Source organism: Hesperophylax consimilis, chromosome 24 (genome assembly GCF_061612785.1).
Source record: "Hesperophylax consimilis isolate HC1 chromosome 24, BYU_Hcon_1.0, whole genome shotgun sequence".
In the NCBI taxonomy this organism is placed as follows: domain Eukaryota; kingdom Metazoa; phylum Arthropoda; class Insecta; order Trichoptera; family Limnephilidae; genus Hesperophylax; species Hesperophylax consimilis.
This window is the reverse complement of record NC_142859.1, coordinates 26,082,259-26,206,287: the sequence shown is the minus strand read 5'-3', so window position 1 is coordinate 26,206,287 and position 124,029 is coordinate 26,082,259. Positions and strand designations below refer to the sequence as shown.

Here is a 124,029-nt window from a genome sequence, read left to right as displayed (position 1 = left end):
TTTTTTTTTGTCAAAAATGTAGTTTAGTAGTGTTTTGACGTATAATTGGCGTATATCTAGTACGTCACAGCTGTTGAATATTTGGTCTGTATCAGTCAGTCTATGTTTTTTTAGTATTACCTTTAAGATCGTTTTCTGTGCGGTTTCTATGTAATTGAAAGCCGAGTTTGTTGCTCCTCCCCAAGCAATAATTCCATATTCTATTAATGATTGGCAGAGTGCAAAATATATTGTTTTCAATTGTTGTATTTTATATATGTGAAAATATATTTTATATATTTGAAACATAACTTCACTCCATTCATTCAATTAGAATTGAAAGATCTTTTAGTAAAAAAAATAACGAATGTAATTTTACACTTGTTCGAATCCTTAAGCGTGATTTAGACGGTGCGTATTTCGGCACGAAACCCTCCGATCTATTATATCTAATCTCACTGAGGTGATTTTTCACAAAAACGGCGGTATATAAGTTTTTCAATTATTATTGTTACTATTCTTGAAAAGGGCAAGGAAAATATTAAAAAGAGCAGTTAACAAAAATATTTATAATAATCTCACATCATGATCAGGATGTTATATCGCATATCGCAGGATGGGATTTCGTATCCATGATAAAGTGAAATATTCTACGCCGGCTCTGGTCACTTCCATTCTTTCCTAGTCCTCAAGCCTTTCCATTCTGTTCACTTCTTCCTTGGGAAACTTTAATTTGGGCAATCACTTGGTCATGAAATTATGTGTCCTGTCATTTGTCAATCATTCCATATAATTTTGACAGCAGTCTTTGGCACCTACAAAATCTTCCGATGGTTTCATGCAAAGATAGAATTCATGTTATTAACCCCTCAGGTTAATTTGTTCGGTTTTGCGAGCAAACAGATGTTACCCAAATAGTCAATGTGTTCGCATTTGGGAACAACCCATATGGTCTCTTATAAATCGTTGTAGCTCCATTAATTTCATAGTGAGAAATATGATTTAAACTGTGTTAGAAATAAAAAAATAATACGCTTTATATTCAAATCTAGAAGTTAACTATAGAAGAATTAAAATGTGCACCTCTAAAAAAAAAGTTCCAACCGCAATTTGAGAAAAATTTGTATAAATAATTTTTAAATGAAACGACTAAAAGTGAGGTAACAGTAAAATTTATAATACAATTTTCTAATATAATATGAGTTTCTTTTGTTATATGTAAATTTAGTTCACTGTTTATATGATAAAATTTAAGGTGAACCATCTTTCAAACATTTTTATATTTTCATTCAAAATTTTAATATTTCAAACATTACGTGTTTATTTCTAATAACAGAGTTTCAAAACTTTCGAAGACAAATGTTAATTTTTGCTACATTCACAAAATAGACCATTTATTTGGATTTTATTGCAACGCGGAAAAACACACAAATTCTACGACCTTCTATAATATGGCAGAGTCCTAAGGGGTTAAATAATTAAATAAGATGTTACTTTGTTTTTAACCACTTTATTATAATTAACACACTGTGTCAACTAGTTTCGGTTATATCTCAACCTTCATATGAACAGTATTGTTTTAAAGTAGTATAAACTAGACCGGTAAGATAAGAAACTAATTGATACAAAGTATAATTTAAAAACACAATTAATTATCTTTTAATTCATTATCATGTCGAGCCACAAAGTGATTGCTTACTTCGTTAATTTTGTAAGTAATTCTTAGAATCGATATAATACTCGTGGTAAAACGGCGCGTAGAAAACCCTTTTGCAGAAATATGTAATTGCATACCTGCATTTATAAATCAAACATCGCAAATTACACAGAATCGCATTACGCAAAAAGGTCAGTTTGCAAATTAATACCTACCATAATAATTTATGGGGCAATTGAAATTACATATCTAATAATTTAAAAGGGTTTAGAAAAGGTCGATCAACAGATACTAACCTACTGGTACTCACAGATTATGTTTCCAAATCTTTAGATAAGGGCTACCAAGTAGATTGCTCATATAATGATTTCTCGAAGGCATTTGATACCGTAAACCATGACATATTATTGAATAAATTGTCAACTATAGGTTTTTCTTTACGGTTTCTCATATTCTTTGCAAGCTATTTTACTGGAAGAAAGCAATTTGTATCTCATGGAATATTCATGTCAAAATTATTCCTTGTACTCTCAGGCGTTCCACAGGGCTCTAATTTAGGACCGCTCCTCTTTCTAATTTTTATCAACGATATTACAGAAAATATTCTGCATTCCAGGTCACTTCTTTTTGCTGATGACCTAAAACTATTCTTGGAAATTAAAACTTTAGAAGACTGCATTCGACTCCAATCGGACATTAATAGAATTGTTGACTGGAGTAAACGGAATCGGATCGAATTCAATGTTTCTAAATGTTTCATTCTTTCTTTCACAAGGGCACGTCATACTTGGTTTTACCGGTATACCATGAATGCCCGAAGTTTAAAACGTGTCTCCACTATGAAAGATCTTGGCATCATGTTTGATAGTAGGCTGACATTTCATACTCATATCGAAATGACGTGTAGTGCTTCACTGAAAATGCTGGGCTTCGTCCTACGCACTGCGATGAATTTTAGAGACACCCGGGTTCTCCAAGTGCTATACATTGCGTTGGTTAGGAGTAGGCTTGAGAGTGGGTCGGTGGTTTGGAGCCCACATCAGGTGAAGTATTCCCTCATGTTGGAGAGAGTGCAGAAGAAATTTCTGAGATTCCTCTACCTGAGGGAGTATGGCTACTACCCGTGGCTCTATCCTACTGACTTTCTCTTGGGCATGCTCAGTATGAACCATCTACGGGTCAGAAGAGATGTGCATATTGTATAGCACTTCTTCAAACTTATTCGTGGATGGTTAGTAAATCCGACTATCATGGAGAGTATTAGTCTCTATGTTCCTGATGGTTATCTCCGTCACCGACAGCATAGACTGTTTGATCTCCCGGCCTGCAGGACTAACTTGCCAATGGTCATGCCGGTGGGGAGAGCAGTCTTGCTGTTGAACAGAATTAATTCGGATATCGACATATTTAGCATCGGTGAAGCTGCCTTTAAAAGGCAAGCTCTATTGATGCTGGTATAGTTTATACACCGCTAACTATTATGTAATACCATTTTACAAATGTACTTAAAAACGAAATAAAATGTAATTTTGTAATGTTTTTAAGGGAATAAACTAATTGAATTGAATTGAATTGAATATACGCTCATTCAATGTATTATTAATTGTATTATTTATTATAACACGTGATTCCCGCTTTTTTATATTGCTCTTGTAGTTTTTAAACTTTATAAAAAAAAATTGCCTGACATCTCTTGTAACATGGCTTCAAGGGCGTGCGGCGACGCTACTTATAATTTTAATAAATTAATACATTTATTGAATTATTCACATCATTTAATGGCGTAAGTTTAGTTTCTTTTTATTTATGATTTAGTGGAAAACGTAAAATCAATTTAATGGCGTAAGTTATTGTTTCTTTTTATTTATGATTTAGTGGAAAACGTAAAATCAATTAAAATAAATTGTATATTTTTACAGCTAATTCAAGGAAAAACATAAATACAATAAAAATACATTGTATCTTTTCATGGTCAATTTAAGGAAAAAGACTTACAATCGATAAAAATAAATTGCGTCTTTTACAGTCAATTTACGGGAAAATTTAAATACAATGACGCCCTCGACTAGTAATCCGAAGGTCGCAGGTTCAAATTTGTGATTTTTAAAAAATTTATTCATTTAAAATAATATTTAGTATACTTGTGGCACGTTCCCGAGCGGAAGATACTTTCTGTTTTGTCCTGGTGTAAGACCACCATTCAGAATTGAAACGTTGCTTGAAATGGCTTTAACCATGTTTGGTGACCAGACCTGAACAGCCAGGTACTGTTTGGAGGAACGGTTGGGAGCAGTTGGGACGCTTTTGCGGTTTTCACATACAAAACAACACAGTATCTTTTGATAGCCAGCTTACGAAAATATGTAGTCAATCAAAATACACCGTATCTTTTTGAAGCCAATTTAATAAGAAACCTTCCAAATAATTCCATTAAATTTTATCTTCAAAAATCAAAAAAATTTTTGATTACTAACTTTCAGACCCTTTTTATTTTTATTTCTTGCTAGCGCAATCCCGATGACTTACGAAACTCATTGTAGGACGAGAGGTACTTACAATACATAGGTGGGAGTTAATTAATACAATTTAAAACAACAGTACAAAAATAGAAAAATATCATAAGTGTCACGTACAAAACAGTAGAAAAATATCATACTATAAGTGTCACGTACAAAACAGTAGAAAAATAGAAAAAATTCCTATGTCATAGAAATATATCTTAATTATAAGTGTCACATACAAAACAGTACAAAAATAGAAAAATATCATAATTATAAGTGTCATGTAGAAAACAGTAGAAAAATATCGTAATTATAAGTGTCACATACAAAACAGTACCTACGTAAATAGAATACACTACATTCGAAATTTTGTTTCCAGTCAGAATTTTAAATACTTTTTCCATATTCTTTCACATTTCAGGAAGCCACACATTTTATTAAATTTATATTAAGTCTCCACGCACACTTATGGATGTATTATTAAAAAAACATGTTCTTTTTTCAGCAGGTTGCATAATGAGGAATGGTAAATCAAGTTTTACATATTTTATTTCAGAAATAACACCTTTACAAATGATCAGACGAATAAAAGGAGGCAAGGATGATGTAACATGTATCCTTTATTCATTGAAGACAAAATTAGCGGCATCTAGAAAATTTTTTAGAAAAAGATTTTTTTTCTGATTCAAATTTTGGTTTGAGTGTCGCTAATATTGACTTCAATTATAAAAAATATTAAATTATGATGTTTCACTCATAAAGTTATTGAAAAAAAAATATCACGTATCCTTTAAACATTTTCCGCTTGTCATCGATGATTATTGAGAATACAATGAGAAAAATGAGTATTGCTGACTTATTAAAAATCTCTTCAAATAATTTGTAATGCGGTTAAAAACAGATTGCATGCTTTTTCCTGATAAAATTCCTCATATATCGTAATACGTGTTCATGCACCTATATTTACTTTGATAATATATAATAATAAAATGCGAAAATCTTATGATTTTTTTCAACACGTGTTCATTATCGTGATAATACATGCCTCTTTTATCAATTCAATCGTTAAGGGCCTATAATCCCGTTTTTAACCAGATTACAAAAAAATTGAACGCATTGTTATAAACATGAACAAAATTCACAGTGTATCTTTAAATGCAACTTTTACTCTATTTCAAACGAGTCGTGTTTTATTAAATATTTTCACAATTTTCTCTTAATCACTATCGTTTTTTTATTCGTTCTAACATTCGTATTTATATTCGCTTACTACGGGCCTTAATAAATAATTAAATGTCTCCGATTTTATTTTCGGGGAAAAGAGTTATATCTTATTTTATCTTATTGTACGCCACTGCTGGTAAAATACCTAACGTATATGTCTAATGCCAAAACCTGCAGAGATTATAATCTTACAAGTAATTTGGTCCAGCCAAATCCTTTTGTTTTTCGCTCAGAGTTGCCCATAACATCATCCATAAATTCAGAAAATCATTTGTTGCAAGTCGCGAGCAAAGTAATTTCGTGCTCTCGCCTTGTGAGATTGCTTTTCAGTATTCAATATCAGTATGCTACTAGCCTTGCCCGGGAAAGGTGCCTCCACAACTAAGTTACACTTATTCAAAAATACTCGTAAATTCGTTTAAAAATTAATTTCTAATAACAAATGACATAAAACCTGAAAAAATCTCAAGGATGTTTTATAAAAGTACCTTTCTAAAAATATCGCTTTTATCTTAGAAATAATAGTGTTTACGTTTTTTTGTCCGTGTGTTTATTGTTGAGTTTGTGAAGTAAAAAGTGAATTTCTAAGGTTTTATTACTGTATTGTTTGAAGTGATAAAAACTTTAATCTTAAGTGATAAAAATTTGTTATTACTCAGGTAGGAAAACTGTACTTTATTTTTATATGGCTTCATAATTTGAATATTGTTTGAACTGCGAGAACACTATTAGATATAATTGTTAATTTAAAAATTGAAACGCTTTTCGATTGATTTATTTATATGATGGTAAATTTAAGCAAACTGTTTTGACGTAGCACGTTTTTATGTTTTACGTATTTGAAGGTCGTTGCGAATATGTATATTTATATACGTATATGTAGGTATATTTATAATAGTCGATTTATCATCTTTTTCTTCTTATGGTAACTCCTCCTCTCAAAAGTTTACAAGGTCTATTTTGAAATATTATAAAAAGCTTTTATTATTTATTGTTTTTATGAAAATGTACAGATATAATTACAAAATTAAATCACTTTATATAGTTTTTTTTTTTAATTTAAGCCAATGTTTTTTGCAATAAAAGGATGAACTTGAAAAGTTTTAGAATGGCATAGACATTCAAATTAATAGACGAGCCAATTAGGAATTGGGGAAAAAACCAACTTGCAAAGAGCACGGGAGGTGGCGTGATCGTCCCCTTTTATGTGATATTGCAATAAATGAATCTGATAGTATACAGGCAACTCGCATTGTAATATCACCATTCGGTCCTCGAAAATAAAATCTACTAACGAATTACTAGGCGTTTTAACAATGGTGCCATGATATGCAATGATCCCAAATCGGGTAAACAAAAGTTCGGGCTTGTTTCGAAAAAAATAAAATTTTGTTACAATATTTAGTTAGACACTTTAAAATGTGTTAAAATTTTATGCGATTCGTTTAAGAACGAACATTCAGATCGTGCGCAGAAAAATCTCACGATGGACAGCGCCGCAAACCTTTTCACTACATTAGCAAACTTTACATTTCCACGCATGATCTGTGATAGTTTAAGGCGAAGCCATACGTAGTAATGCAAAATCAGGTGTTTTTGGTTTGAAAATTTGGTCGCCTAGAAATGTTTCAGATGCTTTAATTAAATACTGCGAGTAGAATACATCTTGGCCTTTGAAATAATCGAGTATTTTTTAGATTAATCTTTTTATAAGCCCAGAAAAAAATAATGTGTAAGGCCAATGAAAACAGCTTTAAAGTTAAAAAATCTCCTACTTACGAACCCATTTTCGGTTATGATTTTATTGTATAATGTGGCAAGCTAAGTTATTAATAAAATGATCGAAAAAAAATTAAATATTTATGCCTGAAAATCCACAAAATAAAATAAAAGGCACTTTTTGGCCATGTTTTTTTTTTTTGCATAAATCAAAACGAGCAGATGGTGTTAAGCGGGAATTTAAACCTTATCGCCATCTACGTAAGGGTTGTTATTGATAGCGGCTCAATTTAAAATATTACACGACGTAGTGCATCGCCTTAATCAAAAAATTCTCGAACCCTCCTGGTGCCAAAAAACGGTCACTTTGTTGGCCTCCAGTCAGTCGAAATGATACCTAGATTTCATGTTAGGCAAGTCTATTAATTCGGATGTCTATGTAGTATAATTCATGATAAAGATGGAATTCCATTTTGAAATTACTTTGTCATGGAGTAAAACACTTTTATAACCGGAAGAATAGTTTGTAACCTTCTATCATCTTTTTCGTTATGATCGAACTGGTTTTAACTTGTAACGGGCGTCATCATATTGAAGTCACCATGCTAGTCTAAAGTGGCTCATTATAACTAAAAAAGGGAAAGAAAATTTTAAACATGTCGAAATCAATAAAAATGATCATATTTCCTTTCCCATGCACCCTGTTCCTTTGATAGTTGCCCAGTGCGTTAAATAACTTACTGCAATTTTTGCCCGATTCTCATAGTTTTAAAATATGGTATTTAACTGGTATTTAGTATTTGATCGGTCAGTGGCTGAATTGGCATCGCGTTTCAGTCCCACCCAGGAGTCTTGCGTTCAATTCCTCGGCTGGCTAAGTATTCCATCACAACACAAGCATCATTTTCCGCTTTCTGTGGTGGTAGTAGAAGATTTAAAAATATTGTCGGGTTATTTGTAACCCGGGAATGTTTGTATTTCTTTAAATAAACAAAATATCTAGATAACTGAGCCTTTTCCACACAAAAGACCTTGCCGCCATAGATTAATCGCCATTTCTTCATGCTGTTCGCATAGCCTGTACAAACATGTTTCTCCAAGGCTAGCAGTCCCAAGTCACATCTTCTGCGAACCATCTGGAGCCAGTGAGACTATGGCATCGCCAATCCCCAAGGAGGGAAAGTTATGGCTAAGAGGAACCCGGTCTACAGATCTGGTCACAAAACATGGCTAAAGCCATTTAAAGCTAATTTTAAATTCTGAATGGTGGTCTTACACCAGGGCGATACTGAGAGTATCTTCCACTCTGGAACGTGTCGCTAATATCCTACATATTCATTTAATTGAATAAATCGTGAAATAACACAACTTAATCAAATAAAGTTTACTTGCGCATGCCGGGATTTGAACGCGCGACCTCCGGATCGCTAGTCGAGAGCCTTATCCCTAGACTGAACAAATTAAGAAACTATTAAATTATTACAGTAGACACGGGAAGAATGATACAAAAGAAAAAAAAACTAAAGCACATTTGAACCGGTCTGTTCAACATTACAATAGAAATTTATAACAAAACTATATAAATTTATCAATTTTCTTAATTAACATCAATGAAAGTACGTTTGTATATTAGAGCACACAATCACAAATAAATAATTAAAAAAAAAATACAGAGCAAAATATTAACTGCAACTCATTCGTAAATAATATAAAAATTATTATTGTTATATTACACTCATTAAAAAAACTCTCAAATGTTTCTGGAGCCTCGATTCTCTACGAAGTCATTCCACGCGAATAACTAGTGGTTCGACCCACTCGTTGTTCGAGATGAATGACTTTTGGCGTAGTAAGTAATTAAGTAGTGTGTACCTTTTACGAGACTCGAGAATGTCGAACAATGTATGTACTTTCAATGGCGATCGCGAGCGGCCTGGATTGGAGAATCGATACCCTGGTCGTCAATAAAAATATTAAAATGATTCTCCTGACTAAACGCACAAATTATTTTGCGAACAGAGAACATTGTATTGATTACCTCATAGATCGGCATCACAGTTTCATTGGTTGGAGTGAACTCAATCTAATTGTGTTCAATCAATCGCATTCATGCCTTACTAAAGTAAACCAATGCCATCAAATCACTCAGGCATAACATATTAAATTATTGATGGAAATTTTTTTTTTTTTTAATACGGTTGTGGTCGAGGAGTAAGGCTCTCAACTAGCAAGCCAGAGGTCGTGGGTACGAATTCTGGTACGAAAGTTAAATTTATTTGATTAATTTGTGTTGCTTCACAATTTACTAATTAAAAATAATTTATGTAGTATATTTACGGTACATTTCAGAGTGAAAGTTACTAGTGTAGAACCACCATCAAAATAGAAAAGTTGCTTGAAATGGCTTTGGCCGAGTTTGTTGACCAGATCTGAATAGCCAGGTACTTCTCTTCCCCATTTCCTTCCTCTCTCCACTACCTTCAGCATCACAACGTACCCCAATTGGAGATGCCATAGTCTCACTTGCTCCAGACGGTTGGGAGCATTGGGGCTCTTGTGCAGTTTCACATAATGAAAAAAATACGCGTAGGCGAGAAACTGATGAATCCACACAGGGCCAGACCTGATCCAAACGGCGCCCGGCGCAAGTGAAAATTAGGCGCCCCGTGTCACAACCAGTAGATGACTAGGTCCAGATAGGTGATCAATGTAATAAATAATATTCGGAAGATTTTTATTTTTGTGTAGCGCTATTTTTATCACATAATCTCAAAACTAATCTATGAAGAACCCAAAAAAGCTTTTTGTAGCATTACGATTTTTTTAAACTTTTTGGAAGCTTAATGTTAAATCAAGTTTGGAGTCGGGTCCATGCTTCAACGCATTTTAAAGGACATTAAACAGTTGATTTTAAATTTTCACCCCCCGACGACCGATTTTTTAAAATTTGTCCAAAAAAATTCCTGACTCGATTTACTCGAAAACAAAAGCTCAAATCAACCAATTTTTTTGGCAAAAAAAAGAATCTAAATGTGATGTAGATTTTTAATTTCTCGCTTGTACCACTAGTTTCCGGACACCATGTATAAAAGACTTTAAGATTAGAGGTGCAATGTTGTTTTGTATTAGTGCGAAGTAAACAATATATATTTTTAAAAATTTACATTAACCAAAAAACAATATTTTTTAATAAAGCAAATCTACGTGGCAAACCTACTTAACATAATGTCAAGAAAAAAATATGATTTTTACGATGTTTACCCAACTAATAGTATTTACGCACCGTATCATTCAAATAATGTTGAAAAATTCTTATTTTGTAACTATTTATTTTTAATTACTCAATGTAATTTTTAATAAATAATGTTGTCGATGTATGCGAGGCCAGCAGCAAACAATGCAGTTGTTGTGTTCCCAACCCTGATACATGGCACAAAATTTGCGAACCGAATCGGGTTTCTAAGGTTTATGTGTGTGAAAACTATATACGACCATACTTCTGAAAATAAAATATAGTCGATGTTAGCGCAATGAAAAGAATTTAAAAAAATGATTAGGTGGACGCAGCACTGTCCGCAGAATAAATTATAATATACGTAATATTATATTATGACTCGTGAAAGTAGATGGAAGAAAAAATCAGGTACGCCGCAGCAGGACATATGTCATCATAAAAGAAATGCTATACTGATGTCTATACGTTGTTGGGCATTCCATCCTCACGCAAAACAAAATGACTTGATTGAACTATTCAGTAAATTAAGAATTATTACCAATTAATACGCTGAAAACCATAAAAAAAACTACTCCGATTAATAAATTCCAAATAGACTTTTAGAGCCCCATTCAGTAAAATAAAATGAAATAAATGTATGTTAGCTATAATTAGCAATTTATAAACTTAAATTTAAAATAACTAAAAAAATGAAGGAAGAACAATGTTGTCCAATAAAGGTGGTCACTTAAAGATATCAGAAATTAAATTTAAAAACTTTGTTTTTTTATATTTTATGTATGTGCAGTAATCCGTTTCTCTCGGCTTCCACTTGAGAAAGGCTTTTTTATGTATTTGTTTTATGAAACTACGTCAAAGAAATGTATCCACCTTTATTTTCTAAAATTGTCAAACATATTTATTTGTAGTAAGTTAGTTTATAGTTACGAAGGAAAACGTTTTTTTTTTTCAAAGGGACTTTAAAATTACGCCAACATAATGATTGAGACCCTGAGACCTACAATACATTATTACAAACAATGATAACATACTTCTTACAAAGCAATAATTTAATTCTCATAAATATTGTAAGCCGTGAGTAGCTTTTTAAGTAGGTGCCTAGTATCTATGTATACAGGGTGTTAAGGACGTACTTGACTTATTTCGACCAGTGATTTCCGACATTATTTGGAGTAAAGATGTAAATGAAATTTTAGAATCCGGAGCATTTTAATACCGTTTTTTTTGCTACTTATTTTTTATGTTTATAGTTGGAAAAAAAATCAACGGAGACCGAAATTTCATGTACATTTTTAGGACTATTAGGTAAGTCAAGTACGTCCCTTAAAACGTTGTATATTGTGTATATTTTATTAACAAACAAATAATAAAAAGTTAAGAAAAAAAAATTACAAAAATTAAAAATAATTTTTTACGCCAATAATTTTTTTATTGAACCGTATGGGGGCCTAGGATTGGAAAATAAGTCTTTTTTTCAACATTTAATCTATATATTTATTGTTTTTGTGCTTAATTCGTAGAACTCCATTTATTTAAAAAAAAATTTAATTAAAACAAATTTAATAATATAATTATTAAGTTCTGCAAGTATTTTTGGTTTTTGTTATTGTTACAGCTGTTTCGGCTTTCAAGGCCATTTTCAAACTGTAGTTTAGCCACGTTTAGACGACTTATTAATATGATTCCTTTTTACCCCCTCCCAATTTAAAATGATTTATTACCGGTTAAACCAATTTACTGATAAAAATAATTGTGACAATAGATTTCATATTCTGTGGGGGTATTTTGAAGTCTGTTTTCCCCACATTAATGTTATCTTAGTTGTTTAATTATGATGTAGCAGTTCTTAATTTATTTAAATGTGTTATATTGTTTAGGTTTTGTGAACATACCACAGTTTGAAAATGGCCGTGAAAGCCGCTGTAACAATAACAAAAACCAAAAAATACTTGCAGAACTTAATAATTATGTTATTAAATTTGATTTTAATTAAATTAAAAAAAAATAATAATAAAAATTTTTAATCCATAATTCATATCGGTTTTGATGACACTTCTAGGGAGTTTACCTTTCCAGTGAATGTAATCAACACGTCTTCGTCTTCCCATGTTTAAATACTTGAGTAATTGTTGTTAAATTTGCAATTAACAGTCACTTAAGGAGATCAGGGCGGGCGGCGTTTCACGCCTAAACTCCCCCCCCCCCCTCCCCTCCCGCCCTACCCGCGCGACTTAACAGCCTAATGGCCGCCCTTCGGAGAAACTTCATCAAGTCTTTAATTTCTTATTTAGTAGCCGCCTTAAGCTGGCTGCCCTGCCGAGGAGTCAAACGCTAGCATTTAATTGTAATATAAACCTATTTCAAAGTTTTAATTGCGTACGATGATTTATATTGATATTGCGGTGAAGCCACATTCTTTTCTAGCGATGTACACGGTGTTCGGAAACTCTTACTTCAAACGGGAAACTCGTGAGAAATCGATTTTTACCCTCACGAGAAATTAGGCCTTTTTAATAAAATATTAATTTACGAATGTTTTATCGATTTGCCTGCTTGAATAAATATTCTTTGTATCGACAAAAATATCTGAGTTTTCATGAAATTTACTGAAAAGTAGTGTAGGAAATCTATTAATTCACTCATAAGGCGTTTTAATCCCGTTTTTAATCGGATTTATCAATAATTTGAAAATATTCTTAATAAATTAGCAATAGTATTTTTTCGCAGTGCATCACTTATATTATAGAACCCGATAAAAATACATTTTTTATCTGAGCTTTTCATTACTTTAAAATTTTCTTTTATTATTCGGTGTTTAGCAAAAGTGTTAAAAAAAACTTCTAGAGTCGGTTCTACTCATCGACAAACTTTAAAATACTTTAAACAGCTAATATTAACCACCTAGCTACTGATTTTTTCGAAAAAGACCTAAAAAATTTCAACTTTGAATTCGTTTTACTCGAAAACGAAAGCCTAAATCAAAATTGTACTACAAATCGTTTCTACATGTGATATTGATTCGCCAGTTACTCGCTTCTACTACGAGTTTCCGAACACCGTGTAAATATTTTAATATAATAGGTATGCAACGATAAGTTACTAGACAACTTTTTTTCCTTAGAATAACATCGCAAAGATTGCAAAGATGAAATATATGTCGATTTTTCTTTTTATTTGTTCATTTTTCCTTATTATAAATATTAATATATACAGGTTCCTGCACATGTACTAAAAATTATTGCAAATTGTCTTACTTTGGTCAGATTATGTTTAAAAAATTGTGGTGAACTAGAAATTCAAGAAAACGAAAGCTGCGTAAATATCAAAACTCCAGAGTCGTTACTGCTGAAGAGTAGTTTCAACACGTGAAACCTCTACTGAATATTTTTAAATGGAACAAACAATTACAAATATGTCAGATATTGGAAAATGATGTGGTGAACAGAGGTTATTAGGTACGTTGACCTTATAACGCTTCGCAAATTTCAAGTTCTAAGGGCTGCCTAAGGCCAAATAAACAGATTTTCTGCAGTAAGCGTTCAAAAAGAAGAAGAAGATGGTTTGAAAGGAAGATATGTAAATACGAATGAAAGGAGGAGGGCACTGATAGTAAAAATCGGTTTCAATTAATGGGCGTTAGCGAACATATTTAATACAGCATGACTTATATAACAAAAAACATAAATCTCTCGACTAATGTCATAATTGGTATTTAAAAAATACGTATAACATGTCAAATAACAGAACTAGATGTGTTATTTTATAATTTTCGGAACATACTTTTTCTGTCATGGGAATTTCACGTAAATACTTTTGTAATTTGCAAATGTATAAATATATATATATATACATTTAATACATATACATTAAAAATAACATGTATATCTTTAAGAGTTTAAAAACTTAAAGGACGAAAGTTAAGGAAAATACGACGTAAATCGGTAGAAATTCAAATACGTAGTTTTAAAATGTTACGAGTATAAGGAATCATTATTTTATTTGTAATCGCCGATTTCGAACTGGAGAATTCTGGGCCTGCGTCCAAGACTCTAACAGTCTCTTTCTTGAAGGTAGCCGGAGGGTTTCATGAAAAATTTTCAGTAAACTGGCACCTAATTTATTTTTAGTACCTCATTCAGATTATGCCTTACCTACTGCCTACCGGAAATTGGAAAATTAAGCAGCCTCATTATTTTTATATCATGATGCAAATTATCATCGATTATTAGGGTGATTTCGACTTGAAAAGAGAGATCTATAATCCTAAGGCGAACGACGTCGCGACCTTTTTCATTTCAAACTTATATAGGGTTTTCCAATAAGAAGTGTTATTTTGAGTATTAATTAAGAAATTAATGATTTATTATGGCCGGAATTGGATGGTATTGATCTGGACAACGTTTACTTTCAACAAGACGGTCCTGCGTGCCACACAAGCAACGAAACCATTGATATTTTACGGGAAAAGTTTCCGGACCGTGTTATCTCTCGAAGAGGTGATCACAATTGGCCACCGAGATCTTGTGGTTTAACACCTTGCGACTTCTTCCTTTGGAGCCACGTGAAAGAAAAGGTCTACGTAAACAGCTCAGCGTCGATGCAAGACCTCAAAGATGGAATTCGTGAGGCTATCGAGGACATAAGGCAGCCACTTTGCGATTTGGTTATGGAAAATTTCATGAAAAGGATATGGTCCTGTAGGCGTAGTCGCGGTGGTCATTTGACTGATGTTATTTTTCTCTATTAACAACATACCTTCTTCTTTATAAAGAAATAAACATTTGTTCATTTATATTAAAAAATGGCATTTTTCTTTGAATATCAAAATAACACCTCTTATTGGAAAACTCTGTATTTGAATTTGAGGTCAAAATACACTACCAATATTATGGTTTTTAATAAAAAGTTATAACAAATATCCAGTACCGGTATTAGCTATTTCAGTTACTTGTGTTTTAAATTATGATATATGGGCCATTAAAGAATTGAATTTTGCATGATTTTAGAGGAAGATTTGGCATTTTTTTAATAGTTAATCGTAATTATTAAAAAATTAAACTTGCCCTACATAAACATAATCAGAAAACTCGTAACAATCTCTATTAGGCAACTAATGATAAGCAAACAAATGAGAATTGCTCTGTTCGGCCATTTAGGGTATTTGCTTTAGTCATTGGGCCAGTTAAGTATTTTAATGATTTTTTGAAAAATTAAATCAATGTCTTATCAAGTAGATATACAACAACTATTTTGTTTTAAAGTAGTTTACATTTGGACTCATTCTGAGGTCAGAATATCACTAAAAGTGTGTGTTACTACACATAAAAATATTTTATCTGCGGCAAAGTCCGTCATCACACAAATCTTTTTTGATGATTCAAGTTCAATGTTTGAAGTTCATTTTTCATAATACCTTTGTGATTTTGTCTATTAGATTAACCCTAAAGGCTAATTTGATCGGTTTTGCAAATTAACAACTATTGCTAGTAGAGTCAATCTGTTCGCTTTTGCAAACAGCTCGTATCATCTCATAGAGATCGTTGTTTCTCCCTTACTGTCACATTAAGAAATATGATTTAAACCGCGTTAGAAAGAGCATTAAAATCTAGAAGTTAACCGCAGAAGAATTATAATGTTAACCACTACGAAACCAGTTTCAGCCCGCAGTTTTTGACAACAAGACTTTACAAGTTTCCAACTTTACAACTTTTTTGACTGTACAAGTTTCGTGTGTCGATATGAAAAGAGGTGACAATAATGTTTAAATACATATTTATAATAAAACGTTTATTTTTGTTAACAGTAATTTTAGATCAGTGCCTAAACAAATTTATTTATTTTATTGATACATGATTTAGAGAGTACATGTGGTTTTTTGTGATATACACCCTCCATTCTAGGGATGACCCTGTGTTGTGGCGGGTGAATTTTACAGTTTGCGGACATAGAATCTATATATTACTATAATATAAAAAATAAAAAAAATGATGTATAGCTTGTTTGGGTTGCAAGAAGAGGATGGAGAAGTTAGAGAATTATAAGAAGATGAAAAAATGTAAAGCGAGTGTATTTATGTTTGCATTAAGCATTTTAGTATTTTAAACAAATATATCTTTATTTCTAATAATACAATTTTAAAGCGTATTTTATCACCATTCAAAAACAGTTTTTAGTTTTAGAATACGTTCAGAAATGTTCCATTGACAATTGATTTTTTTCCAAAGCGGAATTACACAAACTCTCCGACTTTCTGATTGCGTCTAAGAAATAGAACGGTCAATATACTATAAGCCTGAGAAGTTTCAACCGTGTCAAACAAAAAAACACCTATTTGTGGTCAAATTAGAATGAATAAATCGCATGTACCTATTCAACATGCTTTGATTTGATCTGTAAAATTGATCTTGACGTGGATTATCCTTAAGTCTGTAAAACACTTTGTTATTTGAATAGGTAAAATCGGTGTTTTTGGAAGCTAACTAGGATGACTGCGAATTACGTGTATAGATTTTCTAGTTAGACTTATTCAAATTCAGTCCTCATGGATTACCTTGAAAAAACAATACAAGCAATTTTGATTTAAACCACGACCTTTAGCTAAAACTAAAAAGTTCTAAAATCCGATCTATTTTTTCATATTGCATATTTTTACTCGAAAACACCATTAGTTTATTATTTCGATACAAATAAACAAAGCCTTATAAGCAAACAAGAAAGGTTGTGAAATTCGATAGATTTTGATCGATCCAAAATTATAACAATTTTTTTTTATTTTATTTTTTTTTATTTTTTTTTATTAGTTTTTTGTATACATATATATGTAACATAATCATGAGTAATTAAGCCTGCAACATTGATTAAAAAACTGTAAAAACACATATATGTATACAATATATAACCTTTACGAGAGTTAAAATACTCGTGTGTAAAGGCGGGAACATAGAGAAGTTTATTAAAAATTAAAATTAAAAGTTAAAAAATTATAACACAATATATACGTGCATAGATAAAAATAATAATATTTATAAATATATATAATAAAAAATAATTTTAAAAAAAGAAACTGTCAATTAAATATTCTTAATCAATTTCCAATGCAATTCTAGGTAGCCAAACTATTTAAGATATCATTGTTTAGTCTATTTTTGAATTTATTATAGTCAGGTTCCAATCTTAGTTCCATTTCCAATTGATTAAACCACATCACTCCATTGTATGTGTAGAAGTGTTGTGCAAAACTGGTATGCATTATGGTGGAAACACATTATTAAAACCCGACGCGACCCGATGAAACGCGATGCGTGTTGAGTCGAATCAAATGTATTGTTTTCTTATGACCAGAATCACACTATGAACATCCGACGCCGCGCCATGCGCGCACACGCCACCCGATCTAGACGTGCCAGGTCGGCGTGTTGCCCATGGTGGGGGCAAACACGCCACCCGACGCGGCCTGCGCAGTATGTTTCTAGACAACACCCGACGCCACGCGTCAGTCGTTCGAGAACTGTCACCGAGCACATACGGAATTTCGGCCATTTTAATATTATTTTTGCATTTATTTAGCGAAATGACCGACGAACAATTAATTGAGTTGGTAAAACGATATCCTGTTCTATATGACATGAGTTTAGCTATATACAGGGATCATACTGTGAGAAATAATGCATGGGAAGAAATTGCCGAACAAATGAAAACACGTGGTAAGTTTTATTAAAAATATTATTTATTATACAAAACAAATTGATATTGTATACGCCAATATCATTGTAGTAACTTTTGGGAGAGTAGCATGTTTTAATTTTGTCTACCTCTCCTCACAATATCAAGTTGCCACGGAACGGCGCCTTCAGTACTAAAATATTCCTTGAATTTGTTTCTTACTGAAAAAGCATACTGTGTGGAATTTCTACGAATGAGATTTAAGTGCTCAAAAGCTGTAGATTCTGTCAAATTCGCCTGTAGTGAATCATCACAGTCTGAAGGCAAATCATCCGTGCCTAAATAATTATGTAAGCAACATGTTGCCAGAATAATTTTGTCGACCATGTCCGGTTGAACTGCCATAGGACCAGCAAAAACACGCCATCTTGATCTCAATATGCCAAAGGCATTCTCGACTATACGTCGGGCACGACTAAGCCGATAATTGAATATTTTATTGGGTTCATTGTTACGAACATCATTTTTGCTGTAGGGTCGCATTAAAAATGGTTTCAAGGGAAAAGCTTCATCTGCAACAATCACATGTGGCAATGGTTCTGAATTTAGAGTTAATGGTTTAGGGGCGGGAAATTTTAACTTTCCATCTTGTATTAATTTGCCTAAGACGGACTTTTCAAATATTCCACCATCACTGTTTTTACCATATGATCCGACGTCTATGACTAAGAATCTATACTTTGGATCTACTAAGGCCAGTAGTACGATTGAATTTGTCCCCTTATAGTTCCAATAATTCGAGCCACTATTTATAGGACAAGTAATGGTCACATGTTTTCCGTCTAGTGCCCCACAGCAATTGGGGAAATTCCAATAATTTCTAAAACCATTTTCAGATTCTTCCCACATTGCAGTTGTAGGTTTTGGCATATGAATTGGTCCCATTTTCTTCCAAATTGCATCACAAACGTCTCGTACTATTTCTCGTACGGTACTGAATCCCATTCGATAGTTGAATCCTAACGATCTGAATGAACTACCCGTAGCTAAAAACCTATAACAGAAAATAAATAATAATATGATTATCTTTTGTTTCAGTGGAAGACATAAAAAATAAATGGGGAAAATTAAGGAACTGCTTTACCAATGCATTAAAAAGACATCGCAAGAAGAGTGGTCAAGCAGCAACTAATATAGTTCCTTGGAAATTTGAAAAACAAATGGAATTTCTGTTGCCATATATTGAAGGGAGATCCACAGTTACAAACTTAGGTGATACATATGTTGACGATTCAACACAAGATTCTGAATTGCAATTTTCTGAAGATTCTGCAATTTCACCTCCTCCCACCATTCTGCATACAAGGACCCCTTCAAGGGCATCTGCTGCAAGTTTTACTCCAAGACGTACAAACAAAAGTGATAGTGACAATAATTTATTAAAAGAAATGGTTGATGTAATGAAAGCGTCGCAGGACATGAGACAGAAGAGATCAGCAACTGATATGGACGAAAATGACCATTTCTTTTTATCAATGAGTAAGCAAGTTAGAAAGTTACCTAAAACAGACCAAGCTGAAATTAAATTTCAATTACACAAGCTTATACACGATTCGGAAATGAAAATGTTAAATAATCGTGAACGAATTCTGAATACTCCGATTAATATAATTGAGAACAAAATAATTCAAAATAAAAATAAACCACTGATTGTAAAACCAGGACAAAGTACATACACACGCATTATAATACCAGAAGAAGAAAACACACAGATGAATAACCAAACAACGAGTGATTCTATGTACATATATAATTTAAGTACAAATAATATAATGTCAAATTCAATTTCCACTCTTTATAGAAATGACGATAATTCACTATCAGTTCAATATGAAGTTCCACAAGTACTCATAGACTCTGAACAATCGCAGGAAGAAAATTTTAATGTGAAAGAATTTTATAAAAATGTTGATCACAATGATATTGTATAGTTAAAATAATTGTTTTTTTTTCTATTAGGTACTTACCTAAGACAAATAGCAAGTCTTTCTTTACTGCTAATGGCTTCGCGAAATGTCGTGTCTTTCTTGTGTATGTCACTTTGAATAAATTCGTGTATTTCTTCAAATTGTGTTTTAGTAACCCGAAAATACATATGAAATCTTTCATTATCTTGAAGTAAGTCTGGATACAGAGTATGATATTCACCACACATACTTCTCTTTTGATTTATTTCATGAACCCAGTGACGCCTAGTTATTCTCTTTTTCTTGAGTCGTTTAAGTATCATATATGTACCCATAATTTGCATCAAATCTTCTTCAAAGTCTTCATCTGACTCGTTATTTATTAAATCCATAGTACCGAACCATTCACTTCCACTGCTGTTAGCTAACTGTATTCAGAAATTGCTTGTATGTCGTGACGTCGCGTGTTGGTAATGTGCACGGTGCACATCGGGTGTCGAGACGTGGCGTCGCGTCGCGTTTTAATAATGTGTTTCCTCCATTAATGGCGTACTTAAGCGACCCACTGTGTTATGTCTATTGCTCTCTACGCGTACCATGGCGTGGTGTGACTTTTTAGAATCTTTGTGTATTTGAAGCAGCGTATTGTTTATATATGTATTTTTTAGAGGTGGGACTTGAAAGTCTTGAAAAAGTTGAGAGGTTGAATAATCTGATGGTTTCCTAGTAATAATTTTTATTATTAGTCTTTGGGTAATTTCCAGTGGCAAAATTGAGGTTTTGTAAGCTCCTCCCCACGCAACGATACCGTATTGTATTATTGAATGGGCTAGTGCGTAGTATATATTTTTAAGAATTTTTAAGTTAAGTATATTTCTTAAATTAATAAATATGTATATGAGTTTTCTTAATCGATTTATAATATTGATTATTTGAGTCTTCCACTTAAGGTTATTATCTATTATTACACCCAAATATTTTATTTCTTTTTTATTTGTTATGCATAGACAGTTATTATTTTGGCATGTTAATATTTTAGTGGCGCATTTTCTTGAATGAATTTTTATATTTAAGGCGATAGGAGGTATTTTTTTGTTATTTATACTAAAAAGTATATAATAGGTTTTTTCAATGTTTAATGTTAATAAATTTTCGTCGAACCATTCTTTTAAGGTATTGATATCATGATTAGCAGTTGTTGCAAGTTCATTCAATGAATTTGCTTGGAATATAATTGCAGTATCATCTGCATATGAAATAACTTTTCCTGTTATTGGTAATTCAAAGATATTATTAACATATAAGATGAATAGAAGAGGGCCCAAAATTGTGCCTTGTGGTATTCCAAAGTCGCTTGTGCTCGGTTCACTAAGAATATTTTTGAAGTGAAACTTCTTTAGGCGCGTAATGGATTTTCGGGGACGGAGTAAAACCGAGTCAGAATCGACACGAAAATGCGGGTACCCCCACCACCGCTCACCGTTCACTGTCCCTCTCTCACCATATGCGCTTGTTGAGGTGGGGGAGCCGCTCACGAACGTTCTCTCTCTTCTCTTCTTTCCTCTCTCTCAGACACCAGCGAACTGCGCCACGCCAAGCATCAGCTGCTTGGTTAGTATACTGCGTCGTGAGTGTAATACGAGTGAAATACGTAATTGATTGTGGTTCATACGGTTAATTTGAAAATAGAGAGAGAGGAATAAATTAAATTTGAAAATAGAGAGAGAGGAATACTAGAAGTTTCACTTCTGTCTTGCGTAGGCTTGACACACCCACTTTTTTTTATTTTTACATATTGATTTCTAGAGTTCAGGAAACTTTCAATCCACGTGTTAGCGTTATCAGTAATTCCGATTTCGTTAAGCTTGTATAGTAATTTTTTGTGACTTATGCTGTCAAAGGCTTTCCTTAGGTCTATGAAAATTGCAAGAGATTTTTTGCCTTTGTCCAGTGCTTCATATATTTTTGTTGTTAAATCTATGATTGCATCCTGCGTGGTTATTTTTGTGCGAAATCCAAATTGTTGGTCACTCAATATATTATTAATTCCAATAAAATTTTGTATTTGCTTTTTGGCTACCTTTTCGAAAATTTTTGAGATATTTGATAGTACTGATATGGGTCGGTAGTTATTAATTTCTTTTGAGTCACCTGATTTATAAATCGGCGAAATAATAGTTTTTTTGTATATAGATGGAAAGATTCCCTTTTTAAGACTATTGTTTATAATATATGTAATAGGTTTTTTCAAAAAGTTAAGATGTGTTTTTAGAATTTCAACAGTGATCCCATCGAAACCTGGTGCTGACTCAGTTTTTAGGTTTTTTATTATATCAACAATTTCTTGTTCAGTTACCATTTCGAATTTACTTATTGTTTTTTTTTTATGATGCCACTTCATTCTCTACGTATTATAAGCAATTATTAAATAATATCCTTACAAATTGAAAATATCTCCTGAGTAAAAATTAATACCGTCAACGGGAATTGAACCCGCACCTTCTGATATCCGGTCAGGTGCTGTGGACCGCTGAGCCACGTCAGCTTATACCTAACACGCCAAATAATTCAATGTGTACTGGTACTTCAAACAAAAAATACTGCTTATTAAATGTTTTAACCTGTAAACACCAACTTTATTTTATTATTTGTGCTATGCATAAAAAACCTTGTGTAATAAACATTATTTTATAATTAAAAAAAAAAAATTCCCAAATTCGTTCATGTCTCCTAAAATCACATTCGATTAAGTATTTGATATATAATTTTCTGTTTATTTTATAATGGTATGTATAAATTTTGCGAACTGAAACGCGAACTGAGCCACAAATTACGGGAAAGGAACGAAGCATCTGCAAGACACGTGATAAACCTTTAAATGCCTACTAACATTATAAAATTGATAAAGCGGCACTTAATTATTTTATCAACGTTAGAGACCTCGGAATCAAATTTGACAGTATATAAACTTAATTTTAATTACCGTGTAGAAATCACAGTCCATTCCATATCATCATATCGAATAATTTGGCGGGTTTTGAACAAGCCGACGTAGCGCAATTGGTAGAGCACCTGATCGGCTATCAGAAGGTTGCGAGTTCAATTTCCGTCAACGGCATGTATTTTTTCAATATATTTCGGTGTTTGAGGCTAAAAATTATTGTTTCCAATAATAAATTATATAATCCACTGTAGTGACAAGATACCTGACATATTTAGCGATATCGCAAAAAACTTGACTAAATTTCACGATTCTCTTGTTTTCTTTTGAATTCTCTTGACCCAAACTTTATTGTCTCTTGTTTTGTTGTTGTTATGGTTTTATACACTTATTGTTTCTAACATATTGTTGTACACCTATCTTCTACAGCACTGACATCTACCCTGTACCTTTACAAATACATAAATATTACCAGATCTAGGTCTACAAAAATGCAAAATTATTAGTGTTTTGATACATGAAAGTGAAAACATTTAAATTAGTTTTATGACAAGAATATGAAGAGAAAATTATTGTAAAATAAAAATAAATCTGAATGTATTATTTCATCAATAATTGCAAATTCACTTTGTGGCATCATTTTAATTTAAATAACATTGTATACACCACTATTCAATCAAATTAATTGGCATGTTTCTAAGCCAATGGTTTTTTCGTCAGGATAAATGTGTAGTGAAAAATAACAAATGAATGGACAAACAAGCATACTTGTTACAATTATTTGAAGTTTTTTACAGAAAACATTAATGTTCATCATTCGGGAAACCCACAATACCACAATAAACACGTATGGTATTTTCCAATAAACGCGGATAGAATACGATTAATGACGTTTTACTACGACCACAAGATATTAATGACGTTCAATGCGTCATCGCACCCATTAATCACTACATAAAGACACATTGTCAATCTTTTATTCGCTACAACCATAGTAATATTATGTAGTAATGGGTTCCATGATAACTCAACACAGTGACAATTCAACACACTTTTAAAAAGTGATATAAAGTCATTAGAAATGAAAAACTAAAAAATAGAAAATGAGAAACGATGAAAAAATTTTTTTTTTAACCTAACCTAACTTAACCTAACCTACTTAACCCAGTTAATAAAGGTTTTTTTCATCACTTTCCATGACTTTATATAACTTTTTAAAGATGTGATGAATTATCATTTTAATGATTTATCCGGTAACCGTAGTAATGATTGCGGTTAAATCATCCAGGCGAGTTCAGTATACTTATTAAATTCTACGGCAAGAGAATTGCTGGATTTAACACAGGTAGAGATGCTCTGAACGATTAGTTCCCAGAAGTATGATATAATACGTTTTAAAACTGTTAAATAAAACGATTGTCACCAAAGCACTTAATATAATATATGTATATTAAAAAATGTGTCTTTGTTTGTACCCTAAAGACTCCAAAACTACTGGACCGATTTCGTAGAAATTTTCAAAGTTTGTTCTTATTAGTGCCAGGAGTGTTCAAAGAGTACTTTTAGTAAATTTGTCGTATATTTGAATACGTGTTCGTGCACCTGCATTCGCCTTGATAATATACAATAACGAAATGCGAAAATATTAGAATTTTTTTCGTATTTTACTGTAATTTTATTAGGAAACCAATATATTCATCCGTTAAGTTTAACAAAAGATCATTATTTTCTTTGGTTTTACGTCCAGCCAATCTTTTACATGAATTTTAAGAACACAATATGCCTAGTGATCCATTGAAAATTATACACAAGTTTGTTGCAAGGAGTATTGTTTTTCGTTCTCTCTGCCTACCCTACCATTACCGATAAATTACAAAATACGTAGTTGGTAAGATAATGAAATAGAGAATGTAATAAGTTGGCTTTTTACACCAAAAATATTACAATTACGTACTGTACCTAGCTAACCGAAATTATGTAATTTAGAAAATGAGTTTTTCGTCATCAATAACGTGTTTTTGTTAAGATTTCAAATATTTGTTAAGATAATGATTTTTAGTATTTTATACAATATGTTTGGAAAACATTTGTATAATTCAATGCTGATTTTGATATGGCATTGTACAAAAACTTTTCTTTAACCGCAGAAAATAAATTATTGGAATGTAGTCCAAAATGTTACACGGAGAAAAAAATTGTATTAGTAATTTATTAAGTACGTAAAGGTTATGGCAGTAATCCCCGAAAATGGAGCAGTAAGCACCGAGAGGTTGCTACAACTGCTGGAGAACCAGACTCCCCGGCTACACACAAAAAAATGGTTCGTCCACGACTCGATCAGGGATAAGAACATGTATCGCCTGATCATGAGTGTGGACGAGGAAAGTGTGAAGGTGCTGAGGGAGATGGGGATGACGGCGCATGTCGGGATAAGGAAGGCCACTTTCACGGTGCGCTCTCCTAACACCGAGGAGCGTAAATAGGAGGAAGAATGACTTAAGGATTAGGCAGTAATGGCTAAAAACTTACAGTTCATTCAAATAAACTTGCACCGCAGTCCGGCAGCGACTGCAGTGCTTAGCAGTAGAGTCACTCGGGACAGTGTGGACGTCGCGCTGATCCAAGAACCCTGGACTTATAGGGGGAAGGTCAGAGGACTAAACATGAACCAAGGTCTAATCTATTATAACGAGTCGGGGGACAGACCCAGGGCCTGTATTCTCATCAGAGGGATACCTGGCACACTGCTACCCGAACACTGCAGTAGGGACTTAGTGGCTGTGAAGCTACAGGTCACGCTGGACCAAAGAAGCAGGGAAGTAGTTGTGGCATCAGCATACATGCCCTATGACTCTGTGGAACCACCACCCTCAAGGGAAATAACGAGACTCGTCCAAGACTGCAGGGAGAAGGGTAGGGAACTGATACTCGGAGCAGATGCTAACTCGCACCACACTGTGTGGGGGAGTACGGACATCAACAAACGAGGACAGGACCTCCTGGAATACCTGATGACAGTGAACCTTGAGATTCTTAATAGAGGTAGGGAACCCACCTTCGTTATAAGTAACAGACAGGAGGTGATAGACCTGACCCTAGGAACATTAAGAGTCTCAGGATGGAGAGTATCGGACGAACCACCCCTGTCGGACCACCGACACATAGAATTTAAACTAGAGGGAGAAACAAGCAAAACGGGGACCGATACATATAGGAACCCAAAAGCAACTGACTGGACTAGATACTCGGAGGAACTAAATATAGGAATGACAAGATTCCCAGCTAAATACGGCTGCCCCGAAGAAATTGAGGACGCAGTAGAAGTACTGAGGGACTCAATGATAAGGGCATACGAAAATAGCTGCCCTCTGAAGACAAGTACCAGGGACAAAACACCGTGGTGGAGCAGAAGACTGCAGGAGCTACGGAAAATAGTAAGGCAAGCTTTCAACAAGGCCAAAAAGTCAGGAAACTGGGATGCCCACAAGCAATACCAGAAAGAGTACAAGGTGGCAATCCAGAAAGCCAAAACATGCTCCTGGGAGAAATACTGTGGGGAGGTGGAAACCATCCCACAGACTGCAAGAATCCAAAAAATTCTTGCAAAAGACCCAGGGGCAGAAAAAGGCCCATTCAAAAAAGCTGATGGAGGATATACCAACAGTTGGGAGGAGGAGTTGGAGGTACTGCTGGGGAAACATTTTCCCGGCTACAAAAAGTTAGAAGCAGATGATACCGGTCCACCACCAGCCCGAGTTACACGGGAAGGTAAGGAGTGGGACACTGCGGCTAAAATAGTTACTCCCTCCAGAGTTAAATGGGCAATCAGAGGGTTTGACCCTTTTAAAAGCGCAGGAGAGGATGGAATCTTTCCGGCACTTCTACAGAGGGGCCTAGATACAATCCTACTTCCGGTGACGAAGATCCTGAGGGCATGCTGTGCCCTCGGATACATCCCCATACCATGGCGGAAGACAAGGGTAGTGTTCATACCCAAACCGGGGAGAGCTGACTACGACCAACCAGGTGCATTCCGCCCAATTAGCCTCACCTCATTTCTTCTGAAGACAATGGAGAGGCTAATGGACAGGCACATAAGGGACGGGGCACTGAAAGAGAAGCCCCTCCACGAGTTACAGTTTGCTTACCAAGCAGGTAAGTCAGTCGACGCGGCACTGCACAGGTTGGTGTACAAACTGGAGCAGGCACAAGCGACTGGGGAACTGGCGGTAGAGCTATTCCTGGATATAGAGGGAGCATTTAACTGCACCACTATTAAATCCATTGATGAAGCGGCAGAAAGACATGGACTCGACAAAACCACCAGAAGGTGGCTGAGGAACATGCTCTCAGGCCGGATACTTACGGTGACAAGGGGTGAGGTAAGCATCAAAGTGCTGGTGACACGAGGGTGTCCACAGGGAGGAGTCTTATCACCCTTGCTGTGGAGCCTGGTGGTGGACAACCTCATCCGGAAACTCAACAACAGGGGCCTATATACGCAAGGGTATGCGGATGACATTGCAACCATAATAAGGTGTTGGGATGCAGACACAACCCGAGGCCTTATACAGTCAACACTGGCAACAGTGGAAGAATGGTGTGAAGAAACAGGACTGTCAGTCAACCCAGACAAGACAGAACTAGTAATCTTTACGCGTAAAAGGAAACTAGAAGGATGGAGCAATCCAACCTTCTATGGAAAGGAATTAGAACCCTCTGACACGGTTAAGTACCTCGGAGTCATCATAGATGCCAAACTGAGCTGGAAAAACCAGGTGGAAACTGTAGGCAGAAAGGCCTGTGCTCTGATGTGGGCAACTAGGCGAATCTGCGGCAGAATGTGGGGTCTCAAACCTAAAATGATGCAATGGCTTTACACAGCCGTTGTAAAACCAAGGATCATGCACGCAGCCCTGGTCTGGTGGAGGAGAACAACACTGAAAACAGTGATGGTCACACTCAATCACATACAGGGACTTGCATGCAGAAGCATCACAGGAGCCATGAGAACCACTCCAATACTAGCCATGAGAGTGCTGCTGAACCTACCCCCACTAAACATAGAAATAGAGGGGGCGGCGATGGCGGCAGCCTACAGGTTACATTGCAATGGCCAATGGAGAGGAGAGTTGCCCAGAAACAGTCACACGGAGATAAGAATAAGACTGAGGGCAATTAGTCCGACGGCTGGGATGAAGCAGGACGGCAAACAAGCCGAATACTTCTTCGGACAGCTGTTTAAAGTGACGTACCCCACAAGGGAGGAATGGGACACGGTCCCAGGTCCAAACTCCAAACAGGAACTAATCTGGTTCACAGACGGGTCCAAGATGGAGGAAGGAACAGGGGCCGGGGTCTGTCTACAGGGATCTAAGAGGGAACTCAGTATACCTCTAGGAATGCACTGCACTGTGTTTCAAGCTGAGAAGAAAGCCATCTTAGTCTGCGCACAGGAGAATATGAGTATCGGGTACAGAAATAAGAACATAAACATATGTTCTGATAGCCAGGCGGCCTTAATGGCACTGGAAAGTAACCGATGCGACTCCAGACTGGTGATGGAATGCAGGACTATCCTAATAGAACTGGCGACCATCAATAAAGTAACCCTGCTCCGGGTACCAGGACACAAAGGTATTGAGGGCAACGAGCGGGCTGACGAACTAGCAAGGAAAGGGGCGAAAGCATCACTTGTGGGATCTGAGCCGGCCGTAGGAGTAGCAGCTTGCCACACCAAACTACATATCAAGAGGTGGGTCAAATCCCAACACTGGAAGGAATGGAAGAAGGCACCCGGAATGAGGCAATCTAAAGTACTCATAAACGGACCGGACCCTAACCGAACCAGGCAACTACTCGATATGGACAGAAACTCACTGAGGGAACTGGTAGGACTATTAACGGGACACTGCCATCTCAGGAGACACATGCAACTGTTGGGAGTGGAAAACACCAACATCTGTAGGAAATGTGAAGAGGAGGAAGAGACTCCAATTCACCTATGGTGCCAATGCCCCGCTCTGCTGGGAATAAGGCTCAGATACCTGGGAAGACACAGTGTGGAACCAGAAGACATCGCCACATATCCAATGACAGCCCTGGTGAACTTCATAAAAGGGACCGGGTTACTGGCAAGGGAATGAGGTAAAATGGGAGATAGTACAATGGGCCTATGGCCTAAGTGCTCGCGGGGAACGTAAGTAAACCGCCTCCGACTATAAAAAAAAAAAAAAAAAAATTATTAAGAATATCTTGAAATTATTGGTAATCTCGTTAAAAACTGGATTGCAGGCCTAGCGAATATATTTACAGATTTCCTAATAAATTTTTAGTAAATTACGATAATATTATCACGATATCTGAAAATCGATTACTAAGACAAATGCGCGTGCCTTGATAAAATATCATATCGAAATTTTTGGTTTTCACGAACGATGAAAGATGATAAATTATAAATGGTCCTTCTCGCTTACCTTTGCGAGCCCTCTTTTTGCAAGATTGAACGTGTAAATAATTGTCTCTCAGAAGTAAAAGGATTTTATTTGGTACTCGCTGCATTTAGGTCCGATGCTGTTAATGGAATTAGCTTCCAAACTAATTATTTTTGTAAATTATAGAATTTCAATATTGGAAACAATTATGATTTTAAGAGATTCAATATGAATATACAAAATACAAGCCATTAAACTATTATACGTATCTCTAGTAAGAAGTCTAATTGAATATAACTTAGTAGTTTGGTCTCCATCTTACAAAATTCACATTAACAACATTGAGCGAATACAAAAAAAAAATTCTACGTTTTATATATTTTAAATTAAATATCCCTGTCGGAGACTTAAAATACAATTTCCTATTAAATACTCTAAAAATACATACATTAGAAGATAGACCTTAAAATAAACGATTTAACGTTCTTATTCAAAATACTTAACTCTAAATTCGACTGTTGTGAACTCCTGCAACTTATAAACATACATACACCCACAGTAACAACACGACAAAATACCATATTCTACCGCAGCACACATAAGCGTAACTACATTGCCCACTCTCCGATACAACGACTTCACACCATGGGAAATCATTACTTGGGTGATGTTGACATATTCAATAACAACTTTGCAAGTTTTGTGGATCATTTAAAACATTTATTTCAACAATACTCGTAAACACATCATGTAAACCTACAAATAGCTGTAATTTTCTGTTTCTGTTTCTTGTGTTTGTATGACTTGTTGGATAGCTTTTATCAAATGTAATTTTATTCTTATTTTTTATGTTTGAAAGTATTTGTCAAATTAAAATTATACTACCAACCATGTAAAAGCCCTCTGGGCGTTAAATAAATAAAATGCTTTATCTTGATTCATTTGTCGGTTATAATGTCATGTTCCACTTCCTCCTTCTTGAGCCAACGTTTCGGACAATGTTACAGTACCCATCATCAGGGCAGATGTGTAGATTGTGATGATATACGAGTAAGTAGAAGTGATACCATGTTGCGCGTTTTAACCACCCTAGTCAACTTTTAACCACACTAGTATTGAGTTAATATAACTCCTTAGAATATGAATACGGAAACATTTGAACTGCTTTCTGCGGTTTAAATCCAATGAATCCACATAGATTTCACAGTTTCATCTATATTTTTAGGTTCTATATTTTGGCACATATGACAAGCGATCGCACAAAACGCTTTGTTTAAATTTGACATAATGTGCCAAAAATCTCTCAAGCGATTAATCCTCTTAAGGTCGGTAATTCAGTATAAAAATTAGTGAAATTAATGTGGTTTTCATCGTTTAGTTTTGGTGTAGCCTTCAAGTGCAGGATTAATACTAACGGATTTTTTGGATTTCAGTTGCCTTCGTAATTAGGCGCCTCGATGCGCTTTGGGTATTCTCAGGACTTCTTCACTTTATTATTGTACTTCTGATCAGCTTACCTTAAACATTTTACTCATGTAAAATGGTTCCATGATAACTCAACACAGTGACAATACAACACACTTTTTAAAAGTGATATAAAGTCATTAGAAACGAAGAAATTTTTTTATTTTTTTAACCTAACCTAACCTAACCTAACCTACATAACCCAGTTAGTAAAGTTTTTGTTTCATCACTTTCCATGACTTTATATAACTTTTTAAAGATGTGATGAATTATCATTGTGATGATTTATTCGGTTAACATGTAAAATACCTCATGGCGTGATTAAATTAATAAAACAATTTGAATAAAAATAAGACCTTGTCAATTGCCGATTTGTCCGGATGGCGGAGTTTGCATGCTCGAAGATCTTTTGGAGATGGTCCATTTTTTCTGGCCCAATTACTCCTTGTCACATCACGAAGTCCTCGATGTTTTCCTTTAGATAAATTTTTTCTATTCTAAGGGAGTAAAAGAATGATATTTTTTCAATAAACTTGTAGCATTCGGACTGAAACGCTTTTAAATTTCTAAGTCAGACCGCTGAAACGAAATAAATTAATTAAATTTTAGAAAAAATATTTTTGTTTTTAAAGTACTCTTTCTTAAAACTCGCGTTATTTCAATTAGTCAAGAATAAATACGATCAGATCATAAGATATTTAAATTTTCCATGAACGAGTACACCAACATATTTTAGTTTTTTAAGTAACTCAACGTAATAAAACGTAGAAGGTTCTACGTTCACACAATTTCCTGGGGATATGGTGAATAAAATATGACGTTGACTAACTGCAGCGACTGTTTGCTGTGAAGTCTACAACCTAGATTTTCTTATTTCCGGGAAATTATATAACCTACAGAAGAACTAGTTGCGAGGCCTGTTCGAAGGTGAACCTAAAAATAAATCGGAAGTGAATACGTAGTTTAATTTTATCTTACTATATTTTTTTTATTTAATTCAAAATCGCACACATAACCAAATTTATTTTTTTTAAATTTTTTAGTTTTTATATCTGCCTTACTTTGCTGTTTAATGTGGAACTCTTTGTTAAAAAGTAAAAGGTTCTACTTATAATTGTGTTTATTTACATTACAAATAATAGGTCTGGATTTAGCTACACTGTTCATTGCCCGAGGGTTGGTGATTCTCTGTTCCCAGTCAATATCATCTCACAAGTAAATGTTACACTCTAGCGACATCTGTCGGACTCTGGAGTAAGCTTTATGACTAGCGCCATCTATCGCTTAAATACTCAACTTTATTACCATACATCACATTAATTAATACTAAATTCTTCTTCAATAATTTAATATTAATTTGATGGGCGTACTCGTAACCTGCAAAGTTCATTAAAATATAATTTCAATAAATTAGATATTAATTGTAGAAAAAGTCAATAGGTGTCCCATGTCAATATATCAGAGACACTATCTAGGTTACAAATAAACTTTGTAATCATGCAAAAACATAACAGCCAAAAAATCTGAGATAATTTTGAGATTGAGACGATAAAAATTACATAAAATAATCAGGTCTCAATGGCCGAGTAGTCAAATGCGTTGTCCCTGCAAGACAGAGATAATGGGTTCAATTCTCAGTTGTGACCGTTACCTTTATATTCTGTTTCTTGTTTTGTTTCATGTTTCGTTTAGATTCATATATATTCGATGATTAAAATATAGTTTTTAATTAGTATTAATTAATTATTTATTGACATATAACTACTTCACATCCTTTCCCCCCCCCCATCACCTTCCTATCGCAACTTTCTTCACAATTGGGGATATTATAGTCCCTCTGTCTCTGGACAGTTCTTTTTTTAAATTTTAATCTTACATTTTTAATTTTAATTAAATACTAGCTGTACCCCGCCTGTGGCACAGTATGTATGTGCATATAGAGAACCAATAGCGCGTGTTGCTTTTGCGTCTAACAGATGAATTTTTTTTAAAACTATGTCATTACCTTTCATAGGTGACATCTATATAATATAGGTGAATAGGCTAAAAAACACGCGTATCCGAATGCAATGTTGTGTCAAAATTTCAAAGCAATCGGAGAGGAACTTTCGGAGATTAAAGATTTTGAACAAACGAACATGTACATTTTAATTTATACAGATTTGTATTTCTATAACATATTTTCATGAAAATATCGCTTTTTGTCAGTCAGTTTAATTTCAATTTTTATTTTACATCTTTGTATTTCTATAACATATTTTCATTAAAATATCGCTTTTTGTCAGTCATTTTAATTACATTTTTTATTTCTGGTGCAAATATGATTTTATTTTTAAAAGACATTTTTTCTACAAAACATTATTAATTCTGTTATTACATTATAATATAAGCTATTTGCGAGTACGATAGTATGGTAGTCGATAAAATTCAAATAAAATGAAATATGTAAAATTCGCATCAAATAAAAAATATATATTTTAAAATGCTTACTCTATTTTTTTTAATAATTAATCAATAATCAGCATTTTCCTGATGCGCTTATAACTGATTTTGCAAAAAGTTTAACAATAATTGAGTTTTATCCTGACGAAGTAACCATTAGTTTTGAAACATGTCGATTATTTTGATTAAATGGTGAAAATTTATATGTAATAATTGCAATTTACCTATTTTATAAATTTTTTATTTATTTTACACTTGCTGTACTCTGCCACATAGATAATCAATAGCGCGCGCGTGTCGATTTTTCTTCCAACAGAATGCGCCGTTTTTCTCAAAAAGCATGCTTTTAACTGTCAAAGGTGATTTTAAGATTTTGAACAAACGAGCGTTTAAATTTTTAATTATATAAACAATTATAATTAACTAACCACCGATCATTATTATATTTTTTGTAGGTACACATTTGTCTACACTAACTTATTTTTTTATTCTTATATTTTTTAAATTTTCAAAATAAGTTTCACTAAGAAACCATTAGTTCGAAACATGTGGATTATTTTGGTTAAATTCTGGTATACACACAGTTATTTATTTTCATTTAATTAAAAAAAGACGCCACAAAGTAATTTTGCGCGTACTGAAGAAATAAAATTTTCTAGTTCCCTTCTTAGAAAAGTAGTCATTAGAAGCCAAACGAAAAGTGTAAGGATGAATAATACAAACGGAATCGATTGAAGTTTTAAAAACAAATAATCATGTTATTTTGAAGGTTGACGGTACTTTTGAAACTAGATATTAATTATTATTTTAATTACTTAAGTAGTTTAAAACAACAAAAATGTGTACTATATTAAAATTATGTTTTTAATCAGCATGATTAATATTAATTTTGAGGTGGTGTTTTTTTTACTATAAACATAATCGTTCAGTCGTTGGTAGCATGATTTTGTTTTTATTTATAGACTCAACTGAAATCACATATTATTCTAACGGTCTTCAATGAATAAAATTACATCATAAATGTAGTGTGGCGCAACTCTCTTTGAATAATTGTCCGTATTCAATTTGGTCAGTGAATCGGAATAAACCGTGATATTATGTCAATATCATTATTGTTGTGCTTTTATACTACCAGCATATACATAAAAATATTATATAAAGTGGGTTATGTGGTATGAGATCCGCTATCCAATGAAGTGGGAGTGCCTCAAGGGTCGGTTATTGGACCGATCCTTTTTGTAATATGCAAAAATTCTATTAGATGACTATTCGCAGATGATGCGTTGATATATACAACATATGTATCTAGAGAAAATTATGTATCAATTATTATGAACCAACTAAACTACGACCTCAACAATGTAGCTCTTTGGCTTGATAATAATAACTTTACCTTAAATCTTTAAAAAAGCTAATTTATGAACATCGAAAATAAAGCAATATTTTATTTAACTATATTTCCGAAATGAAATATTTGGGAATATTTTTGTATTAAATGCTAACTTTATCTCTAAATGCACTATATGAAAATTGTCGAAAAAGTTTATCTACTCGTAATAATGGACAACTTCAAAAATAAGAAATATGTAGCACATTTTAGATACCTTGAGAGCATTCCGAAATTCAATTTCACCTTGTCGTTGGGACTTGTAGGTAAAAAAAATAATATCTGAAGGCTTAAAGTCTTAATCATTGAAGACAATATACCCAGGACCTCAGCCTTGCCGGGGAACCGCTCTACCACTGAACTAATACGACCCTAAATATACCATAACTATTAAATCAATCAATCCGGAAACAATTTTTTTTAAATTCTGCTATGAAACATTCATATCGTCTGCACGAAAATAGGAACCTGTTTACAATAACAACTTTATAAAAATACAAACGATTAAAAATTATGAATTAAAAAATAAATAACAAACAACATATTTGGTATATACACATTACATATAACTAGGCAAATTTTATTTTGCAATAATAATTAACTCACTATATTTAGAGTTTTCATCTTGTAGCGATCCGGTGAAAGAATCGGTTTTCTAAAATACAAATTGTAGTCAAATTATTGGATTAAAATTCGTCCAGCTCCGACTGTGTTTAAAATAATGTATGGACCACATCTCGAAGTCAATGGATCGTCACATAAAATTATCTGCGAGTAGATTGGGCGGGTCACAGGAGTATCTTAGTTCAGGTCTTAAGTTCGAGTTTATTTCGTTTCCGCCGACTTTGACACTGAACGATAAAATCACTACCTATGTTTATCAAGTAGAAATCCATTTAAAATATAATCGCATTTTTATTGTAAAATGCGTCACTTGTATTATGACATTGACAGCAGGCAACGATATTAAATAATTATATTACGTGACGTTCATATTTTAAAGAATATTCTTATAACGACGGGTGCTATGTTAGTGCATATTATTTTGGGGGAAAGCATCAAGCGCTGGACTAAATTATTTACATAGACGAAACCCTAAGGTTTCACTTAACTTGGGTTTCATCGATTAGCTTCGAGGAAGTTAATTAGTTGATGAGGTCTTTGTTCGCAACTTGTTGTGTGAATAACTTTCATTTCTCCAAGCCCGAACCAATGTAAGGTAATTGGCCCGAACGGATTTAACGCACTGCGTGTTCGGGCATATAGCCGATTGTTATATTTACTCCCAACTAATGTAGTTTACTCCCAACCAACTCCCCACACCCATCCTATCATCTTTGTCATCAGGAGACCAAAAGTACAAAGACAGTACCTTTTCTACCGCGCAACCGACCACAGTTTGCTAGTTCAATTCCGGGTTACGTGCACTGAGGACACCAAATACAAGGTAGGACTTTCAATATTTTGGTGTCATCATCTCAGAGTTCCATTCCGTTCTCCTTTCTATTATTTCGTACACAAGAAACTTGCGGCCGGAAATATTCTAAGAGCTATCAAAACACCGCGCATAAGCAAATAATTTTGCATAATAAACGACATTATTAAAAAAGATAACCGAAGCTTATCTGATACTAAGGAGGTCGCGGTAAAATTTGTCTATCGGCGTCGGAAAATTTCTTATCAATTGTTGACCGTGTTCGCTACCAAATATCGCTAACTGACCATGGATGACAAATCTAGTCGTATTACAGGGCTTTATCGATCGACCGTGCTAGACCTTCTGCTCCAATCGTCTTCAACCAAGGGAGTCCACATTTTGTTATAATTTTCGTTATCTGGTATACATCAGATAATACACATTTTGTTAGATTCGTTTTGGTTTAGGTACCACGTCTTACAACCGATTGAAACCACTGCTGGTCTTACAGGTACTACTAACGTGTCCGAAATCATTGGGACTTATAGGACCATACAATGGTCTCAAGCTTATTTAGATAATAGAGGTTGGGGTCTTCATGTTTCACTTTTTAGCAAATGTCAAATACATTTATTTCAAAGACTGGTTATTTCGTTTCTTGCTTTTGGGTTAGGCGTCACATCTCACATTCGTAGTAAACAACTGAGATTTCTCTACGTGAAAATTGCTACAACCCGTGGCTCATCTTACTAACTGTCTCGTGGGTATGCTCAGAATGAACGATCTGCGGTCAGAAGAGATGTGCATATTGTTACACATTTCTTCAAAACTGATTCATGGATAGTTTGAAAACCCTGCTATCACATAGAGCAAGGCTGCCCAACCTTTTTAACAGTTGGGCGAAATTGACGATTTTGAATCACTGGCGGGCCACTGAATACCTGACGGTTCCTATTTCCATGGGGGGGGGGTTGTTAGAGAATTTCTATAAAACATAATTCCCCACAAAAAAATTCAAAATGAGTGCTACCCACAAAATATTTGAAATCCATCGGGGGGGGGATTGTTACGGAACTTCTCGAATTCCATGGGGGAGGGGGTGGCCACAAGATTCCATTTCGAACGCAAAAAATATTATATCAAAAACCGGTGTATTTTTGTTTAAAAAGTAAGTTCAACAGGTTAAATTTTTTAGTCGCTGATTCTCGTTCTGAGTAGCCTAAATAGCGATTAATCGCCTTCGTTGACAACACTGGTGACCGCGCGCAAGCTGCATTGTTTGTTTTACCGCGGGCCCGCGACACTTTTTCAAAATTTTTTTTTTTTGAAAATGGTTCACGCGGGCCATTTACAATTCGTTCGTGGGCCACATTGTGGCCCGCGGGCCTGGGGTTGGGCAGCCTTGACATAGAGCATTCATTTATATGTTCCCAATAGTTATGTCCATCACTAACAGCATTGACTTTTTGCTATCTCCCAACCTACACGAAAAAAATGAGTATTGAATGATTAAAAAAATCTCTTCAAATTATTGGTAATCCGGTTGAAAACAGGCCGCTTCCTGATTAACTTTTAGTAAATTTGTAATAATATCGGAACGCGTGTTAGTTCACCTGCTTTTGTATTAATAATATATAATGACGAAACGCGAAAATGTTGAAAAGGATTTTTATGAACACTTGGTCAGAAATAGTGACAAAGCCAATGTTAAAATACCAATGTAATTTACCAAAAGTTTATCACAGTACATATGAATTCATTCGTTAATGGCCTACAAATCCGATTTAAACAGGATTACGAAGAGATTTTTGATAAATAAGCAATATTTTTGATCAGTTAGTTTTGCCCGTGTATAGAATTAACTTGTCAACGGTTAGAATCAATGAGGCTGCTTTTAAACAGCAACCCTTGTGGCTGCTGGTATAGTACCCTAAAAAGGCATTAAAATAGACATTTTGTGATGTTTTAAAATTTAAATAATTTGACTGAACCAGCTCGTTTTATTTTTTAGAATATGGCCAGTTGTTTAGTGATGCCACAGAAATGCCTGAATGATCAACAACTGTAATTAGGTATAGCACCTCTCCCACCGTTCTCCACCTTAACAATTACAAGTCATAAATATTAATTAATTATCCCGAGATTAATTACCGCTGTCAGTTGTTGCGTCATGCGTCACGTTACATTTGTTGATGCGGTCAGTGGTACTGGTAATGGGCGGATCAACTAATGCGGCGCTCCTTGCATATATTAACCAAATGGATAATTTAATAACTTAATTCATATTTGTGTTTGAGTTCTGACAGGTTGTTTTATGCGTGTCACGGTTGCTACCCTCACGCATGACAAATTGTGACCAATTTAGGGACACCGAAGATATACATATAGAAGTGTGTTGTGGGCGTTTTCGCGAACCAGAAAAAGGTATTTTTTCTTTACTTCAATGAAAATGATGAAATATCCGAAACTTTCTTGAAAAAAATTTAATTGACCTGGTCTACGAATTGAATGGTCCTGTAAATTGGCGGTAGATAGTACAAGAAAATAGCAGATGAGCTTGCTAGCAGGCAGTAGAGGATGCAAGAAAAATGACAGAAGAGAATGCAAGAAGGCAGTAGATAATACAAGAAAATGACATAATAATATGCTCTCATCCACACCACCAGATATCTCCAGGTTGCAATTAAAAATTTATCAGATTGTCGCAAGTATGTCAAAAACGTAGCAGGACACGTTATTCACATTCCTATATCTACATTTAATACGACCATAACAACTTATGCATTGACAGATTCATATTTTTGGATAAATATACTAGATATTTCTGGATATTGCACATGAAAACCCAAACTGCAATTAATCTGCACACAAAGATTGTCCCAAACTCGTCGGACGTTAGATATTTACGACATAGCAATGTTCACCCTATCCTGATTCCAGCAATATCCGCAGGAACGGTTGGAATTACGGGAATTATGGCAACTGTTGGAACTAGGAATGCTAAATCAGGCGACATACCGAACCTATCTGACCAAGCGACATAACTCACCCGTAAAGCGACTAACCAGATGATATCAGGGTTAGCCAACGGAATGTTTATTAGTTATGGGTCTAGGCGCGGAAATCATTTACCTGGAAGGGTATGTATTGATGGGACAAGGTGACAAACAATAAAATCCTTACGTTTATGATTTAGAAAACTAATCTCTGGTTTTGACCATTGAAGTAATAATCATGTATTGTTTCATAGTGCTTTCACATAAACGAATTATTGAATTCCGTAAGTCTAAACTTAAACTTTAGGGCGCACAGTTTATACCCGCGCTGTGCAAGCGGGTTCCATACAGAGCATCGGACCATCCAAACTAATGGTTTGATTAGGAGTAAGAAAGGGGCAGCTTACATTACCGTCACAATCTGTGGTAGGTACAAAGCTTGGCAAGTGTTATTTACTGTAGTGCTACTTGGCCTTTGAAATTGCATATTTATTTTTTAATTACCTAAATATATTTGAGTTTCACTTTTATTTTCTTGAATGAACACATGAATGAAGTAAAATTTGGAAGTGGAAATGAACCCACTTCCCGGCAACCAATCAAAATGAAACACGGCAGATTGTCGAAGATAATGCTTCTATCAACTTTTTTGTATCAATCACGCATATACACTCGAGACATTTTAGTAGTTCACAGCAGATCCAGTCCCTGGGGATGAAGGTTCAATCCTCAGTCGAACCAAAAAAAAATATATTCAAATACACCTATTGATAAAAAAAATATATTTTTTACGGATTGATTTTTTTATGTAAATTTCCTAACTGCCCGGAACCAGTGGGACTATGGCAACCACAAATGGGGTATGTTGTGAGTCTGAACGGAAGGGAAAGTTAGAAAGAACCTAATTGGTTAAGAATCAGGGGCGGATCCTCAGCAAATGCTGACTGGGCCCAGCAGGCAGTTCCTTATTTACCCTACGGGCATGCTCCTAGAGCCCCCAGCCTAAGGGGGACCCGGAACTAATGCCCACGGAAAGGGCTGCCAAGAGGGGGGTTCAGGATGGTATAAATCATCGGGCCAGGGTCGGGACGCCTTACCTAATATTAAAGAAGTAATTTTGTCAAGAAAACGGCACCATTCAAATAATCCTATTATTATTAATTATTAAAGGTTCATGAAAGTTGATATGATATGTTTTAAAGGATTCCGTTTATAATAATATATGATTTCCATTTAAGAAAATTCAGAAAGAATTCCGTCCATATATTTTACCATACAGACTTTACATAAAAAAAAATCGGAAAAATTTACTGGTCCGACCTAGAAAACTTTTCGCCTGCGGTGCTTTTTCCTTGTCTATGTGAATATAGTTATTAATTTTCCTCTTCCTTCACCCATACAGCATAGGACCACCAATAAGGAATATCGTTTAAAAAATTTCCTGCCCTATTCTCTTTATTTAACCAATTATCAACTCCCTTAGCTCTCGGCACTCCAGTTGTGGATGTCATGATTCCACAGACTCAGATTATTGTGGAGTTGGGATTTATGTGCCGTATTAACATCTCTAGGTAATTGAGTACACAAAAAAATTACACATTTAATTTAATTCGGTTTTGTTGGGTTTTTTGCATGAAAAAGACCGCAAAGCCGTTCTTCTTCAATAAAATTGTGATGCCTACTGAGTTATTGAGTGAAGAGCAAATATTGTCACTAATCCTGTGTGTAGGAACTTCAAGCAACGTTTTGGTCTTTCACCTGAGCGATACTGAGAGTATCATCCACTCTCTAACTCACTTCAAAAAACAAGGGAAATTAAATAAAAAACTTCAAAATCTTTGTAAACCTAACATCAGTAACCAGTGTCCAGATAAACCAGAACATACATTTTTTGATCGAGTGAAGAATCTCTCTTCCCACGTGTTCCTCCCGGAAGAGATGAATTTACTATCTAAAGGACTAAAATATAATTTAAATTACAATAAAAATAACATACAAAGTGCTATTGAAAATGTGGCAGTGGACATTGAAACGGCTCTATCGTACCAACCTAGACCGTTTCTGTACAAAAGTGCTGAGACAATTAAAAATCTAATAACAAAAGATAAAATTAAAAAGGTCATACATCCAGAAATTTTATGCACCAATAAAATTCGCAAAACGTTGGCTGAAAAGGATTTAGTGCTTACTAGGGCAGACAAAGGAAACACTGTGATCATAATGAACAAAATGGCCTACCACGAAAAAATGGAAGACTTCGTAAAAAGTGACGACTTCGTTATTATAAAAAAAGATCCTACTAATAAATTTCAAATAGATATAAAAAATTCAATAAATGCATGCAAATCCCAAATCTTTAAAGATGATTATCCTAACCAGAATAAATTCTTGCAGTCTAATCCTAAAATTCCCAAGTTGTACGGGTTTTTAAAAATACATAAAATCAATGAACCTATTCGTCCTGTCGTGTCATGCTGTGCTTCCCCGAATTTCATAATAGCTTCTCATATCACTAATGTCTTCAACAATTTTAATGTGTTTTCACCCAAATATACCATTAAAAACTCATTTGATTTAATAAATTCAGTTAAGGACTTGTTCATTCCCAATAATGCTAAGCTAATTTCGTTTGATGTAATTAACTTATTTCCAAATGTTCCAACTACTGATTGCAAACAAATAATTGTAGATATGTTAAAATCCTCTAATTTAGATAAAGATATGATTGATGACCTGTCTCGTTTATTCAATATGTGCCTTAATCAAAATTATTTCCAGTATAACAACTGCGTCTTCCAACAGAGCCAAGGGCTACCTATGGGAGCTCCTACTAGCCCACTTTTGGCAGATATTTTTATGAATAACTTAGAAAATAAGATTTTTAATTGTAAGTCATCACTCTTAAATAATGTTCTCACTTGGAAACGATATGTAGACGATATTTTTTGTATCTGGACGGGAACAGAGCGGCAACTAACTAAATTCCTTCTTCTTATAAATTCATTTCATAAAAAAATTCAATTCACTGTAGAGGTAGGCAGTAATGCATCGATTAATTTTCTAGATTTAACACTAACTTCAATAAATAATACAATTGAATTTAACATCTATCGTAAACCGACATTCACGGATATAACTATACATAACACGTCAAACCACCCGATATCACACAAACATTCTGCCTATCATTCAATGGTACACCGCTTAGTAAAAATCCCACTATCAGCTGTTAATTTCGAAATTGAACTGTCAAAAATAAAGCAAATTGCTCTAAATAATGGTTACTCGACACACTTAATTGATAAAATCCTGAATAAGAAACTTAAACTCATTTCGACGAATACATTTTTATTTGGTACACCTGAAACTAATAATAAAATCATAAATCCCTTTCAATGGCGTAAAATCTTATACATATCCAATTTTTCTTCACTTAGTACAAAAAATTTGCCTACCCACATTAAACCCGCGTTCTATACTGATAACAACTTGGGAAAATTACTTAAAAATACTAAAGATAAAGATCACAAATTTAGCCACTCAGGCATTTACCAACTATGTTGCAATGATTGTCAATCGTTCTACATAGGTAGGACAACTAGAAATATAAATATTAGAATCACCGAACATTTAAGATGTTTAAATAACAATAATTTTTCAGAGTTTGCCAATCATCTCATTTCCACCGATCATACTTTTAGTAAAGATACAGGGGTTAAAATTCTTCACCGTAGTAATAAAGGCAAAAAATTAGATAATTTAGAAGCACTTGAAATCAGAAAAGCCATCAATAATAACTCCAGTATAATAAATAACCAAATTAATCTGTCTTATAGTCCTATTCTTGACATATTTCCAGTTAACCGCTCTGTTCTTCCTGGAATTCCCGTAATTACCCCTTCCACTTTGTCGACATCTCTCTCAAACACTTAACATTTTTGTATTTATGTGTCAATATTTTGTGTAGTAGATTAGTTTTAAATATTCTCCTGACGAAGGAAGGGATCTTCCGAAACCGGTAGAGTGAAAATAAAACTATCGTGGTCAAAAACAAATTTATGTGTTTTTATTATAACTTAATTCAATTTAGCTTGCCTAGAGTTGAAAGACAAAGCCATTGACATAATTTATTTTAATCAATCCATATTTTTCGCTGGAAATGGAAAAAAGCTTGAGAAATTTCCGGTTCACCGATGCGCCATGAACTTCAAAAAACTTTCTGTCTAGAAACATTGAATAATTGATGAACTTCCACGAAGTAATCCGAGGTCAGTTCTACCAAGACACGACATCCTCAGAAGAATACATAAACTAAACTTACATCAATATTAATGTACTGATGTCAAGTTTTAAAACTAATTTAACTAAGTAAAGAAAATAGGAACAACAAAATTGACCTGAGAAGAATATTATGGTGTATCTCTAATTAACTTATGAATACAATTTGAAAAATAAAATAAGTTACCTCAGCACCACCAAACAGCTCTAACATGAACACTCACTAAACAAGGACATTATAACGCTGTCCGAAATGTTGTCTTAAGAAGGAGGTTGCACGGCAATGCTTAAGGCGAAGCTTAAGGCGATGCACTACGTCATGTGATATTTTAAATTGAGCCGCTATCAATATCAACCCTTACGTAGATGGCGATAAGGTTTAAATTCTCGCTTAACACCACCCGCCTGTTTTGATTTATGCAAGAAAAAAACATGGTCAAAAAGTACCTTTTATTTTATTTTGTGGATGTTCATTCATAAATATTTAATTTTTTTCCGATCATTTTATAAATAACTTAATTTGCCACATTATACAATAAAATCATAACCGAAAATGGGTTCGTAAGTAGGAGATTTTGAACTTTAAAGCAGTTTTCATAGGCCTATACATTATTTTTTTCTGGGCTTATAAAAAGACTTATATAAAAAATACTTGAGTATTTCAAAGGCCAAGATGTATTCTACTCGCAGTATTTAATTAAAGCATCTGAAACATTTCTAGGCGACCTAATTATCAAGCCAAAAACACATGATTTTGCATTACTACGTATGGCATCGCCTTAATGCTAAATCACTATTTTGATTAATCTTTATAACGAATTGGTGTGCACTATGAATACCAAAAAATATGCTTTAGATAAATTGAAGGTTTTCCTATCGTTTCGCTTTAGTAGAATACAAATAAATAAAAATAAATTACTCAATAAAAATATAAATGTAAACTACTAAAAATATATATTTTATTATAGAAATGTATGAACGCGTACAGGAAGCAACTTAAAAATACAGTATTATAGCTAAGATTATCTATGACAGTTTCACTTGATTAACTTTTTTGCTTTCTTATAAAATAATTTACAAAAAAATAATAACAAGTTTTGTGCTTGAAATCTAACGTTTCTAGACTCCGTTAGTCAAGCGATTTCAATGCATATTACCTGCAATATAAGATGCACCAAGTATACACACATTTTTGACTTTGTAGCTTCCTCTTAACACCCCATAAACAAATCGCAATAATCACTAAGAACATTTTAACAAGGTTATTACGTTATTAAATATTTTCTACATCTCTTATTTACTCCAAATTGCACGATTATATAATTTCTAAAATACATTTTCCTAGCTTCCAAACAAACTTACGGATACTTATTTCTATAATCCTTATATTTAAAAAAAAATAGACATTGTCCCAGTAAGGCAAAGATTCTGGATTAGATTCCCAGTTGCGACCGTTACCTTTATATTTTTAGCGTCTTGATCTGTTTCATGTTTTGTTTGGATTTATTAGTATTATATTATTCTTCAATGATTGATCTATTCCGTTAAAAAAATCAAATATCAAGGTATTTGCTGTGTTTTTTTAAAAACAACGCAGAATTTTGGTGTCATGTAATTATCACAGCTTTCTCGGATTTGAATTTAAAATTCACTCTTTCGGCTTTCCACATTGTTTCGTAAAGAACTTTGAAATATCCATATAACTTTATTTTTTATTTTTTTATATATTTATTTATTTAGTGCAGGTGATGATACAATGACACATGTACATATACATAAAAAATACTTTGACTGCCCAACCGTTTTAGGAGAGTCAAAATTGAATTAGTATTCATGCACGCATACATATTTTGTAAGAACAAAAACAAAAAAGGAAAAAAAAAGTAATATAATATATATATAACTAATAAAAATATTTATATATATAACTAAAAAATAATGATACATAAAAAAATATTATTATAAAAGATTAAAAGCAAAAAGTTATAAAGTTAACTGATGTTAACTTGTTGTTTGGTTTGTTTAGTTTTGTTTATTTTCTTGTTTTCTTAATGTGTTTGATATTTTGTTTGTTTTATTTTTGGAAAAGTGTGAGTTCACACTATTTCCTCCCTAATTGGTGAAGCCAGACAGTGATCGATTTACGAAGAGCACCTATGCTTTCCTTTTTCCAAGCATCAGGTATAAAGTTGTATAGTTTTGGGCCTAGGAATGAGAAGTGTCTTTGAGCGAGTGAAGTTTTGGTTGTAGGTGGTACGATTGGATTTCTCCGTGAGTGTCGGGTGTCGTGAGAGTGGTCGATAGATGGGTAGAGATGACGTTTTTTATGAGTGTTCAAAATTATTTTCCTCATGTATAATTGTCTGACATCTAGAACTCGTAACTCTTCAAATAGTGAATCGCTGTTTTACCTAAAAGGTTTTTTCATGATTACCCTTAGTAAGGATTTTTGGCCTTTGCTAAGTGGTCTAAAACCATTTTTGCGCATCCACCCCAGCCTAATGATGCATAGTCTAATAGTGACCCACAAATAGCGTTGTAAATGAGTCTTAAATTTTTTAGACATAGGATATTTCTAATTGGCATAAAGATATGCGTCAGCTTTCTAACTTTAGTAGTCACAAGGTCTATATGTCCGTCCCATATAAGATGTTTGTCGATAACAATACAGATATATTTTATACTGTTCACGCATTCTAATTTATAGCAATTACAGATAATTGATTGGATGCATTTATGTATGAAAATATTGTATAATTCTTTGGGTTGGCCCGTTTCTGTCGCACTAAATCGAATAAATTTTGATTTTTCTGAATTGAGAGTCAAAAGATTAAAATTTAACCAATATTTAAGCTGGTTAATACCGTCTTCTGCTTTGTTGTGTACAACATTACAGTTTCTTCCTTCAAATATTAAGACAGTATCATCCGCAAATGTAATGATGTGATTGGAGAGATTACTGTTACACAAATCATTTATATAAATACTGAACAGAAGTGGTCCTAGGGTACTCCCTTGCGGTACACCAAATTCTATAAGGGCGGGATCGCTAACATTATCATTAATTTTAACTTTTTGGTATCGGTTCGCTAAGTAACTATCCATCCATTTGAATAGCTGTCCCCGAATGCCGATGGCCTGTAGTTTTTTCAGAAGTATTTTATGCGAGATGGTATCAAAAGCTTTTGCCAGATCAAGGAAGAGAGCGATGGACTTAATTTTCTGGTCAGTATTATTGGAAATAATATCAGTCAGCTTAGCAATAACATTTTCTGTTCCTAAACCAGGTCGAAAGCCGAATCGGTTCTTAGATATCATCTTATGATTTTCTAGGTAGAGGCTAAGACGATTTTTGACGATTTTCTCAATAATTTTTGATATTGAATTTAGTAGAAATATAGGCCGATAATTTTGTATATCCGATTTGTCTCCATTTTTGTGAATCAATATAACAATTGATTCTTTTAAGTGGTTCGGAAATATGCCTGATTTGAAACTAATAATACAGATAAATGCAATAGTACTAGCTATAAGTGGTTTCAACACTTTTAGCAAATTTTTTGACACTTTATCTGACCCACAAGCATTCGATGTCTCGAGTTCATCTATCATTTCCATTACTTCATTAGTCGTAGTTTGAATCTCTTCTGCTTTATAATTAAAAACAGTTGAAAGTATGTTGGCTAGATCGGATTCAGTTTTCTTACATTTATTGAGTATTTTGTTAGCGAGTGAAGCTCCTACCGAAGTAAAATAATGATTTGCAAAATTAGCCATCCCCTTGGGGTCAGCAGTGTTTGTGTTTTTAGTGTCTAATGATTGTATGAATGACGACTTTTTTGTTTTGGTGATTTTTCGAAATATATCCCAGAAACGTTTCGGAGTTAATGTGTTTTCGTATATATATTGTTTGTAGAATTTTTCTATTGTTGTATTAATTAATTTTTTTCACAAGTTCCTATATTTCTTATATTGTTCTTGTAGTAAAATATTACCTGGTTGCCTTTTCGCAATTTTGTGGAGTTGGTTTCGTCTGTGAATAGATTTGACAAGACCAGAGGAGATCCATGGCATGAGTTTAAATTTTTTGTTTGTCGACAGTGTTATTAGATATGTAGAATTGCAATTTCTTAATAAATTCGTCCATTGCTTGGTCAGTGTCAGTCTGATCTAGTACGTTATGCCACTTTTCTGTACGTAGCTCCTCGAGCAGGCTGCTGTAATTTATTCTAGAAATATATTTGTTTTTAGCAGGAGAGGAGGGCTTATTTCTTAGACCGAGCGCCGTGGTATAATGGTCTGAAATTGTTGTGTGTATGACAAACGAGTCTATGAACTTAATATTTTTTATGTTAATGTGATCTAAGCAGGATTTGCTCGTGCCTTGTACTCTAGTGGGGGTGTTAATTTTTGGAGTGAAACCGTTTTCGCTTAGAAAACATAAATAATCATCGCATTGACGGTGATTGTTTGAGATTATATTGACATTTAGGTCTTCAATGATTATTTGATGTTCTGAGTTGTTTGTGCTGTTAATGATGGAATATAATGAATTAAGAAAAGTATCAATATTGTGGAATGATGGAGATCTATAAATTGCAAATATGCATACATTTTTGTTAAGTACTATTTTTAGACAATTTGCTTGTGATAAAGCGAGCTCGTCAACTTGCGCTTGTATTCCGTTCCTGACATAGATAACAATTCCACTGGATTTATTTATTTTTATAGATGTGTGGTATTCAGTGTAATTTTGTATTTCTTTGGAGGTATAGTATTCATTGATCCAGCACTCAGTCAAAACTAAAATGTCAAATGTGAATTTAAGTTCGTCAAGAAATATGAGAAGATCATCAATATTGGTAATACTACGTATATTCTGGTGTACAATTTTTAGACTGTACGATTCCCAACAGTATTTACTAATGTCTTTAAGATTATCAACTATATAATTGTTGCATGTGAGCATAGATTCATCGGGAATTTCAAAAGATACTTGAATCATTTTTAGAGTAAGTTATCTGTAAGTAAACCCATACGGTAATATTAATTTGGGATGGTAAATTTATGTTTTTGATGTGTGAGCAAACAGTACATAAGTTTGGTTGCTCAGTTATTGAAATGAGATAATATACATAAATTATTATAATACATAAATTGTGAGAAAACATTAGCCATTTCATGTTCTTCGAATGGTACAAATAAAGATAAGATAACTCTTCAAATAAGATAACTCTTCAAATAAGATATTTTAAATATTTTTTTAACAGTGCTAAAGAAAAAAAGTTTGTTAGAACTAAGGCAGGGCAGGAAAATAAAGCTAAGATGTTTTTTAAAATAATAAGATATCATGACGTAATCTGACCAAACAACACTTACAAAATTAGGACAACATTTGCTTTAAAAATCTATTTTTCACTTTCGTCAAGCATCACGTTAAGATGAACGGCTGCGCGGCCTTTTTCATACAAAATTTAAATTTGGATTTGAAGTCAAACCGAATATACAGTTTTTAATTCTGAAAGTTTTGTAAATATTATTTGGTACGCACAGCCAGTATTTTATTTATTTGTGTTTTACATTGACAAACAAATAGTAAGCAAGTTAAGATTTTTTTAAATAATCATTAACCCATAAATAATTTCCTTAGTTACAATCAACGTAAAACTAATTATTTAATGGCCTATAATTTACAATATATTTACACAAATAAATAAACTACAACATTTTCGTACTAGATATTTGCTATACACTTTGATTAATAAAATTATAATACAGTTTGGTTGGGTATTTTATTTTTCATTATACGTATTAACATAGAAAGGAAGGGCAAGTTTAAAATAAAATATAAATACACACATATATATATAATTAATTAAAAGAACAATCATAAGTTACATTTTAATTTTTTAAGATTTTTAATGACTTATAGGTTTATCATAATTTATAATAACAATAAATAAAATAATAATTATGCGTAATAGATATTTACTTTACCTTTCAATTAAAACATAAATATATATGCAGTATTGTTGCGTATTTTGGCCTAAAAACCAAATTAAAATTTCGTGCAAAAAGGGCCGTGCAGCCGTTCCTCTTAAGTTATTTACTTTATTCTGACTGTATAATTGTACACCCGCTTGAAGACGGAGCGTTTACCCAAAGTTTATGCTTTCTTTTGAAGTTTTGGAGGGAAGCCAAAATGTGTAAAAATTGGTTTTACTACGTGGTAAAGTGGTCTCATTTAACTCAGAGTGTTTGGGAACGTAAAACGGTTTGGGAATTAAAATAATAATTAGAAGTTTTCTTTCGAATTTAAACTGAAACAATGACGAACAACTTTTTCTTTTTCACGTATTTTGGAGGGTATACCTATCAATGTAAAATATTATTAAAGAAGAAGATAATACTAAATAATCCAAACGAAACATGACACAGAACAAGACACAGAAAAATAAAAAGAAAACGGTTACACTAGGAATCTAACCCAGGTTCTATTGTCAACCAACTTGACCACTGGGACCCATTTATTAAACGTCATATTACAAATTCAGAATTAACAATATCATCTTTCAACTAATTTTTCCAATATTTTTGGCATCTACCTTAATGGAAACACAGTTCCTAATGAAATTGGTTTGTAACCCAGATAGTGTCTCGGAAACATGTCGGAATTTTATTTATATTCGATACCTTAACTTCTTAAAAGTATATATACTCGTATATATTAATGAATATTCATGAACAAATTCTTCTTTTTAACTTATTTTGAAGTTAATAATTTTGTATCCATTTAAAAAGGTAGATGACAAAAATATGGGAAAAATTAGTTGCAAGATGATATTGTTAATTCTGAATTAGAAATATTAGATTGACAAATATGACGTTTAATAAATAGGTCACAAATCATTATCGAGTAAAAACCAAATCTATTTTTTTTCCATTCAGAAGTGCTCAAAATTCACTTAATATTTCAATAAATACAATTATTCACATATTTTTTGAATATGCGTGTCCGTCAGTGGGCTGCCAAATTTAGAAAATACGGGTTTACATAATAATATAGCTGTTTCAACCGTTCACACAAATTCTGTGAATGGCTATCCCTTTCTAATGCGTTCCGTTGCATGCGATTGGCTCTTCTTTTCTTTAGCGTTGCGTTAATTTGCCACGTGCCACATTTTTTGATCGATTTATATTAATATAACATGTCTTTGTATTTAGGTCAATGCACGCACGTAAACTATTTAACCTAATTTTTTATTCATCACTTTTCGTGACTTTATATAATTTATTAAAATTTTGTTGAATTGTCATTGTATTGATTTATCCGGGAACTACAGCTTAGGTAACCAATATGCAGAAGTACCAGATATTTTTAATAACACTGCAAGAACTTACAAAAAACCAATTCACGAATTTTCGGAAAACAGTTATTATTTTAAACTTTGTTTAATATAGCTTAAATTATAGTTAATATGAAACATGTTATATAGTATGTTTATATGATTTATTCTGCGTATTGTTACTTGTAACGTAAAAAAATTATTCATAATAAAATTTTTTGGACAGATTTCATCGATTGCTCCATATTTTTAGATTATATGAATATGGCCCATTATGACAAGAAAACACTCAAAACGTTTTTGAAAACTTGTCATAATATGCAAAAAATCGTTTGAACGCTGCATTTTTGTGAAAAATCACCTGCTCTATCATCAATTTAATAAAATAGAAACCCAATTTTTACATGTTATATAAAACCGACAGTAATATTGTCATATGTACCTGCAGCCGTAGAAAACCTTTACAGTAGTGACAGACCACGCTACGAGTATATGCACCAAAGCTTTTTTGGGCGTGGCCTATACAGACAACACATTGAGGTGTCACACTACTAAATATAATTTCTTTGTGAGGGGTCTGTCACCTTGACAAATGACAGCCGCGTGATCACGCCACTCAGTAAATTGCCGTAGGAAGGGGTCGAATAATTTTCAAATATAGCCTGGCTAGCAGTTCACGGCGCATCATTGTCGCCACGCCCACCCTTATAGCACATCATCTGTCATGTGTGACACGTCTGTATGGGATTGTATGGTGAGCAATATGGAGTTATATAACACGCTTTCATTCGTATAGCGTAATCTGTTGCCCCATTAACCTATACCAACCATTTATAACTGATGACTAATATTATTTACAAATTGTAATCAATAGCCCATCAATTACCAATATAACATTGTATTATAATATGCAATGAAGATGATTAATGTGTGTGATATAGTATGCAATATAACACATTATTCTATGATTCATTTTATAAACAGACGGATTGTCTGAATCGGTACTAATAACGAAATAACTATGTAATAAGTAAAAACCAAGAAGATGAGCAAAATAATGAAGGATTTTAATATGTTTTTTTTAAATTTTGAAATGTGAATACCGCATAGGAGTCCCAACTTCTCCCAACCATCTGGAGCCTGGGAGACTATGGTATCCCCAATCGGGGTTTGTTGTGAGGCTGAAGGTAGTGCGGAGGGAAAGGAGATGTTGCGGAGGAAGGTAGAGGAATACCTGCATACATTATTGAAAATTGTGAAATAGCATAAATTAATCAAATAAAATTTATTTACTCACACTGGAATTTGAACCAGTGACCTCTGGCTTGCTAGTCGAGAGCCTTAGTCCTGGACCACGGAGGCCAACAGTAATAATTATAAATTTACCGAAACATGTATTGAAATAGCTTGTTGGTATAATTTTTGTTTCATGCTTCCAATTAAAAGGAGTATAAATTGACTAAGAAACATTCACATTAGGTATGCATAAATATTGATATGCATGAAAATATTAACAAATCTAAATAAACATTGCAAATAAGAACATAACTATTTATGAATACCGAACGAGAGTCCTAACTGCTTCAAACCATCTAGAGCTAGTAAGAATGGCATCCCCAGGGAATTTTCACTGTTTTTTTTTAAATATGATAATGCAATACAACGATTTAAAATATGTGCCATTTTCTATTTTCTACAAAAACCGTAAATTCAGAGGCGTTGACGTCACGCCGGGCGTCGTTCGTTTTCTATGTTTATTTTATTTTATTTGGTACAATATTTTTTACATTTCAAAGTTTTCCAGTAATGTTGGCCTCACTAGGTGGCTTGCCCGTGCTGAGGCCTTCATTTTATAATATTAAAATATAATCTACATAATACATTTAAAGAGAAAATATTTCATTTAAAATATAATCTTGTGTGTTTGTGAGTGATGTGTGTTTATATTGGTTTTGTGTGTTACGTGTAGGTTTTATTTTTATTTTATTCTATGACATTTTGGTAATATTGTCTTTTTTGTTCTTTAATCCATTTTGTAATTTTGTGTTTGAATTTATTTTTATCTTCCTCAATTTTAATTTCAAGTTTTACACTGTTAAAAGCTTTATGCATGGTATTGGTAGTGTCTTTGTCCAAAGCTTGAATTTACTGTCGGAGTTTTTATGTTTTCTTTGTACGCTTGTCTAACTGGTCTGTTAGTGTTATTTTGTGTATTTTGAATTTTTTTTTTTTTTATGTCATAATAACGTTGTAGCCAGTTGGAACTAATTCAGAATGTGTGGGTTTTTATCGTTTTTTAAATCATAAATTGAGAATTAAAATAACTCATTTTCAGTACGGTAATCATAATCAGAAAAATGGACTTAAAAATCTTTTACACATTTTTAACTGTATCCATAGTCTGCACCATGCCCATAGAGTCCCATTAGCTCAGTTGGTAGAGTTGCGCCCTGTCAAGACGAGGGTTGTGGGTTCAAGTCCTAGATGTGCCCTTACCCTTTTCTGATTTTTCTGTTTCAAATTTTTGTTTGAGGATCGCTAATATTGTCTTTATATTACAATTTGAGGTTTTACTCGTTACAAGAAAAAGATGATTTTAGAATGGAGAACTAATTTTTCTATTTGTTTTCTAAACAAACCGCACACATCACATGAGAGATAAATTCCGTTTTCAATCAGATGACGAAGACATTTGACCTTTAATTTAATGAATGCAAATATAAAATTAAAATAATAAAAAAATCCTCAGAGCATCAAAGGTGTTGTTACTTTGTTTTTGTTTGATTTTCAGTTCGTTCACAAAACAACTCGCACATTAAATACAAAAAAACACATATTTCGTCAGATTACCATTACTTGATTTCAGTTCACCATAATTAACGTTAAAAAATCACTTTAAAAAGGCCTCGAAGCTTCCACAAGGTCGTCGTGAATTACATGGTAATGCACACGTTACGTAATGTAACCCGTCGATGCCAAGGCACCTAATTATTTATTTATGATCCGCGTTATCGATTCCTGCTGCTGTCGCACTATCAACAACTCCGCTCAGTGTCAAACTCTGACCTTCTACACTTGCACAATGGGATGCATCGCAATTCACTTCAATCCACTGAACACTTAAATTATTAGAAGTGTGTTGTTGGTACGTCCGTTTGACAGAAGTTCAATGTTTCCTTGTGTTAAAAAAGCAATTAGTCTTAAAAGGTGACTACTATTGACCTATCCTTGAAACTTGACTGAACTCCGCCGTATTACCCATGTTTTATTGATTACATGATAAAGCATTGATAGGATGCGATGGTACTTCAGGGCTTGCTGAGATAATACAAATAAATTGAAACGAAACCAGAAGCAGAAAATGTCGCATAAAACAAAAAAAGGTAACGGTTTCAAATGGAAATCGAACCCAGGATCTTTTTCTTACCGGGAACTTTATTAGTATTATCCTCTTCTTCTTCAACGATGTATTGCATTGACCTGTATAACCTTGCTTTCTAACATCCTTGGTTCCTTCAAAAGTTATTTATAAAAAAGTATTTCTATAAAATTGTAATAGATTTTAGTTAGGAAATCTATCACATGATATTGAGATCATTTTGTAAGTATTTTTATGCTAATTTTGCTCCCATGAGGTGGAAATTCATAATAGTGGCATTAAACAGGTTGTTAAAATTCGTAACTGACTTATTTTTATCACCTACTTCTGGTGTAGTTAATAAAATGCTTTTCAAATTTCTAAATTTTTCAAATTGATGATCAATCTGATTTTCAGTTTTTGAGACCTTGTCGTCGAAATATCTTATGTTAATTGGCAACATCACGTCCCTTTTAAATCGCTTAAGCACATCTAGGGATGTTCAGTTCTGTGCTCCAATCAATCTTCAATCACAAATCACAATACCGAACAAGGCTTTGAATATTGTTTCTGGCAGCGCCAAGATTATTAATACAACACATGTTAGAAGTGAAAACGAGAAAAATAATTTGAACTCTTGTCAAAATGAATTGCTTAGACTGGGTACCCGCCAGGATATCTAGCATGAAAGGTCGATAAAACTCTACATCAAGACGATATTGACGAAAACCGTCATCAACGGTCAGTTAGCTATACTTGCGAGCCCCGTCAGAATATTATTCTAACAGTCGGTGGACTAAAATAAGGCGTACGATAAGCTGTCAATATACAGAACTTTTTGAATAATAATGACGTTCGTTTGCCAAATACTGGCTTGAATGGAGGTGAACTAAAGAAGCTCTTAGAATTGAATATATGTATATATTTTTTTTAATTCAAAATTCAAAAACATATTTATTGCACAAAAAGAGTACAAAGGGTATAGCTTATAGGTTACATCCTATTTCTTCCAGCTAACCCAACAAATACACATTATATTACATAACCCAACAATTACATGTTAACAAATGCATGTAAAATAAAAAATAGAGGTATTTAATTTATGTAAGGTATTCATTTAAGGTGTAGTGACAATTGTTTAAAATAAATGTTTTTAGTGTTGATTTAAATTTAAGTATGTCGGTTATTTGTTTGATGCTACGTGGAAGGTTGTTATATACTTTAATGGCCATGTAGTGTGGTCCTTTTGAAAAATAGTTTCGTTTGCTTTTGGGATTAATAAGTTTTCTGTGAACCTTGTAGCGTGTTTATGTGTTGAGTTTTTTTGTGGGAACTTTTCTGGAGATGATCGTAATAATAATAATAATCCTTGTTGTTCGCTGTCAATATACACAACTTTTTGAATAATGACGTTCGTTGTACCACATAACTGGCTTGAATGAATGGAGGTGAACTAAATAAGCTCTTAGAATTGAATATATATTTTTGAATCCTCTTTGTTAGCTGTGCTTTGTTTGTGATATGCCACATAACTGGCTTGAATGAATGGATGTGAACTAAAGAAGCAATTAGAATTGAATATGTATATATATTTTTTAATCATTTGAAATACTGTATTTTGTTGTGATGTTAATACTGCGTGAAAACATTACTAGCAATAGCATCGAAAAGAGGACACATATCAAGTTTCAAAGTAATTGTTTGCAATGATGGTGTTATTAAGACCCATAATAACCTCCGTGCAGGATTGAAAGGTAATAATTTATTCATCCCCTAGGCTAATTTGTTCGCTTTTGGGAACAGTTTATATGGCCTCAATGAAATCAGTTGTGGTTTTCTTACCGTTATGATATACAAATTAACGTTACAAATATGATATATCATCACTTTTGGCTCTACAACCCCTGGTGGGTCTTGCTTGGCCTCCTCAAGAGTCTTCCTCCACTCATCTCGGTCCCGAATAAAAATATGATATATACGAAGTTAGAAAGAGAAAGCACCGCATCATAGAATAATTAAAATGTAAATCTCTTTAAAAGCAAAGTTTTCGATCGCAATTTGAGAAAAAATTATGTAAATTTGATATTTTTTATGAATTATTTTTAAAATAATGAGGTGACAGTAAATAATACGTTGTTTATAATACATTTGTCTAATAAAATGTGTGATTTTTTTTATGAATAAATTTATTTCATTATTGAAGACAATATTAGCGATTTCTAAACGAAAATCTGACACAGAAAAATAAGAAAAGGATACGGTCACATCTAGGACTCGAACCCAGGACCCTTGTCTTGCCGGATAGGGTCCCATTAGCTCAGTGGTAGAGCCGTGCCCCGGCAAGGCAAGGGTCTTGGGTTCGAGTCCTAGATATGACCGTATCCTTTTCTGTTTCAGATTTTCGTTTAGAAATCGCTAATATTGTCTTCAATAATGAAATAAATTTATTCATAATAAAAAAAAACAATTCAGATTTTCGTTTAGAAATCGCTAATATTGTCTTCAATAATTAAATATTATAATTTGAGGTTTTACTCATAAAGTTATTCAAAAAAATAAATATATTTATTTCAGTGTAAAAACGTGTTTAAAACTTTTTTTATTTATATTAATACAACTTGAAAGCATATTTCTTCATCACCTTTCAAAGACAGCTTTTGGTTTTCGGATTAGTTCAGTATTATTCCATTTATTAATTTTTATTGCAAAGCAGAAACTCTCCGAGGGAAGAGAGGTTGGAAATTGAAAAATTTCTTACCGAAAGTAGAAAAACGGAAAGAGCATACATCCTTTCCAGTATTTATGATCTATTTTACAAAACAATCTAGATTTACGATAGGTATGACGTGGGAGACTATCTGTCTATGAAATATCTTTTGAACAGTTCATCGCCAGTAAATACATTGCGATTAATCTCAAATTCCAGAAATGAATCATAATTTTATAATAATATACAATAATGCATATTACTTATTGATTGAGTCCATTGCTTTAGACATAAATGTTTATTTAATCGAGAGTCCATCAACCGCATATCATCAAGATTACATCAGGGGCGTGAATTGACTATTATTATTAGTATCAATTTTATACCACTAATATAAAAAGTGGTTTCTTTAAATAATATCAAAATACTAATTTCGGTTGTGTATCTGTCTGTAACTGTAGCTCAATGAATGTTTGAACTGGATTTGCTTTGAAATTAATTATCGTTTTAAACATAGTTGTAATAAGCATTTACTTTGTGGCTCATCATAATTTATAATAAAAGATATAAATTTGTTTTAGACCACTTTAATTTTAATTGCACTCTACCGGTTTCGGAAGCACTCTTCCTTCGTCAGGAGAATATTAAAACTCCTGACGAAGGAAGGGTGCTTTCGAAACCGCTAGAGTGCAATTAAAATTAAAGTGGTCTAAAACAAATTTATATCTTTGATTGTATCTTTTTAAAATTTTTAACTGATTGTAATAAGGCATTAAACAGATAAAGTAGAACCTTTATCGTCAGGAATATGAGTATTGCTAATTTATTAAGAACCTCTTCAAAGTATACGTATTCTTGTTAAAATGGGATTCCAGGCCCTTTATGAATGAATTCATAGGTTTCCTGGTAAACTTTTAATACTAATAATAAAATATGTATTGTCACGATGTCGGAACACATGTTAATTAAAATCCGTATATTTTCGCAATTCGTCAATATATATTATCAAGAAAAATGCAGTTGCGTGAACACGTGTATATTAGAAATTTACTTAAAGTTATCAGGTAATGGTCGGAAATCCCGTTTTTAACCTGATTACTAATAATTTGAAGAGATTTCTAATAAATTACCATTTTTTTTTGTATTATTATTATGATCTTTTGTTTTCGTTTATTGTGTATGTATTATCTTACAATAATTTTTATATTTACTTTATGTATATTCTATGTATAATATGGAGCTCGTGGGATTGCACCTCCCCGAGAGCTGGAATAAAAATTTAAAAAAAAAAAACTCATTTTTCTATGTGTACCCATAACATAATTTTTGGAACACATTAATTTCTTTGTACAAATTTCTTTAGTACCTAAAGAACCTACCTACCAGTTATCTAATGTTTTCATTAGTGAATTATTAGTAATAGCGGATCTGTTTAACTGCACAGAAGCTGGGTACAAAAATTATCATATGTTTTAAAAATTATCATATGTTTTAAATTATTATTTAATTAAACCTAAGTCTACTCATAATTGTTTATAACATTTTACAAGTATACTTGTTTCTCCTTCTAGAGCTTGTATTAATTGTATACTTTTTGTCGCAATTTTATGATCAAATGCCACAGTTAATTGTTATTTTTGTTTTAATTATTACTAGTGTTTGATTATGCTTGTACTCCGTGATGCGATGTAATTATTGTGAATAGTATATTTATACCTTGGCTTTTAAATACTTATCATAATAGTCGTTTTCGAAAAAGGAATTAATAATTATAATAGTATTAATAAATTTGAAAATCGAAAGAAAATTCACCGCAAAAGGATATTAATATCTGACGTGATTGATTATTTTTCTGAAATGAAGAGTTCCAACTGCTCCTAAGTGTCTGGAGCCAGTGAGACTATCACATCCCTAATTGGGGTTTGTTGTGAGGGTGAAGGTATTGGGGAGGGGAAGGAGATGGGGAAGAAAATGTAACAAACTCGCCAAATCCAATTTCAAGCAAATTTTCTATTCTGAAATGTAGTTTTTCGCCAGGGCGCACTGAAAATATCTACCACTCTGGAAAGTGCCGCAAATATGTCATGTGTATAAATATCTACCACTTTACAATGTGCCGCAAATATGCCATGTGTATAAATATCTATCATTCTGCAATGTGCCGCAAATATGCCACGTGTATAAATATCTGTCACTCTGGTACGTGCCGTAAGTATTCCATGTGTATAAATATCTACCACTCTGGAAAGTACCGCAAATATGCCATGTGAATAAATATGTATCATTCTGAAATGTGCCGCAAATATGCCATGTGTTTAAATATCTACCACTCTGCAATGTGCTGCAAATATGCCATGTGTATAAATATCAACCACTCTGGAATGTACAACAAATACGCCATGTGTATAAATATCTACCACTCTGCAATGTGCCGCAAATATGCCATGTGTTTAAATATCTACCACTCTGGAACGTACCGCAAATATGCCATGTGTATAAATATCAACCACTCTGGAATGTACCACAAATACGCCATGTGTATAAATATCTACCACTCTGCAATGTGCCGCAAATATGCCATGTGTTTAAATATCTACCACTCTGGAACGTACCGCAAATATGCCATGTGTATAAATATCAACCACTCTGGAATGTACCACAAATACGCCATGTGTATAAATATCTACCACTCTGCAATGTGCCGCAAATATGCCATGTGTTTAAATATCTACCACTCTGGAACGTACCGCAAATATGCCATGTGTTTAAATATCTACCACTCTGGAACGTACCGCAAATATGCCATGTGTATAGATATCAACCACTCTGGAATGTACCACAAATATGCCACGTGTATAAATATCTACCACTCTGGAACGGGCCGCATAAATATTTATGCCTAGACATGAGAAACCATCTAATGTCTACGACCATGAATTTATTATTTTAAATATATAAATTGTAAAAAAAATAATTTTTTAAACAAAATTTACTTGCATACGCCGCCAGCATTTGAAGTCGCAAACTTTGGATTCGAAGCCAAGGAACGTAACGACTCAACCACGGAGGCGATTAATTGGGGTCAAAGTATAAGTTTTATCATTGTTTAAAACATTTCATAACTAAAAACTGAAATTTTTAAACATGAACACAGCTTTTTATCAAAACTTTATACCTCAAACCATAGCATGTCAAAATTGTAGCTACGTGATAATTATGTTGCGGATGTTAAACGATGTTGTAGATTATTAAACACGACGAACTTTCCACATGATTAATTAACATGATTTTTATTTCCTCGCAAAGATTTTTTGTATAAGTACAGTTTGAACAAAAAAATCCTGAACGAGTCATTGACGTAGCTTGTGGATTGTTGTAGCAAATTAATTGTGGCAGATTTTGACGAGTTACTCAGAAAAGTAACAAATGCCCGGAGCAAATATAATAAACTGTGTCACGACCAAATGAAATGCTTTGAGGCTAAATGCGTAAAAAGTTGAGATGGGTGGGTTGAACTAAATGCAATCCAAATAGTGTCTTTGATAAATATATCCATTGTTTATTGTGCGACATCTACTGTATTTTCTACAATTCATTTTATTTTTATACTGGGTTTAATTTCTTGATGCGACCGAAACTTTTCCTGATTTTTCTCTTTCAAAGAGTCGCTAATATTGTCCTTCAATATTTAAATACGACTTATGTAATAACTTATTGTTAGCGTCACTGTCTTTCAAACAGTTTTCAGGAAGGGCGCCAAACCGGGTGAATATTCTTGATGTATAAACATGTCACGCATTACTGAGATGTGTTGATTTAATCTGACCATCTGCATCTCTATCTGCGAAGGATAGAATCTCAATCATATTTCCAGTGGCAGACATACAATCCATACATTTAATTTATCAAGACGTATGAAACTGTTTTGTTTTAAAATTTAAGATCTGAATGATTTTACTTTCAGTCTCTCGTCATGCGAATGTGTTTATTGAGGAGCTTTCATCCAGCACGTAGAAACCTGTTATAAAGCATTGTAATATTTTGTAACAGGTTCATCGTGATACAGGGTTCTATATATCGACTGTTTACAGCTCTCAAGATCATTTCCAAAATAAGATAACATATGGTACGTACTCATTTTTTCAATTGTTTAGTTCTGATTTTTCAGATAATTCGGATAACAAGGGTTTGTAGGCATCAAACTATTTTTTTAGCCACTTAATAGGTTGTTCGGTGATATATCCACAAAGTGTAGCCAAGATTCTGACGACACTCTTGGTAGTGTCACAATTATTCCAAACGTAGTTTTTATTTGCAGTTGTAAGAGTCGTTACATATAAAAATGTTTCACATTTTAATGCGACAACAGCCACAATCATCAATTACGAAATTCCAACAGTTAAGTACTTTTAAAGTAATAGATACAGTAATTTTGGATATTAACATTTTTGATTCTGTGACAAATTGTGACATTTTTGATCCTGTGCAAAGGAGGGCGGACCGTCGGATTGACATTCCATTGTTAAATAACCTATTGCCATCTCTGTGCAGATTTCATCGTAATCTACTCTCATGAGCTAGCGGCATTTTTATTTTTTTATTTTTTTTTTATTAACAAAATTTTTGATACATATACAATTCAGGTACATACATAGTAATATAGAATGAAAGAGTAACAAAAAAATCCCACAAAAGCGAAGCCTGAGCGTGGGTATTATAGTGTAAGGATAAAACAGTGGTGTTTAAAATATATATTTTTTTAAACTTGTTAAATGTATCTATAGAGATCAATGTGATTGGTTTTTTTTTAGAGAAGTTTTTATTTTTTTTATTGGTATCGGCATTGGTCCCCTGTGTACCGGTGCACGTACGTGAAACTCGATACGAGCGAAACACCTGTTCACAGTTGTTGACTTCATGATAACTCGTGCGTGGAACGAACTACCGGCATCTTTTTTCATCAATAAAGTATAAAGTAGTCAACAATAATATTCAATGCCCAGAGTTGTTAAATAAGATTCAATTTAATGTACCTGCGCGTTCCGGGTGCACCTGTTACCTGTGCACCTGTTCAGGGTGGATCAATGCAAAACGAATTCTAAGCAGAATTCTTGCCTGAACAGAGTGTGCAATAATTACAATAGCATATTATCCAAGGTGGATATTTTCAGTTGCGAACTTACCAAATCCAAGAGGTCGATAAAATAATATTTCTCTGATGGTTTTTGAAAAATGTTATGTCTTTATTGTTTATATTTCTATTATGATTTGATTTATATCTACAACCTCTCTCCATGGCTATAAATGTATGGATAAATGTTTCTTTTTGTATAAATTTTTGATTTCATATTCCTTTCTTACAAATTAAATTTACTTATTCCTTATTATGCTGTCTCAGTAGAGGTAAAGTCACAAGGAGGGAATCCATAATTGGTTTTATTTTGGCTATATAATTCTTATGTACAAACTGAAATAAATGTAAACCGTCGATTTCCTGAAAAAAAAAATAAAAACCTTTCATATAATCCGGGCCTATTCAAGACCCGCATTATTAAATACTTTTCTACAGTTCAGACCTTAAATCGCCTCCAGCAGGTTGGCTATATACGAGTATGTAGTTACCCTGTCTTTACAATGAACAGATAGGGGCGCTCTTGCGAGGTGTCACTTAAAAAATAAAAATAAAACACTCTGTTCTTGTTCCCAAATACGAATCGTTCAATTTTCTCGCTCATGATTGTTATCCCGCGTGTTTCTTGGCTCTTGAATCAAAGGTACGGATTCTCGGATAAACAAACAAACAGAACATCGCACGCAGTCTGTTGTTTACGTTTCTTTTGTGTTTATTTTATTTTATTTATTAGCTTTATGGTCCACAACGTAGTTATTATTGTTAATCTCTAGGTTCATTTACCCTATTATCTCAAGGTGCAGTGCTAAAAAATACATATAACAATGCAATCTTTTGTGTTTCAGCGATTATGAGGCCGAACTTATCGTAACAGCAAGTTAAAATAATATTTACAGCTGTGTGATGAAGTTGTGGAGACTTTTTTTTAGTTAGAATTTTAGTCAAAGTACAATATGGAAAGAAAGGAAAAAATATAAGAATATATAACTTAATATATACATACATTAGAAACAAAAACAAAATACCTGTTATGCAGTGATCTCGTTAAAATATGAACGGCTTATGTTTAATCAGATCATATTTATATTTCTATAGAGGCATATTATAAACATCAACTAACATAGCATAATAGTTACCAGTGGTGATCAATTTATAAAAGAATTATAGCCGGAAACCGTAGTATAACTATTACAATAATACTTTCAAGAAAATCTCGATCTAATGGTAGGAAAATGAAATATAATCAACATTAGTAATTTACAAAAAATTTTTATTCATGAAAAAAAGTACGATAGTGAAGATATTTTTATGTTAACGAATTTTTTGACGATTTCTTTGACGATTTCTTTGACGATTTTGTCATTTTCTATTTGCCGATATGTTCATTTTGACAAATGTTGGTGACATCGACATTGCTGACAGCCGTCTTACAAGACATTGGCTGTTTCTATGTCATAAGAACGTTGTAGTCAGTTGGAACCGTTTCGGAATGTGCGGTTTTAGATAATTTTTTTAAATCAATAATTATGAATGAAAATTACATATTTTTTCTATTCTTAGTGCGATAATTAACTCCGAAAATAAATCAAATCTTTTACACATTATTAACGGTATGCGAATCACTTTATGAATAAGCATAAGATTTTCTTTACGATTATCGTAAAAATAATTATCATAACCTGAATATTTACAAGTAACTTCACATTTTGGATTATCTTAGCAATTTGTGAAAATATTATTTTTTTTGATTAGGAATATGTTATTTTTTTTCTCACTAATAGTTTATTTTGTCCTCATCAATAAATTAGTTACTTTTGAAATTAAAATAATTTTTTTAAATGATTTCAATATTTTCTAAGTGGTATTTTATGTAATTGTGATAGATAGACAATGGATCTAATATCTAAATAAACAGGCGGTGGGAATAATCTGGACCCCGACCTTGAGGTTCTTGCCATATTTATTATTTTAATACTCTCGATAGCTAACGCCATCTATGGGTACTATGAGCGCCATCTATGGGGCTGCTCTTGAATTAATATCAGGGATATTACATAAACTAATAGTTATGTTTGTCTAAGCCGAAGTTTCGGCCAATTTATGGATTAAACCGAAACCGCAGCCCAAATTCGTTAATCTCCAAAACTGACTAAAACCAAAACCGAACCTTCGGTTATTAGTTCTTTTCAAGCAAAACAAGCAGGAAAAATTATGTAAAAAAAAAATTGACCCATTCATAGTTGATTTCCTGGGTGCTTAGCTTACGTACGTACACAATAAATTGATGTTTGTAAAGATAATACAGAAATTCTGAATGTCAGTCGATACGAATAAACAAATCTAACCTAACCTAACCTAATTCTTTGGTAAGGTCATAAAAAACCACCTTTATAATAGTTTAAAACTGCTATCGATCGAAGTAATCTTTATCTGTGTAATCAACTCTTCAATAATTAATAATAACTAACTAACTAACTAACCATCACGCCGTTTCCTCGCAGGGGTAGGCAGAGAGGACGGACCGCCAAACAACTCGGTCTTGGCACACACTTCTTGCCTCATTCACATTCATACATACTCTTCTATTATTCTGACTCTTGACATGGCCCGGTTCGAGTATCTGATTCACTTGATCGTGCCATGTCTTTCTCAGTAAATCCAAGGTAAAGCTTTCTTGTAAAAGTGTGTTTATCTGAGGTGACCTGTCAGTTAAATAACTAACTAACTAACTAACTGACCAACATGCCGTTTCCCCGCATGGGTAGGCAGAGAGGACGAACCGCCAAAAACTCGGTCACACCACACACTTCTTGCCTTCACATTCATACATACTCTTCTATTATTCTGACTCTTCACATGGCCCGACATGAGTATCTGATTCACTTCATCATGCCATGTCTTCCTCGGGCGTCCCCGACTTCTGCTACCATTCGCATTTGCATCATATATCCTCCTTACACTCCTATCTTCGCTCATTCGCTCTACATGCCCAAACCATCTAAGCGTCCTTTCTTGATCTTACTCATTACGCTTACATCAGCCTTGCACTCTTTGCGGATCTCCACATTCCGCACACGATCAAACATGGTTTTAACATACGTACACTTCAGGGATCTCATTTCAACAGCATTCAATCTACTTTCATCCTTTCTCTGCCAGTTCCATGCCTCACTTCCATACATCAAGGTAGGTATCATCACTCCGTTGTGGACTGCTAACTTTGTTTCTTTGGATAATGTTGTGTTAGAGCCAACTGCATTCAGTCCTCCATTAACGGAATTACCTGCATTTACCCTTCTATTTAATAATAATTAAAAAATAATCGTTGAAACGAGTTTTAATAAAACATGATTGATAAAATTGTTTTTTTCCTACAACCTGACCTTCGATGACGGATCCGCGTGCATTTCTGATGATCTTGACGTAATAAGCCTCTTGCATGAGGAATTCTTATTTTATTATTCGAACAGATTATGGATTCAGAATTTAAAAAAAATCATTCGTATTTTCTAAACCGCAATAATTTTTTGAAGATGTTACATTTTTAGTACCATCTGAATTGAAGCATTTTATAAACTATGAAAAAAGCGAAGAAATTAACTATTAACAGCACTTTTTAAATGAATAGACAAAATATCAGTTCGTTCACTTTACGTGACGTTACAGGAATATGTGCATTTTTTTAAAACTGACGAATTTAATTCACTATGGTATGGTCATCGAAAAATGTAGGTGGAGAGGAGGGGAATGTGTTTTAAATGGGAGTGTTTGACAAGGCTATTTTTTATTGAGTAAATTGGTGTTATTTATTTTTAGGGTTTTTTTTTAATTTCCAAAACTTCTAGATTGTTCAAACGTAAACCTATCCCATTTCTGTGCAGAACATCTATACCCTATTAGGTGTGTTGTGAAATCTGAAAAACCTGCACTTTTAGGCATCTCAAGTGTTTAACCACCCTCGTTTGCAGTTTTACCTATGTAAAATGCTGGGCAGTCATTACATTTCAGCTTGTAGATACCAGAATGGCTTAAATTATTTTATCTATCCTTTAAATTGATCAGTTTTTCCTAGGTAATTGTTTGTATTGAAAGCGGCTTTAATTTCTATTGGAAAAATTAAAACACAATATAGAAATGTTGCCGATATAAAAAACCAAATGATTGATCTTCAATACATAGTTAGATATTAAATATGGGTTCTTCAATAATATCTAATAGGTATTTTTCTATTTTCTTCCTGAATCCACCTTGCAAATAAATACGGACTGAAGATAGATGTGATGATAATTCATTTGTTCTCGTCACGTACCGCCAAAGCGTGAACCAGTGTTTGTCCTTACTGATTCCATCGGCCGGCGTAGATTGCATTGCAAACAGGTTCATCAATCCACAACTCTGAACGGTAATGTACAGAGTAGCCTGGCCAAAATAACCAGGACAAAAGAGTAGCAATAACGTTTTTTTACGTAGAAAGTATAGAGTAGGCAGGTAAATTAAAGGTATTAAAACATCTCCCTTATTTCCTTTGCATTCATAATCAAATGGTCAAAAACGTAAGAAAAAAACACTCAAATGGTCAAATGGACCTATTCCACTTTACAGCTTTAAATTTTACACTAACGATAATCAATTTTTTATGTAAAAACATTACTAATAAACGTTGCGTAGGCTAAACTGATATTTAACTAACGTAGAACAGAGTTCATGGGAAGTACCTCATTCGTTTACCACCAGGCGAGTGGCGTTTGTTTGATGTTTATACAAATCTACAGTTTTATTCCAACATTTAAGAAATCTTTCACACTTGATCTTAAAAAACAAGAGAAATGTCAAAGTCTAAGTCTGATTTAAATAAACTCTGTTTAAGGCCCGGGCAACGCTGGGGACTAAGGCTAGATGCTTATAAACCTTATAAAGCTTATATGGAAGTGGCTTCATTTATCTGTGTTTTAGTATTGACAGCCGCTGTCAGTCTCGAATTATTTTTGACATCGATGTCAATCGATGACACAAATTGCCTGCTACGTGTTTTGACTATACAGTCAATAAAATGCTTTCATTAGTGTTATTTCAAAACAGTACTTATATAGGCAAAAAAAGTCTTTATTCAATGTATACCTAATACGCCGTCTTACGGTTGGGTAGTGTTTTTTGATTAGTAAGGCTTTAAATGTTTTTAAAACGTAAATTATGTAATGAATGTAGGCCGGAGACTAAGAATAATAGTGACCGTAAGTCCCTGATGAATGTAAGACGCAAAAAGAGGATTTAAAAACAAGTTCGCTCGTCGGTAGCTCTCTTTCATTTTTCGGAATAAAATTGTCTAAGTTAGAACGAATTTGGCTTCCTAATAATTGAATAGTTTGTTCGATACCAGCAGAACAATGTGGAGAGTTCCTATTATCGAAATCCATAGTTTCTAACCCAAGTCAAAACTGCTTCGTTTTAATTAACTAAAACACAACATTTTTTCAGGTGAATGGTATTTCTAAAAGACCTCAATTTTTTTCATAATATAACTTTTGGAGATTTTAAATATTTCTATTTGAAATTAACCCACTTTTCGACATCCGATCGAGCTGGAACTTGGCATATAGACTCGATGTCGTTGACAAAGCATTATTTTCAATTTTATTGTAAATCATAATATGCATAAACACAAACATTATACGCAGTTCTATGAAATCGGACGAAATTACAGCAGTTAATTTGCGAAATAAGTGTCAGTCCTACATGATCAGCATCTTGTAAAGTCGGTAACGAAGGAAGTTTAAATCCTCAGACCTTAGCAAAACCCAAAAAAACCTTTTAAAAGACAAATTAAAATAGATTTATCAGGGTAAATACACTAATATTTGTCTTCAAAAAGTTGGCCCATAGTAACGTTCAGTTTTATACCCTCAATCTGTTTTGTCGAGAGTGAATTTTGTCTTACTTTATCGGCGACTGTTTTAGCAAAGGTTGTTTTGGCGCAATTTCATTCCACTTCACGTCTCCACTGTTTTTCTCGAGGCACTCGAGGGAAATCAATAAACCGTTATTATTCTCCTACGAAATGATTCAGTTCATCAGGAAATAAGGTTAGTAAGGCGGATGTCAGATCGAGGAGTGGCGTCTCGCAGGTTGAAGACTACGAAGAGTTCATAGCGAGGGGAAATTCATCGGTAGACTATTTGAATTGATTCATCGATAAAATAACATATTTATTTTAGGTTCTTTTTTATCTCTTCAAAGTATTTATAATCCTGGTAAAAAAGGAATTTCAGGCCCTTTTAATTATCAGGTATCTTAAAAAAAAATTATAAAATACTAATATATAATCGGAAATCAAAAAGGGCATAGGTAATAAAAATCAAAACAATTAGTTATTCATTATAAGAAATATAGAAACAATATAAATGTATCGTCTATATGTGGCCTAATCACAGTTTTGCTAATGCCTTCAGAAGGTGAAACATCTGTCACGCATGATAATAATTACACAGCATTTGTTTATGGGTAATATATTTTTTTATAAATTGAATAATTATATTATTGAATATTAAAAGTAAAAATTGAGTTAAATTTGTTAACAAATAAAATAAAATCGTTAAGCTGAATGTACTCATATAAGAAATAGTTGTATCAGGATCATTGTTTTAGAAAAGTTTAAAAATTACGACATATCCAATGACATAATTAAAAATACTATACATTTTAAATTAAACTTAAATATTTTTTAAATGAAATTACCAGTTTTGTCACATTTTAAATATCTGGGCATAAGTCGGAAGAAGGAGGCAACGCAAATACTGGAAAAGAAATTTCATAATCGTGCTGTTGAATGCAAGAAAGAGTAGCACAAACTACCCGTTCTCTTGCGATATTTCTTTGATGTATTTTCCGGCTGAGATAAAGGTATCAATTTCAGCTAGATCTTTTGAGCATCAAAATACTGGCAGAACTAGGACAACAAGTCATTTTGGAATGCGGGTATGTGTAGCGCCGCTGATGGAGCCATTCCTTAGATAGCCAACATCTCTGCTATAGGTCACCCCAAGTAATTCGCTACATTTTTGGTGCAACAGGGATGTGCGGGTTCATGGCTGGGGTTTGTCAAGGTCTTGTAGTAATTATTCCCCTCAGAACATCCTTTGCGGAGCTCATGTAAAACAAGCATTCTAAAAATCCTTGTAAACGTTCTGGCAGGATGTCGTTCTACGCAAGTCAATTTTGAAGTGCTGCTTCGCCATTGGAGGATATTAAAAGGAGATTGTTGCACAGAGAGCCGGAAATAAGAAAATCTTAAGAAGGAAGATCAAGAGAAATGGATTTATGTGTAATAATCCTACAGTCTTACTTCAATAGTCGTTTTTGGCAATATTCGCACTTCGATGGCGTACTTTCTATAAACGGCGCAAATGAGATTGCAATCGGGTGCCCAAACTTTCCAATTTAAATCAGCAACTTTACAACTTATCGTGGTATCCTCTCCCATCGGACATTGACATCATCAAGGGTATCTTCACTCGGCACGGTGCAGTAAAAAAACTAGGAACTGCACTTGACTAGTCAAGTAGATTTCTAAGCCATCAACTTTCTGGTCTTTCGCTGCATCCTCCTTTTATGTGAAAGTCCCAACTGCTGCCAGCGTCTGGAGCAAGTGAGACTATGGCATCCAAAAGCGTTCTATTGGAAATTATTAGGCTGAAATTAGTGAGTAGGGGAAGAAGATGGGGAGGAGGAAGATGAGGAAGTACCTGGCTATTCAGATCTGGTCACGGAAAACGGCTAAAGCCATTTCAAGGAACGTTTCAATTCGGAATGGTGGTCTTACACCAGAGCACTACTGAGAGTATTTTCCTCTCTAGAACGTGTTGCAAATAATACTACATATTATTTTAAATGAGTAAAGTGTGAAATAGTAAGTGTCTAGCTAGCCGGAGGTTTTAGATTTATATGATTAATTGGTGTTATTTCACAATGTACTGAAATGGCTTTGGCCGTATTTGATAACCAGATCTGAATAGCCAGGTATTTTCCAATTTCTTCTGTTGTTATATGCCTTCATCTTCCCCATCTCATTACCTTTCCTGATACCTTCAGCCTCACAACATACCCAATTGGGGATGCCATTGTCTAACTGGCTTCAGACGGTTGAGAGTAGTTGGAACTCTTGTGCAGTTTCACATTTAAAATAAAGAACACGTCAAAAATCATAACCCAATTTAACCTAACCTACCTTTTTTGTTAATAAATATAAAAAAAAATAATTAGCGCACCGCAAAACATCAATCTATTCAAAAACAGATTTTTGTTGACTTGTGTAATTTATAATTTTCTCCTTGTGTAATTCCGTCCGTGCGTAATTCTGGCTTGTGAAATTCACTATTATTGGTATCAGGATACGACTTCATGTTATATTATGTCAAAAGCAAAACGATGATAATTTTTTAACGGTTTTTATTTTTATACTTCACGGAGAATTGCTAATTTATTAAAAATCTCTTCAAATTCTTCCTAATCCTGTTAGTAACTTGATTGCAGGCTTTCAACGAATGAATTAAAAGGTTTTCCATTTTTTTTTTTTGTAAAATAGGATTGTATTATCAGGATGTCGGAACACGTGTTCATTTCCAAACCTAATATTTTCGCATTTTGTCATTAAATATATATAATTCAAGGCAAATTCAGGTGCATGAACACGTTTTCCGATATATTTGAAATGGAGTAAAAGTTTATCAGGAAACGGCCTGCAATCCCGTTTTTAACAGGATTACGAATAATTTGTAATTAATCAGCAATACTACTGTAACACAGGAGGCTCTGAGGGAAATAATTTTCAATTATTGAAGACAATATTAGCGATTTCTAAACGAAAATCTGAAACAGAAAAATCAGAAAAGGATACGGTCACACCTAGGACATATGACATTATGACCGTATCCTTTTCTAATTTTTCTGTTTCAGATTTTCGTTTAGAAATCGCTAATATTGTCTTCAATAATTAAATATTACAATTTGAGGTTTTACTCAATAAAGTTATTAAGAAAAATAGAAATAATTTTAAAAATTAATAAAATACTTCGTTTTAACCACTTTTATTGTTTATTACCAACATGTTTCATGAGCAACGCTCACTTCTTCAGGGTTTTTGATAAAACTTTTATCAAAAACCCTGAAGAAGTGAGCGTTGCTCATGAAACATGTTGGTAATAAACAATAAAAGTGGTTAAAACGAAGTATTTTATTAATTTTTAATTAAAATGGTGCCACAAAATAAGTTTGCTGAGTTAGAAGAAGAAATAATTTTCCTCAGAACCTACGTTATATCTGGTAATGCTTTGCTTCACGTACTTTTTTCCAACGTTTCTATTTGACATATAATTGTCCTACACAGTCCTCAAATCATTGTTCTACACATTCACACTTAATTATTTTACAACCAAAGATTTGGAATTTAACAAAAACTTGTTTCTTTTTATCATTATCTATCACTCACGCTTTAACGGTTTGTGTATAATTATGAAACATTATTGTGTTATCATTTTATTAGGTTTTTAATTAGCTGTCAACAAAGTGATTTATGTAATGAATATGACATTACAATTGCCGTAATTAGTTTAAATAGCCATTCCGTCATTTTTCCTAGAGATTACTTCAAAATTTCTGGGAATTTACGGTTGGATGAATATTATATTATTAAGATTTTAACGGATCATAAGTTTTGATAGCTAATATTTTTATAAGTATAGTTTGACATACTCAACTACGCCGGCGACTGAAAGAGAAACTAACAAACATTTTTTTATGTTTGTTAATCTGTAATGGTATTAAGTAATTCTTATTAATGTTCTTGGAAGGACGAGTGCACTCTTTCTGAGCGCCACCACAGACTACGCCAATCAAATAACACTATCACCACTGCCGTGGTTGCCTGGATAGAGTCCCCCTTGATGGCCCTCTGGAAACGAGAGATCCAAATATCCTCCATAAAAGGCTGCTTGCTCACATTTTTGTGTTTATCTTTTTTTCAATATTATTTTTAAATATGGAATGTATTGCATTGCACTATCCCTGCATACATTCTGGAATAAACTTTTATTTTTCCAACTTTATGTCCGGGTTAAATCTTCCCCACAGGAAAAACTAAACCCTTCCACACACTTTTCCAAAAATGATCATCTAGTCAATCCGCATTATGCAAGTGCATAATAAGCATAATAAAAACAAAAACAACACGTCAAATCACCAGAGATCAAATGGGAAAATAATTCACCGACTCCAGATATTTTCATAACAGAGGGTTCGGCTCGGTAGAACTTCTTATTGGACCTATAAATCCTACTGATCTTTCGTAATCCTACATGTATTTAAAATGACTGATTTTTGCATTTTTATGTATAAATTCTTTGACAGATCTAATACCCCTAAATTTTGAATGAGAGAGCTAGGTATAATGCCAGTAGCCAAAATAACAAATGGTAATATTTTTATAGTCTGAGAATGCCAAATTCTTTTAATTTCATTTCCTAAATCTGTGTATTTTCTTAAATTTTCTTATTTTTCTTATTATTATTATTATTAGGTAGTAAAATACCATTGCAGATAATTTTGTTCATTCGAATGGTTAGTTGTGATTGACTTTTCAATCATACATTTTTTACATATTAGCACAGACCCGTATTATAATTAATGCAGGATTTGTAATGCTGAAAGTATCAACTAAATATTTTTCTCATTGTCCATGCCTTTCAAAAACAAATATTTTCAATTAACTTTTTTCTGACAAATTAGAGAGACAATCAGAGATTAAAACGCAGACCCTTGTAAAATCACAAAATCTGACTATTCTTGCCAATATTATGTCTAAGAAACTAAACAGAAGAAAAAATAAGAAATACTCATTTCAAATAATAAAATTAAGAAAATTTAATTTAAATTTAAATTATATTTGCTTATTTTATTTTAACGTGCTTATTACAGCATGATTACTTATCTTGTTCTTATCTAATTATCACATTTAGTTTGAACTTAAATAATCATTTTTTAGCATTGTAATCCAAAGAAAATGGGAACAAATACATTTTTTAAATTATTTTATTTAGTAGATAATATTGTATCTTTGTAGTTTTTAACAAAGGCATTTTTATGAAGAAATTAAAACGTCTATTCAAAACTCCATGTATTCCTTATGTTTATATTTTTATACCCTTACTAATGGACGTGTTTTAGATGTTGTGCTGCAGCTGAGGAACAACTGTTTACTCTAGATTAATTGTTTGTAGTCAGTTGTTTAGGGTTTAAAACGCGTTTATTAGTAAGGCCCAAAATCTTACATTATATTTTTTTAACTTTATACAAAAAAACTATAATGTATTGGTCACTATGAAGGAGGCAGTTGCCTAGTAAGGTGGTTCAATGTATCAAGGCTTTGTTAATTTGAATTAAATACAATGTATTTTATAAATATAAATTAATAAATAAATAAAACATCCTGCCAAATTAGAAATCATTAAAACGCACATTCGCAGGATGCGCAGACAAAACTCATTGTATTCTATTAAACTTTTAGTATATTCCTAATATAGCGGAAGCGATGATATATGTATAATGACTAAATGAGAAAATATCATAATTCTGCAGTCTCGTTTTTAACCGGATTTGTAAAGATTCTTAATAAATTAGCAAAAAAAATCACCAGTAAGTTTTCTCCGTGCCATTAAATTTTTCTTTCCCAGAGTTTTGACTTTTTTTATTTCTCTAAAAAGACCCCCACCCAGCAGCCCCAAAGATGACATAGACCATGATTTTTTGAGATTAAAATTATTTTTTTAAGTTCCGTATGCGTGGATTATAGTCCAGTCAGTGGGGGATAAAAAAGGGCTCCACCTTGCAAAAGGTTAGGTAGTAGCGATTTTCACATATGTTGTTAAGATTGGGACTCTAAAGAAAAAAAAAAGTTTTCGACTTTGGGGGGGTCGAGCTCGATCCGCCATCTTGGATTGAAGGTGCCAAAATTTGGTTTTTTCAAAATAATTATGAAGTGGTTGATTTTATAACCAAATTGTTGAAGGCAAACTTAAATACAACTAAATTACCTACATTTTTTGTAGATAGTTTTTTTTTGTAAGTCTTATAGGTAATGAGTTACAGCGGTTGAAAGAAGAAAATTTTGACAAAAAATTGTAAAATTCCAGTTTTTTTGATAAATTTTGTATGAACATATTACAAAATATCATTTTAACGTATTTCTACGTTACAATATACTTATATAGCATCATCCGTGTGCTCGATGACGTTGATTTGTTGTAGTGGGATCCTAGTCTACAGCTGACTTGGCAACACTGAGTCCTGGTTACAGGACGTTGCCTGGATGCTCATGTCTGCAGATGTTCTTTTCGATGAAACAATGCCAGTTCAAGTTTCACAAGAACGATTTTTAGCCAATGAAAATAACAAAATCCGTCTGATTTCGATGCTTACAAAGCAATTTATACAGGATGATTTTACAGTTAAGGCGATGCCATACGTAGTAATGCAAAATCATGTTTTTTTGGTTTGAAAATTTGGTCGCCTAGAAATGTTTCAGATGCTTGAATTAAATACTGCGAATAGAATACATCTTGGCCTTTGAAATAATCGAGTATTTTTTAGATAAGTCTTTTTATAAGCTTAAAGAAAAAATAATGTATACTATGAAAACTGCTTTAAAGTTCAAAATCTCCTACTTACGAACCCATTTTAGGTTATGATTTTATTGTATAATGTGGAAAATTAAATTATTTATAAAATGATCGAAAAAAAATTAAATATTTATGCCTGAACATCCACAAAATAAAATAAAAGGCACTTTTTGGCCATGTTTTTTTCTTGCATAAATCAAAACAGGCGGATGGTGTTAAGCGCGAATTTAAACCTTATCGCCATCTACGTAAGGGTTGTTATTGATAGCGGCTCAATTTAAAATATTACACGACGTAGTGCATCGCCTTAAGCAGGCTGAAGAAGATGCTGATGAGTTGATTGTCAATACTGAGATTTCCTTGTGTTCATCATATGACGCTGTTTTCATTATTGGCGAAGACGTTGATCTCCTAGTTCTGCTGACAGCATTAGCACCACCCAAAAGTAGTATATATCTTCGCAAACCCGGGAGAGGCTAAACTTTTGAAAGACTGTGTTTCGCGAATAGTGTGAAATACAAAGAGGCGGCTGAGAATATTCTGTTTCTTCATGCCTTTAGCGGCTGCGATACAACATCGTCCTTCTTCAACCAAGGAAAAACAAAATTTTGTTCGCTTGTGCAAAACGACACAAGACTCAATGCCATGATAGGAATCTTCAAACAACATGATGCAACACCAGAAGACATAGCAGTTGCAAGAACACGCTTTCTTGTTGCTTTGTACGGGGGTGACATGGATAAGGAAACCTTGGAAGAAGTCCGCTACAAACGTTTCGCAAAGTCGACAACAAAAAGCAAATTCAATCTTGCCTCTTTGCCACCAACGAACGACGCTGCACGGTACCATGCATTTAGAACGTACCATCAAGATCAAAAAGGTATGGAATCCAAAAAAATCCAGAAAACTGGGGCTGGAAACGTGACACCAACGGGCTTGTTCCAGTAAGAATGAAAAAGAAACCAGCACCAGAGAAATATGATTTAAGATTTTCACGGCCAAAAGTATTTTTGTTATTTGTTTTTGGGGTGTTATGCCGTGTTGCGCTAACTCCTTCTTTAGCCAACGTTTCGGACAGCATTGCAGTGTCCATCATCAGGGCAGATGTGTGGAAGGGCAGATACACATCTGCCCTGATGATGGACACTGCAATGCTGTCCGAAACGTTGGCTAAAGAAGGAGTTAGCGCAACACGGCATAACACCCCAAAAACAAATAACAAAAAAACAGCACCCGAGACTTTATTAAAATTTATTTCATGCAATTGTAAAAAAGGATGCGGCGTTGCATGTAGCTGCAGGAAAGCTGGATTGAAGTGTTCTATTGTATGTGGGTGCTGTAATGGTCAAACATGCCGAAATTCGCCAGAGGTTCACATCGATGTCGAGGACGAAGAAGAAGAGATTTTGTCAATGGAAGCCCAGAATCTCAGTATCACAGGCAATGCGTTAGATGATGACATTGATGACGAAGACTGATATTAAGTTACATAATTTATAGTAACATAATTCATAGTAATGTAACATAATTTCGAAATCTTCCATCGCTGGTATATCTGTGGAGTAGACCTACTGGGGATACCACAATAAATGTTCTCTACCTCATGGTGGTGTGGAAATGAGTTAACAAAATTATTATAATACCTGAGGGAGTATGGCTACTACCCGTGGCTCTATCCTACTGACTTTCTCTTGGGCATGCTCGGTATGAACCATCTACGGGTCAGAAGAGATGTGCATATTGTATCACACTTCTTCAAACTGATTCGTGGATGGTTTGAAAATCCGACTATCATGGAGAGTATTAGTCTCTATGTTCCTGATGGTTATCTCCGTCACCGACAGCATAGACTGTGCCATCTCCCGGCCTGCAGGACCAACTTGCCAATGGTCATGCCGGTGGGGAGAGCAGTCTTGCTGTTGAACAAAATTAATTCGGATATCGACATATTTAGCATCGGTGAAGCTGCCTTTAAAAAGCAAGCTCTATTGATGCTGGTATAGTTTATACACCGCTAACTATTATGTAATACCATTTTACAAATGTACTTAAAAACGAAATAAAATGTAATTTTGTAATGTTTTTAAAGGAATAAACAAATTGAATTGAATTGAATTGAATTGAAAAAAAATAATTAAGTAATGAATAACCCGAAAAAATTACAAAGTTGGGAATTTCATCATTTTTTAGAAAAATATTCACATTTCCGCCACTGTAACTCGTTATCTATTAGACTTACAAAAAAAAACTTCCTACAAAAAATGTAGGTAATTTAGTTTTCTTTAAGTTTGCCTTCAACAATTTGGTTGTAAAAACGACCACTTCACAATTATTTTGAAAAAAACAAATTTTGGCACCTTCAATCCAAGATGGCGGGTCGAGCTCGACCCTCCCAAGGTCGAAAACTTTTTTTTTTCCTTAGAGTCCCAATCTTAACAACATATATCAAAATCGCTACTACCTAACCTTTTGCAAGGTAAAACTCCCCACTGACTGGACTATTAATGAAAAAATGGCTTTTAAAAACATTCACCCCCCAATATTTTCCGAACCGTGACCGGATAACTCATCAGAATGACAACTCAAAACACCTTTAAAAAGTAATATAAAGTCGTGAAAAGTGATGAATTAAGAACTAAGTTACGTAGGTAAGGTTTTCAGGATAGTTTTTTCATCGCTTTTAATTACTTTATATCACTTTTTAAAAGTGTGTTGAATTGTATTTTTGTTGTATTGTCAATGTGTTAACATATTTAGTTTGCAATTTTAGCTTCGTCCGCATTTACAGTTTAACACCCTCGATCTGTTTTGTCGAGAGTTAATTTTGTCTAACTTTTTTTTAGCTAAGGTTGTTTTTCGAAAATTCCATTCTACTCCACGTGTCCATTGTTTTTTTCTCAAAGCTATCATGGAGTCTTTACGAACAATTTCACAACATCATTTGTAAGGTTGTTCAGTTGTACAAGTATGTAACTGGTGTAATGTGAGTTGCATGCTGACAATGGGAAGGTTGGTGCCTGAAATTGCTTAAGCATACAATATTCATAACACCAATCACTGAAATCATAGTTTTCCGTCGTTTTCCAGACGAGTATTTTTCCTAAAGCATTACGTGCCTATTTACGAGCGTATCAAATTATCAGTCATAAATTCTGCAGTAGATTTATATACTTACTAAAGAGATCGATACGTATGACTATATAGAGCGACTCTAATATGCTCTAATTTTCTTTGGCCTAACGCTATATGTATGTGTCAAGTGGTCAGTGGATATAACATTGCAGACACATCGCAACACGATATATTTTAATATATTATTCCATAAAAAAACCAGTTATTGTTATTTATAAACCACAGAACAACATACTATAATTTATACGGTTTTGATGCTTTTTACGTTAGAACAACTTATTTGTTCACAATTAATTCGAACTACGAGTACCTGCTTGAAGTTATAATTTTTAAAAAGTTGTCTGAGGTTTTTGTGTTAACGAATTAATTTGTTATGATTATATGAAGGCTCAAATTTTCCCGGGGACTTGGGGCCTCCCCGAATTCGGGGAATTTTTTAACACTGAAGGAAGAGGCGAGGGAAAGGGGGAGGGAAGATAATGATTGGGAAATACCTCTGAATACACAGGGTGTACCCAAAAGACTTTAACTAGCGATTCCAGAGCGCATTTGAAGTCAGAAATGTAGATGTCATTTTTTCGTCCGATGATATTCTTATTTAATTACGCCAAGAGTCAGAATAACAGAAGAGTATGTATGAGAAGATAATATATAAATAAAGTCTGGATTAAGCAAGGAGTTAGTGTCTGCCCAGACAATTGTGTGGCGGTTAAACCTCTCTGCCTACTACTGCGGGAAATGTAATGGTTAATTAATTCATTGATAGCGTTAATTCATTTTTATTGTTTTAATAAACCTATAAACAACAATTTTGAATCCGTAGTAATAACATTAAAATAATTTATTAACGCCATATTGGTCTTTTACATAACCATTATAAATTAAATTTAAAACAACAGTAAAACATAAATAAAATAAAGCATAAATACCTACAATATACTTGTTAAGTTATTATCACACTATATTATACGTCACTTCTTTTCTTACCGATGGTTAACACAATTTTATATTACATAAATATAAATATGTCACCCTTAGTACTAATTGGAAATGTTGCAAGGTGGTAGGGATGAAATAAGATGAAAGCAATAATTGAATAAAAAAATCAACTTTGTTCAAACTACTATTTAATAAACGTTGTTCAAACCATTATTCAACAAACTTTGTTCAAACAACTTTACAATAAACTTTGTTGAAACCACTATTCAATAAACTTTGCTAAAACCACTATTTATAAACTTTGTTCAAACCACTATTCAATAAACTTTGTTCAAACCACTATTCAATAAACTTTGTTTAAACCATTATTCAATAAGTTTTTTTCAAACCACCTTTTAATAAACATTATTCAAACTACTATTCAATAAATTTTGTTCGAACCACTATTCAATAAACTTTGTTCAAACCACTATTGAATAAAAAATTATCAACACGTTTAAAAACCGAAGTTTTCCTCTTCATATCCATATAATCAAAAGTATCAATTACTGAAGTAATGCATAAATGATTCAAGGGTAGAATTTAACTTGCCTTATGAAGTACCTACACGAAAATTTTCCTAGCCTAAATTTAACAATAATAATTAGGAAATAGGATCTTATTAGCGCAGGTGGTAGAACAGCGCCTGGGCAAGGTGCAGGATCTGTGTTCAAATCCCAGATGTGATCTTAACTTTATCTGTTTTCAAATACTCGTTTAAAAATCGTTAATATTATCTTAAATATTTAAATATTCAGGTCTTACTCATTAAATTATTGCAATAGTAAACGAAAATTTTCATCCTAGACGAAAATTAAAAAAAAAAAGTTTATCTACGTCACTATGTAGATTGCATTTAGTTCGAGTTGAATCTTGCGATCATACATAAATGTGCAGTGATAAAAATGAAGATAATATTGGTAGTTGTTTTCGGAGTATTAAACAGTTAAATATGACCGAAGGAAATAGTGTCCCATTAGCGCAGTTGGTAGAGCGGCGCCCCGGCAAGGCGATGGACCAGGGTTCACGTCCCAGATGTGACCGCATCTTTTCAAGTTTTCATTTAAAAACCGCTAATATTATCTTCAATATTTAAATAATAATTCTAAAAATTGACGTCAACTCAACACGATCTAACACCAAATTAACCACTCCGTCTAACTTTGTTATAAAATAACATATTGGTCACTCCTGCAAACACCAAGAGGAAAGAACAATAGGTTTAATGTATTAAATACTGATTGAGTGATATTTTATTGGTATTTTTATGTTCCAGATAACGCAGAAGGGAACGAATGGCCAACAATGGAAATGACACGATCATTAAGTGAGTTTAATATTAAATAATAACAAGTTACGATTGTAAAGGAAATGGGTTAGATATTTCTTTAGTAGATAGTTGATATTTTGGGTTGAAACACATATTTATGTTTGTGGACATTTACAAAAAAAAGTATTTTTTTAAATAATCAAATACGTTAACTAATAAACAAGTTAATTAGTAAATTACACATAACAAAAGGTTAATTACCAGTTTAAAAAAAGGAAAGAAAATAGAAATTTTAGAGTAACATTTTTCTTCACGTCACTTCAATTTAAAAAAAAAACTGCAGGTCTAGGATCCCTTCAAAAATAATAAGCACAAATATTTGTTTATGAAGTTCAAAAATGATCACACAAAATATCGGTAAGTGCGTACTACTACATTGACTAATAAATTTGGGGCTTGGGAATATGTGGCATTGAATAAAATAATTTTTAAAACGATGTTTCAGTTTACCTACTTGAAATCGGTGCCCCAAATAATTGTTGAAATGTATAGATAAACAAGTAAATAAAACATGTTAAAATTTACTTGACAACTTAAAGCAAATATTGAAAAGCGCTTACGCGAATGTTTCTGCGTAAGTGCTTAAATTCGAAGGCCATAGACACAGAGCAAATGCGATAATGTTCAGTTCTGAGTCTAGCAAAGCTATCGCTGCGCACAAGGGTAGTGAATTTTGGCCCTTAGTCTTAGACGGGTTGTTTTAGAGAATTTGAACGATTCATCAGATTTCAATGTTATTTCTCTAACCATAACTTGAATAGGACATTCACAGAATCCGAAAATGAACGTTAAATTTGATGAATTGTTCAAATTCTATGAAACAACCCATCTTTAGACTATGTCTTCAATGGATTCATTTAAAAGTAATGATAAATTCAGGAACAACTTTTTCTTTTTGAGTTATTTTGAAGGTTATACATATCAATGTAATATATCATTCTTTTTATTTAAAAATCTTAATGACACATATTATTAAATAATTAATCAATTTAAAGTATAATAGTAGTACAGAGTAATCAATAATGTTAACTAAAATAATTCATACAATTTTTTTTTATTTCATTCCTTTTGAGTTTTTAACGTTCTTCTTCTATAGAAGCTGGCGCTCGTGTCTAGAAGAGTGGTGAGCATCAAGATTAAGAATATTTAGGACGGGTTGTTTCGGAGAATTTGAACAATTCATCAAATTTCAACGTTCATTTTCGGGTTCTGTGAAAGACTTATACAAGTTCTGTTTTTATATCATTGCAGGCTAGTTGCTTGAAAAAACTGAAATAAAAACAGAACTTGAAAAAATCTTTCACAGAACTTAAAAATGAACGTTGAAATTTGATGAATTGTTCAGATTCTCCGAAACAACCCGTCCGTGTTTGTAATTATGAATATTAATATTTATAATTAATTAAAAAGATAGTTTCATCAATTTGGTATTTTTACATTGAACTTCTCTTCAATTAATTTTAATAGGTGTTTATCGTTTTCTATTGTTCTGATATTTTCGTGTAGGCTGTTGAAGTATTTTTTCCCTAGATATATGTAATGATGTTGAGCAAAAGTGGTGTTACATTTTTGTGCTGGAGATATATGTTTTTGACGGTGACCGGATAAATCATCAAAATGATAATTCATCACATCTTTAAAAGGTTATATAAAGTGATGGAAAGTGATGAAACAAAAACAATATTAACTTGGTTATGTAGATTAGGTTTAATTTTTTTCATCTTTTTTATTAACTTTATATCACTTTTTAAAGTTGTGTTGAATTGTCACTGTGTAGAGTTATCATGGAACCGTTTTTGACGAGTACGACTTTCAGTTAAAAAGCTGTGATTTTGTTTTTCTTTTATTATTTGAGTTAATATTTTTTTTGGACAAGATCATTAAATTTTAATACTTTAAACTCTTCAAAAATTAGGTGTGTTGGTTAATCTCCTGGTTTTTTAAATATTATTTTTATAATTAGACGTTGTAAAATTTCAACGGGGAGTAGATTTATTTTGTATGCAGCTCCCCAGCTGATTACAGCGTATTGGAGATTTGATTGTACTAAAGCGTGGTAGCCTGATGTTAGAATTTCCAATGAGAGAAAATTTCGAATTTTCAAAAATATATAGATAAATTTTCTTATTTTGTTGACGGTTTCGTAGATTTGATCTTTCCAGTTTAGGTTTTTGTCTATTATTATTCCTATTATTATAAGTATTTAATTTTATTGGAACAGTTTATTGTACAGTTTACATTAAACAGAACAATGGTTCCAATGGTTGAGTGGCTTAGGACACATGTCCCGGTTAGACAAGAGATCCTGAGTTCAATTCCTAGTTGTGACCGTTATCTTGGTATTTATTTTTCAAAAAAATCATAACAAAATAATATGTTCCCGATGATTGCACCGTTCGGAACAGACTTTATGTTGAGTTATAATGAGATATACCCATAGCTGTATTACACTAGTAAATGGATATACTATTATTTTACAAGCAATAATTGTTCGCCTGAAACACTCATCCACATTGAAAAATCTCCTGATAAAAGATACATGACGCCAACGGCCATCTCGACGCCATCTAGTGAGAGAGTTAGCACTTACAATGCCTTTCTCATATAAAATAAAGTTGGTTGTTTTCAGGTGAAAAATGTAACAAGCAGTAATTGTTGAATGAAACACTAGTATATATTGAATAATTTCGCGGGTAAGAGATAAGCCGCCATAGCTCAGTGGTCAGAGCTGTCGACCGGAAATCGAAGGGACACGGGTTCGAGTCCCGTTGGCGTCATGTATCTTTTATCAGGAGATTTTTCAATGTGGATGAGTGTTTCAGGCTAATAATTATTGCTTATAAAATAATTGTTACCCTTTGTGCTATGCATAAAAAATCTTGTCTTAAAAACATTAGTTTACCAAAAAAAATAATAATTAAATGGATATACTATAGATTTTAGCTTCCTTGTGCCTTCTGGAATACTCGCTGGACCGGGATTTCCATTGGTGGATATTTTTTACTATGAAGTTGTGCCGGGTGTTCATTCGTACCTGCTTATTTACTATTGCGTAGTTCAAACTGTTTAATATTAGAATCAAGTAGGTCTTTTTTGACGTAGTTATTCTTTGGGGGTAGAAAATCGCCACTGGTTTCTACAAAATAAGATAAAATTCTGGCCCTTGATATTTTTATATTAAAACGGAGCTTTTACATACAACCTTATTATTGTTAGACTTCCCGTAAACTATAACGCTGCTATACATATAAAAAATGTTAGCGGTTGCTTCGTTCCTTTCACATATTTATCTGTTTACACGCAGTGTTACACTAATGGTTCCAGAGCGGTCAAAATTCAAACAAAAGATCCACGTTAAGATTAAAACAACCTCATAGCAATTATTGAAAACATCCAGATTTTTTTAGCGAAGACTGTTTAAAAAAATCAAAAACTAATCCCTGTTGTTTTGGATCCAAAACATCTTGGATTTTAAATTTTATTTACAGGAGCCTCTAAAATGTTATAAGTTTTATAAATTCAAGATGAATTCTACGATAAAAGGTTTTAGAGGTGTTTACTACTTTTGCCTAATTTAACAAGCCGGAAGAAATCATTAATAAATTCTCAACTGTTTTTAATGCCATGGAATTCTTTAAAGACACGTTTACATTATGTTCTATAATTGCTTTGCCTAACAATTATTGAAAAGCTCTTAGGTTCCGCATGTTTATACAGAGAACGTTTATTGTTAGATATGATTTGTGATTTACATGGCGTTGTTGTCGTGATTTCTTTCTGGGGTTTTATTTGGTGAGACAAATCGTCAAATGCCGAGCACTTAACTTAAGCCGGCTATTACTTTGGACTGTTCCTGAAGTTTTGGGAAGACCCAAAACGCATCGAGCAGGCCCAATTACGTAGGCATTCGAAATCCATAAAATCACATTAATTTTAACAGAGAAGACAGGGCATAGTTTAGTAGTGATTGGTATCCGGTAAATGACAGCTACATCGAAACTAAATGCAGAAAACCACATTAATTTAATTAATCATTACACTGAAATACTGGCCCTGGAGGATTGACGCGTGCAATACGGTACCACTTCTGCATAAATACTTCGGATTCGTTCCTGAAGTCTTGGAAGGACCCAAAACGTATCGAGCACGCTTAATTATGGAGGCAATCGGCATCCATAGAAACCACAAACCCTTAAAAATAGACGCCACAGAAAAGACTACAAGCTATAAAACGTGGCTTTTCTAAATCGCTACAGTTACAGTAAAAAAATTCACAAAGTTCATGTTAATTTGAATTAACACTGGGGCTGAAAGGGTTTGAAACAGAGACGACGGGCAAGGCTTAAAAGTTCTCCGTATATGGTACTTGACGTCTACACCAAAACTAAACGCCGTAAACTACTTTAATTAAATAAATTATTATATGAAATGCTAACAACTTTTACATACATAAACACACACTTAACAACAATCTACATATGTGCCCTGATGATGAACACTGTAACGGTGTTCGAAAAATTGGCTAAAGGAGGAAGCGCAACGTGTCATAATATATCAAAAATAAATCGCGATAACGTACGTTCTTGTATTTATGTTCATACAAATGAATTTGATTTAAGGCAACCGGGATGGTGGGCTCGGCGCACGCGCATGGAGCGAAATCTGACGCTGCTCTCCTCTATTGCCCTCTCCCTCATTGTCTGCCTGGTCATCGTGTTGGCCATCATCGTCAGCTCGAGCAAATCTACTGATTATGGTGAGTTATTTCTACTTTTAACCTCTAAATTAACTTTTCTAGACAAATATTCAATATGATTTGACACGACCTAAATAAGTAAATTTATAATATTTGACGAAGTATTGAGAATTTTTTTTAATATTTTTAGTGACTTTTAGCTTATGCCATTAAGATGCAGTGAAGGGAAGTGTTGGGAAGAATATTGTCCAGTGCATGGGTATTTTTCTCTAAGTAAGAAACTGTCTCAGTTTTCGAATTTTAAATTTCTCTTGAAAGAATTGCCACCTCTTCTTTAGTTATAAACCCTCATTAGAAATGTGATAAGTATCTATTTTTATTTCTTTATCTGATCTTATTGCAGATTCAAGTTTACAAAGTGACGAGTCATACATCGGCGACAAATACCCTGGCAGAAAAGATAGCCGATTTGGTATTTGTCTTTCTCCGGGATGCGTATCAGCAGGTGAGATAAAAACATTATTCACTAAACAATTCGTTTTGGGAGGCGGATATAACCAGCACGTCTGCCATAGGTCACCCCAAATGGTTTGCAACCTTTGGTGAAATAGCAGGTGCCTGGCTACTTTGCTGGCACTTGGCTGGTGCCCGGGTTTATGGGGTGAAGACTATCTAGGTCTTGGCGGCGGCTCCGTCTACCCACTTAAGGTGTGGCGAACCGGATTTGGAGAGACTGGTTGAGGGAGATCTTTTTATCTCTCCAGTAGGCATCTCTCAACCCGTCACCTTGCACTACAGTAGGAGGGATAGATCATTCGTCCGCCACTCCTCCACAAACTGATCCCCAGATCCTACCCACCCTTCATACGTTTTTCCTTCCCAGATCTTCCTCTCCTTCCTTTCCTTAAAAAACCCTTCACCCAGCATTTTCGAAGATGATTATATTTTACATGGATAAATACAGAGAAAAATAGTACTTATTTACATATTGCCTTGTGACCATAGACTAAATTAGACTAGACACGGCATAATCATTTAAAAATAACCCCAACACAATTTTGGTTTGGTTCACGTGCACATTTATGAAAAGGCCCACGCAATGTGTCGCAATGCGAAATGGGCACTGTGTATTGCGTTTTACCTTTTGAGCTATGCTGGGCAAGTTCATTTTTTCTAACACAAATAACCCAGTTTCAAATATTTAAATTTGAATTATGTCCATATTACAACACCTCTGACAACAAATTCTCCGTGGTTTTGCTTACGAGTTTGAACGCTTGTACAAGGAGTTTAAACAGAGTTGGGTTGTTAAGTTCATCTCCATATTTATGACGTACGGTACGTGGCGTTATTTTTAAAATTAATTCAACTATACAGGGCTAATCTAGTCTTGTGACATATGATGCAGGTCTAATGTTATCGAATGCATTTACATTAGCCACAAAATAAATATAAAACGAAAAGAATGGAGAACGTTTAATTGCTTTCAATTGTGAATCGCCTTTAAATAAATCCCATTTAAATAAAATGAACATGTAAATTCACAAATTTTAAATGATGGAACACCCTTGAAGAGTGAAAGCCAGAAACATTCAAAAAATCAAAAGTTATACTAAAATGTTCTAAATATTTAAAAAAATCATTTTCAGCTTCAAACCTCCTAAAGCACATGAACTCCGACGCAGACCCTTGCGACGACTTCTATGACTTCGCTTGCGGTAACTTCATCAAGACGACCAAGATCCCTGACGACAAGGTGTCGGTGAACACATTCTCGGTCATCAATGATGAGCTGCAACTTCAACTGAGAAACCTACTGGAGGGGCAGGCCGAGGAAGATGAGCCCGGACCTTTTCAGCTGGCGAGGAACTTCTATAAATCATGCATGAATACATGTAGGTACCATTTATAACCGAAATCAATAGACAAATTTATGGAATTAGCCTTAGTGATTATGGGTGAAATTTGGCACCCTTCACAAATATTCTGAGGCAAGCTCTGGTAAGGTAGGGCGGGGCTAGTTATGATTTTGCTAATTTGACCCCTGACTCGAAACTCTCATAGATATTTTTGTTTTTTCAATTTATTAAGATAGCTTCATTATCTGGCTTTATAATGTTATTCATGAAATGATATAATACGTTGACCTTATGCAAGATATTTTAATTTTCACGCAGAAGGAGAAATGGTTCAACTTGCCTAATGGGTGGGGTTAGTTGAACCACCCCACGGGGCTTGTTGAACAATATAGTGTCATATATTTAGTATCATTCACACTCATGGTTTAATAAAACAAATTAAGATATTAAAGTAAATTTATTGAAAGAATACAGAATTAGGTAATAGAACGATTAGTTTATCGAAAAAAACCAAGTATAATAAAACAGGGAAGTTTTCTTAGAATTATTTAATTGATAAAATCGGCAAATATACATTGGAATAGTTCCAGATGGGCGCTTTTGGTGTGCCCACTTTAGAAAGCTCTCTGAATAAATCTCATCACAAATGATGCAAGCATATTCTTCACAATTGTCGGATGATGAGTTTGACAACGTGAAGACTTTTTTCTTCTTGCCTTTTTTTTTGCCTTATCTGTTCCTGTATTTTGCTTCTTATAATTGCTTTTGGGCAATATAATCCTTTTCAGGAGTTTCTGTCAAAATAGCTGCTCTTCTTTTCTTCCTCGCTGTTTGCAGCTGTTTTCTGGGCCCTGCCTTTGGAAATGGTCTAACGGTCTTGGGTGAAAAGTAAACGCCACTTCTAGATGTAGATGCTACAGTATTGTTGTTGAAATTGGGAGAAATACTATCTTTGCCTGTTGTCGGTATTTTTTTTTATTTTTATATTGAATACCTCACAAGAGTCCCAACTGCTCCCGTCTGGAGCCAGTGAGACTATGGCATCCCCAATTGGGGGATGTTGTGAGGCTGAAGGTAAGTGGGGAAGGGAAAGAGGAAGGTGGGGAAGTACCTGGCTATTCAGATCTAGTCACTAAACACGGCTAAAGCCATTTGGAGCAACGTTTCAATTCTGAATGGTGGTCTTACACCAGGGCGATACTGGTAGTATCTTCCACTCTGGAACGTGCCGCAAATATACTATATATTATTTTAATTAATTAATTGTGAAATAACACAAATTAATCAAATAAAATTTATTTGCGCACGCCGGGTTCGAACCCGCGACCTTCGGAATGGCAGTCCAATGCGTTACCACTGGACTATGCCGGCCGTCATATATACCTTGTACGCATCTTGAAAGTAAAAAAAAATCGGTATTATTGATGTGTTGACGATGAAATGAATGCACTACGTATAAAATTACAGTAAGGAATCTGAATGTGGCAAGTTGAACCAAATGGTTCAATTAGCCTCACCCATGTTTTATTACAAATTTCATCGGATAACTCATATACCACTAAATGTATTACAATTTTACAATTGACAAGATACAGTTAAGTTAACACCAATTTCAAATTGACTTACCTTGACTTGGTACCTTTTTCCTTGGTATCTATTTTTAAAAAAGCAGTCCATCGTCTTTTTTTACTTTTGAAGCAAAAATCACACAAAATCCCCGTGCACACGTTATGGATGCCATGTGCCTAATGAATGCTTGGTGGCGCGGTCCCCACACTTCTAGCTTGCTAGAACATGTTCAGCATTCTTCGTAAGTCTTTCGGCTCCGAAGATATTGGCGTGGCCCAACTAGCTCCTTGGTTCAACTAGCCCCGCCCAACCCTACATTGCTATGCCTCTCCGGTTCATAGGTCTTTTTATAAAGCTTTTATCCTTTTTCAAGCAGTATGTTCGCCCCATCCTGGTTTGTATTTTAGTCGCTTCTTTGGGATGCTAATCAGGATACGTGTTTTAAAAAGCTTTTCAATTTTTCACATTTCAGAGTCGAGTCACTTCGAAGGTTGGCGATTACTAATCTTTTTTGTTGAGGAATCCTGCCTTGGTTGTTAATTGATGCATTTTTATCTTCAATATTTGTCTAATCAGATGTATAGTAGGTAGTATAAGTACCCTATCTAGTGTGTCATAAAGGGCCATAATTTGTTTTGTTATTTTTAGTTACTAAACCCACTTCATTGTTTTTCAACTAAATTAGATAGCTGTAAGAAATAGGAATACCCTTACGGTAAATCTTTGGGAATGTTTTTTAAATCTCACAATTAGGATTGTGACCCAAAACCCTGTAATATTCCAGCTGAGATCGAGAAAGATGGCATCACCCCTCTGCTAGAGGTGGTCAAAGAGCTGGGCAAGTGGCCGGTGCTGGAGGGATCGCGCTGGACGGACTCGGACTACGACTGGATAGAGTCCATGTACAAGTTCTATAAGGTTGGGTACTCGACCAAGTACTTCGATTGCAGTATCGCTCCTGACATAAAGAATTCAACGCTAAGGATGATTACTGTGAGTAATGATAAAGTTATTCGCACTAACTTTCTTTTATACTAATTACCCTTCCGAAACGAATTAAATCAGATTTATTACAAAATTTCAAGTTTTTAGGCAAAATTTTGTAATATTAGTTTGCGCATAGTTCAAATCTAATTGGCAAATATATATATATGTGTACTGTTATTTTTGGAATTAGCCATTTAACACATATTTTTAGAGATTAATAGAACATAGCCCGCGCCAGTGCCAAGTGTATTGAAGAGGGACGGAAGACTCACCGGGTCTGGCGTGGTAAAGAGATTGTTAATGATGGTTGGGTACGTGATGGTTGATACATGCGTTTTGTTCCGAAGAAATCCAATAAATACGCTTTTAAATTCTGTGAAAAATAAAAATGTTATGTTTTCATCGAATGGTGGATCTTTTTATGACGAAAATAATATAATTAATTTACGTAAATCATTTGATTCCAGATAGACCAGCCCGGCCTGGGCTTAAACCGCGAATACCTGATCAAGGGAATGGATGACAAACTGGTGACGGCTTACTTTGAGTACATGGTGGACATTGCGGTGCTGCTGGGAGCTGATAAAACCTTTGCTAAGGCGGAACTGGCGGAGGCTTTGAACTTTGAGATGGCTATGGCCAATGTAAGCGGAATTTTTGATATTGTATTGTTTTAGTTAATTTTTTGATTTCAAAACCATAATTTAAGTTATTTATAGTCATTTTAATAATACCTAGAATTGTTCTAAGTGCTAAAATAAAATACTGGAAAAATTAAATCAACTGTTCAGAATAATGATTAAGATTTTTTTAAAGGTCTAATAGTGAATCTAGAAAATAGCAGTTGAAATAACAGGATTGAGAGAAAACCTTATCGAATCTGTCAGATTTCTTAATCACTAATCATGTACAGTTATTCAAGATTTTGGTTGAAGTTCATCTGATCACAACAACAGTGTTTTGTTTCAATCATGTAATTTATTAACTCGTTTTGATAATTTCAGATTTCCTTACCTCAAGAAGAACGCCGTGATGCTAACGTGCTGTACCACGCATTTAGTATTGCTGAAATGAATGTTAAATACCCAAGGTAAACTGATGGTAAAAATAAATAGTCCTTACTTCTTTTCATACAACTGAACTACCTACATACAATACAAACATATTTAAATATAATATAACCATGATATTTGAGTATTCATTGAAATATCGTAAATTTTTTTTTCAGTTTGCCGTGGTTGGAGTTCTTGAACACAATATTATATCCTTACGCCAACGTTACCGAAAGTGACACAATTGTTCTCTACGTACCAAAATACTTGGAAGACATACTTGTAAGTATCTATAAGATTCTTCCAATAATCTGGTTACTTTTACTAAACTATGCCAGTGGCGGTTCTTCCCATCGATCAATTGGTGTTTGACCCCCCAAAATTATAAAAAACAATAATAATAAATTATGTGCATCAAAACAACTCGTCTTATTCTTAATTTATTTCTAATGTACCGCGAAACAGCAAAGATGCGAGCGGCGGCGGAGAGTGACGTGCAGTGACATCTGTTGTCTTTAATAGAAGCTTTCATTCTCAAAGTCCACAAGATTCGCTGGGTCGATTTAAAAAATTTCCCAACTTTGGCATCTTCTGTCCCTATGCGCGCCATAGAATAAAACGAGATAGCGCTTACGTCATGGCCGTGAGGGAGACAGCACGATAAATATTACATATTTTAAAGAGATAGTGACATAAACATTTAACGATTTTTCATTTTACATGCATATCGTGTGTGGGAAATTGGTTGTTTTTCAATTGATTCGCACCTAGTACCTTTGGGTACTGCAGACGGGTGTTTAAAAATCTTATTTTATTTACTTTAATGTTGTAAACAATTGCATTAAAACATAATTTCTTAAAAATAATTTGTCGTAAGTACATGAATTGTGTAGTTATTTCCAATTTAATATATATAAACATGATATTTATTTAGAGTCGAGAACTTATAAATTGTTGTAGATATTAATGTATGGGCATTTTTCACAATATCAAATAAAGATTAGTCATACATTTTTTTTCAAATGACCTACCACGCTTGGATCCCTAGAGCCGCCTATGTTCGACACACATGATTTTCTTTTCTGGCTTCAGATCTTATGATATTATTTTAAACAATTTGAGTTACTTATTTTTAGGCTCTAGTTAAGGAAGTACCAAAAAGGGTTCAAGCCAACTATGTAATGTGGCGAGCAGTAAAAGATTCAGTTTCGTATACAAATGAAAAACTAAGGCAGAGGCAGTTGGTGTACAGCGGAGTTCTAGCAGGAATCACGGCCCACGAGCCCAGGTGGAAAGAATGTGTTACCACTGTCAGTAACAGGTGAGTTGTTTATTTTACTATCCTCAAGGCTATATAGAAATGAAAACCATGTATGAACAAATTACAACTAAGGAGATTTAAAACGAATGCTAGGCCAAAAAAGAAAAGAAAAGATCCCAGCAAACACTTTTTGGGTTTCATCATCTTCCTCTCTCTGTCAGTTCCACGCCTCACCGTCTTACATTTGATATCAGGGTGGGAGATGCTAGCCTTCCTTCCTTTGGCTATCCTTCAATATAAATAGATAAATGTATTTTTATCCAATGGTCAAGTGGTTAAGACCTTGTCCTGATAAATCAAGAGATATTGGGTTTGATTCCTAGTTGTGACTGTTTATTTTCTCTGTTTGTTTTGTTATTATTGTCAAAATTAAGCATTTTGGGAATGATGTTGTTTTATGGAGACTGATCAAACAAGCAAAAGCTCAAATCTCCGGGGCAATTGGCATGGTTTCGTTCAATTCGGTGGAAATATGAAATAACATTGTTTGTTATTCTGTCAGTCTAGGAATAGCAGTTGGCTCCATGTACGTGAGGCAACATTTTGACGAAGACTCCAAGAAGACGGCCGTGGAAATGGTCAAAGATATCAGGTAAACTCACCTAACCTAACAAGATACGAGCGTTTACATCAATAAATCTTGAGTACTCACTCACGTTTTTATTTCGATTGAAAATATTTATTTGTATGCACACAAATGAACCCAATCATTATCTCAATCATCGATGGTATTATTACATGGTTTTAAATTCTATTGTAAAATTAATTATGGAAGAATGGTAACTGTCACCTGTTAATATTATAAGAAGCAAGTTACGACGTATGTTCCATTCAAACGCTCCGTGATGAAGTGCATACGAGCTCTACCTGGGAATACTTTATTTAATTATAAAACCGTGAAATCAATTTGTATTTTAGGAATGAGTTTCGAAGCAATCTCGAGCGAGTGGAATGGATGGACGAAGTGACCAGGGCCGCAGCTCTGGAGAAGGCAGACAACATGGCTTCGCACATCGCCTACCCACAGGAGCTAATGGATAATCACAAAATCACAGAATATTATGAAGGGGTAAGACCATAGACTTTCAAATTGATAAATCGGCCAATCCTCGGGGAAGGGCAACAAAGCACGAGAGGTTGCGTGTCCGTCTCCCTTTTGGTGATTTGTCAATAAATTAATTTGACAGTATACAAGCAACTCGAATTGTAATATGCATCACTATTCAGTCCTCTAAAACAAAACATTACAAATTACTACTACTTTTTACATTGGCGTGCAAATTGCTGGGAGCGTAAAAAACTTTACTACAAATTCCAAATCGGGTAAACATAAGTTCGGGCTTGTTTCCAAAATTGAATATATTGTTTCAATATTTAGTTTACTTTCTACTTTTACAAATGTGGTAAAATTTACCGAACATATAAATCCTGCGCAGTCCCACAATTTACTGCGCTACGAACTTAACTTTTCTGCGCATTGTCTGATAATATCAATTTGCGCTCTTCCGCGGTCAATGTATGACTGATGCTGTAGTTCATTCAAAGTATTCGCGAACCTTCCAGGTGCTAAAAATATGGTCACATGGTTTGCCTCCTGTTCGTCGAAATGATACCTGGATTTCATATTAGGGCAAGATAATCAATTTGGATGTTTGAGAACACTAGGGAATATAATATACTCGTAGTAGCTAGTTGCAACACGACAACTGCAGAACCCCATTTCGAATATCTAGGCACCTTTTTTTCAGACTGATAATATATTACACTACCTTACGAATAATATATTTCAAGTAAAACAATTAGAAATTTTTTTAAATTATCATAAACACTTCATACTTCGACTTTTGACTGGTCTTATACAATCCTAGTATAAATTAGTTCAACTATTGTTACAATGGTATATATTTCTTTTGAATTATGCATTGTCTTGCTGCACTTATATTAATAACTGCTGGTGATGATCTGGCTTGCAGTCACACAGACCATCAGTAAGTAATTAATTCCCTATGAAAAAAATGGATTGATTAATAAATTCACTCTGCAGGAAAAGTAACAACTTTTAATCCAGCCACCAAATATATAAAAAACAGAAGACTCACCAAAAATACCATATAATTTCATAGTGCAATATTTGCATTCGCACTATGAAATTATAATCTGTCAACCAGCTCTCAAGAGAGTAGAATTTAGAATAATAATGAATTAGCACATTTTAATTCCAAAAGTACTGCCACATTATTGTGACAAAAGTATTTTAATCCTTTAGTCTTAAATCGACCTCTTTTGGCAAACGATATAATTCGGATGAATCCATCTGGGGCCTTAGCATGAGAATCGATCGAACTTAACGATATCGTATTGCTAAGCGTATCTACCGACCATTTTATAACGACTTCCCTAGCATGAGAACACTATTGATATCTCTAACGACATCGATAAGGCAATAAATACAAATCGATATACGCTGGCAATACTGGGACGGAATTGTCTATGAATTGGATAGACGTCAGACGTCAAACGTCAGATTTCAAGCTTGATCATTGTAACCGCCTTGTTTTTTTAATATTTTACGATGTCGCAAGCAATGGTAGCTGGGTAAGTTATTTATTTATCTTTTTATGTGAAAGAATTTCCATTATTATCAAAGAGATATACTAACATTCTATTGTGTCAAAATTTTGAAGTTATTTTTACTAATATTTCAATCATACGCAGTATTTTAAGATATTCAAAATGCTGATATTATGATTTCAGGAAGAGAGTAAGGTCGACGACCAGTCAAATGGACTGCTAACCAGCTATATGGCTGACCATTCGGAGTTCGCCGCTGGAAGGTTTGTGGGACCTCGGGGTTCGGAATTTGGCGGAACAACTGGCAGAATTATGTCCTGCTAAGTCTGACGAGCAGTGGAAAACAGTGAGTATTTGTACCTACCTATACAAACTGGTTGCAGCAAACTTTGCTGACCTTCTAATATAATCTATCATCGAGACACTTGATATAAGACGGTAAATCACTTTTAACCTGACATTATTTTTACATTTTACAGACATGGCGTGACATAGCTTCCCCTTCTCGCCCGAGCAAGAAGAGGAAGCTAACTGACAAGCCAGATGTGGGGGTTCGGATGGTGATGGCGCAGGAGGCTAGTAACGAATCATCCAAGGAGCTTGTGGGAGCTATTAATAAATTCTCCAATATTTTTAAGGTATTTCCTATTTCTCTTCGAATCACTCCCAAATACAGCGCTACACGTGTAAGTTGCCAGATTAAAATATAAAGAAATAGCGTCAATCCATGTTTAGGCCACTGCCAACTTATAAGTGTGGCACTGTACTTTTAAATTAGAATTAAATCTTAGTAGAACAAAATAAAATGCCCAGCTTTGACTTAACTAACTAACTAACCATCACGCCGTTTCCCCGCAGGGGTAGGCAGAGAGGACGGACCGCCAAACAACTCGGTCTTGGCACACACTCCTTGCCTCATTTACATTCATACATCGTCTCATACATACTCTTCTATTATTATTAGCTTTGACTTATTTCATTTATTTATTGTACTATTCCCAATGTACTATTTTTCCATTTTGCGCGGTGGAGTTTTTATTGTTCTGTTTGTTTAGATATTCTTTGTGTTAAAAAAAAATAATAAACATGTAAAATCCAGCTTGGCGAGAAATTCAAAATGAATAAATTCATTTATAATCTTCCTTTTAGTATGTCGACTACCTATTGTTATTTAAATTAAATTAATGAGTTGTTATTTATCATTTCAGAGTTCAATGGATCGATTTGCTGACATTTTTGAGGTATTTCCTGTTCCTTTTTGTAATTATTTGTCAGGGCACCCCGAGACCGGGCAAGATACAGTGTCTACATAGACATGGTGCTTTTCTGGTCTCGTCTCACTGGCACTAATAACTCATTTACTATAGAAGGTAAATTAAGTAAGTAAATTAATGAATTATCATCTCTTGTTTCAGAGATACACGGCAGTGGAACGTGAAAGGGTTTGTTTACTCCAACGACAGTTGGCGAGGTATTTATTTGCTATACATCTATACAGGCTTTTAAAAACATTTAATGTACAAAACTGAACAAATTAAATTAAATATTGCATTATTTAATATGTCACTTGAGAGATTGCGAAGTATGTTCACAAGGGATGGAACACGATTATTAACAATTGTCCTTGGAGAGGCAAGCAGTCCAGCTAGGAGGTACGATGAAAGTAGAATGAATGAGATCTCTAATAAAACATTTCTAATTCTAGACAAACTCAACCATCGAAACAACCGTCAACATAATTTGCTAACTCGCCCAACTATACGTTGCAGTTGGAGTCGGAGGATACTGCGATTAGTTTTTAGGTTTTTTTTTATAATTTTCAAGATAATAAGTTTTTTGTATACTTTGTGTGTTAAATTTTTATTTTTATTAACGTTTTGTATGTTCATAATTTTTATGTTTCTTGTGAAAAAGTGAAACTCAACAACAAATGTCATTTTTTTACAATTTAGATACATACAATACAATATTTTAAAGTACGTGTTGTGTAATATTGCATGCAGCACTTTGCATATACATATACTTGATTAGTAGCAGTTCTTCAAACTCTTGCAATGTCTCTGTGAGGCGTGAATTGTTTTTACAATGTAGGTACATACAATACAATGTTTTAAAGTACTTTTGAAGTACTTGTTGTGAAATATTGCATGCAGCGCTTTGCATATATGAATATGTACTTGATTAGTAGCAGTTCTTCAAACTCTCGCAACGTCTCTGTGAGGCGTGAATTGTTTTTACAATGTAGGTACATACAATACAATGTTTTAAAGTACTTTTGAAGTACTTGTTGTGAAATATTGCATGCAGCGCTTTGCATATATGAATATGTACTTGATTAGTAGCAGTTCTTCAAACTCTTGCAATGTCTCTGTGAGGCGTGAATTGTTTTTACAATGTAGGTACATACAATACAATGTTTTAAACTACTATTGAAGTACTTGTTGTGAAATATTGCATGCAGCGCTTTGCATATATGAATATGTACTTGATTAGTAGCAGTTCTTCAAACTCTTGCTATGTTTCTGTGAGGCGTGAATTGTTTTTACAGTGTTGGTACATACAATACAGTGTTTTAAAGTACTATTGAAGTTCTTTTTGAGAAATATTGCATGCAGCGCTTTGCATATATGTATACTTGATTAGTAGCAGTTCTTCAAACTCTTGCAATGTCTCTATGAGGCGTGAATTGTTTTTACAATGTAGGTACATACGATACAATGTTTGAACATGATGAAGCACTATAAGTCAGTTTCCTTGTTTAATATATTATCATTCGTGGGAGAAGTACTTTCGCACTAGTTCGTCTCTCACTCTGCGGGCTGCAACAACCCTGCTGACATCTTCAGGCTGGTGCAGCAGCTCAACCTCTCTTAACTCTACATTATCATTATAATCGTCTGTTAATCTGAAAATAGAGAAAAATTTATTAATATTTTGTACTGTTGCCTTACTTTTTTAAATGCATAGGTATAGTTCAACAAGGAAACTGACTTATAGTGCTTCATCATGTTGTATAGTATAGCACAAGTAATAATTATTTGACCAGCAGCATCGGGCTCATAATGGAGAACTCTGTCTTTCCTGAGGCAACGGAATATAGCCTTCCATGCCCCAAATAGGCGTTCTACGGAACATCTCGCCTCACAGTGCGCCTTTGTGTATCTGTATTGGGCACTCCCCTCGACTGCATTCAATATTGGTGTCATCAGATAAGGCTCGAGTGTATATCCAGAATCGCCTGATTGAAACAAAACACCCATTATAATTGGTACATATAACTACTAAATTATGATTTTTTTGCCTTTTTTTTAAATGAGTTGTTGAAATACATACCTAGCAAGAAATATGTCCCAATTCTCTGATTGTATAGTCTGTTCATTTCAGTTTTGACTAAACTATTATTCCAAATGAATTGGTCATGGACAGTACCCGGGAAGCGTGTGTTGATGCTCAATATTTTCAACGTAGCATCGCAGACCTGTTTATCAAACATAAAAAACCTTCAATAAAATTTGAAAACAACAATCCGGCTGTTTTATTTCTGAAAAAATATTTACCACTTGAACATTCAGCGAATAAAATCCTTTGTGGTTTTTGTACTGCTCCTCGTGTCTGGAAGGGGTGACGATGGCGATGTGGGTGCAATCGATGCATCCCAGAACATGTGGAAAGTTTAATTTTTCCCTAAAACTACTCTCTACTTGCTTGCGGGCTTCATTTGTAGCCGGAAAATGTATCCATCTTCTGTACAGATGTTCTAAAACTGCTTTCATAAACAGTTTTATGCACTTGCTAACGGTAGTTTGCCCTATCGCCAAGAAGTGATCTTGGCCTACTCCACGTTGGTAGCTCCCTGTAGCAAAGAAGCTGATGGGTGCGAGTACCTGTCAACATCATAAATAATACAACTAATTAATAAACTTCACTTTTGATCATTTTAATCACTTTATTGTGAAAAATTATCATCAGCAATCGAAACAAATTTATTTATTTCACGTGGTCGTTCCAGTGGTGGATAGATTTATATTGTGTTTTTGTTTTACTAAGATATCAATAATATTTAATACTCTCACTTTAATGTATACTGGAAGTCCTAATGTATTTTTTGACACTAGAAAAGGAGTTAATTCATCAATGAGATCTCTAGCCATAATGCGAGATATTCGAAACAATTGTCTGAATTCCGTCTCTGCAAGTTCGAACGGATTCAATTGATCGCGTAAACGACGCCTTTCAATCCTACGATCTTCCCTAACCTGCCTCCTTTCATTGAACCAGAAATTTTGCATAATGAACGACATTATTAAAAAATATATGTATATCGACAGCCAACCAAAGTTTTAACTGACACTCAAGACCCCACGTTATATTCGGCGGGCTTTTAGCAACCGTCGGTCGGAAGTTATCCTATCGATACATTCTCATGCTCGCAATTTTAACGATACCGTCGCTACTTTGACCATAGACAAGGAATTTTAACAATCGTCGGTTGTTATATTTTGATCGTGCTAGCATATGTCGTTAAGTGCTCATTGATGACGTATTTTAACGATATCGTATTGCTATAGGGCTATATCGACTTCTCATGCTAAGGCCCCTGATTAATGCAAAGATGACTGTAATTCATTATCACTCACCTGCAGAGCAAAATCTATACAAAACTGACCAGAGATGTCTCTGTTGTCCACTATTTTTAATTTTAAAATTTTATGTCAAACTAATTTTAAGTCTACTGCTTCTCCAACTGCATAACTTGCAATAGTGTTTTTGTGTACACATTAGTTGTTCTTTATTTTATCGCTATTATTATCCTGTTTACCATTGTACGCTTGTAATTCGATTACATATCACTGAATTGTAAAAGCCATTTTATAGCGTGAAAAAAAAGAGACTTTCACCTATGAATTCGTAACTTTCTGAGGTAATCACTTAGAAACATCTGAAATTTTAGTAATACATTTTACAGAATTATTCATAATTAACCCCGCGGAAAGATACATTTTCTTGGCCTGCTAGGGAAAATTCGAGCTAAGGCCCGTCGAACACGCTGAATATTTTTGTAGACGTCTTCTTTTCTTACGTCGTTAAGGCGATGCCATACGTAGTAATGCAAAATCATGTGTGTTTGGTTTAAAAAGTTTGTCGCCTAGAAATTTTTAAGATGCTTTAATTAAATAATGCGAGTAGAATACATCTTGACCTTTAAAATAATCGAGTATTTTTTATTTAAGTCTTTTTTAAACCCAGAAAAAAATAATGTATAAGGCCTATGAAAACTGCTTTAAAGTTCAAAATCTTCTATTTACAAAACCATTTTCGGTTATGATTTTATTGTAAAATGTGGCAAATTAAGTTATTTATAAACTGATCGGAAAAAAATTAAATATTTATGCCTGAACATCCACAAAATAAAATAAAAGGCACTTTTTGGCCATGTTTTTTTCATGCATAAATCAAAACAGGCGGATGGTGTTAAGCGGGAATTTAAACCTTATCGCCATCTACGTAAGGGTTGTTATTGATAGCGGCTCAATTTAAAATATTACACGACGTAGTGCATCGCCTTAAGATACTGATTTTATTTTAGAGTATTTGCTAGGGCGAATTCGATCGTAGATCCGGCCAATACACCAGAGCCGCACATCGCATATTTTTGTACACACTTTCTTTACCGACTTTATTTTAGGGTATTGTGTCATCTTAAGTCAATTCCCAATTTATTTGTTTATTTATTAATTAATTATTGGGAAATCGACAGTTTACATTTAATCAGTTTGTACATGAATATTATATGGCTAAAATAAAACCAATTATGGATTTCCTCCTTGTGGCTTTACCTCTACTGAGACAGCATAATATGGAATAAGTAAATTAAATTTGTGAGAAAGGTATATGAATTTTAAAAATGATACAAAACCAAAGATTATATAAAACTAAAAATTTTGCAAAACAATACATTTATAGCCATGGAGAAGTTGTAGATATAAATCAAATCATAATAGAGATATAAACATTATTCACACACCATCAAAGATATATTATTTTATGGACCTCTTGTATTTGGTAAGTTGGCAACTGAAAATATCAACCTTGGATAATACGCTATTGTAATTATTGCAAAGTCTGTTCAGGCAAGAATTCTGCTTAGAGTTTGTATGCTGGAGATCGCTGGTGATTGTGACCCTAATCTAATTTCCATGGTGGGCAAGTCTCCTCCACCCCTCGCAGTTTTGCGCTGTGTTGAGAGCTGCAGAGATCTGTAGAGAGCTGCAGACGCCAGATACTTGGTCACTCCAGCGCCTTGATGACTTTTCTCTGCTTTTTCTGCCTTCTTCTTTGGAAATGACTATTAGTTTTTTCAAGTTAGGGCCCTCAATTTAGCGAGCAACGTGTTCAAACGTTATAGGCAGCCAATTGAAAACCTATTGTGGAAACCTAGCTCATCTAGCTTGCCCACATTATCGCAGTAATAACGCCTAGGTGCAGAATTAGCGGATGAATATGTGAAAATAGCAGGGCTCAATCTCAAATTAAAAGAGCGTTTTTATCATGCTAATCGCTTGTTAATTTCAGCTGGATCTACAAAACACTCAGTTCCTCCGCTCAGTCCTGAATTACACAAAGTTCGCGATGGACTACAACACCAAGCGGCTGAGAGAGGCAGTCAACAGGACCGAGTGGAGCACGCATGGTCAGCCAGCTGTGGTCAATGCCTTCTACTCCTCCATTGAGAACAGCATCCGTATGACAACAACATATGATTCTTCCATCTGATTCCCTCTCATTAAAATCCTATACGATGCAATTGAAAAAAAAACTCGATGAAATAATTAAATATATCAAAATTCTCAGATAGAAGACTCGTTTCCGATTAGACTTTTATTTTTAAAATTGTGATTGTAATTATAGACAGCCCTGATTTACTCAGCTTAAGCAATCTTTCGAATATATCCATTTCATAATACCACCCAGAACTATTTTTTTTAAATATATTTTTTCGATGTTTTCTGTGTATTTCAAATGCGCTACATTCAATTTTTTTTCCGTAAAAAAAATACCGTTTGAGAAACTAGATAAAATAATCTTTCTAGTGTACGCATTAAAAAAAAAGATAACTATTTCTAAATAATAAAATTTTAATATGAAATGTGAAAAATGTTGTTAAAAGCGCTAAGCACATTTTTACTTCATTTTTTACTCCAATCGTAGAAAAATTTATGAATTAATATAGAAAACTTTTATTTCACTTTTTTCTCGTTCATGTAATAAAAAATAAGAAATAATTTTTAAAATCATCCCGATTGTTACAATAGCGGCGCAAAATATGAATGGTTCATTTTGGCTATTTTTTGGATTTTATTAATGGATTCCACTACAAATATTTGAGGTAAAATCGAAAGAATTATTATTTTTATTTCTAACGTCTAAAAATAACGCATTTTCTTTTCAATTAAGCAGTTTGTCAACAGGGTGTACATGTGCAATTACAATGTAAATGTGTATACCATTTATGGTATGGTGTATACATAATATTATTACTAATTTCAAATATACATAATATTGTTACCACTTATAAGATGTTCAGATTACTTTTATTGACACACATTATCTTTTTAAATGCAACAATCAGGACTGGGTCAGTTAAATATTATTAGTTTAATCTAAGGATATTAGTAAAAGTTAGGGAGTTTATTTCAAAAGAGTGGGCGAAATGAGCGATGAATATGAAAGATGTCAGTACAAATCAGAACTAAAAAGTGTTAAAAAATAAGAAAATATGAGAAGTTCTGAAAAAATACTGCACATATTTATACATAGTACATATATGCATAGTAATTGTTGCAATGTTACTGATGTATGTACTCCACACTGTCAGACAGGGACAGGTACCTAATTTGGTGTAGGAATGCAAGAACATAATGATAAATGGAGATGAATGTAGTCAACATCGATTTTTTTCGATTTTTACCCCAGTGTTCGATTTCCTGTAAATACAAAACAGTGTTATTTCAAAGCTTCAAACTATAAAAACATAATTAATTTTCAGAGTTCCCTGCTGGGGTACTTCAAGGAGATTTCTTCTCCTCTCAGCGACCTCGGTACTTGAATTACGGAGCTATTGGTTTCATCATAGCACACGAAATCACACATGGTTTTGATGACCAAGTAAGTTTCAACTTTCAGCCGTTTGCACAAAATCCAGAAATGGTGAATTTTACAAAAGTGATTTTTTACTTGGTAGATATTAGTACACATTTTAAAGTAACACATAATGCTTGAGAGGTATGCAAAATCCAAAATGTGATAACATTTCTCTTGAGAAACCAAATTCCACATTAGAACAATATCCCAGGATAAGATTTGGATTAATGAACAAAAAAGTCTATTATTAATTTCCGCTTTCATTGGTTTATTTTGTTATTTTATTTTTATTTTTAGTTCGTTATTTTATTTATTTATTTTTAATTTTCGTAAAAATAAAATATTTTTTAATTATTATTTCGTTTTCAAATAACATTATTTTATTTTAGTTCGTAGGTACTATGTATTTTCTGATTATTATTTAGATTACTATGTACTATTTTTTTTTTAAATTTTTCTTTCTTTATTTATTTTTTACTATTATTTTTTTCCGATTTTGTTGTCCGGGTTAAATCTTCCCCAAAGGAAAAACTTAACCCTTCCACACACTTTTCCACAAATGATCATCTAGTCAATCAACATTATGTAAGTGCATTATATAAGCAAAATAAATACAAAACAATAGAAGAACAACACGTCAACTCACCAGAGATCAAATGGGAAAATAATTCACCGACTCCAGATATTTTCATATTATAGGGTTAGCCTCGGTAGAACTCCTAACAGGGCCTATAAATCCTACTGATCCCTCAACATAAATATTCAAAAAATCTTTCGTTATGCTACATGTATTTAAAATGACTGATTTTTGCATTTTTATATATAATTTTTTGGATAGATCTAATACGCCTAAATTTTTAATGAGAGAGCTAGGTATAATGCCAGTAGCCGAAATAACGAATGATAATTTTTTTATAGTCTGAGAATGCCAAATTCTTTTTATCTCATCTCCTAAATCTGTGTATTTTCTTATTTTTTCTATTATTATAATTTTTTTTCTATTATTATTACATTTTTAAAAAATTACTACTATTTTTATTTTTTATTTCCGTTGTTTTTTATATACTTTTAATAATTTTCAGGGCAGCCAATTCGACAAAGAAGGAAACTTGCTGAACTGGTGGGCAGAGAACACCAAGGCACAATACTTGGAGAAAGCTCAGTGTATCATCGACCAATACTCAAACTATACCGCTAAGGAAGTTGGCGTCAATGTAAGTTCAACTACAGAATTAGTTTTTTAAGGAGATAAATGATGGCAACACAATAAGATAACCGCGTTGATATTTGTAAAGAAACCTATGTCCAAATGTATGAAAGATACAACCCGTCTACGAAGAAGATAGTGTGATAGTTGGCATGCAATAATGACTGTTTTGTTACTTATCTTTATAATCTACCGTCCTAAAGTGTTGCATATTCCAGTAGTACGAATTATAACCTGGAGGTCTAGCACGGATGATCTATAAAGCCCTATGTCAATAAGATATTGCCTAAATCCGTCATCTATGGTCGGTTGGCTTTTTTTGCGAGCACGGCTTAGAATATGATTCCGATAGTCGGTGGATAAAAGCCGCTACTTTTAAGCTGTCAATATGCACATATTTTTGGATAATGTCGTTTGTTATGCAAAATAATTTGATTATTAATGAATGGGGGTGAACTAACTAAGTTATTAGAACTGAAAAAATCGTATACACGATCTAACTTAACGACGTAATTAATTCGTCTAAGATGCGATCAATTGATTCTGCTAATAACTTCATTAACTTATTAACTGCATTTGTAGTGTCAAAAAGTAAATGCGAGGTGCCAACGTTAGTATTTAAATATGACATTGACAATTAATAAGTATTTTTTATTTTACGTATCTCTCTGACGTTTTGTTATGTCAATTGAAAGAGAGATATGTCAGTGTTGCCAGCGTACATCGAGTTCTGATTTGTCCCTCCCTAAACACGAGTTACTATGAATTATCTAGGTCTGGAACATGTACTATACTATATACCTACATAATATTTTTAAAATCTAAAAAATTTAGAAATATGTTTTAAAAAATATTGCATTATTTACAAAATCCACATAAACAAAATCGAAGCAATTCAGAGCAAATTCCTAAAATATGTTTGTTACAAGTCATTTGTAAGATTTAATAATTATGCAGAGGCAGCATACTTTAAACTTGACTCACTGAGTGTACGGAGGCATCATAAGGATGCATCATTCCTGTATAAAGTAGTTAACAATAATATTCAATGCCCAGAGTTGCTAAACAAGATTCAATTCAATGTACCTGAGCGTTCATCACGCTATTCTGTCCTGGGTGGATCAATTCAAAATGAACTCTAAGCAGAATTCTTGCCCGAACAGACTATTCAATAATTATAAAAGCAATCCAAGGTGGATATTTTCAGTTGCGAGCTTACCAAATACAAGAGGTCCATAAAATAATATTTCTCTGATGGTTTGTGAATAATGTTTATGTCTCTATTGTTTAATGTTTATATTTCTATTATGATTTCATTTATATCTACAACCTCTCTCCATGGCTATAAATTTATTGCTTAATAAATTTTTCGTTTTATATAATATTTTGTTTTGTATAAATGTTTGAATTCATATTCCTTTCTTACAAATTTAATTTACTTATTCCTTACTATGCTGTCTCAGTAAAGATAAAGTCATAAGGAGGAAATCCATAATTGGTTCTATTTTGGCTATATAATACAAATGTACAAAATGAAATAAATGTAAACTGTTAATTTCCCGAAAATTAATAAATAAAATAAATTATTATCGTTGGTTTGGATATCAAGAGTGCGACCGGAAATCGGTATAAAATCATCGGTAGTTACGCCTATCAATCATATACTATAAAGTTATCGATTTCACATTGCTAGAACTCCTTGCATACTCTACCCAAAGATTCATTATCGTTGTGACTCCCGGCCCCAATAAAACGCCGGAATCAAACAAAATATATTTGACATTTTATTGTTATGTGATTAATATATTAACTCAATTTGGACAACCAGAAGGCCAGTCCTTAAATATCAGGAGGTAATAATACTTCTAAGCTAAGGAGGTAATAATACAGCAAAGTTATTTATATAACTCTGTATTATTAACAGTTATTCCTCACCGCAACAAGTGCCATCTGTGTAGTACATCTCAGACCAATATTTAAGAAACCATAAATAATTATTTCACTACCCGGCTGAAAGTATTTTATTTTATGACTATCGTCATCAGTATATGGTAACATACTCGTTTAGACATTCACCTATGCAATGGGTGTTTAAATCTTTTGAATTCTGTTCAAATGTTCATTTTGGTCTGATTAACTGTAACGCTTTTTTTATTTATCTATTTTTTTCAGCTTAATGGCATAAACACACAAGGAGAGAACATTGCGGATAACGGTGGCCTGAAGGAGGTTTATCTAACTTACCTAAAGTGGGTGAAACGTAATGGGGAGGAGCCCACCTTACCTGGTTTACCATACTCACCAAAACAGGTTGGTATTCAATCCATATTCGAATATGAACCCCCTTACTTATAAACGCAGTGTAAATATTACGCCGGGTGTATGCTCAGAACAGTGAAAAACTTGACTAATTACTAAGGCGTTTGTTTGATAAAAACGGTCTTAAACCAGGCTCAGGGCCGGTTTTATCACACCAACATAGAACGGCCGGGTAAGAATATAATTAGTAAGATGGGTAATGTTTAGAGTAACCCCAAAATCAGAGCATTTTTTGTGAAGTTTGGAAACTTTAACAAATTTATTACTACCTTATAACCATATTATTCAAATTATTCTAAGAACACACAACCATTCACACTCTCCACTGATTAAAATAGTCATAAAATATTTGAATTGCAAAAGCTAATTTAACGTAAAATTCCATGTAAAAACAGTTTTCTTAGAATTAGGATGTGCAACTATTGGAGAGTGTATAAATGAAATTTTAAAAAATCAAATATTTTCCTATTATTTAAATCCTATGCCAACTTCTTGGGCTGAAAACACTCTTACTTTGTTATGAAAATATCTCCCTATTCTTCTCTCCAAACAATTTTCCAGATGAAGAATCTGAAAACAAGGGGGAGAGATTTAACAACTCAATAAAAAGTTTAAAGATCGACTAACCATGACAATAATCATATTTTGTTTTCTTTCCAGCTTTTCTGGTTAAGCGCTGCCAACATCTGGTGCTCAGTCCACCGCCCAGAGGCACTCAAGCGTCAGATCACCCTCGGGGTCCATTCCCCTGGCCGCTTCAGGGTTTTGGGACCCATGTCCAACATGCCCCAGTTCTCAGAAGACTTCAAGTGCTCGGCCGGGGCTAAGATGAACCCCAAACACAAGTGCACCGTCTGGTAGATAGGGGTTAATTAATGCACGTACCATATCAGTTGTGAGTGGCGCGCGGTAAATAATAATGTCATCAAGCAATCAATCAAACAAACACAGTACCAACCCATGAATCTTCTTCTGGAGCTCTATCAGTCAGAGGATGGCTATAAGCTATTATCCGGAAAATCTTTACCTTTCAGACTTATGCCTGGACTTACAAATCGGAACAATACTTTGCAGACTTTTTAACATCCATATCCCAGTAAGAAAGACATAATATCATTTGTAATGACACCAATCAAAAGCTTTTCGTCCAGGGGGGCTATGTAAAATCAAATTTCGATGTTATCGTAGGTGAAGGAAATATTGAGGGAATAAGAAAAGGAAAGAGAAAGGCTCATGTAGTTTCTGACTTGTCAGATCTATAAAAATTCATGTCTAGTTTTGAATACAATTTGAATCACTTAATTATTTTAACTCTCGAATAAAGCTGACTGAATTGTCTTTTAAAAGTCAGTTTAAAGTGAACACAAGCACCAGGGGCGGCTCTTGGGATACAAAAGTGTAAGATCAATTGAAAAAAAAAATGTGACTATCTTTATTGACGTTTGTATTATTTTATTTGAATTGTCGTATAATAATTTTGGTGGTCAATGACTCTTTAGCCTAATAAAGCAGCCGCCCCCCACAAGCACAATTTTTTGAAATTATGAACGTACGATTTCTGCAGGAGAGATAACCAAGAACCTTTTCGTTCTTCTGTGTAATACACAAAGTCTGAGTCATTGAAAACGTTCTACCAATCAATTGTATTGCATTTTATCTCTGCACATCATTGTTGACCTTACTATACTTCTGCACAGACTACTTCTAATTAAAGTTTGTGAATATAATATTAAGTCATTAACAATATATTTTTATCACATGAACTAGTCGAATTACTATAGTTACCATTATCGATGGCTGAGTTCACAAATACATAAAATCCAATAGCATATGTTTATCGACACCATGATTGCACGCCACCTTTACAAAATTTTAAATAATTATTATTTTATTCGACCTAGTGTTCATTTTTAATTTAATCTTCATCACAAAGGGTAACATTAAAATGTATTTAATATTTTATGAATTATTTATTTTGCATACTTAACAAAATTATAACACTTATTGTTTTCCTGTTTAATTTAATGTTATAATAATATTGTAACAATCTTTAATTTCCAACAACTTACTTGGAAATCAATTCTTGTTTTTTCATATGGTGGGGGTGTTCAAAGAGGAACAGTTAGTGAGGCAATCTAGGGCTTCAGGCGTCGCCCTGTGCACCTCTTCAAACCCGCCGGGGAATTAATGCAGCGGTCATTCTTTGACCACATGTTTGGTGATCTGCACCGCACAGCATTCACACATCGACGACTTTTTAAGGCCCCACCTGTGCATCATGTGAGCACAGCGGCTGTGGAGGAAATCAATAAGGAAATTATCGATAAAATTAAAATCAATTTTATTTTCATTATTATTATTAATACGATAATCAAATAATACAATCATTACTGCCATGGTTGCCTGGATGGAGTCCTCCTGATGGAGGCCCTTTGGAGACGGGAGATGGTCAAATATCCTCCATAAACGTCTGTTTGCATACATTTTTCACTTCTTTTCCGCATTTAAAAAAAATTATCTTTGTTTTCCTGTTTTTATTTTATGTACCTTTTGCCGTTTTGTCTAGTTTATTTTTCTTATTATTTGTCTGATTTATTATTATTATTATTATATAGTAACCATATAGAAGTAATAAAAATTGATCGCCTGTAAGTGGCTTCATCACAGTTTGATGTTGTCTTCGGAAAATAATTAATTGAACTTGTTTATAAATTAACTGTTTTGTTTTTATAAATAAAATAATATTATTATTAAATTAAAAAAATAACTCAAATTAAAATTTTGAATTGTTATAGTTTTTTTTTGAGTTTTGAACTCATCTATTGATAACTTATTGTATGGCGGACAAATAACACAATATACCATATTATTCTAATTGTAATATATTATGCTATTTACTAATTAATATTTAGGCACCTCAGATTTAGTTTTATATACCGATTACTGTGCATTTTGTTTGTCTTTATGACTACTCCAATTGATTTTTATTATGATATTTTAGTAGTCTTTATGACTAATAAAATGGATTATTATTATGATATTTTGGTAGTCTTTATGACTAATACAATTGATTATTATTATGATATTTTGGTAGTCTTAATGAATACTACAATTAATTATTATAATGATATTTACCTTAGCACCAAATTATTTATTATTTATTTTCCGCATTGACACATTGAAAAATCCCTTTCTAACATGATGTATAAGGATAATTATTATTATTGTATAACAGAATTATTCAATATTATTCAGGTGTGACCACAAAAGATATTTTTTTTTTGGTTTGGTGAATTTCAAGTTTATTTATTTAAAAAATGCCCAATATATAAAAAAAACTTTGTTAGAGAATTTACCCAAAAAACAGTCAAAATATTTTTAGCAGTGAAGCAACGATTACGATTAATCTTTAATTATTGAAAATTATATTTTCTCCATTTAACACATGGATATCTTTGGGTACTGTGTAGAGATTCGTATAAACATGTTGGAGGAACTAAAATTTAACAGACAATTTGGGAGGAGGGTATGGGTACCGCCATCCGGTCGCCATTTAGGTCTAGGTCTAGGTCTGGCCACCTACTGTGCGGTGGGCCGGATTTGGAGAGACCGGTTGAGGGAGATCTTTTTACCTCTCCAGCAGGACTCTCTCGATTCATCGCCTTGCACCGCAATGGGAGGTATGATGTCTGTCACACAGCTGGACATACTGAGACCCAGATTCCTACACACCCCTCATACCTTTTTCCTTCCCATATCTTCTTCTCCTTCCTTTCCTTAAAAAATCTTTCATACAGCATCACCAAAAACCACCTAGGCCCAAAAAAAATTATTTTCTTCATGAAAAATCAAAGAAATAAAAAAATTAAAGATGCATTTTTTTACATTTTTTATACACAGAGTTGTCTGAATGTCACGGTTCGATTGAAAAAAAAAATCGATTAATTTCGGCATAGTATCTAAAATATTATTATCGGTAGAAAATCGTAAAAACGAACTACGATTATGATAATCTATTAGACGACTAATCGTAATCGTTTCACTGTTTTTTTCTCAATTTTTCCATACTTTAATAATATTTAATGTATTACGTCTTTTGCGTTGTTATATTTTAAATAAAGATTACGTAGTTAAGGTTGAAATGAATGTTAAAAGTGTTACCTATATTGTTTTGATGTTTAGATTAATTTTGTTTTTGAAAATATAAAAAAAACTCAAAATTTTAAAAACTAACAATACACGTTACTTTCACAAAATTTATTAAAAATCATTATTTAGTTATTTATTGAATACATAATTTTGTTTTCAAATGCGAATTTTTTTCGAACAAATTTATTTTTTGCAGCTAACTAAATACTATTATAAGACTTTTTGTTATATTTATCAACCATTTTTTACTGACACCGTATTAATGTAATGTATATTGTAAGTTATTTGTATGTAATTTAGATTATTGTAAATTTTATTTAAATAAATGTATTATATTAGGTATATTTACTAGTTTAAAATGTGAAATTTTATTTCTAAAGGTCGTCAGCATTTGGAATGTTTAAGGAACTAACGCGCACACCTGATATCAAGATCGGTGCTTTCGGAGTATAGTGACCTAAAGACAGGAATACACTGTCCCATTATTTATTTATTTATATAGCAGAACCAAGAGACTGTTTTGCATGTATAAATAATAAACTTATAAACTATACAAATAAAATCTAATTTGTACAGATTTTCACATAAACATCCAATTACAAAAATTCAATATTGTAAATATTAAATAAATAATGAATAAGAACACATATAAATGACAATACATAGAAAAAAAATTATCCTCACTTCTCCAACCACAGCAAGAATCACTGCTATATATCTACAACTAAACTGAACAAATGTTTATAAAATGAATGGTATGAAACTGAACAGGAGTCATAGCAACAAAATGATAACTTGCAGTATGTTATTAAACAATAAAAATTATTCAATGTTAGCTAAGCTATAATTTTCTAAGTATTCTTGAATTACACGAAAATATATCAATATCCTTAAAATTCTTATTAAATAAATGCTACGCTCTGGTTATAAAATCGTTTTGTCTGTTATTAGTAAAGCATTTATAAATAAGAAAAAAAAAATTATCTCTAGTTCTCGAGCTTGGGACTCTAAAATTAATCTCAATCAAAAGGGGCGAACAATCAATGAAGCCATTGATAATTTTAGGGAGATATATTATATCTGCGGAGTCTCTTTCTGATTTAAGAATGATCACAGACTCGACAGAATTTAGAACAAAACATAAAACTCATCTTTGTAGATAATTATTTCCATAAATTCAGAAACCTTTCACATTCAAAGTCCGGGACATGGTAAATAACGAAATTTGTATATACAAAGTTCTCCAGTCCTAAATTAAAAATATTAATAATTGAAGATTTTTATCCTACCAACCACAGACCTTGGATTTCTATGCTAGCAGCTGTACAATCATGTAATTTGCAGTGTTTTTTTAATATAGTGTCCTCTACGTACGAAATCATATCTTCTCCAAGCTAAAACTTTCTTATAAAAGTGTGCTTATCTAAGGTGACCTGCCAGGTAAGTAAGTAAGTAAGTAAGTAACTAACTAAACATCACGCGGTTTCCCGAATTTTCCCGGTTTGGACGGACCGCCAAACAGCTCGTCTTGGCACACACTCCTTGCCTCATTCACATTCATACATCGTCTCATACATACTCTTCTATTATTCTGACTCTTGACATGGCTCGAATCGAGTATCTGATTCACTTGATTGTGCCATGTCTTCCTCTGGCTTCCCCGAATTCTGCTACCATTCGCATTTGCATCATATATTCTCCTTACACTCCTTTCTTATTTAATTACTAATTTACTCTACATGCCCAAACCATCTAAGCGTCCCTCTCTTAATCTTACTGACTACGCTAGCACTCTTTACGGATCTCCACATTTCTTTCACGATCTTACATCTTACAACACATACGCCTCAGGGATCTAATTTCAACAGCATTCAGTTTTTTTTTTTTTTTTTACAGTGAATACCTCACAAGAGTCCCAACTGCTCCCGTCTGGAGCCAGTGAGACTATGGCATCCCCAATTGGGGGTTGTTGTGAGGCTGAAGGTAAGTGGGGAAGGGAAAGAGGAAGGTGGGGAAGTACCTGGCTATTCAGATCTAGTCACTAAACACGGCTAAAGCCATTTGGAGCAACGTTTCAATTCTGAATGGTGGTCTTACACCAGGGCGATACTGGTAGTATCTTCCACTCTGGAACGTGCCGCAAATATACTATATATTATTTTAATTAATTAATTGTGAAATAACACAAATTAATCAAATAAAATTTATTTGCGCACGCCGGGTTCGAACCCGCGACCTTCGGAATGGCAGTCCAATGCGTTACCACTGGACTATGCCGGCCGTCTAGTTTACTTTCATCCTTTCATTGCCAGTTCCATGCCTCACTTCCTTACATCAGGGTAGGTACCAGCACTCCATTGTGGACTGCTAACTTCGCTTCTTTGGATATTTTTTGCTAGCGCCAACTGCGTTCAGTCCTCCATTAATGGATTTAATTTCATTTGCCCTTCTTTCAATATCTGTCAGCCTTCCCATCTCTCGTAAACATATTTCCTAAATACATAAAATCATCCACCTGCTCCAAGTATTCCTCATTCACAACTATATTGTACACTGTTTTCGTACTCTCTCTTTCAAACACCATTACTTTAGACTTACTTACATTCATCATTAACTCATTTTTCATGCATGCTTCGTTCATCCTAAACACGAGAGACTGTAGATCATCCATACTATTAGCAATCAGCACCGCATCATCAGCATACAACAGGCAAGTGAGTATGCCTTCTTAATTCACTTTATTCGGCCAAGTTCCTATGTGAACAGTTTGCGGACTAGTAAGTAGCAGGCAAGTAATTCAAGCGGGACAGTAGATAGAAGCAATGCTCAATGATTCGGTCGAGTATGTACCCCCTCCTCTTCCTTACTGAACTTGGCGCTTCGCTCGATTTCAATTTTTCAAATCCAAATATACTATTGAAGATTTTATTAGAAATAATAAACACACTTCTACAACATCAACTTTTTTAGTTTGGAATTTTCATTGGCAGTTACATTTATTTTTTTATATCAACGGTATAAAATATACCATATACACTAAATTATAAACAGTGACATCAGAAAATATACAATTAACAGAAACTCTAGATGGATATAAAAGTTAGAGATACAAGTGCATGCAAAACTTATAGGTAGACTAGGTTAGATTAGTATTGATTTAAATATATGATAGTATAGATACATGATATAATATATTACAATAGCTAAAATGAAAACATTTATTTTCAGGTTTTGGTTGTGCCAATTGGCAATCAAGCTGTTGGTTCACCGTATTGACTTTTATTATTGACCCAAGTTTCCTCAATTCCCCCAGGCAGTTCATTTTATACACATATTTATTTGACTTTTTACTTAAGTATGAGTAGACTTACATTTTATTGGTCATGATTTAAAAAATATGATATTAAAGCCTTTTTGTACCTAGGTAAAAGCGAGTGTTTGTAATGTTCAGTCTTAGAATTGTTACAATTAAAGAGGGTTTTAGAACGAGTAGCTCTTATGGGTACATGAAATTCAATGATTTTAATTAAATCAAGGCTGTATACACTACCATTTACAATTTTGAACATAAAAATATTAAGTCGGATATAATTCTTCGATCTGAGAGTTTTAATAAATTTAATGTTTTCACATAGTAATTATAGTTTATACTTTCAATGGGAATACCGAGTTTAAAGTTAATGTGTCTTAGGAATTTGTGTTGAATTTTTTCTATTGAATCTAAATGAATTTTATAATGGGGGGACCAGATCGAGGAGTTATATTCGACTTGACTTCGAACCAAAGATGTATACAACATTTTCAAGGTTGAAATATTTCCGAAACATTTAATACTTAGCTTTACACACTGCACCTCAACGTAGTCACAATTTCACTGGACTGCAAAAGTAGCCAAGCGCACTATAGGGGTTAAACCAATCTCATTTTTTTTTTTTTTTTTTTATAGTCTGGAGCCAGTGAGACTATGGCATCCCTAATTGGGGGATGTTGTGAGGCTGAAGGTAATTGGGGAAGGGAAAGAGTAAGGTGGGGAATTACCTGGATATTCAGATCTAGTCACTAAACACGGCTAAAGCCATTTGGAGCAACGTTTCAATTCTGAATGGTGGTCTTACACCAGGGCGATACTGGTAGTATCTTCTACTCTGGAACGTGCCGCAAATATACTATATATTATTTTAATTAATTAATTGTGAAATAACACAAATAAAATTTATTTGCGCACGCCTGGTTCGAACCCGCGACCTCAATGAACTGAGGGCCCGTTCCCACTTCCGTTTTCAAATCGGAGGCGGGTCCCGTTTTAAAAACGGATGGCCAATGGCCCTATTCACAATTCCGTTTTAAAAACGGACCATACTCTACGAACAAAAATAATTGTCGATTCAACCAAAACATGTTATTTGCTCATTCTTCAGTAATGGTGCGCAATGGACGACGATGAAGCTCTTGTTGTCATGTGGTACTTATTAAAAAGAAGGAAAAAATTGAAAAGAAAATTTTGGGTACACCCAATCATAGCTGAATGATTTTCTGTAGGAATTTTCCAAGTGTTAATTGGTGAGTTGAGAAGTGATGAACTAAAGTTCTTTAATTATTTTAGAATAATAATGATTGGTTTATTTATATAGCGCCGTTTTCACCGTGAGAAAATCACCTCAAGGGCGCTTAATGGCTTAAGAGAATGTCTATCACTTCCTTTAACCATCTACTGGAATGAGTTTCAGAGAGCTTAACATATCAAAATACAAAATTGAGAGAGTGCATTTGTTCTGAAGAAAGGCTATCGATATTTTAAAGTAAGAAAATAATAACAACTCAAATATTTTTTATTATGTGTTTATTAAACTAATATACCTACTCTTCCGTGCATCGTGCATCCCATTAAAGCTTTAAAATTAAAAAAAAGTAATCTTTAAAAAATTAAAATATTAATTTTGATATACAAAAGTTGTGTAGACCAAGTGTTTTGTTTTTATTTAGTTAAAAATAAAATATTACTATACTGGTAAGTTTTTAGATTCTCACGGCCAAAAGCATTTTTTGTTGTTTGTTTTTGGGGTGTTATGCCGTGTTGCGCTAACTCCTTCTTTAGCCGACGTTTCGGACAGCGTTGCAGTGTCCATCATCAGGACATTTTTACACATCTTCGGATCTACCGGATCTGCCCTGATGATGGACACTGCAACGCTGTCCGAAACGTCGGCTAAAGAAGGAGTTAGCGCAACACGGCATAACACCCCAAAAACAAACAACAAAAATATTACTATACTCTTTCTTCGACCAGTGGTATTAAATTTTCGGGATTTATTTCCTTATCCATTATTGTAGTTTTGATTTATTTACTTTACAAAATAACCAACTACAAGCACGCAGCGTGCCTGCTTCCTTGCGACTGGGAGCGGGCGGGGAGGGGTCGGGGTGCGGCGGGGACTCTGCCGGAACGACTAGACGACAAGTGTGAACAGCTCCATACAACACTATGAGCGAGTGTGTTCCGACACGATTTGAAAACGGACGCGCTGCGCTGGCGATCCATCCGACAAAAAATGTCGGATCCGTTTTCAAATCGTGTCGGACAAGTGTGAACAGCTCCATACATCCACTACAGCCACTAGGGCATCCGTTTTTAAAACGGAAGTGGGAACGGGCCCTAACAAAGCGAGTGTCTCGGCGTAGCAATGTAATTCGGCCTTAACAGTCTAAAGTATGTTAACCTTCGGCATGCCAATATGCAAAATAAACTTCTGTGTGCCTTGGGGGTGACTCTGCCACCCCACGCACTTTCAAATTTTAATGTCATTTTCTCAATTTTTGGCTAAAACATTTACCATCTTACTAATTAGATTCTTATACGCCCGTTCGACATTGGTGTGGTAAAGCCGGCCTTGAGCCTGGTTTAAGACTACTTTAATCAAACAAACACCATGGTCAAGTTTTTCACAGTCAGTTAGTGGAATAATGCGTTTTCCGGAAATAATTATCATAATATAGTTAATTTTACAAAAAAAATTACTCATTCATCAACACCGCGGCATCCGGCCGCGACGGCTTGGGTTATGCCGACTTCCATATTTCGTATCCCCTCACGCAAATTTAGTTATAGTGCGAGTGAGGGAGGTGGCACGCCTCACCCTAAAGTTATTGTGCGATTAGATTGGACATTATTTTTTGCATTAAATAAACTAAGAATTCCCCCCAGGGCCTACGTTATCTTTGGGGATGCTGGGTAAGCGAAATAATTCGCAAGTGAGATGACACATAATTGGATCGTGTGTATTTCAGAGGATATGATCCCAGCGAGCAAGGAGAATTATTTACGGTTTGAAATGATATCTATTTTTTAAAACAATTTTTTTTTTCAAATAAGTTGAAATAAAAATAAAATGAAACATCACTAACGTGACTTGTGAAAGAAGCAAATATTCTGTGGGAAATGAAGAATTTTTTTCGCTAAAAAATAATCACCTTTCAATATTATTTTGTGTTTTTTTTTTTTTTTTTTTACAGTGAAAGCCTCACAAGAGTCCCAACTGCTCCCGTCTGGAGCCAGTGAGACTATGGCATCCCCAATTGGGGATGTTGTGAGGCTGAAGGTAAGTGGGGAAGGGAAAGAGGAAGGTGGGGAAGTACCTGGCTATTCAGATCTAGTCACTAAACACGGCTAAAGCCATTTGGAGCAACGTTTCAATTCTGAATGGTGGTCTTACACCAGGGCGATACTGGTAGTATCTTCCACTCTGGAACGTGCCGCAAATATACTATATATTATTTTAATTAATTAATTGTGAAATAACACAAATTAATCAAATAAAACTTATTTGCGCACGCCGGGTTCGAACCCGCGACCTTCGGAATGGCAGTCCAATGCGTTACCACTGGACTATGCCGGCCGTCAAGTGTTAATAAATTTTAATTTCACCAGGGTATTTCATTCGATATAGCTTGTGAAGTTAACAGTTGTACTGTATTCGACATTTTGTCTTCAAAATACAAAAAATAGTTATTCAAATAAAAAAAAAACACACACATTTGATCATTGAAGACTATCTCTATGGATCGTAATAAATCAAACTACGTGAAAGGTTTTGAAATAAGCCATTAGTTATTACCAGTCAATTTTATAAAATACCTACTTACGTAACGGAATTATTATAGCTAATAACTAACGAATACACAAAAAAAGTCGATGATAAGAGATAATTATTAAGATAATTATACACTTAGTATAATTGCTCCATTAGGGAATTTCAACATAAGAGCATTGAGTAATATATAAATAGAGTCTACATTCCTTGCAATATCAGTGTGAAATATTGTTCCCGTGCGGGAATTAGGAAGGGGGATGTGGCGGCTGTCGATGTCGCCTGAATCCGACCGCGAACAAATTTAACGAACAAGTCAATGATGACCGGCGGCCGCACGCCGTTGCGCGAATATGCTCCATGAGTTTTTAAAATCTATTTACACGACTACTGATTATGGTAGAACCCTACTTAACTATGAAAGGTTGTATTATTGCTTTCAGTATATTAATAATCCAGTACGACTTATACAATATCATAGCAAGCATATCGGCATTCTGTAGTTATCGCCGGAGACGCGTGCACGGCGAGCGCTTGTAACCGACTTCTATCTCACATCGGACAATGATCCGATATGAGTGGCCCATACTTCGAACGCCAAAGATGACTCTATCTATATACCTCATTGCATTAGAGTAGGAACTCGTGTAAAAAAAATTAATTATTATAGTGAACCTAAATGTAAAAAGCGTGCGATATAAAGAAAAACATCATTCTCGAAAAAGTTAAGTAAATTCACAATTATTGGCTTTAAATTTCATAAAAATGTGTCGATTGTTATTTTACCTTCATTTGTCAACTACTATTCTAATCAAATGTTCCGTGAACCGCGTTTTTTCTAAAAATCATGAAATGTTAAGGATGTGTGACATTTACAACAAAAAATGAATAAAATCGTAAAATTTCTTAAATTGGTTAAAGACCAAGCGGTCCATATGATCCGCCGGTATAAAAAAGGCGAAACAGTTCACGACATTTTGAAACCGTTTATATTCTTATGTCAGCTAACAGTCCTCACACCTTACAAGCTTTCAATCAAATCGAAAAAGGTCTTCATCGTGTATAACAAACTCTTTCTAGTGTATATAATAATAATACTTCTCTTTTACTTTTATTGCATCTATGTCGTTACGAAAACGGGGGAAACCATAGTTGGTCATTTCCACGGGACGATGCTGTTCGAAATTGGGGACTTGTTTCGTATTCATTCGAATTTACTCACCACTATTGTGAACGTCCTTAGTATTTTTGTAAATAAACACTTGTACCAAACGATTATGGCGCTTTTTAGCGATATCGATGATAACTTCGCTCTTATCGTTAAAGATAAACGTTACGAAAGAATAAAGTATAAACCCTACGTGGGATTTCTTGTAATAGCACTAATATTTCTTTCAAACTTCACTATAAATGATTCTTTGGCCAACACGTGGGACAGTAAACCATCATATTGTTTGTGGTTTGTTATCTTTATGCCGAGTAACGCGACGACTTACTACGTTGCTATTTATTGTACCGTGGTATTGATTTTCCAATACCATTTGAAAATATTAAATGAAGAAATTCATAAGATGGCAAAAAATGACATGTTTTCCACCGTCGCGTATATCTACAAAAATGAACAATTATTAACAAATGAAATCAAGCGAAACGCAGCAATGAAGACAAACAAAGATTTGAAACTCGAAAGGATGACAATACTTTTGACTATTTATGATGCTATTTGCGATGGAGCATCAAATATGAACAGATTGTACGGACTGAGAATTCTGACCATCTTTGGTGTCTCGTTTACTTCAACAGTGATCAATTGCTTCTTTGTTTGGAGTATCTTTAATAGCATTAATACAGGATACAACGAAACAAAGTACTACACATTCTTAATCTACTGCTTGCAAGAAATTTTTATTAACTGGGGCAGTATCAGCGTGACTGTTTACGTTTGCAACAATTTAAAAAAGCAGGTAAAAAAATATAAATTAACAACCTCACGGAAAATTTGAGTTTTTTACAACCTGTGGTATAGTTTTGTTTTGAATCTTAAATAGTCCAGTAACCTTGTCGCCTGAAAGGGAGGATACCTTGCGTTAGATCCTAAAGTTTTGATTTTTTGGTGAGTAGTTTATGATGTTAGCCCAATTAATAATCCAAGTTTCCGATCTTGAACGCCGAACGCAAAATTGTCAAAAAAAAACACTAACACGAAGTTTTTTATTTTTTGTTTTATTTTTTATTTTTTATTAACCAATATACATATAATACATAATTAACCAATATATATAATATTAGTGGTAACAACACCACCCTAATTGAGAACTTCTCGTGTTTAGTTCTAGTGGACGTAACTAACGTGGACGAGTTAGACCAACATCATAAATAATCCACCATCAAATCACAACTACCGGATCTAACGTAAGGTCTGATGTACTTGGTTACAAGACTAATATTGAATTTTACAAAAACTATAAGATAGCTACCATTTTACCGCGGTTCTTTAAAACAATTGATTAAAATTAATTTATTTTTAAGGCCCTCAAGACATCTAATTTGGTGCATCGAGTTATGGCGATGGAAGAAGACGAAGTATTACTAAGAAAGGTACGTAACGTATTCAATCAAATTAATTAATTTATAGCTCATTTTTTTAAGGCTGCTCGACCTTTACATATAAAATTTAAATTCGGATTTGAGGCCGAAATACCCAACTGAACTATATAATTATTTTTTATCACCAAATATAACAAATATTTAGTACGGATATGCGCCACATAATTTATTTGTTTTTTTTTTTTTTTAATTTTGAAATAAATATAGGCCTTTAAATTTTGCGTGATTTTACAGGCAACTTTGGCATTTTTGAGTTGGTCATTTCAAAATCGGTCTTTCGAATTTAAATTAATGCATTGTTGCACATGGAAATTCATTACCTAATCTTTTTAAATTTTTAATACAGTTTAAATTTAGATTTTGAATTAGTGAATGAAATGGAATCTTAGAACAATAAAATTTATTTATTTATTTTCGGGAAATTGACATTTTATATTTAATCAGTTTGTACATAAGTATAATATAGTAAAATAAAACCAATTATGGATTTCCTCCTTGTGACTTTAACTGAGACAGCATAATATGGAATAAGTTATTTAAATTAATTATACAAAACAAAGATTATATATTATAAAACGAAAAATTTACAAAACAATCCAATTATAGCCATGGAGAGAGGTTGTAGGTATAAATCAAATCATAATGGAGATATAAACAATAAAGACATAAACATTATACAAGCCATCAGATAAATATTCTTTTATAGACCTCTTGTATTTGGTAAGTTCGGAACTAAAAATATCAACCTTCTATTGTAATTAATGCATAGTCTGTTCAGGCAAGAATTCTGCTTAGAGTTCGTTTTGCTTTGATCAACCCTGAACAGGACACAAGAGCACGTTGAACGCGCAGATATATTGAATGGAATCTTGTTTAGCAAATTAACGCACTTAAGCTTAAACGCAACAACAGATTGCACTAGTTAAATTATTTTACTAAAATATTTTGCAAGTTATGCTTCACAATATTAAGACGAATTATTGTTTTGGGTCCGTAAATACGCAAAATGAATATGAATAATTTTTTTTGTTCATACAATAACTTAATTCTTTCAAGAGAGGCATAAATATACAATATTGTATCGATGATTCAATCCAATATTGTATTTGTATGCCTCCCTAGAAAGAATTGTGTTTTTATACGGAAAAAACAATTTATTCATATGCATATTGTGTAATTCGTCTCAATATTTTAAAGTGCATGTAGATTGCAAAAAGTGTATTTAAGTGAAATAATTAAATTAACGCCATCTATGAAAGAGCAGATGATGAATTATTTTAAGTTTACCCTTAACGAGGAAATTAACGAGCTGAAACTCAGCAGAGAGACTGTATATCGATGACTCTGAAATTGAATGAAAAAAAATTACCGTTAAGTTAATTTTCAAAATAAATTTCGGTATAATCCAATTACGGTTTGGCTTGATTGACAGCGATGTTTATTTTATTTTAGTCAGTCCCTGAGGAGGAAGGATCAATACGCAATTAAAACAAATAAAATTAATATTTTTTTAATGTTTGAAATACATTTTAAAAGTTCGCAGCAGTCAAGAGCCATTCCCTGGGGAGGAATGTTCAATCCTCAGTGAAACAATTTTCTTTTTAAAAATAATTTATTAATAAAAATAGATGTATTATAGTGAGAACACTATGTTTTACGGGTTATATTTGCGAAGTAAATAGAGCAGAATTCTTATTTTTAATAATTACCTATTAAATCACAAATAATTGCCAAAGATGCCTCGAAAATAATGAGACATTTAATTGTTTAATGAAATATATTTTATAATTTGAAACTAGTTATTTTTATTGACTTTTGATTTAAAAAAAATATAATGTTCGGTATTTTGGACTCAAATCCAAATCTCAAACCAATAATCTCTTTTAGCGGGACAGAACAACAAATAGGCAGAGTAAGGGATAAGTGGGCTAAACTGTCAGGAAGAATACTTGAGTAGGTTGGGAAAAAAGAAAATTATTCCGTTAACCGGTTTAGAGCCGTTCACTCCCATGGGCGGACCTTTCATATATGATTTTTACGATTAAAATTACACATGATATGTCCGCACAGTTATAAAGATGTAGAAAAATAAATTAAAGAGTATTATTCCCCAAAATCGATATAGTTCTAATCACTCCGATGGGCGGTCACCTATCATATTTTAAATTGGTAAGAAAGGCTACTGGCAGCGAATGTGTAAAAGTTAGAGAAATTAAGGTGGTAGTTTAGAGTTTAGTGTGGCGTATTGAAATATATTTGTTAAATAATGTTTCACAACAATATTGTTATTTAAAATATTATTTTCTTTTAAGCTCCACCATTTTTCAAACCATATCTTGCACCGGAAACCACAAATGACTGCCTTTGGATTATTTGACATTGACAATAGCTTAATACTAATTGTAAGTTACCTTAAAAAATATTATTACGATTCTATAAAATAAAGTGTTATTTTAATACAGTTTTCTTTTCCCTCCACAGATGACAGGGGCGTCAACTACATACTTGATAATTCTGGCACAATTTGCTCTTACTGCGTTAAACAGTTACAATACAGATGCTAATAATAATTAATCTACAAAAAAAATAATTGACAATGTGAAATGGAAATATGAAAGTTTTGGTAATATTAAATACTTTAAAAAGTGTAAGTGGATTTATTTTCTCTTGATGACCAAAAAAAGTTTTCATATTTTTTGATGCAACCAGTACGATGGACAGAAAGAAACGACTAAAGAGTAAATTTGATAAAAAATGAATATACTAAGAAAAGTTAACTACTAAGAAAAGGAAGCAGGAATAATATCAACAACTGTGGTCCAATATTTAGAACGAATTAAATTTTTTTTTTAAAACGCGGAATTATCAAAGTGTGAACCACTTTTATAACTCCACGTTTTCAAGGAAATACATAAATAAAATTATTGCTCTATTCAAAAATCCTTTCCAAATCTAAAGCTTAACATCTCAGGGTCATGAACATATCCAACAAGCAACTGTAAATACAAGATTTGGGTAAAAAAGCTTTTTATTGGTAGTAAGCTCTACAAAAAATCCACTCTCATTTAAAAATTACAACATTTAAAAATTTAAAATTCAAATTCTGGGACTAATTACCAAATATATTCCTCTTTGCCCAGAATACTAATGGAGGGAAACAATAATACCAAGTCAGTCAATCTTCAATTTAACTTTAAACAAATATAAAATATTGTTAATGAAGCAATTCAGTTATGTACAATAAATAATGTATATTTCTTAAAAATTCATATGTAAAAGCTCAGAAAAAGGGCGTCAATTTATAAATAAAAAGCTGGACACAAAACAAAAGATACAAAAATAGATACAAAATAATGCAGACTGATGCAGAAGCTACTCAACTGCACTAAAAAAACTATGTAATGTATCATTGAAAAAGAAAAAAATGCTAACAAATCTAAACAAAAAATGGATAAATAACAAGACATGAAAAATAAATACGTATTTTTTTAATATTTACCCAGACAAGATGTAAAAGAATTTCCGTCAGGGCCTATGTAATCTTTTAGGATGCTGTGTGGATAGTTATTTTTAAGGATAGAAAGGAAAGGATGTTCTGGGGTAAGGTCAAATGTAAGAGAGTTTATTAGGTAACAGTGATATATGAATATATCCCTCTCTCTACGGTGCAAGACGATGGATCGAGAGATCAGTTGGAGAGGTCAAAGGGTCTCCCGAAATCAGCCTTTTACGATCTGGCCCGCCACGCAGCAGGTGGGCAGGTGCATCCTGGACACACCTCACCCGATGAACCCTGGCACCCATGCTAAATCTGTGGCAGAGGTGTTAGTTATCCAATAAATGGTTCCCTGAGCGGCGCTACTCAAGCCCGCCTCGCAAGTAATGGTCTAAACTGGGAATTGAACGCAGGATCCGTGTCTTACCGGGACAACGTCTCTAACCACTCGACCACTAGAACCTAATTATTAAACATCATTACTGTCGATTTCATGTTTCAAATTCAGAATTAAAAATATTATATTGAATATATCTGAATTTATTTGTAACTTAGATAGTGTCTCGGATAAACATAAATCTATTGACGTTTTCTAAAAGTCAAAATCAATATTCAATTTTATTGGAATAACTAATTTGAATTATTTTAAGGTTATAACTATCAATATAATATACAATTGAAGAATATAATAATAATAATAAATCTAATCAAAACATGAAATAGAAAAGACATTAACTTACCGAGACAACGCATAAGAAAAATATCTGTCTTACAACGCTATAAAGATCCTGGGTCGATTCCCAGTTGAGACCGTTACCTTAATATTTTTCTGTGTCTTGTTCTATTTCATGTTTCGCTTAGATTTATAATAATTATCTTCTTTTTCATTTTCATATATATTGATGACAACCTTTAAAAGTTCTTAAAAGAAGTTTTTTCAATAAATTGACTGTGTATTTATAATTATTTCAGAAAAAAATAAACTTGGTTTATAAAATGTTTAAAAATTTCTTTATACT

At 33.5% G+C, this 124,029-nt stretch overlaps 1 protein-coding gene across 1 annotated transcript; it reads left to right on the top strand.

Annotated features, from left to right (window-relative positions):
• Positions 1 to 5,687: 5,687 nt before the first annotated feature.
• Positions 5,688 to 110,253, top strand: LOC149412133 (neprilysin-2-like). The gene is made up of 17 exons (XM_089646515.1): positions 5,688 to 6,020; positions 79,897 to 79,947; positions 84,570 to 84,706; positions 85,050 to 85,151; positions 86,296 to 86,541; positions 88,859 to 89,067; positions 89,529 to 89,705; positions 90,066 to 90,151; positions 90,290 to 90,395; positions 91,250 to 91,434; positions 91,937 to 92,026; positions 92,353 to 92,503; positions 100,579 to 100,747; positions 102,053 to 102,171; positions 103,230 to 103,361; positions 105,527 to 105,664; positions 106,334 to 110,253. Exons 2-17 carry the CDS (start codon positions 79,916 to 79,918, stop codon positions 106,532 to 106,534), a joined length of 2,280 nt encoding a protein of 759 aa, XP_089502641.1. The 5' UTR covers positions 5,688 to 6,020; positions 79,897 to 79,915; the 3' UTR covers positions 106,535 to 110,253.
• The last annotated feature ends 13,776 nt before the right edge of the window (positions 110,254 to 124,029 follow it).

What these genes read in the sequence shown, in the direction of transcription:
- LOC149412133 (XM_089646515.1), top strand. Translation starts at nt 79,916, where the DNA reads ATGGCCAACAATGGAAATGACACGATCATTAA. An exon ending in GTTACCACTGTCAGTAACAG is followed by an intron (nt 91,435 to 91,936) that starts GTGAGTTGTTTA and finishes TTATTCTGTCAG; the next exon opens with TCTAGGAATAGCAGTTGGCT. An exon ending in TACCATACTCACCAAAACAG is followed by an intron (nt 105,665 to 106,333) that starts GTTGGTATTCAA and finishes TTTTCTTTCCAG; the next exon opens with CTTTTCTGGTTAAGCGCTGC.